General features: G+C 43.8%; 2 protein-coding genes across 4 annotated transcripts; one reads left to right on the top strand and one right to left on the bottom strand.

Annotated features, from left to right (window-relative positions):
* Positions 1-41,152: 41,152 nt before the first annotated feature.
* Positions 41,153-114,479, top strand: BCAN (brevican). 3 transcript variants are annotated; one of them, XM_066609090.1, is made up of 14 exons: positions 41,153-41,530; positions 81,413-81,497; positions 84,399-84,785; positions 85,931-86,105; positions 86,197-86,324; positions 92,221-92,514; positions 92,702-93,082; positions 96,098-96,178; positions 99,614-99,724; positions 102,974-103,132; positions 107,711-107,793; positions 109,526-109,670; positions 109,789-109,971; positions 113,560-114,479. In XM_066609090.1, exons 2-14 carry the CDS (start codon positions 81,419-81,421, stop codon positions 113,568-113,570), a joined length of 2,217 nt encoding a protein of 738 aa, XP_066465187.1. In that variant the 5' UTR covers positions 41,153-41,530; positions 81,413-81,418; the 3' UTR covers positions 113,571-114,479. The 3 variants fall into 3 exon arrangements, with proteins under 3 accessions (XP_066465187.1, XP_066465185.1, XP_066465186.1); XM_066609088.1 differs by having other exon boundaries at positions 96,098-97,282; XM_066609089.1 differs by lacking the exon at positions 99,614-99,724 and having other exon boundaries at positions 96,098-97,282.
* Positions 114,480-124,452: 9,973 nt separating this feature from the next.
* HAPLN2 (hyaluronan and proteoglycan link protein 2) lies at positions 124,453-131,776 on the bottom strand. The gene is made up of 6 exons (XM_066609105.1): positions 131,717-131,776; positions 129,013-129,129; positions 127,446-127,799; positions 126,502-126,618; positions 126,243-126,425; positions 124,453-125,188 (listed from the first exon to the last, which is right to left on the bottom strand). Exons 2-6 carry the CDS (start codon positions 129,101-129,103, stop codon positions 124,905-124,907), a joined length of 1,029 nt encoding a protein of 342 aa, XP_066465202.1. The 5' UTR covers positions 129,104-129,129; positions 131,717-131,776; the 3' UTR covers positions 124,453-124,904.
* Positions 131,777-144,179: the final 12,403 nt, after the last annotated feature.

Raw genomic sequence — 144,179 nt, 5'->3', positions numbered from 1 at the left:
TGCTGAGCTGGGTATCTAAGCCTGCCATGTACAATACTGTCTGCTGAGCTGTGTATCTAAGCCTGCCATGTACAATACTGTCTGCTAAGGTGTGTATCTAAGCCTGCCATGTACAATACTGTATACTCAGCTGTGTATCTAAGCCCGCCATGCACAATACTGTCTGCTGAGCTGGGTATCTAAGCTCGCCATGTACAATACTGTCTGCTGAGCTGTGTATCTAAGCCTGCCTTGTACAATACTGTATACTCAGCTGTGTATATAAGCCTGCCTTGTACAATATTGTCTGCTCAGCTGTGTATCTAAGCCTGCCATGTACAATACTGTCTGCTGAGCTGTGTATCTAATCCTGCCATGTACAGTACTGTCTGCTGAGCTGTGTATCTAAGCCTGCCATGTACAATACTGTCTGCTGAGCTGTGTATCTAAGCCCGCCATGTACAATACTGTCTGCTGAGCTGTGTATCTAAGCCTGCCTTGTACAATACTATCTGCTGAGCTGTGTATCTAAGCCTGCCATGTATAATACTGTCTGCTGAGCTGTGTATCTAAGCCCGCCATGCACAATACTGTCTGCTGAGCTGTGTATCTAAGCCTGCCATGTACAATACTGTCTGCTCAGCTGTGTATCTAAGCCTGCCATATACAATACTGTCTGCTGATCTGTGTATCTAAGCCCGCCATGCACAATACTATCTGCTGAGCTGTGTATCTAAGCCCGCCATGCACAATACTATCTGCTCTGCTGTGTATCTAATCCTGCCTTGTACAATACTGTCTGCTGATCTACTGTATCTAATCCTATAGTGTGTGATACACAGTTTTACAATAACCATGCAGATATGTTCTTATGTCACCAGGGAAGAATTTTGTGGAGAACCAGCAGAAGTGCAGAATGACCCCCGGGGCCCCGCGGACTTCCTGCTTGTAGTCATCGTCCAGCCGGTATTACCAGCACTCCCATCATCCCTTCATGTAGCACACCAAGGATCCCGTATACCCCCGATACAATCCACTGTAATATAAACCCCCAACGGGGCTTCTATTCAATTGTTTCTTAGTCCTCTTTGTCTCCGGGTGACAACCAATATGGTGGCCATTACTGCTGACACGGCGGTTGTCACCAGCTTTCCCAGTGGAAAAAGAGACGGAATCCAACAGCCAACAATAAGCATTACTGGCGGCTGAATCAGCGCCACAGTCAGCTGACAGGGATCGGCACTACATTGACTTGAACTCGACACACAGTTCTAGAATGCTGCGCCACAGTTCGGAAACACTCCAGCAACTCTGTTACGGCTCACCAGCCTTCCTAGGAAGAAGTCTCGGTGTGTAGTGGCCTGGAGTATACATATCCGGCCCCTCCATAACTGTTCATCAATTTCCAATAGATGTGTCCCTAAATGTCTGTCATGTCTTCAATATAGATTGCACAGCTGCAGCGCATAAGAGGTTAATGTCTGGGTATGTCTGGGAAATGTAACAGTTTGTGTGTATCCAATGTTGTAGGCAGTCTTTACAGTAATTGAGTGGGTCTGCAAATCTGCCAGTGGATTACAGCCTGCTTAAGAGGAGTGTGAGAGAAAGGAGAGAGCCCCACCTAGGCCTATCTAATATGGAAGAAGCGGAGCGATATTCCATCTACTGAGAATGGAGAATACCCCATCGTATCCCCAGTTGGTATAGAGTGCCGAAGCTACAATGGAAGGATTGAGAGAGTGCCCTAACAGACAACTAAACAGTGAGTGCTGTCCGGTAGAGAGAGTGAGAGAAGTCGTCCGGGAGAGTGATCCCTACAGATAACCAGGACTGTAGGCACCAAGGTACCCTGAGTTGCCTCCTGCCTCCCCACAAATAGAAGTTGTCTCTAAGCCAATCCTCATTGCAAGAACTGTTGTATATTATCCAGTTGGATGTTCCAATAAAGAAAGGCTTTACCTCCCGATCCCGGTTTAGTCTATTTTACGTACAGCCCTGTGTGTGTGGACTATTTATTACACCATCGTTCTCTGCAGTGGATGGAACGCTGGCGTCACCCGTGACATATTCTGAAGCTTCAACACTACAGAGTTTTATACAGGTAACCGTGTCACTAGCATTGCCTGGAGAGGCCTGTCAGGGCCTTGGCAAAGGGTTGAAAGCGTCCCTCAGGGGAGGAGATGGTAGTGCCACCTTGACATCCCTAACAGCTGCCCCGCCATCTCCATAGCTGTGGGCCCTGCGCCAAGGTCACTGCAGTTGAAAAGTACTTGGCTGCTCAAATCTGCACAGTCAGTTAGTCCCGATCTAGGTGTAGTGGCCCAGAGCTGGGGCCCCTCCAGTACTGAGTCTGCTTGTGTTTGTCTCATATCACTGTTGATAGTGGTGTATGGTATAGTGGTATCTGTATTAACACAAAACAGGGCATGAAAGAGTTAATGTCTGGGAATTCTATCAGTCTAGTCTAATTATGTGCATTGTCCTAACTTCTGTAGGTGCGTCAGGTGTTAAGGGAGGAGTTAAGAGTGAGAAGAGAAGAGTCGGGAGCAAGATGAGAGAGAGAGAGAATGGAGATGGAGGTGAGATGGGCCTCCGGTGATGGGAATGCAAGAAATGCATGGAAGGAGCTGGTGCAAGAGTGCAAGTACCCCCGCCGGCTCCGCCGCTGAACCGCAACTCAAATAAACCAGTAAGAAACTAATTGCTGTTAGCAACAGTTGTGAACATGTTTGAAAGGCCATGAAGCTTAAAGGGGTTGTCCCGCGCCGAAACGTTTTTTTTTTTTTTTTCAATAGCCCCCCCCCCCCCCCCCCCGTTCTGCGCGAGACAAACCCGATGCAGGGGTTAAACAAGAAAACCGCACAGTGCTTACCTGAATCCCCGCGCTCCGGTGACTTCTTACTTACCTGGTGAAGATGGCCGCCGGGATCTTCTCCCTCGGTGGACCGCAGGTCTTCTGTGCGGTCCATTGCCGATTCCAGCCTCCTGATTGGCTGGAATCGGCACGTGACCGGGCGGAGCTACAAGGAGCCGCTCTCCGGCACGAGCGGCCCCATTCAGAAAAGAAGAAGACCGGACTGCGCAAGCGCGTCTAATCGGGCGATTAGACGCTGAAAATTAGACGGCACCATGGAGACGAGGACGCCAGCAACGGAACAGGTAAGTGAAAAACTTCTGTATGGATCATAATTAATGCACAATGTACATTACAAAGTGCATTAATATGGCCATACAGAAGTGTATAGACCCACTTGCTTTCGCGGGACAACCCCTTTAAGAGAGTTTGCCCTCAAGAGAAGCATCCATCAGATAACAATGGCTGAGGATATGTGCGCCTTGGGAAAAGAGCTGTTTCAAGAGATGTAAATGTACAAATTATTCTGATGCACGGAATGCCATATTTTGCAAAACGCAAGTAATTGTAACTGAAAAATAACCCAGGTTAGTTATGTGTAAAAGGAAAAGCATTTTGTTTGTGGTCCGATCTTTATTCAGGGCGGGTGATTCATCACTTGTCCAGGGGCACTGGCGTCACGACAACAATCAGAAACTACTCTGTGGTAACCAAGTTGCACACCCTTATCTCCCCTGCTGGTGTCTCGACTAGCTTACTCTTCGGCCATTTGGAAAGGGAGACAGTAGAGCCACAGTGAACTGTTGCCAAATTGTACCCCGCCCTCCCCTCGCCTAAAGGCCTGGTTCCTGGTCGCTACATAGGACTCTAAAGGTCGGCCCATCCAAGGGAGTTTAGTCAAGTAGAACCTATGTTTAATCTTTTGGAGACTGTGAATTTCCCTAGTAGGCACTAATAGAAAGTGGTTTGTAAATTCTACAATTGTTTTACTGCGACTTTAAGAAAATGACTAAGCATGTGTGATGGTGGGTGGATGCATAGGTAAGAAGGCATGCTAATTTATGCTAATGAGAGTGCCTTAAATAGGAGTTTTCCCATGCTGGGAGTAATTCCGGGAGAGGTAACATCTTTCCTTAAGGAGAGCGCCAAGAAGGTGAGTGAGGAGACATATAAGGCCATCCATGCTCCTCTGGGTAACATGCAAATCAGAGAGATGGAACAATACCTCTGCAGCGCCACCTATTGGATGGCAGCATTCCTTCAAATCAATGCTTGATCCTAAATTAGTTTGAACTGAACCAGAACTTCACCAACACCCCGAAAATTGGTGTATAACACTGTCTAAGGCTAGTCTCACACCTACTGCTTTTTACCGTGATTAGCGTGGTGTCCCAAGAGTGGTCTAAGGCTATATTTACAGGAGCGCAGGTTGTGTGCATTGCGAGACGCCCAAAACTCGCGCGAATATAAACTCTATTCCTTTGAATGGAGTCATACACATGAGCGATGTTTTCCCTCACAGTGAAGGTAAAAAAAATTGCTGTAGCCTCTATTTTCTGGCGTTTCTCGAAACGCGTCGCTCATTGTCTTCAATGGGACAGTCAAAAACATTGCATACAGTGTGATGTGATGTTTCCTATTGAAATCAATGGGAAACCCTTGCCGACCCTTCGACGCACGTGAAACAATTACCAGAGGATCGCAATTTCACGGAAATTATACAAGGCGGTTTTACATGAAAAACTCCTCACAATGCACGTTGAGAAGCGTGATGTTAGAACGGGTTTCTTGGCCCAATATTGTGATCGCCCGTGTGAATAGCCTGAGAGCCTTACAAGCCCTCTGTAACACTATAAGGTCACCTGGGAGGCTATCCAGGTACTTTTTAGCTGTGCTGAAGGAGAAGAAGAAGAGAAGTAGAGAAGAATAATCTTTTTCTTCTGCTTTTAGTGGGTTCAGCCAAGAGAACCGCCCAAGATTGAGTTTTGCACCGAGCCAAACTTTTAGCAAAGTTTGATCCAAAACAGGACTCAACTGTTTTGGTTCACTCAGCAATAGTTATTACTGTCTTCCGGGTCATCTCCTTAATTACATCGACTCCCATTCATGTAGAATTTCCTCCTTCAGACCCGCTCATTTATAACTCTGCCCTCGTGCAGGCTATGTGTGTGTGTATATATATATATATATATATATATATATATATATATATATATATATATATATATATATATATATATATATATATATTCATTCATATATATATATCCAACTCCCTCTTGCTTTGGACATGAATAGTTTATTATTCTGGACCAGATAAGATTCCCATCCGCTAAATTCATTCAGCAAATGTGATGACGGCTGCCAACTGCCAACCGCACAGGAATTCCACTGGGGGTTGTCAGCGCCTGAAAATACATTGTCTGTCAGTGGACGGAAGTGTTGCTATCTGAGTCAGTGGCTCATTCATAGTCAAGTGCCCGGACTGCGCCATTGTGTTATTAGCTGATGGTGATGAATTGTGGGACAGCAGGAATTAAAATGTGGAGCAATATCTGAGAGAATTGCTTAAAAGACAATTACTGAGAACATCTATTACAGCTGTTTTTATGGCGCAATGATTTGCAAGAACAGTCGTAGGAACATTGGTTTGCCCAATCATCGCGATGTGTGAAGTTGCACCTGATTGGTCGAGCTCACTCATTGGCTGGTTGCATCTCTTGTGCAGACATTATTGGTCAGGAAGCATAAAGACCAAAAGGTCCAAGACATTCATGGTGACATGGGCGATCGTTAAGTGACTAGTTCCTCCAGACTCCATAGTGAAAAATTGCGTTGTCAAATTTAAAGGCAGCCACTCCAACACCGACGATGAAGACTGTTTCAGAAAACCTCCAGTGGTGACCATTCCAGAAACCGTAGACTAATGGGGCTACCTATTACTATTGGGGCCACTATTATTGTGAGGCCACTATGGGGGTCACTACTACTACTGGGGCCACTATGAGGGGCAGGTCACTTATTATTGGGACCACTGTTGGAACTTACTATTGGAGCCACTATGGGGGACACTATTACTACTGTGGCAACTATAGGGGCGGCACTATTATAAGGGAGGCATTATTCCTACTGGGACCACTATGGGGGACACTATTACTACTGTGGCAAATATAGGGGCGGCACTATTATAGGGGAGGCATTATTCCTACTGGGACCACTATTGGGGACACTATTACTACTCGGGCCACTTACTTATGTTTGCAACTTGTTTAAGTACTGTGCCCCCTGTGTGCTGGATAGGGCAGCCTGTAGTTGGCAAAACGAGCCTCACCCCGGCCGCCTTGGCAACCCAAGAAATGTATATTAAGACGACTCCTGTCTTGCAGAGCAGAGAGAGTTAGTGCCATAGAGATAGGAAAAGCAAAACTACAGCCATATTACATGGGCTAAGCCCTGTTGAGCAGAGAAAAAGAAAAGCGAATTCAGAGAGATGGGTGGATCTCTGTACCGCTCAACAGAGAGGAGAACTATTGGTGCAACCTGCTACTAAAGTGATCTGAAGTTGGGTCGGCAAATCGAGTCCACCTCTTCACCACAGGCAGCATTCTCTATGGAGACGGGAAGCAACTGGTATACTAGTATTGAGAGCTAGTGTGACTCCGGCGATACATCCACTGATCTGGGCTGAGGAGATGGACCTCGAAGGTCTCTTGAAAAAGGACAGCAATCAAGAACCAGGTAGGCTCCTGTCCCCGAGTTTCAAGACCCTTGACAGGATATTCCAATTGCCGGCACAGACCCTGCCCAGCTGACCATTGCCATGCACCAGCTACAATTACACAACACTTATGGATATGTAGTGTACAAAAGTTAATGTGTTCTGGAAGTTTTTGGATGGTCTATGTAGTCTTGTGTTTCTCTGTTTTTCCACTGTCTCCTATGAGTATGAATAGGATGTGTATTGCACCTTAGCAGCACTGAATGGGTTACTGTCTGGGTTATGTCTGGGAAAGTATCTATTTGTATGTCATGTGACTTCGTTTTATATATGTGCATGCAAGACGCTTGAGTGAGGTCGTCTGGTCTTTTTTGCCAATTGCTTGGTTGCCTTTCTGAAAGAGAGCCTGGACTGTACTCCCTCACCCTCAGTCTGAGTACAAAAAGAGATGGAAGAGGCTGAGAGGATACCCCTCTAATGCCGCGAACCCCTTCTTCTACTTCCCCTTGTTATGTGGAGTTTTGCCCGCCGTGCGATGTGAGGTGAAGAGTGTCTCAAGTTCATGAGAGTGGACCGGTAGAGTGTTGGTGAAGTTTCCTAAGAGTTGGACCAGGGAACCACCACAGTTAACTAGGCCCGTGTAAGGTGTAAGTCACCCTGTTTCTCCCGTGTTTCCTCCCTGTCGCTTCACGTGTTCTAAACCCTCATTAACGTGCTGGTGGATGTAAAGTGGACTGTTGTGCGTTGTTTTTTCAAGTTACTCAGTAAACAGCTTTACCGACCGTTCCCGGTTTGGCCCATTGAATTCTACCCCATGTGTGGACTCTTATTTATTCTCTGGAGAGATCACAGCAGAGGAAGGAACGGTGGTGTCACAAGTGACAAAGAAGAAAAAAAGAGGATCCACTTGTGGGTTTCCCTATTTAATATATTCTGCCCGCACCCCTTGGACATGTCCTTGGTTACCCTCTGGGTGGGAGACGGTAGAGCCACCGCGACAAGTGAACTACTCTGCCCCCGCTGTCTCCTGGGCTGGAGCCTGTTCCTCGGACGCTGCAGATAAATTCAGGGAGGCACTGAAGTCACGTAAAGTTGACCCAAGGTGTCATGTTCTTGCACGACGATGCCTTATCCCATAGAGGGCATCACCAAGAGCAAACCTAGGCTTCGAGGTGCCGGATCATCCTCGTTATCCTCCTGATCTGTCGCCCTCATCTGTTTCCTAATTTGTAGAAATGCCTCAAGGGAACCAAATTTGCCTCCATTACTGACAGAATTGCAGTGTCTGGCACCTGGTTTGCCGCCCAATCAGCGGAATTCGATCTGGATGGGTTGAAGAAGCTACAACACCACAGTCAGATGTGCATTGATATCCGAGTGGACTACGGAGAAATTTTGATTGTGGTCAGAGTCGAGTACTTATAAGTGTCCCTTGTACACGGCCCAACTATCGGACACAAATGGTCATCAAAATGTTTGTTTGCCTGATCGTTGGATCGTGTAAAGGGATAACAAGCAGCCGATGAACTTGTCAGCTGACCATTGACTTGCAGAAAGCATAAAAACGCAGGCTATTTGGGTGTACATCATCTGGTGTGAACAGGGAGATGTACAGCCGGCTTATGGGGGCCAATGGTTGTACTAACCAGCATTAGGGCCCATAGCAACAATTCTTGGCCTAAGTAAAAGAAAAGTAACTGAGCGCCAATAGACAGGCTTGGCCATCAGCGCTCGTTACATTAGGCTGCCAATCGGCCTGAGTAGAAGGACAATTAGATATAGTGGGGATCTGAACTTTATAGAAGACCCTCTCACACAGCATTAACCCCTTAAGGACGCGGCCCTTTTTTATTTCCTTTCCTTTTTTTATCCACGGATGTAGCTGTATGAGGGCTTGTTGTTTTTTTGCGAAACAAGTTGTATTTTTCAATACTACTATGTAATGTACCATATAAGGCTGCATTCCCACGAACGTATATCGGCTCGGTTTTCACGCCGAGCCGATATACGTCGTCCTCATCTGCAGGGGGGGGGGGGATGGAAGAGCCAGGAGCAGGAACTGAGCTCCCGCCCCCTTTCTGCCTCCTCTCCGCCCCTCTGCACTATTCGCAATGGGGAGAGGCGGAACGGGGGTGGGGCTAATTCTCGAAACTTAGCCCAGCCCATGTCCCGCCTCCTTTCATTGCAAATAGTGCAGAGGGGCGGAGAGGAGGCAGAGAGGGGGCGGGAGCTCAGTTCCTGATCCTGGCTCTTCCATCCCCCCCCCCCCTGCAGATGAGGATGACGTATATCGGCTCGGCGTGAAAACCGAGCCGATATACGTTCGTGGGAATGCAGCCCACTGTACGGAAAAATGTAAAACAAAATTCTAAGTGGAGTGAAATGGAAAAAAACCCAAAACGCTGCCGACTTTGACTGCGTCTTGTTTCTACGGTGTACATACTGCAATGAAAATGACATAATTTTATTCTATGCGTCAGTACGATTAATACGATACCAAATTTATGTCTTTTTTTTGCGGTACTACTTTTATTTTTTTTCCAAAGAAATTTTTATTTATTTTTTTGTTATTTTCTGACCGCCATAACTTTTTTATTTTTCCGTCGACATAGTTGTGCGAGGCCTCATAGTTGTGCGAGGCCTCATAGTTGTGCGAGGCCTCATATTTGTGCGAGGCCTCATTTTTTTTTGTAGGATGTCCTGTAGTTTCTCTTGGTATATTCTGTAGTACATATAACTTTTTGATTGCTTTTTATAAAAAAATTTCTTGGATACGGGGTGACCGAAAAAGCGCAATTATCTTTTTTCTGATGCCATTCATTGTGTGGGGTAAATAATGCGTTACTTTAATAGTTCGGACTTTTATGGATGCAGCGATGCCTAATATGTATTTTTGTGTTATTTGGATTCTTTTATTATAAATATGGAAAAAGTGATTTCTTTTTTTTTACTTTTCTTACCTTTTATTTTTTTTTAATAATTAACAAAACTTTTTAAAACTAATTTTACAGGTTTCTTTTAGCCCCCCGAGGGGACAAGAACTTTTTATGTTTTGATCAGTACTGCAGAATGAGGTAATGCCACATCACAGACATGGCTTATGGGACCCCCGAACATCGATCGGGGCATTAAATGCCGCTGTCAGAATTGACATTTAAAGGGTTAACAGCTCCGATCAGCGCGCTGCTAATCAGAGCTGTTGCATGCAGGTGTCGGTTGGTAGAAACAGCCAGGACTCGCATTGTATGAAGCCCGACCCCCCCCCCCCCCCCCATACTCTAAACCACAGGATATCTACAGGATAGGGGATAACTTAGTGATCGGTGCTGAGACCTCTGCCGATCCCAAGAACGGGGACCCCTATCCTCCTCACTGTGGGGTTATTGCACCCCCTCACAGAAGAAGGTGAATGAATGAAGCGCGTGTTGTGCCAACGTAGCAGCGCTCCCTCTATCAGTGGGACTGTGGAGATACTCAAGTGGCCCCCGCTCAGGGATTTCCATCAGCCCCATTGAAATGAATGGAGCGCTGACTGTATATGTGACCACTACGGGTGAGAAGTGACCACCGCAGTGACAAGAGGGCGGGACACAGGACCCTCATTCTGAGACCACCACCGATCAGCAAGGTACCCCCTAGCGCAAATTTCATTTTACTACGGCAGGTTAAAGAGCTCTGATTGGTTGCTGGAGACAACAAGGACAGTCTTATTGTTAGACAGTTTTGGTAAATGAGGCCCCGAGGGTCTCTGGTAGCCATGTTTAGTGGGTGTCCCATTCATACTGCGGGTCTGTAGAAGGTACGGTTTGAGTTTTAGGTGGGTGTTATATTATGGCTACTTTGCTGCGAAAAACCTTGGCCGAAAATTGCGATTTTACGGCACGTAAAATCAGCGGCCGGAAAAGATAGCGTATACACTGCCGATTCTGCCTGGGTACTTTTATGCGCACCCGGAAAAGATAGGTCTTGCCCAATCTTGTGGCTGCGATCAGTCAGCAACTCCCATAGAAGCCTATGGGAGCTGCTGGCAAGGGGAGGGACTAGCGCTGTTATACTCCCTCCCCCTCCCCTTGCCGGCAGCTCCCATAGACTTCTATGGGCGCTAAACTCTCTCCCCCCAGCCAACAGAATTCGGGGCTGCGGTGTATATATGCTGCACCCAGCCGTATTCATAGGCAAGAACATCGCAACGCCTAAGACTGAGGCAGAATACCCCTTTAAGGGCCGGTCTCCATGTTTTCTTCTCTTTGGTGACCTTTCACACAGGATGGAGTTGTTTGCAGAACGCAACGCAAAAGCGGATTTTGTCAATTACTGCAGATTTTCTAGCGTTTTTAGCCCCGAAATGCGTTCTGCGGGTTTCTTTGTGTTTCTTTTTCACTGACTTTAATTACATCCTTAATTCCAGAGCAGAAAGATTTTCCCCGGCGGAGTTTAATCTTGCGGTTTTGAAGTGAAGACGTGCGGATTTGAACAGGTGCGGAATTCAAGCCCCATAGGGATAACCTTGCAGCGCAGCCGTGTCCGTCCCTTGAGTGCGGGGGAGGAGGCGGCTCGATGGAAGTGGATATGATTAGCGCACGGCTGCTGAATCAATTGAGAAATGAGAGTTTCTCGCGCTCAGACTTCCTTCCAGACACAATCCATCAGGATGATGTCACCGGACTCCGGACCGGCCCGCAGGATGAGGTCATCTTGTCCGGCAGCTGACCCGGTTGGCTAGTAGCCTCCTGACCAGTGGCTCTGTCAGATGTCAGCTTTATCAATAAAACCCGCTTTATGTCGGTTTCATACGCGTGAGATTTGTGCATCAAATCTCGCGCGAATATGAACGCCATTCTTATGATTGGCGTCGTATACATGAGCGATGTTTTCCCGCACTGCGCCAAAAAAAAAAAATCGCTGCATGTCCTATTTTTTTGCGTTTCTCCGAACACATTGCCCATTGTTTTCAATGGGACAATAAAACATATCGCAGGCCGCGTGATATGACCGCGAGTGCAATGCGCAAATTCCCATTGAAAACAACGTTTAACACTTGCCGATCCTCTAACGCACCTGTAAGCCGCAGCGTAATATCGCGTTTGCCCATTTGTAGGTTGCCTTAAGGTCCGAAATAGTCTTTGCTGTCCAGAAAAATTTTGCAACATCGAATATCAAAATATCACAAATGCGCACAAAATAATAAAAAAAAAAATACGCACAGGCGCGTGCAATAACGCAACACTCATCATGCAAATACGCACGTAAATAGGCTTACATCCATGTGAAGCAGCCTAACTCTGATCCCAGACGATTAATCCCTTAGATGTGGCGGTCAATGCTGACCATGGTATCTAAGTGGTTAACAGAGGAGGGTCTCCATCGGTCTCCTCATCCGCCAATGGGATGCGGCCTATTACAGCCTGTCTATAATTTATGGCAGATCATAGATGGCGTGATTAAATATTCTGGCGCACATATACTTCATTGCTCACAAATAGAGAAAAAACCAAACAATACATTATTTCAGCATCGCTGTAATCGTAACGACCTGCAGAAAAAAGTCCTTCATGCTGAACTACAAACACTCTAAAAAAAAAAAAATTAGGTCATACAATACCCCAAAACGGAAAACTGAAAAAAGTTTAACTTGTCCTACAAAAAAAAAAGCCGAGGGATCAAAACACAAAGGAGAAAAAATAATTAGCTGAATCATTTAGAACCAAATGAGCTTTTGTCCTTAAGGGTTAATAACAAGTCATAAATCTGAGGTAATGGCGCCACCTGCTGGAAAACGCAGGAACTTCTTTTTTTAAACATAAACTTCATTAACATTTATGTGATTGATTTCCTGCTATTTTATATTGCGCCAACATATAGTACAAAGAGAGCATCTAGTCTCCTGGCAGGAGCGTTCTAGAAGGGCACCTGTAGGGCTAAATTCACACCTGGATGAACTGTCTCATAATGGAACCATAATGTGCCGGACGGACCTCTAAGAATATAACGTGGTCCCGTTTGGTCCCTGTACCCATCTTTATGGGCCAAAAAATTCCTAAATGTACAACTTTTTTATTTGGCATTTCCTGCCCGATCTACGTCAGCGGCTCTGAGACGCAGATGTGAATGCAGCCTAAGAGGGGCTCCCCAGACGTTGTGTTTGAACATATAGTTTTATGTGACCCTTCAACTGGGGCTGCAGACCTCACACCCATCAGAAGTCCCTCCAAGTGCAATTGCACCAAAGTGACTATTAACCCATGGATCTGTCAGAGGCTACTCTCCACCACAGTCTTCCCCGCCTGCACGGTGTTGCACATGGCACTTGTATAGGACTTACAGCACACTATAATGGGTCCTTGTGCCAAATAACTTATGCAGAAATCCCACTACTGTCCGCTGCAACTGCCCAACACTGGAATATTGCCCCGAGCTACAGGGTGGCATCATCTTAAGGGCGCTGTCTCTTTAAAGGGAACTTGCCAACAACTTTGACTGTAGCCCCATAAACTATATTATGAGGCTCACAGGTGAGGGATCGGGGAGTCCGGGCAGCGGGGTTTCATACTCACCTGTTCCAGTAGTGTGTACCTACAGAGTCAGCGCTCGCCTGCAGCCTGACTATTTGTGCAAATGCATCTCTATGAGAGTTGCGCATGCAGAAGCAGTGCTGAAATGGGGCGCCCAGTGAGTATGAAGGATGACCACTAGAGATGAGCGAGTATACTCGAGCGAGCATTGCCTTTAGCGAGTATCTCCCCCGCTCGAGACAGCAGGTTCGGGTGCCGACGCGGGGGAGCGGTGAGTAGCGGCTGTCAGCAGGAGGGAGCAGGGGGGAGAGAGAGGGAGAGAGAGATCTTCGAGACTGCAGGGCTGCGGGGAAGAGTATCTTCCCCGCAGCCCTGCAGTCTCGAGCGGGGAAGATACTCGCTAAAGGCAATGCTCGCTCGAGTATACTCGCTCATCTATAATGACTACCTATTGCCTTAACTTTGAGCCCCATGATTTAGTTTATTTCGCTCAAAGGTGATGATTGTGCTCCTTTAACCCTTTTATGTAACGGCCTATTTTTGTACCAAAGTGCACAATGATTTATTGGGGATTTTCACCCTCACGTTTGAAAAGCCATAACTTTTTTATTTTTCCGCCGGCCATATGCGGACTTGTGTGGTAAGCTGTAGTTTTTATTAGTACCATTTTTTGGGGGTACTTAAACACATCAATTCAGCCATTGTTGGGGAGGGGTTAACAGAATAAATGAAGTGGTTAATTTTTTTTCCGGGTCAGTAGGATTACAACTAGAGATGAGCGAACACCAAAATGTTCGGGTGTTCGTTATTCGTAACGAACTTCCCGTGATGCTCGAGGGTTCGTTTCGAACAACGAACCCCATTGAAGTCAATGGGCGACCGGAACATTTTTGTATTTCGCCGATGCTCGCTAAGGTTTTCATGTGTGAAAATCTGGGCAATTCAGGAAAGTGATGGGAATGACACAGTGACGGATAGGGCAGGTGAGGGGCTACATGGTGGGCTGCATCTCAAGTTCACAGGTCCCACTATTAAGCCACAATAGCGGCAAGAGTGCCCCCCCCCCCCCCCCCCCACTGTCAGCATAAAGATCGTCCTCCTCTGGCACAGCTGTAACAGCTGTAGCAGAGAAGAACGATGTTTGCCCATTGAATTCAATGGAACCGGCAATACAGCCGACTCCACTGAATGCAATGGGCTGCCGGCGATCGCAGGATGAATGGTCGGAAAGGGGTTAAATATATAACCCCTTTCCTGCAATTCATCCAGAAATGTGTTACACTAAAAATATATACCGGCGTATAAGGCGACGGGGCGTATAAGACGACCCCCCAACTGTCACCTTATACGCCGGTAATACAGTGGAGCAAAGAATAAAAAGCATTACTTACGTTTTTAGATGATCTGCGGCGCTCCTGCAGGCTGTCACTCCCTCCTGGTCCACGGCAGACAAGCTTTCTCCACGAAAGACTTTAAATCCCTGCCTCCAGAAGCACATGTGCCTTCAGCCAATCACAGCCAATGACAATGATGTCATTGAATGGCTGTGATTGGCTGTGTTTCTGGAGGCAGGGATTTAAAGTCTTTCGTGGAGAAAGCTTGTCTGCCGTGGACCAGGAGGGAGTGACAGCCTGCAGGAGCGCCGCAGATCATCTAAAAACGTAAGTAATGCTTTTTATTCTTTGCTCCACTGTATTACCGGCGTATAAGGTGACAGTTGGGGGGTCGTCTTATACGCCCGGTCGCCTTATACGCCGGTATATATTTTTAGTGTATCACATTTCTGGATGAATTGCAGGAAAGGGGTTATATATTTAACCCCTTTCCGACCATTCATCCTGCGATCGCCGGCAGCCCATTGCATTCAGTGGAGTCGGCTGTATTGCCGGTTCCATTGAATTCAATGGGCAAACATCGTTCTTCTCTGCTACAGCTGTTACAGCTGTGCCAGAGAAGAAGGATTTGTCTTCTATATGTTCTCAATGGGGTCAGCGCTGCTGCCGCTGGCCCCATTGAGCGCATATAGAATGCATCCATAGCGAGCAGCGGGAGGGGCAGACTTTCATATCAGGCGGACACCTTATCTCCCCAGCCACTCACAGCAGGGGGGTGGTATAGGGCTTAAACGTTGCAGGGGGAAGTTGTAATGCCTTCCCTGTCTTTATATTGGCCAAAAAAAAGCGCTAACGTCTCAGGGAAGAAAGTTTAATTTACCAGAACACCGCATGGTGTTCGTTACGAATAACGAACATCCCGAACACCCTAATATTCGCACGAATAGCAAGCTCGGACGAACGCGTTCGCTCATCTCTAATTACAACACTATCAAAATGATATATTTTTTTAGGTTTTTCAATTTGCATAATAAAAAAAAAACTTTTTTGGTTTGGAAAACATTTTTTCTTTGCACCACTACATTGAAAGGCCCAGAACTTTGTTATTTTTCCATGAACAGGGCTTGTTTTTTTGTGTGGCGAGCTGTGGTTTATATGGCTTTTATCACTTTTTTTTGCATTTTTTTTGAGGAATCGAAATGTCCAAAAAAACTATTTTGGCTCACTTTTTTAAAAAAAAAAATAGCATTTTCCATGCTGAATAAAAAGTGCATTCAATTTATTATACGGGTTGTTATAGATGCATCAATACTAAATATGGTTGTTATTTTTAAATAAAAAAATGTAAAGAAAGAGGACAAAGTGTGAAAAAAGGTTTTTATTACTATATTTTGTGGAGGGTTTTTTTACGACTTTTTTTTTCTTTACATTTTTTATGTCACTCACTGCAGGGGATTTCATCCTGCGATGCCATGGCCGTTCAGATAATACATTGTACTACTTCTGTACTGCAATGCGTTATCCCTTCTCATAGCGATCATAGACCATTGCTGACCTGGACGCTATTGTCTGGTGTGCACTTGCAATGGCAACCCATTGTCCCTCTGTGATTACATGGCGGAGGGCCAATGATGTCACAGAAGGAACACCTTCCCTCTGTGAATCCTTTACATTCCGCAATCAACATTGATCGTGCCATGTAAGGGGTTAATAGCGGGGATCGATGTTCTCACCGATACCCACTGTTGCAGCAGGAGGCAGTATATTAATCGCAGCCAGCTCCTGCTGTGTATGGTGCAGTCTCATTGTGATTCTGCACCATCCATAGGATGTAAATGTATGTCCATTTGCAGAAACTGCTTCCCAGCCATGAGGTACATTTATGCCTGCCCAAGGAAGGGAAAGGGTTAAGAGGCCACCCAATGCAATTTGCAGCAATACAGACTAGCTTAACTACAGAATATAAACCGTAAAACTTGCACCACAAGTTTATCTCTTCAATGTTCAATGATTTACAGGAGGAGCAGTAATACTCTTCTGATTGTCCCTTTTTGAAGGCCTTCACTTTAGCCTTTTAGTCTTTACTGCTTCCTGGCCTAAAGTATTTTATTCTGGGCCCCTTGCCACATAAACATGTGGCTAACGCTAAGGTGCCCAGACGTCCCAATTTAAGTAGGACAGTCCCACTTTGGCTAGTAATCACTCATGGATGCTGCTGCGGGATGCACACACTGACGTCAGTGTGTGCATCCAGGATCTTCTCCTCTGACCTCTCCTCCTTGGTTCCGCAGGAGGAGAGTAGAAGGAAGGAGGTGTCCGGGCACACATACTTCCGCCAGCAACAGAGCTCAGCAAAGGAGCAGACGCGCTTTGGAGACAAGGAGGAGTTAAGTATATCGGTCTCAAGGGGGTTCTTTTACTACTGGGGCTACTGTGGGGGTCACTAATAATACTTTTGCGGATATAGGAGGCACTATTACTGCTGAGGCCACGGTGAGTGTCACTATTATTACTTGGGCCACTGTGGTGGTCACTATTACCACTGAGGCCACTATAGGGGTCACTGTTACTCCTGGGGACACTGTGGGGGTTACTATTACTGGGACCAATATAAGGGTCCCTATTACTATTGAGGCCACTGTAGGAGTCACTATTTCTACTAAGGCCACTGTGAGGGTGGCTATTACTACTGAGTCCATTGTGGGCGTCCCTATTACTACTGGGGCCAGTATATGCTGACTTACAGTATGCTTACACGTGGTGGAAATGCTGCGGAATTTGTGCAGGAGAAGTTTCTGTGGCAAATCCCGCAGCATTTCCACATCCAAAATGTAGTCAAAATCCATACCATTGGTGCGGATTTTGACTGGAAATCAGCCGCGTATTCACAGTTGATATCATACTATGCGGCGCTCCCCTCACCTCCTCTCTAGGCTTTCTGCTGTCAGCACTACACGACTTCCAGTTTTCAGTGGCCTGGTCAGGTGCGGCGCTACTTGTTAGGCGATGCTGGTGAAGTGCGGCGCTGCTCATCAGGCGAGGCTACTACAGGCTGGGAACTGGAAGCCGGGTAAAGCTGATAGCAAGGAGCTTTCAAAGAAGGTGAGGGAGAGGACCAAATCAAACTACTAATGACCATTTGTCCATTAGTATGTATGTATGTATGTGTGTGCTTCTCATGTTCCACCTCTGGTGATGTCATCTCTCCTTCCCTGGTGACATCATCGCAGGTCCTACAACATATATAAAACACAGAGCCCGACCGGCAGAAGAACAACACAGTTAGGGCTCTTGGAAGGAGAGGACAAAAATAACACAATGAGAATACAACTAAGCCGTTATTATCTCAGACACAACTCAGCAGTCCTGACAGGGGACACCAACATACCGTCACCACAGAGATCCGGCGAGCTGAAATAACTTCTGTGGGAGGAGCCATTCTACAGTTTGGTAGAAAGTACTGTATACTCGATAAGCCGACAGCATCTACCAGGACCTGTGATGATGTCACCATCATGTGATCACCTGTGTGGGTGGAGTCAGGGATCACATGACCAGGGGCTGATCACTGTATCCAGGAGCTATGTGTGTCACGTGTGGGAATCAGGATGGATGTAGTATAGCTGTGTGTGTGATGTGTGGGGTCAGCATGGATTAAGTAGAGCTGTGTGTGATTTGTGGGGATCATAATGGATGTACCATGTAGCACATCTGTGTGGCGCATTGCACCACCAGAAACATTGGTACTATAATTTCCTAATAATTACTGGTAGGAGGAAATCAGCTGCAGATAAACAGCTGATGTTCAGTAAAAATCCTCAGCAATGGTACGGATTTTGGCTGTTGTTTGGATGCGCTGTACTCTTTATAACGACAGAGGTAAAATCATATGTTGCGATAAGCCCCGCCCCTGACCACACCCCTTTATCCTGCTTTGACCATGGGAAAATCTGGGCATCTTACTAACTCCATTCTTGTTACTGATGGATGGCCTCTACTACTTCTCAACTACTTTGCAGTAATGACCTCTGTCTGTGTTTGGCCGCCTGCAGACGGCCGGGTCGGATCCCGCTGTGAGAATTCTCGCAGCAGGATGCGGACTCGTGCCCCTGCAGAGACCTGCGGCTTACCCACTCCCGGCTATGCGTCGGCTGCGGAGCTGGCCCGTCACTACTGACATTTCTGTGCGAGCCTCTGCGAGAAACGCACAGAAATAGAAATCCCACTTTTTGTTTTCCGCACGTGTTTTCACGCGGACAAATCGTGACTGTGTGCATAGGATTGCGTTTTGTAATGCAGGTGGGCATGGGCGGAAATTCTGCGGGAAATCCCGCCGCGGAATTTCCGGCCGTTTGCAGGGGGCCTATATAATAGAGCCCTTCTTTACTGCAGTCCAATCTTCAGGGCTTGTGATGCATTAGTTGTGTTACTGCCCTCATCAATAAGGGGGGTGGAGTCTGCTGTGATGCGCTGGTTACATGAACTGGGGCGGGGCTTGTTCTACCCATGTTTGCCCGATAGGCACGTGTAGATGAGGGGTGGCAGCTAGCTCCATATTCACAGGCTCACTGGACTGGGTTAGTTCAACTACTCTTTGCTTGGGCTTACCTCCATAACAGGTAATACTGCTGAGTATAATTCCAGTCCAGCCTTGGCCACACCAGGGCCCATTGAAGTCCTAGTTCTACACAGAACTCGTTTGCATGGGGTGCATTGGACGGTCCGGGAAAAGGATTCATACGTAGGCCAAGAAGTCATGCTAGTAAACAATTAACTGTTTAATTCCGAGATAATCAGAATAGTTCTTAACACAGGAGGCGTCAAAGATGTCTGTGTCAAATTCTGCAGACACAAGTTATGAAAAGGAGAAGTCATCATGGTATTCTGGGCCAGATAGAGAAGAAAACGGAAAGCAAATGACTCCAGGTAGAGGAGACGTCACCTGTGATCACTGGATATAGCTATACTGTGATCATTTATATGGGCTGCACAGCGCTTGAGTACAGCATATATCTACTGCTACAGATGTAAGAAAAGGCTATTTTTATTTAACGCATTAAATGGGTTTTACCAGAATATTAAGTTATAGGGATAACTTACTGATCGTGAGGGTCACTGTTGTGTCTTTTATTCAGTAACAGTATGTTGTAATTAGTTACTATGTGGTGGTATTATGTGATCATGGCGTGGGCGGTATTATTTGGCCCTCATATAGCGGTATAATTAGTATTACTAATCTTTTTAGTGGTCTTCACTTACCACAGTATGGTGCTATTATTCCATCACTGTGTACTGGTAATATGTGATCATGGTATGGCGGTATTATTTGGTGCTTGTATAGTGGTATTATTAATATTAATATCTGTAGTGATCTATAGTCAATAACAGTATGGTAGTATCAGTCACTATGTGGTAGTGAGATCTAATCATGGCGTGGACGGTATTATTTGGCCCTCATATAGCGGTATAATTAGTAATACTGATCGTTTTAGTGGTCTTCACTCAGCAACAGTATGGTGCTGATATTCTGTCACTATGTACAGGTGATATGTGATCATGGTGTGGTGGTATTATTCAGTGCTTGTATAGTGATATTATCAGTAATGATGACTAGAGATGAGCGAGCACCAAAATGCTCGGGTGCTCGTTGCTCGAGTCAAACTTTTTGCAATGCTCGAGAGCTCGTTTCGAGTAACGAACCCCATTGAAGTCAATGCAGTAACGCTCCTTTTGTTTGGCCAAAACCAGTGGTAACACGAGAGAAAATACATGATGTGCAATGCTGATCCCCTGACCCCAACCAGGAGGAAGAGGTGGCATAACAAGCCCAAGAAACCATGACCGAGGTAGGACTCGCAATAGTCTGTGTGGGAAGTATGTGAGCGGGCCCAGGGTCAGGCTCGATCCCAGCCTCCACCTTGTGTGACCCAAGGTGCCCTGAGTTCCATAGCAATGGGAAATCCATGTTTCCCAACACTATTCATTCTGTGTAGGGCTCGCCAATGCTGTCAGTGCACAAATATGGTATTACACAGGAAGAAATCAGAGTGCCCAAACATGGGAGAGTTTCACCCTGGCAAGGACCTTGGCCTCGGTTCACATTTCTGCCCTAGTCAGTCAGTGTATTTGTGCCAGATAGGTAAAACACCGCGATGGGAAGTCTTTGTGCACCCATAGTATAGGCAGACCCCTGTAAAATTTCTGTAGCAGAAGTATAGGCAGACCCCTGTAACATTCCTGTAGCAAAGGTATAGGCAGACCCCAGTAAAATTTCTGTAGCAAAGGTATAGGCAGACCCTAGTAACATTTCTGTAGCAGAAGAATAGGCGGACCCCTGTTACATTTCTGTAGCAGAAGTATAGGCAGACCCCTGTAACATTTCTGTAGTAAAAGTATAAGCGGACCCCAGTAACATATCTGTAGCAAAGGTATAGGCGGACCCCAATAACATTTCTGTAGCAGAAGTATAGGCAGACCCCTGTAACATTTCTGTAGCAGAAGTATAGGCAGACCCCTGTAACATTTCTGTAGTAAAAGTATAAGCGGACCCCAGTAACATATCTGTAGCAAAGGTATAGGCGGACCCCAGTAACATTTCTGTAGCAGAAGTATAGGCAGACCCCTGTAACATTTCTGTAGCAGACGTATAGGCAGACCCCTTTTTTTCCGGTGATAGAGAATGCTTTTTTTTCCAGTTGCAGCGAAAAGAATCATTAGGTTCCGCTGTTCTCCGCCGGTTGTTCATCTTTATAAGTGTAAGCATGTCGGCACTGGCAGTTCACAGGCGAGTACGCTTATTGGTGATGATTCCCCCAGCCACACTAAACACCCTCTCTGACAAGACGCTAGCGACAGGGCAGGCCAGCACCTCCAGGGCGTACAGCGCAAGTTCGTGCCACGTGTCCAGCTTTGTTACCCAATAGTTGTATTGAGCAGAGGCATCACGGAGGACAGTGGTACGATCGGCTATGTACTCCTTCACCATCTTTTTACAGTGCTCCCTCCTACTCAGCCCTGACTGGGAAGTGGTGCCACAGTCTTGCTGGGGAGCCATAAGGCTCGCAAAGGCCTTGGAGAGTGTTCTCCTGCCTGTGCTGGACATGCTGCCTGATCCCTGCACCCCCTCTGCTATTTGGCCCTTGAAACTGCGTCTTCTGGCACTAGCGCTGTCGGATGGGAACTTTAGCATCACTTTTTCCACCAGGACCCTGTGGTATTGCATTACTCTCATACCCCTTTCCTCTTCGGGAATGAGAGTGGAAAGGTTCTCCTTTGGGTCGAGAAGGGTGTACACCCAGTAATCCGTGTTGGCCAGAATGCGTCTAACGCGAGGGTCGCGAGAAAGGCAGCCTAACATGAAGTCAGCCATGTGTGCCAGGGTACCAGTACGCAACACATCGCTATCCTCACTAGGAAGATGACTTTCAGGATCCTCTTCCCCCTTCCCTCCTCCTCTACAGCCCATACACGCTGAACAGATGAGAGGCAAGCAGCATGGGTACCCTCTGCAGTGTGGCCAGCTGTCTCTTTCCCCTCCTCCTCCTGATTCTCCCCCTCCTCTAAAATGCGCTGAGATATAAACATGAGGGTGGTCTGGCTATCAAGTGGCACACTGTCATTCCCCGTCTCCTGTTCCAACCGCAAAGCGCCGGCCTTTATGCTTTGCAGCGAACTTCTCAGCAGGCAAAGCAGCGGGATGGTAACACCAATGATTGCCGCATCGCCGCTAACCATCTCGGTGGACTCCTCAAAGTTTCAGAGAACCTGGCAGATATCTGCCATCCATGCCCACTCCTCAGTAAAGAATTGCGGAGGCTGACTACCACTCCGCCGCCCATGTTGCAGCTGGTATTCCACTATTGCTCTACGCTGCTTGTACAGCCTGGCCAACATGTGCAGTGTAGAATTCCAGTGTGTGCGCACATCGCACAGCAGTCGGTGCTCTGGCAGCTGAAACCGACGTTGCAGGGTGCTCAGGGTGGCAGTGTCCGTGGTGGACCTGTGGAAATGTGCGCAGACGCGGCGCACCTTGCCGAGCAGGTCAGACAAGCGGGGGTAGTTTTTCAGAAACCGCTGAACCACCAGATTGAAAACGTGGGCCAGGCATGGCACGTGTGTGAGGCTGCTGAGCTGCAGAGCCGCCACACGGTTACGGCCGTTGTCACACACGACCATGCCCGGTTGGAGGCTCAGCGGCGAAAGCCAGAGGTCGGCCTGCTCTGTCAGACCGTGCAACAGCTCAGGGGCTATGTGCCTCTTGTCACCTAAGCTGATTAGTTTCAGCACGGCCTGCTGACGCTTGCCCACCGCTGTGCTGCCATGCCGCGCGCTACCGACTGCTGGCGACGTGTTCACACTTCTTAATTGAGAGGTAGAGGTGGCAGAGGAGGAGGGGGAGGGTTTGGAGGAGGTTGCATAAAACGCCGCAAATACCAGCACCGAGGTAGGACCCGCTATTCTGGGGGTGGGTAGGACGTGAGCGGTCCCAGGCTCTGACTTGGTCCCAGCCTCCACCAAATTCACCCAATGTGCTGTCAGGGAGATATAGTGGCCCTGCCCGCCAGTACTTGTCCACGTGTCCGTGGTTAAGTGGACCTTCCCAGTAACCGTGTTAGTGAGGCCACGATTTATGTTGCGGAAGATGTGCTGGTGTAGGACTGGGACGGCACGCCAGGAAAAATAGTGGCGACTGGGGACCGAGTAGCGCGGGACCGCCGCCGTCATCATGTTTGAAAGCCTCCGTTTCCACAAGCCTGTACCGCAGCATCTCCAGGCTGATTAATTTGGCAATGTGCACGTTTAAAGCTTGCGTGTGCGGGTGGGTGGCGGCGTATTTGCGCTTTCGCTCCAATGCTTGTGTTAGCAACAGCTGAACGCTGCGCTGAGAGACATTGCTGGATGGAGTGGAGGACGGTGGAGGTAAGGGTATGGGTGTAGGCCGGGAGGCGCTCATGCCTGTGTCCTGGGAGGGGTATTGGATCTGTGTGGCAAGTTGGGGCACAGGGGAAGAGGCAGTGGTGTGACCTGGAGGCGGTGAATGGCCTTCGCCCCACCTTGTGGGGTGCTTGGCCATCATATGCCTGCACATGCTGGTGGTGGTGAGGCTGGTAGTGGTGGCTCCCCGGCTGATCTTGATGCGACACAGGTTGCACACCCCTGTTCGTCGGTCGTCCACGCTCTCACTAAAAAACATCCACACCTTTGAACACCTAGCCCTCTGCACGGAGGCTTGCCGCGAAGTGGTGTTTTGGGAAACAGTTGGGGGATTCTTCGCTCTGGCCCTGCCTCTACCCCTGGCCACCCCACTGCCTCTTCCAACCTGTCCTGCTGCTGCACTTGCCTCCCCCTCTGAAGACCTGTCCTCAGTAGGCTTAGCAAACCAGGTGGGGTCAGTCACCTCACCGTCCAACTGCTCTTCCTCCGAATCCTCTGTGCGCTCCTCCCTCGGACTTACTGCCCTTACTACTGCCTCACTGATAGACAACTGTGTCTCATCATCATCCTCACGCACAAAAAGCTTTTGAGATAGTTACCGGACGTCCCCAGACTCATCACCCGGATTCTGGGAACTTTCCAAAGGTTGGGCATCGGTCACGACAAACTCCTCCGGTGGGAGAGGAACCATTGCTGCCCAATCTGGGCAGGGACCCGAGAACAGTTCCTGGGAGTCTGCCTGCTCAGAATATGTCATTTTCATGGAGTGAGGAGGCTGGGAGGAAGGAGGAGCAGCCAGAGGATTCAGAGTTGCAGCAGTGGACGGCGTAGAAGACTGGGTGGTCGATACATTGCTGGACGCATTTTCTGCCATCCACGACAGGACCTGCTCACACTGCTCTGTTTGTAATAAAGGTCTACCACGCGGACCCATAAATTGGGATATGAAGCGGTGAGACCCCTGTGTAATACACTGCAGACACAGAACGGTATAAATGAAGTTGTTCGCAGCAGGCTATGAAATATTTGAGTGCAGTTTCACGGTGAGAGCTGGTTGTACGGCACTGCAGTCTGAAAAAACTATTACTGAAAGGCTGGGAACAGGCCTAGATGCGTAATACAAAAATGGATGCACTACAACTCCCAGCCAGCCACAAGTATATCGCATATGGTCAGATGTAGCCCTAAGAAGGACCGTTGGGGTTCTTGAAGACAGGATCCTACTTTAAGGCCGCCTGCAGACGAGCGGAAATCCCGCCGCGGGATTTCCCGCGGGATTTCCGCCGCTGAAAGTCTGCATAGGAGTGCATTACAATACGCACTCCTATGCAGACGGCCGCGGTTTGGCCGCGCGAAATCTCGCGCGGCAAACAAACCGCGGCATGTTCTAATTTTGTGCGGAGCACGCACTCACCTGGCCGCCGGCTCCGGTCTGCGCATGCGCCGGCTGCGCGGCAGCCGGCACATCAAAGAGCCGGGGCCGCCAGGCGCGGGTGAGTACGCGCTCGTCCCTGCAGGCTCTGGGGTCGGATCGCGCGGCGAGATTTCTCGCTGCCGGATCCGACCCGCTCGTCTGCAGGCGGCCTAACACTTTCTCTATATCAGCAGCAGCAGTTTCCCTAAACTCTGTATAATACATTGCAGACTGAGAACGCTATAGCTGTAATGGCCTGCACAGCCCGAGATGGAAAAAAAAAAAATGGTGCACTACTGCTCCCAGCCAGCCACAACAGTAATGCACATGGTCAGATGTAGCCCTAAGAAGGACCGTTTGGGTTCTTGATGACAGGATCCTACTCTTATACTGTCCCTATATCAGCAGCAGCACTATGCCTAACCTCTGCCAGCGTGTGTCTGAGGCGAGCCGCGGGCGGGACCACTTTAAGTACTCGGCGGTCAACTGATCTCGCCAGCCACTCACTGCAGGGGGGTGGGATAGGGCTGGCACGTCACAAGAGGAAGTGGTAATGCCTTCCCCGCATGTCTATTGGCTAGAAAATGGCGCTAAACATGCGGGGAAGGAAATGCAGTTGACTCAAGTACCCTAATGCTCGGACGAGTACGCTCGCTCATCTCTAATGATGACCTGTATAGTTATTCAGTAACAGTATGGCGGTATTATTCCATCACTATGTGGTGGTAATACGTTGGTGTGGCAGTATTATTTGGTCATCATATAGTGTTATTATTGGTAATACTGATCTTTGTGGTGGTCTGTTTTCAGTAATAGTATGCTGGTATTAGTCAGTCTCTATGATTATGGTATGATGGTAATACTACTCCATCATACAGTCTTATTAGTGGTAATGTTGGTCTTGATATATACTGGGTTTGTTTCAGTGACAGTGTGGAGGTAATAGGAATGGTAATATTTGTTCCTTGTATATACCGTTGCAACACCCCAGAGGGGTGACCTTGGACACCTGGCTAATGTGAAGAGCTTGGAGGGGTAAGTGCTGTCTCGTCACGGTGGCACTTACCAGGCTCTGGTCCTTGAGGGATGCCACGTAGCCAAGGCTAGAGCAGGATTGCAGGCCAATACATATCACTCATGACGCCACCATTCCCACAAACCGATATTCTATGCGGCGGAGTAATAAACATAGAGACTTGTGTAGTACCTCGGGTCCCTAGGAACGGTTAGGGCCCGGTCTAACTTTTACTTGAATAATAACATATTACAGGTAATGCAGGTACAATTCACTTTAAGTAGTTACAGGCTATAGCTCAGAGGTAGCGAGGATACACAGGATCTATACAGCCCTATAGTCCACATTATCTGTATGTCCCCGGTCCTGGATTGAGAGCACTCCAGAGGAGGAAGGAGGGTAGGGATCACTCCGCATACATTCTGGCAAAAACAATTATTAAAGGAAGGCTTAGCCAATATATACCCCGCACAGCAGATGCATGGGTGTCTCAATCAAGTACCTCTGTGCAGTGATCCTAATAACGGATGGCCGCACAGGAAAAGCCTGTGTTGTGAACGAGTACCTGTTTTCAGAAACTGGAGTTGCTTTCTCTCTGTTGCTGTGACTCACTCCTCTCGCATCCACACTCCAAATGCTACGGGATGTCACTCCCCTTCCTCCATCTTCACCTACATGGAAACTAAAGGTGGTTCCATGCGGCTCTGTGTTAGCACACTCAGGTAGAGAAGATAGACTCCCTTCCTGCTTTCAATCTCTCTCATTTATAACCTCACTGATACCACATGACAAAACAAACTGATACATTTACAGGCATGTAATGATTTTATTAGAGTTAACCCCTTCATATGCTGCAGCTGTACAGCACACATACAGAAAATGACAGGACAGCTTTGCACAGTGCATCCACATGAGACAATACATATATGACATTTATGGAGGGGACCAGGATGGTGTTATGGAGCCACTACACAGTCTGTGATATAATTTAGGGGGTCTCGTCTGCAGTGATGTATCAGTGCACAGCGGTTTTGTTATACTGCTACTAAGCCTGTAAGTGTAAGGGCGCACTAGTAGCCCTTTTTTTTTTACATTTTTTTGTAGGCACAACTCATCAGGAAAATGTCCATACCTGAACTTTTACACAACTTTTACGTGTGTCTCGATTGGAGGGAACAGGCAAATTCTTTGCACAAGGGCGTGCTGGACTCTGTGTGCCTCGGGCTGAGATGTGTAATATGAAGTTCTGCAGTAGCGGAGTTGTGAATTATAAGGTTCTGGAGAAGCTAAAGTCTGTACTATGAGGTTCTGTAGAAACCAGCGCTATGTTCCTTCCATATACTACACAATCACATAACACCAGGACCGGCCTTAGGCTAGATGGCACCCTGCGCAAAATTATTTTGGCGCTCCTGTCTGTATGTATTGCACTGATGCACGGTCTGCATGTATTTTGCTTGTGCAAGCAATATACCCAAACTAGAACAGTTCAGTCAATAAATAAAGCCCCAGTACCAAGCCCAAGGACTAAATATAGTATCAGAAACAAGCTCAGTAAATATACCGTGTTTCCCCAAAAATATGACCTACCCTGATTATAAGACCTACCCTGGTTTTGGGGAGGCCTGAAATCTAAGGACTTTCCTGAAAATACGGTAAGACCTAGCTAATCTGCATTAAAAGGAAATCTATACCCACCTGTTCCGCGGCATCCCGATGCCTCCCGATGGTCTCCGGCGGCGCTGCAGCAAACTGCGTCCTCCCCGTCTCACAGTTGAGCTTTTTCTTGGTGACGGGGCTTTGAATACCCTGCTTCCAGCAAAGCACGCGCTGTGATTGGCTAATCGAGCCCCAGCCGAGCCCGATTAGCCAATAACAGCGTGCGCTTTGCTGGAGGCGGAGTATTCAAAGCCCCGTCACCAGAAAGAATCTCAGCTGTGACATGAGGAGGGAGCAGTTTACCGCAGCGTCGCGGAGGACCATCGGGAGGCATTGGGACGACGTAGACCAGATGAGTATAAGCCCCCCCCCTGAAAATAAGACACTACTGTGCCCTTTTGGGGGCAAAAATTAATATAAGACAGTGTCTTGTTTTCGGGGAAACACGGCAGTGCAAAATCCAGTACATGACTACAGCACCAGAACAAATTCATAACATAAAATACAGCACCAGAACAAATTCATAACATAAAATACAGCACCAGAACCAAACTCATAATATTAATACAGCACCAGAACCAAGCTCAGTACATAAATGCAACACCAGAACCAAGCTCATAACATAAATACTGCAGCAGAACAAAATTCATAGTGTAAATACAGCACCAGAGCCAAGCTCAGTACATAACTGCATTGCCAGAACCAAGCTCATAACAAAAATACTGCACCAGAACTAAAGGCATAATAAATGCAGCACCGAAACCAATGTCACCTTTTTCCCCAACACCACTGTTTGAAATGCTGGTGGCTGGCACCCTGTGCAACCGCAGGGGACCTACCCCGAAAATAAGCCCTAGCATGATTTTTCAGGATTTTTGAGGATGCTTGAAATATAGGTACAAGCAAACAGTTGGGGATTATTATATTGCACATTAACTATAAAGTCTCCCCAGTGAATTCTGACTTTGATGCATTTTTCATCTTTCTCAACTTGTGAAAGTTCCAGGGACTGCCTCATTTTCAGGACAAACATTATAAGCTGCAGTCTGTCATACCACCACAAGAGGGCAAACTCCCATTTCAATAAATTCATACTTAAAAGATTCTCTTCATATTTCCTGTCTGTTCTGTTATGGAATAGATGTCCGAAAATAAAATATCTGCCAAATCTGTCAAAATAATAGATCCGGGGGTTAACTTGTTACAACTATCCCATCCAGGGGTTCCACCATTGGTGGATTAATATCACATATAACCTCGACAAGAGAATATAATGTACAACACGTTCATAACATACGAGAGAGAGGAAACACATCTGTGCACGTGTGTTCTTCTTTACTAAGAATCTCAAGAAATACAGACTGATCCAATCAAAGCAATAGGGAGCAGTATTATAGTAGTTATATTCTTGTACATAGGAGGCAGTATTATAGTAGTTATATTCTTGTACATAGGGGGCAGTATTATAGTAGTTATATTCTTGTACATAGGGGGCAGTATTATAGTAGTTATATTCTTGTACATAGGGGGCAGTATTATAGTAGTTATATTCTTGTACATAGGGGGCAGTATTATAGTAGTTATATTCTTGTACATAGGGGGCAGTATTATAGTAGTTATATTCTTGTACATAGGGGGCAGTATTATAGTAGTTATATTCTTGTACATAGGAGGCAGTATTATAGTAGTTATATTCTTGTACATAGGGGGCAGTATTATAGTAGTTATATTCTTGTACATAGGGGGCAGTATTATAGTAGTTATATTCTTGTACATAGGGGGCAGTATTATAGTAGTTATATTCTTGTACATAGGGAGCAGTATTATAGTAGTTATATTCTTGTACATAGGAGGCAGTATTATAGTAGTTATATTCTTGTACATAGGAGGCAGTATTATAGTAGTTATATTCTTGTACATAGGGGGCAGTATTATAGTAGGTAAATTCTTGTACATAGGGGGCAGTATTATAGTAGGTAAATTCTTGTACATAGGGAGCAGTATTATAGTAGTTATATTCTTGTACATAGGGGGCAGTATTATAGTAGTTATATTCTTGTACATAGGAGGCAGTATTATAGTAGTTATATTCTTGTACATAGGAGCAGTATTATAGTAGTTATATTCTTGTACATAGGGGGCAGTATTATACTAGTTATATTCTTGTACATAGGGGGCAGTATTATAGTAGTTATATTCTTGTACATAGGGGGCAGTATTATAGTAGTTATATTCTTGTACATAGGAGGCAGTATTATAGTAGTTATATTCTTGTACATAGGGGGCAGTATTATAGTAGTTATATTCTTGTACATAGGAGCAGTATTATAGTAGTTATATTCTTGTACATAGGAGCAGTATAATAGTAGTTATATTCTTGTACATAGGAGGCAGTATTATAGTAGTTATATTCTTGTACATAGGGGGCAGTATTATAGTAGGTAAATTCTTGTACATAGGGGGCAGTATTATAGTAGGTAAATTCTTGTACATAGGGAGCAGTATTATAGTAGTTATATTCTTGTACATAGGGAGCAGTATTATAGTAGTTATATTCTTGTACATAGGGGGCAGTATTATAGTAGTTATATTCTTGTACATAGGAGGCAGTATTATAGTAGTTATATTCTTGTACATAGGGGGCAGTATTATAGTAGTTATATTCTTGTACACAGGGGGCAATATTGTAGTAGTTATATTCTTGTACATAGGAGCAGTATTATAGTAGTTATATTCTTGTACATAGGGGGCAGTATTATAGTAGGTAAATTCTTGTACATAGGGGTCAGTATTATAGTAGTTATATCCTTGTACATAGGAGGCAGTATTATAGTAGTTATATTCTTGTACATAGGGAGCAGTATTATAGTAGTTATATTCTTGTACATAGGGGGCAGTATTATAGTAGTTATATTCTTGTACATAGGAGGCAGTATTATAGTAGTTATATTCTTGTACATAGGGGGCAGTATTATAGTAGTTATATTCTTGTACACAGGGGGCAATATTGTAGTAGTTATATTCTTGTACATAGGAGCAGTATTATAGTAGTTATATTCTTGTACATAGGGGGCAGTATTATAGTAGTTATATTCTTGTATATAGGAGGTAGTATTATAGTAGTTATATTCTTGTACATAGGAGCAGTATTATAGTAGTTATATTCTTGTACATAGGGGGCAGTATTATAGTAGTTATATTCTTGTACATAGGAGGCAGTATTATAGTAGTTATATTCTTGTACATAGGGGGCAGTATTATAGTAGTTATATTCTTGTACACAGGGGGCAATATTGTAGTAGTTATATTCTTGTACATAGGAGCAGTATTATAGTAGTTATATTCTTGTACATAGGGGGCAGTATTATAGTAGTTATATTCTTGTATATAGGAGGTAGTATTATAGTAGTTATATTCTTGTACATAGGAGCAGTATTATAGTAGTTATATTCTAGTACATAGGAGCAGCATTATGGTAGTTATATTCTTGTACATAGGGAGCAGTATTATAGTATTTATATTCTTGTACATAGGGGGCAGTATTATAGTAGTTATATTCTTGTACATAGGGGGCAGTATTATAGTATTTATATTCTTGTACATAGGGGGCAGTATTATAGTAGTTGTATTCTTGTACATAGGAGCAGCATTATAGTAGTTATATTCTTGTACATAGGGGGCAGTATTATAGTAGTTATATTCTTGTACATAGGAGCAGTATTATAGTAGTTATATTCTTGTACATAGGGGGCAGTATTATAGTAGTTATATTCTTGTACATAGGGGGCAGTATTATAGTAGTTATGTTCTTGTACATAGGGGTCAGTATTATAGCAGTTATATTCTTGTACATAGGGGCAGTATTATAGTAGTTATATTCTTGTTTATAGGGGGCAGTATTATAGTAGTTATATTCTTGTACATAGGAGCAGTATTATAGTAGTTATATTCTTGTACATAGGGGGCAGTATTGTAGTAGTTATATTCTTGTACATAGGGAGCAGTATTATAGTAGTTATATTCTTGTACATAGGGGGCAGTATTATAGTAGTTATATTCTTGTACACAGGAGGCAGTATTATAGTAGTTATACTCTTGTACATAGGGGGCAGTATTATAGTAGTTATATTCTTGTACACAGGAGGCAGTATTATGGTAGTTATACTCTTGTACATAGGGGGCAGTATTATAGTAGTTATATTCTTGTACATAGGGGGCAGTATTATAGTAGATATATTCTTGTACATAGGGAGCAGTATTATAGTAGTTATATTCTTGTACATAGGGGGCAGTATTATAGTAGTTATATTCTTGTACACAGGAGGCAGTATTATAGTAGTTATACTCTTGTACATAGGGGGCAGTATTATAGTAGTTATATTCTTGTACATAGGGGTCAGTATTATAGTAGTTATATTCTTGTACATGGGAGCAGTATTATAATAGTTATATTCTTGTACATAGGAGGCAGTATTAGAGTAGTTATAGTCTTGTACACAGGAGGCAGTATTATAGCAGTTATATTCTTGTACATAGGGGGCTGTATTACAGTAGTTATATTCTTGTACATAGGAGCAGTATTATAGTAGTTATATTCTTGTACATAGGGGGCAGTATTATAGTAGTTATATTCTTGTACATAGGGGGCAGTATTATAGTAGTTATATTCTTGTACAGAGGAGGCAGTATTATAGTGGTTATATTCTTGTACATAGAGGGCAGTATTATAGTAGTTATATTCTTGTACATAGGAGCAGTATTATAATAGTTATATTCTTGTACATAGGAGCAGTATTATAGTAGTTATATTCTTGTACATAGGGAGCAGTATTATAGTAGTTATATTCTTGTACATAGGGGGCAGTATTATAGTAGTTATATTCTTGTACATAGGGAGCAGTATTATAATAGTTATATTCTTGTACATAGGAGCAGTATTATAGTAGTTATATTCTTGTACATAGGGGGCAGTATTATAGTAGTTATATTTTTGTACATAGGAGGCAGTATTATAGTAGTTATATTCTTGTACATAGAGGGCAGTATTATAGTAGTTATATTCTTGTACATAGGAGGCAGTATTATTGTAGTTATATTCTTGTACATAGGGGGCAGTATTATTGTAGTTATATTCTTGTACATAGGAGGCAGTATTAGGGCGCCCACCCACTGGCGATTTTTTTTCCCTGCGAAATTCACAGCATTTTTTTTCTCTGCAGGGGTCTATGGGACTTGTAATGTTAAAATAGCGATCGCGCAAAATCGCGATTTCGCGGTAAATTGCGATTTTGCGCGATCGCGATTTTAACATTACAAGTCCCATAGACCCCTGCAGAGAAAAAAATGCTGCGAATTTCGCAGGGAAAAAAATCGCCAGTGGGTGGGCGCCCTTATAATTGTTATATTCTTGTACATAGGGGGCAGTATCATAGTAGTTATATTCTTGTACACAGTTGTGTTATAGCTCTTGTATTTTTATCCCTTTGGGGGCAGTATCAAACAGTAAAATTCTGTGTATAGTATAGAATGGGCTTCTAAATTTATGTCCCGTGTTGTGAGAACTATTTAATAATCCTGCAATGACCACTTAGAGCCATTGGATGTACTGATAATGTATTTGATAGGAGTGTTTCTTTAAAACATTTTATCAGGAGTCAGAGGAATCTTGAGTTGGAATGAGGAGTATATGGAACAAGATGTATATGTTTGTTGTTTCCAAAGCAACCCTCATGTCTCGGTTGTCAGCATAGTGAAGTATGAACTGTTGGTTACTTGCTTACACCCTGCCATCTGGCCTGGCAGCATGTTCCCTGCTACCGTCCAGCTTACATGGACTTTAACCCACATCTCAATATGAGAATCATAATAATATACATCATATAATGGTACGCATCATATAATAATCCATTTAATCAACCTATTAGGACATCTTGGCACATTGTGTTGCTGCGTATCTAATACCACAAAGTGTGGTACTATCTCCTCCGCTTCTGTACCTGTATTGCAGACACTTATGTTACATTACAAGTAATGCTGTTCAAGGTTATATAACATTGCACATTATACGGCGGTGGTATATTTAGACTGGGTTGACTGTAGGAATACAATAGTGGCATGAGGGCATAAGAGATGCCAGGTCATACTACCCACGTGTTCCAAGGTGACAAAAAACACAATGTCTTGTTCATAGGGTTGCCACCAAGCCTGTAGCTCACCGCCCTTCCGGTACTTACATAAAGAGGCCAGTATTTCTTTTTTACTGGACAGAGGTTCGGATTGAGCCATTGAGGAAGTACAAAATACTAGTTGCAGTCACTAGAATAACCACCCTAGATTTTGCGGGATAGTTCTGTATTTGGGATGCTGTCCCCCTATCCAGGAGACATGTCCTGCCCGTACCCCCTCTTTCCAAACATGCATTTAACTCCCTGGTAGTACTGGTCCAGCGGCAGTAACCAGCATCCTATACAACAGGATCTGGACGACTAATTGAATTAAGTGATCGTGACTCCAGTGCCTGGAGTAAGAGCGCTTGGTAGCGAAATAAGACTAACACTCATATGTAGGTAAATGACAGGCACACCATTTACCTTCAGGCTTGTGGCTGTCTGCATTATACTTATGCACCAGAAGTTGCATATACAACTTGCATATATACTGTTTAACACATTATACACGGATAAACAAACTTTGAGGGGGCAGCACCTGAGCTAAGGAAGAGCTATATAGAAAGAAATGACAAGAAAATACTTTTTATAAACCCCACTAACAATGTTACCATTCCTGAAACACTGCGTTCAAGTGTTCTTTAGTACTCACAAACTTCTATGAAAATTGTTTACTTGTCTGAAGATTTGCGGCTGCATTGTTGTCCGGTAGAAAGCAGGGCTGGCTTGGACGGACATCAGGTTTGGGCAAACAAGCAGTTTCTCAGCGTCTGTCCGCCCAGGTGATTTATGGGCTGCTGCACACAGGATTGCTTTAAAGTTTACATAATATGTCTCTAATTACAGCAGGACAGAGGAGAAGAAACTGAGTCTTTCCATGGCTGTTAGTTTCCTCCGGTTCCATCTTGAGTCCTCTCTCGCCCCTCCAACTGAAAGGCTCACTGCCTCACTCTATACCCCCTTCATACTGCTCTTCACTTCCGTCTTCTAACACTGTTATCAATTTCTAAGTGCACAATACAAAATGAACTGGAAACCCCACCTTTTTCCTCACTCAGGGAGCCTGTCAATAACTGAATTACGACGATGCCTAAAACCTTAACTCTTTAGTTTCCTGACTCCCTCTTATTAAATGAAATCCAGCCTATCTACACTTTGTTAAATGAACTGGTAGTTAGAACAGTTGCTCTAAACTTGCAGATAAAGTACTTTTATCCTGTAGTGCCAGTCCAGGTTACTACATGTATGCACAAGGGGGCCCAAACCGAAAGGAGCAGCCAGTGGCTTTCAGAACAGAAATTCTGCGTGAAGGCGTTTTAGGCCCCATTGCCACTTGTAGAGCCCTTGAGCGGCCAAAACGATGCAGAACCCCCACAAATGACCCCATTTTGAAAAATAAACCCCTTAATGAATTCATCTAGGGGTGGACTGCGTATTTTTACCCCAGTTTATGAATTAATCTAAGCAATGCAGTAAGAAAAAAGTACGATTTTCATTTTTTTGGCAATTGTGTCAATTTAAAAATAGTTTTTTTTCTACAGCACACATATGAATAAAGGCTTTCACCCCAAAATATATACCCCTGTTTGTCTTGTTTTTCAGAGACATACCCATTGTGACCCTAATCTGCTTACAGGACCCATGGCTAGGCCTATAATGGAGGTAACACCCGTTGGATTTCAGGGTACAACTGAATATATTTCAGGCCCCATTGCTCACTTGTAGAGCCCTTTAGCAGCTAAAGCAACAAAGAACCCCAATAATGACCCCATTTTGAAAACTAGACCCCTTAACGAATTCATCTAGCAGTGTACTGTGTATTTTGACACCATAGTATTTGAATAAATCTAAGCAAAGCAGAAGGAAAAAAATTGTGATTTTCATTTTTTTGGCAATTGTGTCACTTTAAAAGAGTTTTTTTGTACATCACACAAATGAATGAAGGCTTTCACCCCAAAATAGATACTCCTGTTTGTCCCGTGTTCAGAAACATACCCATTTTAGCCCCAAGATTACAGGACACATGGCTAAGCCTATAATGGAGGGAACACCCGTTGGATTTCAGGGCATAACTGAATAAATTCCAGGCTGAATTGATTACCAGTGATGCCACTCTGCGCGTGGCAGCATACCTCTCACTTAGGGTATGCTTACATGTGGCAGAAATGCTGCGAATGTCCGCAGCGGAAATTTCCATGGCAAATTCCACAGCATTTCCATTTAAAAAAACAGTCAAAATCCGTATCATTGGTGCAAATTTTGACTGGAAATCAACTGCGTACCCACAGCGCTGCATATTATGAAATCAGCTGTGGGTATGCAACTGATTTCCAGTCGAAATTCACACCAGGAAAAAAACTCACGGCGTTCCTCCCTGTCTATTTTAAAGTGGCCCTGTCCTTTTTATAATGATGTGGATAAAAAAACCATACGTCATGATAAGCCCCGCCCCCTGACATGTTGGCATTTTGCTATAAATAAGTGGGTTTTGGGTTGCAGTTTAGGCACTCGGTCTCTAAAGTTTTCGCCATCATTGCCCTAGAGCAACTAACCATAGAAGTGCCGGAAGAAGGTAAGTATAAGCTCAGGTTACAAGGAGAGCAGGACGACGTCCATGTCTGCGAGAACCAGGAAAAGAGAAGTTAGTCTGAACAGTGGATCTAACAAGTGGGGCACCCACATCTGCCTGGAAAAGCAATGGGGTGGAAGACACAGGTAGCCAGCCTAACAGTACCTTCCCTCTTACAACCCATCCTCCTCCTGCCTTTTCTTAGCAAGAACCTTTGTAGAAGAAGAGGAGGATTAATATTCTCCGAAGGCTCCATGATCTTTCCTCTGGGCCATAATCCTTCCAGTCCACCAAAAAATATGTCTTCTTCCTGATCTTTTTTATATCCAGAATGTTCTGGACCTCATAAATGTTTTCAGAGTTAATCTGGGCCATAGCAGACTTGGAAATTCTGGAATATTTGTTAAGAACCAAAGGTTTGAGAAGCGAAATGGGGAAGGAATTGGGTATGGGCAAGGAGGCAGGAAGCATCTTGTAGCATACAGGGGTCACCTTTCTGGATACCCCAAATGGACCCAAAAAAATCGAGAAGCTAGTTTGTAGGAAGGCATGTTTAACCTGATGTGTTTAGCAGAAAGCCATACTTTGTCACCTGGGACAAATTGCAGAGGAGATCGGCGCTTGCGATCGGCAAACTTCTTCATCTGGGTGGTTGCTTTCTCCTGTGTAGTCTTGGTCTCCTGCCAGATTTTGGAAAAATTCTCCACTGACGCAACTGCTGTCAGAACTTTAAACATGAAAGATATAGGCAGAGGAATCCTGAGTTGATGACCATTGGTCAGGATCTGGTTGGTACATTCAACCTGCTCATTAGACTGTGGGTGGTATGCAAAAGAGAAGTCCAGGGACACACCCATAATTTTACAAAGGGCCCTCCAAAATTTTGAAGTAAACTGGACCCCCATATCTGACACTATGTGCAGAGCAAATTCATGGAGTCGGAAGATGTGTTCCCTGAACTTCTCTGCTAGTTGGTTGGTGGATGGTAATCTAGGCAAAGGGACGAAGTGAACCATTTTAGAAATCCAGTCAATGACCACCCAGATGCACCCTTTAGAAGAGGGCAAGTCCGTGATAAAGTCTATGGCTATGTGCTGCCATGGAGGCTGGGGATGGGTAGAGAGCAAAGAAGACCAGCGGGTTATTATTTCAACAACTAGTTTTGAGTGCAAGTGCTGCAAGCCCAGACAAAGTTTCGAATGTCATTCACCATAGACGGCCACCATTAGTGACGAGAAATTATTTCAGCAGTTTTACATTGACCGGGGTGTCCAGCTACCTTGGAACAATGTCCCTAGGACAAGACTAGTCTTCTTTAAGTTTGGGTACAGATGTTTTTCCAGGAGGAATGTTCTTTATATGAATGGGGGCCATGGTTACTATCCTGGTAGGATCTATGATATATTGTGGAGAGGAAGACGTGAGAATGAATGCTCTGCTGAGGTTGTCTTTGACGTATTCTGCCATAGCTTGAGTCTCAGGCAGCAACAGAGGGTATACCCTGCCTCGAGGAGGTAAGCAACCTGGCACCAGATCAATTGGACAGTCATAGTTGTGGCAGACATTCCGCCTCTCGTTTGTCAAAGACATCAGCAAAACTGTATTAAGCCTATGGGAGGTCCTGGGGGTTCTGAGACACAGGGGCGTCAAACAGGCTGTACTGGAAACATGCACTTGGAATAGCAGGATGACCCCCAACGTAACACCTGCTCAGACCTCCAATCCAAGGTGGGATTATGCAGACAAAGCCAAGGTAGACCCAACAACAGGGAACTGGTGGTCCTTGGAAGAACCAGCAAGAAAATCTTCTCTGAGTGGAGAACGCCTACTTTCAGATCAAGCCTCTCAGTGACAAACTGAATGGTCTCGGAAAGGGTGCTTGCATTCACAGTTGTCACCACAAAAGGTCTCTCAAGGCATCGAGCAGGAATTTGGTAGCAATCCACCATGGGCTGCTGCAAGAAGTTCCTGACCGAACCAGAATCCAGGAAGGCCGACACTGTGAACTGGTTACCGGAGACGGACAAAGTACGGGTAGATTCAATTTTGGAGAGGACTAATCTTCGCCTAGGGTAGTCTCACCCACTGACCCTAGACTCGAGAGTTTACCAACTTAAGAGGACAGACGAAATTCCCCTAGACCCCACCGTACATGCAGTGCTGATGGAAATTAAAAGCTGAGAGTTCATAAATACAGGAGGAGTAGGGCGACGCCAACCTTACACCAACATTGAGCAGAGGGTTGGACCCGATGACCCTGGAGGTCCATTCCACCTCTATTATTCTATAATTCATGTACAGACAAGATGGCTGTCTCCATAGACAACAGAATAAATAATTCTGGAATCATAAAAAAAACCCAATTAGAAACATTTTTCACTATCCCGTAGACTTTCATGGCCGATTTATAGTCGTGAATACAGAACAAAATAAGATGGGCTGCTACTTTTTTATGTGGAAGATTAGTTTGCATAAAAGCCGCACCTTTTTATACACCAATTTACTTTACGTGGTCCGTGTGTTGTCTGCATTCAGTCAGTAACAAATATGGACGTTCCGTGACCGAAAATACGCCTGTGTGAATGGAAACTAAATTTCGTTTGCCCTTACAAATGATCCTGGGAACATTTTACTGACTGGAACCATAGAGTCATTCCTGCAACCAGCTCAGCACCTGGCAGGCAATGGAGTGTGGTAGCGTCACCTCGCTTGCAGAATTCCTGACCACAGCCGTACGTCCAGGTGTACAGGAATAGTGGGCTCCCCCTGATGTGTACAGGAATAGTGGGCTCCCCCTGATGTGTACAGGAATAGTGGGCTCCCCCTGATGTGTACAGGAATAGTGGGCTCCCCCTGATGTGTACAGGAATAAAGGGGCTCCCCCTGATGTGTACAGGAATAGTGGGCTCCCCCTGATGTGTACAGGAATAGTGGGCTCCCCCTGATGTGTACAGGAATATATCCCGTCATCAATTCTACAATTGCAGGAGCTATTATTACTGCGCTGACCCAGGCAGATCTACAAGGGAAAACCAGATTGTACCTGTCTGATGCTCTATATAACGATCCTTAAAGAATCATAGCTGACGTATAGGGGGCAGTATTATAGTGGTTATATTGTTGTACATAGGGGGCAGTATTATAGTAGTTATATTATTGTACATAGGGGGCAGTATTATAGTGGTTATATTCTTGTACATAGGGGGCAGTATTATAGTGGTTATATTCTTGTACATAGGAGGCAGTATTATAGTAGTTATATTCTTGTACATAGGGGGCAGTATTATAGTGGTTATATTCTTGTACATAGGGGGCAGTATTATAGTAGTTATATTCTTGTACATAGGAGCAGTATTATAGTAATTATATTCTTGTACATAGGGGGCAGTATTATAGTAGTTATATTCTTGTACATAGGGGGCAGTATTATAGTAGTTATATTCTTGTACATAGGTAGCAGTATTATAGTAGTTATATTCTTGTACATAGGGGAAAGTATTATAGTAGTTATATTCTTGTACATAAGGGGCAGTATTATAGTAGTTATATTCTTGTACATAGGGGGCAGTATTATAGTAGTTATATTCTTGTACATAGGAGGCAGTATTATAGTAGTTATATTCTTGTACATAGGGGAAAGTATTATAGTAGTTATATTCTTGTACATAGGAGCAGTATTATAGTAGTTATATTCTTGTACATAGGGGGCAGTATTATAGTAGTTATATTCTTGTACATAGGGGGCAGTATAATAGTAGTTATATTCTTGTACATAGGGACAGCATTATAATAGTTATATTCTTGTACATAGGGGGCAGTATTATAGTAGTTATATTCTTGTACATAGGGGGCAGTATTATAGTAGTTATATTCTTATACATAGGAGCAGTATTATAGTAGTTATATTCTTGTACATAGGAGCAGTATTATAGTAATTATATTCTTGTACATAGGGGGCAGTATTATAGTAGTTATATTCTTGTACATAGGGGGCAGTATTATAGTAGTTATATTCTTGTACATATGGGGCAGTATAATAGTAGTTATATTCTTGTACATAGGGACAGCATTATAATAGTTATATTCTTGTACATAGGGGGCAGTATTATAGTAGTTATATTCTTGTACATAAGAAGCAGTATTATAGTAGTTATATTCTTGTACATAGGGGGCAGTATTATAGTAGTTATATTCTTGTACATAGGAGCAGTATTATAGTAGTTGTATTCTTGTACATAGGAGGCAGTATTATAGCAGTTATATTCTTGTACATAGGAGGCAGTATTATAGCAGTTATATTCTTGTACATAGGTGGCAGTATTATAGTAGTTATATTCTTGTACATAGGGGGCAGTATTATAGTAGTTATATTCTTGTACATAGGGGGCAGTATTATAGTAGTTATTTTCTTGTACATAGGAGCAATATTATAGTAGTTATATTCTTGTACATAGGGGGCAGTATTATAGCAGTTATAGTCTTGTACATAGGAGCAATATTATAGTAGTTATAGTCTTGTACATAGGGGGCAGTATTATAGCAGTTATAGTCTTGTACATAGGAGGCAGTATTATAGCAGTTATATTATTGCACACCATGAACAGTATTATTGTATTCCTATTTTTGTACCTAGGGGGCAGTATTTTATATGTATAGCATACTATTGCTGCGTAGCTAGTTTTGCTGCTCTGCAAGAAAAGCTGGGTTAGGACTGATTGCGGCTGTCTTGGCTGTCTCTCAGCTTTCCCAGAGATAGATATAACTAAGAAGCAGCTGTGTAGAATATTAAACAACCTCTCAGGAGTAAATGACTGAATAACTTATATTTGCAGGGGTTTTAATCGATTTTAGGCGGTTTTACTCTTTAAAATCCCAGGTTAGTTCATTTTGCTTCCGTCAGCTGCACCGTCCTGGACTGTACGGTTTGACTCCATCCATCATTCCGTCCGTAACAAACTCCGCAGTTTGTGTTAAGTCTAATGAATCAGCAAGGAAGCCATTGATTCAACCAAATGCTAATGCCAGCCCTCAGTATCTCTCCCTCTTTCTCCAGTAGAACTCCCCCTGCGCCCCTTAGTCCAATATGATCCGGTGTTCCCTCTGTTCCCTCCCTGTGCTGCTTTCCAAGGGCTGACGGTGGTAAAAAGGGGCAAGTGCAGATGCATTGATTAAGGATGGTATGAGCCAGAGGATTTTTCCATCAGGGAGAGCAGCAGCAGCAGCGAGAGGCGGTCGCACTGTGCGTCCTGTAACACTAGATCCTGGCTCAGCTGCAGCTCACCTCTGCATTGCCCCAACTGCAACATCCTCTAAAGTCTGCATCAGAGAAACTTGCATCTACTCCTCCTGTCTCCTCAGCACCAGAAGCCCCGCAAGTAAGTCACCTCAGTACCCTCATCCCACAACATGCATAGAAATGTAGCAAAGCTGAGTTTGTCAGATGTAGCAGAGCTAAGTTTGTCAGTTTATACAAATCATATTGGCATTCTAATGGGCTATTGGTGATGTTATGGAGGGCTGCAGAAAAATCTACTGCATTGCCTAAACTCAGAGTTATATATACGGTGCACAGGCAAGCCATTACAGATTCAGCACTGCTACATCTGTGTATATAGACCGATTGTGAGCAGTGCAGTATGTGAAGAGAACAAGTCTGGGGGATTATACTTTGTCAAAAGTTGTGGCTTGTTCAAGGGCTTGTGTAAGGAGCAAGGATGTGGAGGCTGTAATGTAAGGAGTTTCAAGGTGATTTAGAGGAAGCTAAGCAAGAGCTTGTTAGATAGATAGATAGATAGATAGATAGATAGATAGATAGATAGATAGATAGATATGAGATAGATAGATAGATAGATAGATAGATAGGAGATACGTAGATGTGAGATAGATAAAGAGATAGATAGATAGATAGATATGAGATAGATAGATAGATGATAGATAGATAGATATATGATAGATAGGAGATAGATAGATAGGAGATAGATAGATAGATATATGACAGATAGATAGATAGAGAGATAGATAGAGAGATAGATATAGAGATAGATAGATAGATAGAGAGATAGATATAGAGATAGATAGATAGATAGATATGAGATAGATAGATATGAGATAGATAGATAGATAGATATGAGATAGATAGATATGAGATAGATAGATATGAGATAGATAGATATGAGATAGATAGATATGAGATAGATAGATGTGAGATAGATAGATGTGAGATAGATAGATAGATAGATATATAGATAGATATGAGATAGATAGATAGATAGATAGGAGATAGATAGATAGATAGGAGATAGATAGAGAGATATGAGATAGATAGATAGATAGATATGAGATAGATTGATAGATATAAGATAGATAGATAGATAGGAGATAGATAGATATGAGATAGATAGATAGATCAATATGAGAGCGATAGAGATAGATACATAGTTATGACATAGATAAATAGATAGATATTAGATATATATATAGATGTATATGAGATAGATATGAAACAGATAGAGGAGAGAGATATAGAGATACATAGTTATGACATAGATAGATACATATTATATATAAATAGATATGTGATGAATAGATATTAATTACGTAGATAGATATGAGATAGATTAGATAGATAATAAAATATTATATAGATATTAGTTATGTAAATAGATCAATATGAGAGCAATAGAGATAGATACATAATTACGACATAGATAAATAGATAGATATTAGATGTATAAATGTATATGAGATAGATAGATGAGAGAGATATAATGAGATAGATACATAGTTATGACATAGATAGATAGATAGAAATATAGACATATGTAACAGATAGATATAAAATAGATAGATGGATATGAGATATATAGATAGATATGAGATAGATAGATAAATAGATAGATGGATATGAGATATATAGATACTAGATACATATGAGATAGATGTGATAGATAGATAGATAAGAAACTGAAAGATATATAGATAAGTGATTGATGTAAGATAGATACATAGAATATAGATAATTCAAGATATATGATATATTTGATAAATAGATAGAAGTTTTAATGTAGAATGCCGTGCGCTTATTCCAAATGACTGAAATTGGCTGAGGAACTTTAGTTTAATTGCATATTTGATTGCTCACAGCAGCACAGAACATTTCAGGAGATTAGTAATTTTGTATGCCAGTAACCTTTACCCTGGTGTGAGCATGAGAACATGACTGTATACCACTTGAACAATGTTCTTTGCTCTTCCGATAATCACCAGATTGTTGACCTGCATCTGGGCTGTCTTTGGCAGCTTCTCCCACATATGTACACTTCCTTCTCTCCCTCTCCTACTCCAAGATTGGCGCAGGAGAAGAAAGCCAATTATGGGGTTCCGTTTTATGCTTGTCTTTCTAAGTTTCTTCTAGCACAAATTGAAAAATGAGCACAAGAGAATGAAGAGGTAGTAACCACCAGACACCAGGGATATCATTAGGCTCCTGGACCACCAGGGATATTACTATCAACTTTAAGACCAGAACTTACTAAGGTGCTTGTATCACAAAAGCAGACCCTTTCCATATGTACTATTAGGATTCTCCACATTGGTTCCCATTCTATTGGCCAAAATGGAGAACCACTATGAACAAGTAGCTCCCACCCTGGAGGATTCACTGCTGCCCTTTAACACATGGTGACCCATTCATTAGATTTAATGCCATATATGGACACAGCAGGAGAAATGAGTTTCTGGTCTTATGTCCCCCTACCCCTCCCAGCAGTATTAGCTGATCGCCAAACTTGTGGCAATTGAATAACCGCAGTGCCAGCGTTCTTCAACGAAGAACCAAACGCTTTTAAGTTTAGACCTCCAGGGATATTATTTATTAACCCTCTAGATCAGTATTTCCAAACCTTTTCAGCCTTGGGGCACTCCTGTGAAAAAATGTTATCGCGGGACACATCTACCAAAAAGGGTGTGTGGCTAGGGGGCATCGCTAGGCCGTAGCTTGTCGCGACGCATGATTTTACCTCCATTATTCCAGTTGGCCCAGTAGTAATAGTGCTGCTCTCTGTGGCCAGAGTAGTAATAATGCTCCCTTTTTCTGTATGTATCAGAGCAATGTTCCCCCTTATTGCTTAATCATTAAAAATGCTTTGTCACATTCAGAGATGGAAAGCACTGGAAAAAACCTGGAAAAATTGTGGAAAAAAATTGTTTTTTTTTTTGTTTTTTTTACCTAAGCCGTTTTTTACCGGGAAAAAAAATATTCTTTTCCAATGATAAATAATATGGTATTAAAACTGTATAACATAAAAAAATGGCTTTGGCAAAAAAAAAGTTTTACCTATTTTTTTTTCAGGCCTTCTCATCTCTATTGTCCCCATAACTAAAAATGTTACCTTTGTTGCCCCATCATTAATAATGGTAAAAGGACCAAAGGTCAGTAAATATAGTGCCAGAACCAAAATAACGACATAAATACAGTACCAAAACCCAGCTCATAACATAAATACAGCACCAGAACTTAGCTCAACATATAAACACAGTAGCAGAATCATAATTAATACATAGATACAATACCAGAACCAAGCTTGGTGAAAGTGCAGCATTCAAGGAGCGGGCTCCAGCCTAGGAGACAGCAGGGTAGAGGGTATTAGTGTATCTTGTGGCCACCAGGAACTCCTGGTGGAGACAAGAGTAACAGGGGGGTGATGCCCCCTCAACGTGATTGGCTGCAGAGAACGCTGCCCTCCAGGTCCTGGAAGGGCACTATTTTGCTGCTGTCACTGGTGCTGCAGAAAGTATCGGTGTCCCCTATGTCCTGTCAGTATTCCCTTCTCCTGTGGCTGTCAAGTAGCAGTATGGCCTGTCCTCCCGTCTGCTGTCACTACCCCTGTTCCTCAACTGTCTTCTCCGGGTACAGTCTTACCCCGTTTAGCAGCAGCACAGTGTCGGGGCTGATGTTCGGGACCCTCCACTGCTCTGCAGCAGAAGACTCTTGGGCGTGCTGTGCCGGCACCTCCCGCGAGTGAACTCTCACTTTCTCTGGGACTCAGGGAAGTGAGGGGAGAGAAGTGTGGCTCAGCAAGATTCAGAGCGGTGATCAGGGATCATTGAGGCAGCCGGCGGCAGACTGTGCCTATGAAGGCGGAGCACATGGCCGATGAGCGACAACATCGGGGTCTGCGGGATAGTGGGCGTCAGCCAGCGAGAGCATAGTCTGCAACTGCTGCCGGTATGCAGCTGGGAGGTGGCGGGCGTCCGGGAGCCAGGGACGGTGGCTCCGCTCAGAGTGATCATAGGCCAGTGTGCATTGATAACTGGCTGCTCTGGTGCCTTAGGCTGACGCTTAGTTTCACACTGGTGAAGCTCGTATCTTTACCCTATCGGGAGCTAGGGGTGTGGGAGGGGCATTCCTCCTGTCAAACCCCTAGCTTCCGGTGGCGTCAAGATACACTAATACCGGTAGAGTCTGAGCCTTGTCATGAGGCTCTACCGTCTCCCACCTGTGATGTAACCAGGGACACGTCTAAGGGGCCGAGGGCAGACTATTAAATGGGGGATAACCCAACTGGTTTACATTAAGTCATTTTGTCTTGTGACGCCACTATTCCATCCGCTGTGGTGGATCCAGACAATGTTGAAAATTAAGCAGTCCACTCACAGGGATAACTTTTAAAGTGCAGAGTCGGGAACGGACGGCAAAATTCATTTACTGAACAAACTTAGTAAACAGTCGAACACACTTTACATGCAGAAACAATTGAAGCAGCAAATCGGTATGCGGTGTGACAGGGAGGATTCACAGGTAGGCAGGAGAAACCACAGTCCCGTAATCTGTGGGTCCTGGTCCCGGCAACATACTTCCTTCTTTTCATCTCTCTAGCGGTACACACTCACAAGTCCCGTTACACTCTGTGTCGGCTGGCAACTCCTCTCATTCCTTTCTCTCTTTCTCTTTAGGCTGCAAACTCCTGAGGGTAGTAGTCCCCAAACAGCCATTAGGCCATCCTCTCGGCCTCCTCCATTCTGGGTCTCAGTCAAGCAAGGCAGAGTTTCTCCTAGGGGATGGCAGACTCGCTTGTGCCCTTCTCTGCACAACTTCAGACAGACTGTCTTACTGACTAAGAACAGACTAGACTCCGACTGGACTGGACAGAACTGACGTCTCTCACTAACTCATACTGACTAAATTGCACTCACTTTCTGCAAACATTAATATAAAGCATGGTCAGGTGACCACAAGCTCACAACATAAAACAATACATTTCCAGACAGAGACAGCTCATTTGCAGACATTAACCCTTTTGTTCCTTTAATCACCAATATACATTCTGCTGAATCACACCACAGGCAAAGACAATATACAAGACCATACAGATTACATATAGGATGCATTTCTGATGGGCCACGCTGTTCTGGGCCATTACAGAAGCAGTACATAAATACAGCACTGGAACTAAGATCTTAACATAAATACAGCACCAGAACCAAGCTCAGTACATAGATATGGTACAAAAACCATACAGTACATAGATATAATATCAGAACCAAGCTCAGTATATAAATATAGAACCAGAACCAAGCTCAGTACATACATAGAGCTCAAGAACTAAGATCAGTAATTAAATACAGTACCAGAACCAAGCTCAGTACATAGATATGGTACAAAAACCCAACAGTACATAGATATAATATCAGAACCAAGCTCAGTATATAAATACACAACCAGAACCAAGCTAAGTACATGAATACAGCCAAAGAAACAAGCTCAGTACATACATGCAGTACCAGAACTAAGCTCAGTACATAAATACAGCACAAGAACTAAGATTAGTACTTAAATTCAGGAGCAGAACCAAGTTCATAACATAGATACAGCACTGGAACCAAGTTAATAACATAAATGCAGCACTAGAAACAAGCTAAGTACATAAATGCAACACCAAAACCAAGCTCAGTACATAAATGCAACACCAGAAACAAGCCCAGTACATAAATGCAGCATCAGAACCCAGCTCAGCATATAAATACAGCACCAGAACAAAGATCAGTATATAAATACAATATCAAAACTAAGTTCAGTACATACATATTGCACCAGAAACAAGCTCATAATGTAAATGCAGCACCAGAACCAAGCTCAGTATTTAAATGCAGCACCAGAGCCAGGCTCATTACATAAATACAGTACCAGAAACAAGCTCCATACATAAATGCATAACAATAACCAAGTTCAATACAGAAATACAGCACCTGAACCAATGTCATCCTCTGCCCAAACACCACTACTTGACCCTCTGACTCCCCCCCCCCTCCCCACTAAGTTGGTGGGGAGCACCCTGTTGTCGCAAGGCCTTTCATATGACTATTAACCCCTGGACCACTGGGATGATTTAGAATTTTTACATGGACACCACACGCAATAACTATTAGCCCTAACAACACAGTGAATGGTATTAAACCACTTATCCACCAGTAACACTATAACCAACTCAACCACCAGGACTGGTGACTACTCAAAAATGAGCCCCCTTCCCCAACCAACCAGGGGAACCTTAGCAGAAGACCAAAACTACCAAAAACAAAGAAATCATAGTGGTTGCTACATGTCCCACTCCAAGGGAATTTAAAATGCCATTGCTTGTAGATAACCACTATGCCAACTACCAGATTTCCCACTTTGGTACTACACCAGTCATACATTTGTTGCGGACCCAATGGTAACGGTAGAGGATCTAATAAGCTGTAATTCACATTGATGGTGAGTTAAATGCTGTATCAACAAGAGAAATATACTTAGCAATTCCATTATATGCTTTCATGGATCGCCACGATGCCCGCTGGTTGGCAATATTATGCAAATTCCCAAGGAGTGGAAGTGAGATTTTGTTTTAGTCTTGGAGTGCCTCTATATACCTTCCTTTTTTGTTTTTTTAGTGGTTTTGGTCATCATAATTGATGGGATGGCACCCCAGTTGTGTTCCCTTGAGATTTTTTTTGTCTGCTTGTTGAACTCACTTTAGTAACCACAGCTCTGCATTACTCAGAGAGCTACATTCATTGTGGGGCTGCATTCAGACGAACGTATATCGGCTCGGTTTTCACGCCGAGCCGATATACGTTGTCCTCGTGTTCAGGGGGGGGGGGGGATGGAAGAGCCAGGAGCAGGAACTGAGCTCCCGCCCCCTCTCTGCCTCCTCTCCGCCCCTCTGCACTATTTGCAATGGGGAGAGGCGGGACGGGGGTGGGGCTAATTCTAGGAACTTTGCCCCGCCTCCTTTCATTGCAAGTAGTGCAGAGGGGCGGAGAGGAGGCAGAGAGGGGGCGGGAGCTCAGTTATCGCTCCTGGCTCTTCCATCCTCCCCCCCCCCCCCCATACACGAGGACAACGTATATCGGCTCGGCATGAAAACCGAGCCGATTTACGTTCGTCTGAATGCAGCCTTAAATAGAAAATATTAATTACAGCTCATCACCCCACAAGAGGATTTGGTAACTAAACATGCATAACATTCTACAATACAGTATCGTATTTCTCTTCATAGAAGGGCACAATGTTTATATGTTATATTCACTAGTTCTTGATGTAGAACTAATGGTAACTCAAGCCATTGTCCTTTTGGAAATAAACCCTATTTAACCCAAATTGTCCTTTAAGCAATTAACCTTTTCTAATCTATCTAGCTACCAATACCTTCTAACTACCAGTACCCTAGGTACCATAGGTTTAGCATTCTGAAGTACAACTGGATAGGTCTTTAGTCGGTTTGGTGACCAGAACATTTCCAACTTGATGGTCCTTCGGCTTCATGACTTCTTTTCCATCCAGCACTCTGCTTTCGATATAACTGTTGTGGTGGTGGAATTCTCACATCATACTCTTGCAGTGTCCGAGGAGTCGGCCCACAGCTGAGGAGGTGGCGGGGTAGATAAAGGATTTCTGTCATGGTGGTTCTACCATCTCCTCCCCTGAGGGTAGCTTGAAACCTGTCCAAGTTACTGCTGGGGAAGGTTACAGGGAAAGGGTAACTAGCGGTGACCTTGAAGTCCGTTGTCACTCGTGACGCCACCGTTCCTTACTCTGCGGTGAATTTTTTTGTGAAAATAAAGTAGTCCATGGACAGAGATAACTTTCTGGACAAACTGGGAACGGTCGGTTATGCCCATTTACTTAATTCCAATAAAGTTCCAACAAATAACAGTAACAGTTTTGAAACACTTTACACTCTCAGAAGGTGGTGTGACAGGGAGGACTTCTCAGGGTAATCCAGTCCCAGTTATCTGTGAGATCTTGCTCCTGGCAAAAACGCTTCCTCTCTTAGGCTGTCTGTCCACAGGCAGGTTTGAATTGCGTTCCCCCGTGGCGATAATCCGGCAGCAGGGAACGCAGTGAACGCTCTCCATAGCGTTACTATGGAAAGTGCAGCCCCCCCCGTCCACGAGCGGAGAATCATTGCGATTCTCCGCTCACGGCTGGAAAGGTGCAGCATGCTGCGAATTACTGCGATTCTCCGCGGTCAGCCTATCTCTCAGATAGGCTGACAGCGGAGATCCGTCTGCCGGCTCCTGCTCCCGGGCAGTGGCTCCCCGCAATGCCCATGAACGGGCTGCCTTACTCTCTACCGGTCATCACTCACTCTTCTGGTATCCTTCTTCTTCTTTCTCTAATTCTCAATGCGGATAGCAGCACTGGGACATCCTGGGTAGTGTGGGCCCAGGACAGGCTTCAGACAATCGCTCGGCCTCTTCCATTCTGTACCACACAAACCAGGCAGTGTCTATGTGGCTCACTCCTACTCACTTGCAGACTGACTCCAACAGACTCTCTAACCTAGCATCCTTGCAAACACATATACATAGCCCAATCACATGACATACAACAAGATACATCTCCCAGACATAACGCAGACATTAACCCATTCAGTGCTGCAGAAGTGCGATACACATCAAATGCATACAACATAGAAGACACTGACAATACCATTGCACAAGACAAATATTTAACATTATGCAGGGACCCCGTTAACTCTGGACCACTACACTTTCCACAAAGTCTCATCATGTCCTCATTGTCTTAGTCTTTTGTTGGTTCATGGCTGCAGTATTCTCAAATCAAAGGTTTCTCAGTTCTCAGCCATTCTTTCTCTTTATCAGTTCCCCTCTTGACTTTGACAGGGGGAATTAACAATTCTTCTATACCTTTAGAGTTGTCTCTCTTTTTCTGCTGCCTTCTCTTCCCCATTTGTTAGCCCCTCCCCATTTGTGCACATTAATTTTGACTTGTTTCCAGTCTTCCGTATGGCAGACCTTATCATTTGGGTACTGGCTTGCCAAATCTGACTTCAGTTTTGGTTCACCTTACAGCAACTTGTCTCACGTCATCAGCGTCTCTCCTCAATGTCTGCATCAGCATGCACCTACCAACCACCAGCTATAGCAACTCTCTCTCTCGTCCCAGGGTACTCGCCAACTTGCACATGCTGACCTCTCCCAAATCACAGGGGTCTCTTTTCTCCTTTCTGCTTCTCTGTAATGCACATGAGCATCTTTAGCTTTATGCTCGCCATGATCCACTCTCTTGCCTATCTTCTACGTCTGTGCAGACCTTTTCAGGGCCCCTTAGTTTCTATAGGCCTCTCTCTAGTCATTTTACATTTTAACAACTGCTCCCCAGCTATTCTTCTTTAATTGTGGCCTCCGCCACTTAAGATGCTTGGTTAGTGCTGCTTCAACCTATCAAAGTGCTGCATCACAGTTTTCTCTTTGGGCAAGATGGTGCACACTGCATCCAGTTGGTGGTGGGACGTAGCCTCTCCTGATTCCCTCAGTAGGGCCAGATCTTCTAGGTGATGACGTGCTAGCTGTGTCACTGCTTGCATCACTCTGAAGATGAGGCCTCCCTTCTGACACTCCCTGCACTAGTCAAACTCCTCCTGCCACATCACTGGCAAGGGGGTGGGGCTTACAAGCAATGTCAATCAGAGTGGCACGGCTGCTTTGACAGTTCTGTGGAGGGAGCGAGGAGTGCGCCCTCAATTACCCTACGGACACTTGTCTCTATCTCTTGACTCCACAAACAGGTTTGTGGCATGGATGTTCTTGGATCTATGTTATATTTTAGTGGCCAAGTTTCTAAATGAGCAGCAGAATGTTGTATAGTAATGACCAAACTGCGGTGCCTCAAGGGTTAATATGAGGGAATTGACCGAAGTACTACGGTCACATAGTATAGTAAAGGGAATCTATCACCAGAAAATTGTTTTGAATTCCCCCCCATAGAGTAATGGAGCAGGACACAAAACGGCCACACATGGTTGTAGACAAAAAAAGTCATCTAGGATTACCAGAAATAGTTATTTTGTTGTTTTCGCGCCCCACTCAATCAGTGATTGGCTGTAGCAGGCACATGGACAATGAACGGCATGTGACGGCTGCCGCCGACTTCGAGATCAGAACAGCAGGGACTAAGGCAGCTGCATTGGACTGGGTGGCCATTTAACTGCTTATTTTTTATGTTAGCCTATTTCTTGCCCAAAATTTCATTTACTCTTGGAAAAACCTTTTACACGGGCGGAATATATTAAAGATGCAGATAACTCTGCCGCTGCGTATTCCCACTTCCATTACATCCATGCATACATGTGGCTTTTGGTGCAGAATTTTCTACGTCTTTAGTTGTGGAATGCGGAAATATTCCACCTGTGTGATTGGTCCCTCATAAAGATTATATATATAACCTTCCCATTCCCTATGGTCATCCTTAAACAGTTCACTACAACCCATGCAGTCCATGGCCCCTCAGACGGCGTGTAGTTCCCCCTCCCATCTAATGATATTAACTCACCAGTAAATAAAAGAGGAGACACCAGCAAGTAAGCAAAGTGTGCTTAGCCGGCACTCCATTCCCAAGGCTCTGCCATCTGATTGCTGGGACTTGATTCATTATTAACGAGATGTTTCATTCTCATAACTCACAACAAATTTATATTCCGCGTCCTGAACTGCGGCCAGAATCAGCGGACAGGGAATTGGATTACAGCAATTCAATTAATTAATGCATGCAAAGTTTTATTGCATATCCATAGAATGTCTTCATGTCTCTTTGCTTGCAGCTAAGAGTGGCAGTATCAGGGGCAGCCCCTGCAAAGGCTGTGTAGGGGTACAGATAGGTAGATGGATGGATGGATGGATGGATAGAAGGAGGGAAGGAAGGGATAAAAGGAAGGAAAGAAGGAAAAAGGGGGAGAAGAGGAAGGAGGGAAGGAAAAGGAATGAAGAAAGATAGGGAGGAATGAAAGAAAAGGTCAGAAGGAAGGGAAAGAAGGGGAAGAAGGAAAGAAGGAGAAAAAGAGGAAGGGGAAGGAATGTAAAGGAAGGAAAGGAAAGAAGGGGAGAAAGGAAGGTATAGGAAGGGGAAGGAAGGAAGGTAAAGAAAGGATGGTGAAGGAAGGGAGGGAGGAAGGAAGGAATGATGAAAGAAGAATGGACAGAAGGAAGGGGAAGAAAGGAAGGATGGGGAAAGAAGAACAGGGAGGGATGAAAGAAGGTTGGAAAGGGAAGGAAAATAGGAAGGGGAAGGAAGAGTTAGGAGGGAAGGAAGGCAAGGTAGGAAGTGGAAGAAAGGACATAATTTGCTCGAGTTCTGATGTTGGCAAGGTATTTTACTGGTGTATTCTTCATAGGGCGGTCTTAGCTCTTAACTTTTTTTTTAAAGCCCTCATAAGTGCACCCACAGAAACAATAAAAGCTAAGAGAACCTGTCATGACCTTTAGGCCCCATAAACAATGTTATGGGGCTTAAAGGTCAGGAATGGGGAGTCTCATTGGGCACTGCATTCCTGTGCCGTGTCCCCGCAAAGTTACCACTCGCACACAGAGTGGCTTTTTTTCAGCCCGCTCCATGTGCATGCTCTGCCATAGAGATTAATCCCCGGGATCCCTGTTCCCTTACCTTTCAGCCCCACAACATAGTTTATGGGGCTCAAAGGTCAAGTCAAGTCCCTTTTAAATGATATTGCCTCACTAAGACAACCCCTTCTACCCTGTTAGGGAATTTGAATGTTACAGTAGGGGTTCCCTGACTAGAAGCCCCCTTTATTATTATATTATAGTATGGGCAATGTATTACTGCATGAAATGTATAGCATGGTCTGATTCCTTCCATTCCCCTTCCTTCTGGGTCTTCCATGCACCCACTGCCGTTAGGCAACTGCCATCGGAGCTTGTTCGAATTGCACCCATTGCTGGTGACTTTAGCTGTCAGAAACAGTTGATGGGTATGAAGGGGCCATACCTTCCCTTGCAACCCACTACAGATATATCCATCATAGGTCACTAAGAGGTTAAAGTCAAGAAAAATTGCAATACACTGTGTAACCACATGGAGTGCTGTGGAATATGACCGTGTTCACGGTAGAACATACAGTGATTTTTGACTTGGTGAAGCAGCTAACATCACTGGGGGTAAAACTAGCTAAATCTTCAGCTTGCCTTCACCAAATATGGTGGGCATTGAAGTTGATGGATTGTACCAGTGATTTTCATAAACACTGATGGTGGTCCAGAGGAGGTGTTTGCAATGAGCTCCCCTACCTACGCCTCCATAACTGTTAACCCCTCTCACTAATTGAATCTACAACTCCACCATATCTCTATGACTTGGTTCCCCCATCTCCATCAAAATCACCACCACTTGTGTTGCTTCTACTTACCTGATGTTGACCAGAGGCATCAAAATTAAGACACGACCTTCTTGCCTGGTCAATATATAGATATAGGGGCATACATAGAACTCATGGAGCCCCATAGGAAGACTCAATATTGACCCTCTCCCCTTGTCACCATGAAGGCATCCTTTAGCCATGACTCATTTCTATACGCTCCCCCCCATCCTAACACTAGTCCCAATGAACCTCTCACTACCCCCATAAGGTCCTGGTGTCCCCTCTGTGACCCTACAAAGCCCTGGGGTTCCCTTTGTTACTCCACAAGTGCTGGTGTCCCCTCTGTGGCCCTGCAAAATGTGGGGTCCCCTGTGTGACCATGCAAAGTGTTAGGGTCTCCTCTGTGGCATGCGCTATTTGAGCTTATTAAACTGATATCATGCATGTCCGTGTGAATACAGCCCACACTGGTAGGGTGACAGCAGGAATATATAGCATTTAGTATCCATGGGAAGCTGGCTGACAACTGTTTTATGGGCACTGTGTTTTTACAACTTTCACATGGGACAACTGTTGGGCGCGGAAGTGCCCAACAGCCGTCCCAGAGATATTGCTCAAGTGCTATTACATACGAGCAATCATTGCTCAGTGAATGGAGGCAGAGCGGGCTCCATTCACAGTAAACAAGCAGTCATTCATAGATCTATCCTCTGGACAGGTCATCAGTAGTCGATGGAGGGGGTCCACTGCTTGGGACTCCTATCCATCAGCTGATCGACCCGCTGCCCAGTGCAGCCGGCCGGACATTGTAATCAGTAGACAGGGGAGTGCAGGCGCCGGCTTCACTTCCATTGAAATCATGGGGAGTGCCACACTGCTGCTCCACTTCCTGACCATAACAGGAACAATGCAACATCCAAGGAGGGGGCCCACAGTGGAGGAGATAGCAGGGTAGATAAAGGCCTTGTTACGGGGCTCTACCATCTCCTCCCCTGGGACCTGACCAAGTTACTGCCGTGAGAGGTCACTGGGAAAAAGTAACCGGACGTTACCTGTAGTCTTCTTTGTCACGTGTGACGCCACCGTTCCGTCCTCTGCAGTAAATCTTGACGATTGAATAAAGTAGTCCACACATAGGAAAACGTTCTGGACAAACCGAGATCGGTTGGTAATATCAGTTTACTGTAACTTGTTAAACTCCAAATAACATCAGCAGCCTGGCACAGATAAAACAGAATAAAGTGGTGCGGCAGGGAGGATTCTCGGGGTAATCCAGACGATCCACAGTACCAGTTATCTGTGTGATCCCGCTCCCGGTGACTCTCTCTCTTTCTCTCTCCAACTTTCTAGCGGTCATCACTCACAATAATCATCTTTTCCTTTAGCCATGCAGCGGTCCTTCTTTCACTCGGTGCTTAGTGGTAGCACTGGCACATCCTGGGTAAACTGGTCCCTGACCAAGCAGGGTATCGTTTGGCTTCCTCCATTCTCCCCACACACAGACCGATCAGTGTCTGCGCGGCTCACTCACTGACTTCTTACTTGTCGACTTAGGCCACCTGCACACGGGCAGATTTGCATTGCGAAATCCGGAGCGGGATTCCACATACGGATTCTGCAGCAAATCCAGCCCATAGCGTGCAATGGAAAAACGTGATTTCCTGCCCACGAGAAAAAAATCGAATGCGATATTCCGCTTGCAGGGGAGAAATTGCAGCATGCTGCGATTTTGTGCGGGCTCCGCACAGCTGTCTTCTATTGAAGTCAATGGAAGCCACCTGTCCCGCGGCCATTCCGCAATCATCATTGCAGAATGGTCACCACAACCACATCATCGCCATAGCAACGGCGTACTGTCCTCTGTACTGCACATGTGCGGCGGCACGTCGGCCGGCACGTCAGCAGCAGAGGACAGGCATAGGGTCGAACTCCACTGCAGGGTCCGCCCCGCCCGTGTGTAGTCGACCTTAGACTGGACAGACTCTTGCACAGACTCCTACTCGCTCTCATAGCATCCTTATCCTTAGGAAGACATATATTAGACATAGTCACATGACACACAAAGTGATACATTTTCCAGACATTAACCCATTCAGTGTTGCATAGGTGCAGTACACATAACTCAAATGCATACTACACATAAGACACTGACAAGACAATGGCACGAGGCAGACATATAACATTATGGAGGGGCCCCACTAACTGTGCGCCACTACAACAGGATATGGAGGAACATAGCGGCTCTCATTGATTTCAATTGGAGTGAAGCCGACGATCAAACGTCCTCCTTTGCTGGCTGATGACAACTTACGGCCTACTACACTGAACCGTGAGCCAGATGATCAGCTGATGGACAGGGGTCCTGAGCGGCGGACCCCCATCCATCAACTACTTATGAGGATAGATCATCATTTGAAAGAAGTCCAGACATCCCCTTTAAGAAAGTGAGAAGATGAATTTCTAGTTCATTTTTTTGCATTGTAGGGAAAAAAATTCACTGTAACTTTTTGGAAAAAGAGTTACTTCATTCTCAGATTTCACTCGTACTTGGCTCACGTGTAACATCTAAAGCTCGGTTGCTATGGATATAGATCGCTGCCCCTTCCAGAATAGAGACCGTCTACAGCTTGTGAGTGGGAAAATTCTGAGAAATGGAACAGTTGGGTCTTCACAAGGCAGCTGCTCCAAGATGAAGGAAGTTTTCTTATAAAGGAAGTTACATGGAAAACTTCAAGAGAACGTCTTGTGTGATGAGAGAGCCGATCCAAAATAATCCTACACGCAAAAAGCTAAATCTGATACAATATTTTTGAAGAAGATGACAGCACTGTAGACTTGTAATCGGCGGAAGCTACCAGAAATCTAAAACCAAAGACTTCAGTTTGTGCACACTAAGGACAGTGACTATGACGGACAGTAGGAGTATCTTCCCAGGGACTGTGATATGGGGAATGCAAAGATTGGGATGGTTTGTGTTCAGTAAGATAATGGGAGTTGTATGATGTTTACCCGATGGGAATTAGGGTGGTTTTACATCTGCACTCGGGGTTCTGCTTTGCTGCAACGTTCGAAGAGCAAGAAAGGGGAATCCCCGTGGCCAAACGTTGCAGGACAAAAACGAACAGCACCAAACAGACCCCATTGGCTCTCATAGGGTCCGTTCGCTTTCCGCTCAACTCCTCAACTTTTAGCTGGAAGAGAAAGTTTTGCATGCATCACTTTTTCTTCTGGTATCTTCTGCTGGATCTGCAGTGGAACCTCCGACCAGAGATCCCAACGCTGATGTGAAACCATCCTTATAGAATGTTCACATGATATAGGATGTTTGCTGATATGACACGAAGTGTAAAACACTGTAATGGGGACAGGGTACTTTGGGGATGACAACGCAACACTCTTATAGGAGATGGTGCTAGATTCCCGTGAGATAAAAGTTCCTCAAGATGATATTCGCCTGCAGGGACACAAGGCTCCTAAATTCAAGTACAATGAGCGGGTACAGCAGCACACAGAGGAAGCTACCAAAAGGGTGAGGTTTAGGCTCCTAAATTCAGTGGTGGTCTCTGGTACCTATAGTGTATTAGGCCGTGAGGTTGACATGCCGCGGACCTTCGGTAATAGGGAGTACAATGATGAGTTTGAGTTGGTGATGATGGATAGAAGTATCAGTATGAAGCGCCTTATCCCACTGAAGTAATCCCCTTATGTGTAATGGACATGGTGGCAAGAGATGCCAAGGGAAGTAGAGGGGATATATATCCTGCACCTATGGTGCATTGATGCCACATGCGTGGAGTGCGGAGACTGTCCTGTGAAGACATATGTTATAAGTGTGAAATTCAGGTTAATTATATGTAACATTAAATGTATTCGTACCCTTCCGTGGAGTAACACAGAATTCTAGTTTGATTAGTAAATTCAGTTTTTATAAAATGTGCTGCCTCCGTCTGTCACCGCCATACCATGTATAACACTGCCACTTGCTGTTAGGGACGGCGAATGTGGACCCACTGTGCCAACTAACCGGTTTGGCTTTGGGCTAATCCCAAGGGCGTTATCCTGGTGGTTCCCCAGTATTCACCCTTCAACCTCTGTACAGGGATCTGGCCTTCACTGCGGGAGATTGGGCAGGCCACTATCTCCTGGAATAATCCCAATGTAGTTGGCAGATGACCCACAAGAGTCAGAGATACTGGTGCAAAGCACTGCGAGACAGACCAAACTGCAATCAGAGTTTGTCCAATGACCGGGCAGGCAGAGTACAGACCTAATCCAGGTAAAATCCAAGAATCAAGGCAGACACAGGAGTCAGAAGCTGGAGACCTTTGCTAGATGACTGAGACAAACTCACACCAGTAATCGGGCAAGGAGGAGGTTCCACAGCTCAGCTAAATGGGAGGGTAATAGCCTATTACCCTGCAGCTGGGCTGAAAGCACTGGGGAGGATTAACTGAGCATTAGGGAGGATTAACTACTGCAGTGTTGATGGAAAGTACACAGCTACGAGTCCATTCATACAGGAAGAGCAGAGTGACGCCCGGAACAGCAAGAGGGTGGCAGACATGGGTAGCCAGCCTAACACCTTATTCATAATTGCATCAGAAATGGAAGCAAATTTGGTTTACTTGAGGTGTTTTTTCAAATTAGAAATAAAATGACAGTCCAAGGGTGCCAGATCAGGTGGATAAGGAGGATGATCTAGCATTTTGAAACCCAGGTCAATCAGTTGGCTTTTGGGTGATGACAGCTGTGTGGGATAAGGATTGTTGGCCAAGAACATGGCGCCTTGGGTCAACTTTCTGCATTTTTTAAAATTCAATACCTCCTTCAGTTTATCAAGAGGTGCTGACCAATACATAGCAGTGATAGTAGACCTCTTTGGAAAGTTGTCCACATTCAGTATCCCATCTTTATCCCAGAAGACAGACTCCATCACCTTGGGTGATGACTTCTGCAATCTGAACTTTTTTAGATATGTGTCTCCAATCTTTTGACAGCTGTCTTAATTCAGGATCATAAATAAAAATCCATGTCTCATCCATCGTCATTAGTCGAGACAGGAAAGTATCAGCATTCTGCCGAAAACGCTGCACAATTTCCCAGGAGGCTTTTGATCTGCTGACAAACATTTCGGGATGATTGTAAATTATGAACCCAGCTCTTTCTCTGGAAATGTTCAGAACATCGGCTATCATCTTAGCAGAAATTTGATGGTCTTCTAGAATCATGTCATGGATGGCGTCTATGGTTTCTGAAACAGTCACCACTGGAAGTCTCCCGGACCAGTCTTCATCGTTAGTGATGAAGTGGTCAGTTCTAAATTTGACAACCCAGTTTTTCACAGTAGAGTATGAGGGGCACTTGTCACCTAACATTTGCACCATGTCACCATGAATGCTTTTCAGAAACAAGAACTTCATCACTGCTCTGCTCTGCTTTGTGGTGCAATACACTGCAGACTCCACCATGTTGTCTTCAAGCACTAGCTGCCATGAGGCAACCTGAGTAGTAGCCCTAGTAGTTATAGTGATTCCAGTATTAATAGTGACCCCCATAGTAGCCATAGTAGTAAAACTGTCCCTCATGGTGGCCCCAATAGTAATAATGACTCCCATAGTTGCCCCAGTACCAATAGTGGCCCCACAGTGACCCCAGTAGAAATACTGGCTCTTATAGTTGACCTTCAACAAGGCAACATTCTCACAAGCATTGCACTTTGTCTGCAGACCTAATCGGTGTTACCCTGAAGAGTGACTGAAGGTAATGCAGCGTCTGGGGGGCAGGCTTTCAGCCAAGGAGAAAATCGGGTAGAGAGATAATCTTGTCACGGGGCTCTACCATCTCCTCCCCTGGGGGTAGTTCGGGACCCAACCTCGTTACCAACAGGGGGAGACCACGAAGGGTAACGGTGGTTACCTGAAGTCCTGTTTGTCATTTGTGATGCCAACATTCTCTCCTCTGTGGTGAAGCTTTGAGATGAAATAAAGTAGTCCACATACAGAGTGTCTTTTCTAAATAGGAACTGGGAACATTTGGCTCTGTCCATTTACTTAAACGTAAATAACCAATAACACCATAACAGTTCTTACAGTGGTGAAGCAGGGAGGATTCACAGGGTATCTGTACATCTACAGTCCTAGTTATCAGTAGGAATTCACTCTCCCGGTAACTCTCTCTCTCCTGTCAGTCACTCACTGTCTTTCTCGCTCTCCGGCGGTTCCTCTATTTATCCGGACACACGCGGTTCATGCACATCTTTTCCTGGGTCCGGACTCATGCACTCCTGGCAGCTAGTTACGGTGGGGAGTTTCTTGGGAAGGACAGGCCCAAGCGGGAACAGTAGACTACCTCTTGGCCTCCTCCATGTCTCCCCTCAGCCACCAACAACCTTCTCACTCTCCTCTCAACGCCTACTGTCTCCGACTCACACCTCCTGTTTAACTATCACATGAGCACACCTTCATACAACACAGGACAAAACGATACATATTCCAGACATGACCAGACATTAACCCATTCATGCCTGCAGACATCAAATACACATAAATCTGATGCATTCCAAATACAAGACAGTGCATAGGACGAACTTAAACCATACACTCTGGGGTGCTGGAGGGGACCCCAAACTCTGGGCCACAACAGCAACACCTGGGATCCCCTGGTTTTCACTTTTTAACCCCATCCATTGGGTTCTGGTCTTCACTGTGGGGACCCACAGTATGTTATCCCAGGAGTAGTCTTGGTGTTGTGGCAACTGATGCAAACTGATCAGGGTAAGCGTACATCTGCTGTTTATAGTGATTTGAAGCATGCTGGTATAACCTGGGTATCTCCTGTATATAATTATAAATGTACAGCTGGTATAAGTTATACATCCAGTATATAATGATATAGAGCATGGTGGTATAACCTGGGTATCTTCTGTATATACATATATATGTACAGCTAGTATAAGTTACACATTCTGTATATAGTGATATGGATCATGCTGGTATAACCTGGGTATCTCCTGTATATAATTATAAATGTACAGCTGGTATAAGTTATACAGCCAGTATATAATGATATAGAGCATGCTGGTATAACCTGGGTATCTTCCATATATAATTATATATGTACAGCTAGTATAAGTTACACATCCCCTATATAGTGATATGGAACACGCTGGTATAACCTGGGTATTTCCTGTATATAATTATATATGTACAGTGGGTATAAGTCATACATCTCCTGTATATAGTGATATGGACCATGCTGGTATAACCTGGGTATCTCCGTATATAATTATATATGTACAGTCGGTATAAGTTACACATACTGTATAAATAGAGATCTGGTAGTCTTTCTTTGATTTTCACCTTCAGACGCTTGCTTCCATCTTTTCCCCGCTATGGTCCAGCGCTCATTTCCGCACACGTTCTCCCTGCGGTGACTTTGGGCTTAGCAGTGATGCTTCTTTATTATGGAGGAGGTCACTCAGTTCCTTCATGATGGTCTTGGACCTCTTCCTCATTATGTGGTGACAGACCAGACTCTCGCTTTCCTCAATGAACGCTATAAATTTCCATCTTTTTCCCCATTAAGCGGTGGTGGAATGAATCACTTTGCTGACTGCACATCCCATGTTTTCATTGGAGTTTAATCTGTTATTAAAGGCTGGCGAGAAGAAAACCCTGAATCAGCGAAGGGTGGAAGGTGGAGACGACGGATATGAAAACTTCTCAGCCTCACAATAACTCATGCCATGTTCCAGCCGTAGAAGGTTAGCAAGAAGAGGCCTGAATTCAGACATTTCCATCTGTACTGATCTCGTGGCAGAGGTCATACAGGTACAAGTCTATTTCGTGTGGTTCTGTGGCCATAAAACACTTGGCTGCCCACATTCTGCTCATAGCCATTTATGATATCTTACTTTTTTCGACTTGCGAAAACTTTCCTACGCACTTCCCTTAACCCCTTGAGTGGCGCGCCCAGAAAATTTCCGGGACGAGCTCCACTGCTCATAGCAACATAGCCCGGAAGATTTCCGGGCTATGTATCACTATGGGAGCTGCAGAGCACAATGCCACAAGCTGTGACAGTGTGCTCTGCCTGCACAGACCCACACAGAGCAGTGCAAGGGCTTTGAAAAACCAGCAGAAGATATTGCCGATATGTCGGCAATCTCCTGCTTTGTTTACAGGTTGCCATTGAGACCATCGGCTTGTCAGAAGCAAGCGATGGTCTCTGTGGCAGGGAGAGCTGGTTGTTAGCTGTCAGAGGACAGCTAGGTACTAGCTCTTACAGCAGAGATCAGAGAAAACCTCTGATCTCTGCTGTGTTAACCCCTTACATGCTACAGTCTATGTGACTGCAGCATGTAAAAGGCTGTCACTGCAGCATGTAAAGGGCTGTCACCATCGGACCCCGGAATGTGATCAGGGGTCCTGATGGGTCCCTGTGGAAGTCCCCTAAAGGGACAAAAAAAAAACAAATTAAAAAAAAAAAAAAGTTAAAAAATTATAAAAAAAATAATAAAAACACTTGTCTCCCTTTACTTTGTAAAAAAATCAAAAATACAATCACACATGTGGTATCCATGCGTCGTAATGACCCAGAGAAGGAAGTTAATACATTATGTAACCCCTTAATGACATGGCCCCTTTTTTTCTTTTTTCCCCATTTCTTTTTTTCCTCCCCCCTGTTTAAAAAATCACAACTTGTCCCGCAAAAAACAAGCCCTTATATGTCAATGGAAAAATGAAAAAGTTATGGCTCTTGAGACGCAACTGCAAAATGAGTTGAAATTCAATGATTAGACCATTTTAAAAAACCTGCCCTGGTGGGCACGACAGGGTGGTAGGAAACCCGCCACTCAAGGGGTTAAAGGACTCTCCTTCCAAAGTAAGAAAAAACGTGCTGGTGTCATCCTCCTCAGCCTTTTATTAGATTTATCTGCTTCTGGGAAAGCTGGGTAACAACCTTCATGACATCTTCTGTAAACACTGCCACCCTGCTTTCCTATACTCCTGAATTGCATATTTAGGCTATATGGGATCAAAGTGGCATTACTATATTACACTTCCCAGCTTTTAGAATACAACAGAGAGAGGGACAACTCAGGCAACACATTTGTATGACACACCATGCCCATTTTACGCCAAGCCATGCCCTCTGTATCACATAAACGTGCCCTTCAGTGACCCTTTCACAGTAATAATCATCCCCTAACGGCTGAATACTAATAGTCACCCCCATAGTGGCACTAGTTCTAACAGTGCATCTGGTCCTTGTAGTAACAGTGTCCCCTGCAGTGACCCCAGTACTAATAGCAAACCCCATAGTGGCTCCAGTAATAGTAACCCCCCATAGTGGCCCCAGTAGTAATAGTGATCTCCATAGTGGCCCCACTTGTAACAGTGCAAGTGTTAATGGCTCTAGAAGTAATGGTGTACCCTATAGTGGCCTAGTTATAATAGTAATGCACACACTGGCCCCAGTAATAGTAACCCCTATAGTGGCCCCAGTAGAAATAGTGATCCCCATAGTTGCCTCAGTTGTAACAGTGCACCTGTTAGTGGCCCTAGTACAGTTATCCTCATAGTGGTTCAGGTAGTAATAGTGTCCCCCATAGTGGATCAAGTAATAGTGCCCCCCCATAGTGGCTTGAGTGGTAATAGTAATCCCAATAGGGCACCAGTAGTCATAGTGACCCCCATAGTGGCTCCTGTAATAATAGTGACCCCAGTAGTAATACTGACCACCATAGTGGCTCTAGTAGTAATAGTGACCCCCACACAACAAGTGTTTAACTCATTTGCGGTCATGATCCAGCAGCAGCGCTGCCACTGTTGGAATCACCCTGAACTGAAAGCCATAGTTGGCTGCACTGATCTCTTTGTAAGTTTATGGTTCTTGCTATGTGCGTATCTATCCTGTTACTGCCTTAGAGCCGCCATTCACATTACATAAAAAGAACTGTAGAAAAGCGCACCACAGACTTCTTCGGAGCAGTATTATAGTAGTTATATTCTTGTACATAGGAGGCAGTATTATAGTAGTTATATTCTTGTACATAGGAGGCAGTATTATAGTAGTTATATTCTTGTACATAGGGGGCAGTATCATAGTAGTTATATTCTTGTACATAGGGGGCAGTATTATAGTAGTTATATTCTTGTACATAGGGGGCAGTATTATAGTAGTTATATTCTTGTACATTGGAGGCAGTATTATAGTAGTTATATTCTTGTACATAGGGGGCAGTATTATAGTAGTTATATTCTTGTACATTGGAGGCAGTATTATAGTAGTTATATTCTTGTACATAGGAGGCAGTATTATAGTAGTTATATTCTTGTACATAGGGGGCAGTATTATAGTAGTTATATTCTTGTACATAGGGGGCAGTATTATAGTAGTTATATTCTTGTACACAGGAGGCAGTATTATAGTAGTTATATTCTTGTACATTGGAGCAGTATTATAGTAGTTATATTCTTGTACATAGGGGGGCAGTATTATAGTAGTTATATTCTTGTACATAGGGGGCAGTATTATAGTAGTTATATTCTTGTACATAGGGGGCAGTATTATTGTAGTTATATTCTTGTACATAGGGGCAGTATTATAGCAGTTATATTCTTGTACATAGGGGGCAGTATTATAGTAGTTATATTCTTTTACATAGGGGGCAGTATTATAGTAGTTAAATTCTTGTACTTGGGAGCAGTATTATAGTAGTTATATTCTTGTACATTGGAGGCAGTATTATAGTAGTTATATTCTTGTACATAGGAGGCAGTATTATAGTAGTTATATTCTTGTACATAGGGGGCAGTATTATAGTAGTTATATTCTTGTACATAGGGGACAGTATTATAGTAGTTATATTCTTGTACATAGGGGGCAGTATTATAGTAGTTATATTCTTGTACATAGGGGGCAGTATTATAGTAGTTATATTCTTGTACACAGGAGGCAGTATTATAGTAGTTATATTCTTGTACATTGGAGCAGTATTATAGTAGTTATATTCTTGTACATAGGGGGGCAGTATTATAGTAGTTATATTCTTGTACATAGGGGGCAGTATTATAGTAGTTATATTCTTGTACATAGGGGGCAGTATTATTGTAGTTATATTCTTGTACATAGGGGCAGTATTATAGCAGTTATATTCTTGTACATAGGGGGCAGTATTATAGTAGTTATATTCTTTTACATAGGGGGCAGTATTATAGTAGTTAAATTCTTGTACTTGGGAGCAGTATTATAGTAGTTATATTCTTGTACATAGGAGGCAGTATTATAGTAGTTGTATTCTTGTACATAGGAGGCAGTATTATAGTAGTTATATTCTTGTACATAGGGGGCAGTATTATAGTAGTTATATTCTTGTACATAGGAGGCAGTATTATAGCAGTTATGTTCTTGTGCATAGGGAGCAGTATTATAGTAGTTATATTCTTGTACATAGGGGGCAGTATTATAGTAGTTATATTCTTGTACATAGGGGGCAGTATTATAGTAGCAATATTCTTGTACATAGGGGCAGTATTATAGTAGTTATATTCTTGTACATAGAGGGCACTATTATAGTAGTAATATTCTTGTACATAGGGGGTAGTATTATAGCAGTTATATTCTTGTACATAAGGGCAGTATTATTGTAGTTCCAATCTTGTACATAGGAGCAGTATTATAGTAGTTATATTCTTGTACATAGGAGGCAGTATTATAGCAGTTATGTTCTTGTGCATAGGGGGCAGTATTATAGTAGTTATATTCTTGTACATAGGGGGCAGTATTATAGTAGTTATATTCTTGTACATAGGGGGCAGTATTATAGCAGTTATAGTCTTGTACATAGGGAGCAGTATTATAGTAGTTATATTCTTGTACATAGGAGGCAGTATTATAGTAGTTATATTCTTGTACATAGGAGGCAGTATTATAGTAGTTATATTCTTGTACATAGGGGGCAGTATTATAGTAGTTATATTCTTGTACATAGGAGGCAGTATTATAGTAGTTGTATTCTTGTACATAGGAGGCAGTATTATAGTAGTTATATTCTTGTACATAGGAGGCAGTATTATAGTAGTTATAGTCTTGTACATAGGAGGCAGTATTATAGCAGTTATGTTCTTGTGCATACGGAGCAGTATTATAGTAGCAATATTCTTGTACATAGGGGCAGTATTATAGTAGTTATATTCTTGTACATAGAGGGCAGTATTATAGTAGTTATAGTCTTGTACATAGGAGGCAGTATTATAGCAGTTATGTTCTTGTGCATAGGGGGCAGTATTATAGTAGCTATATTCTTGTACATAGGAGCAGTAATATAGTAGTTATATTCTTGTACATAGAAGCAGTATTATAGTAGTTATATTCTTGTACATAGAAGGCAGTATTATAGTAGTTGTATTCTTATACATAGGAGGCAGTATTATAGTAGTTATATTCTTGTAAATAGAGGGCAGTATTATAGTAGTTATATTCTTGTACATAGGGGGCAGTATTATAGTAGTTATATTCTTGTATATAGGAGGCAGTATTATAGTAGTTATATTCTTGTACACAAGGAGCAGTATTATAGTAGTTATATTCATGTACATAGGGGGCAGTATTATAGTAGTTATATTCTTGTACATAGAAGCAGTATTATAGTAGTTATATTCTTGTACATAGAAGCAGTATTATAGTAGTTATATTCTTGTACATAGAAGCAGTATTATAGTAGTTATGTTCTTGTACATGGGAGGCAGTATAATAGAAGTTATATTCTTGTACATAGGGGACAGTATTATAGTAGTTATATTCTTGTACATAGTAGTAGTATTATAGTAGCTATATTCTTGTACATAGAAGCAGTATTATAGTAGTTATATTCTTGTACATAGAAGCAGTATTATAGTAGTTATGTTCTTGTACATAGGGGGCTGTATTATAGCAGTTATATTCTTGTAAATAGAGGGCAGTATTATAGTAGTTATATTCTTGTACATAGGGGGCAGTATTATAGTAGTTATATTCTTGTATATAGGAGGCAGTATTATAGTAGTTATATTCTTGTACACAAGGAGCAGTATTATAGTAGTTATATTCATGTACATAGGGGGCAGTATTATAGTAGTTATATTCTTGTACATAGAAGCAGTATTATAGTAGTTATATTCTTGTACATAGAAGCAGTATTATAGTAGTTATATTCTTGTACATAGAAGCAGTATTATAGTAGTTATATTCTTGTACATAGCGGGCAGTATTATAGTAGTTATATTCTTATACATAGGGGGCAGTATTATAGTAGTTATATACTTGTACATAGGGGGCAGTATTATAGTAGTTATATTCTTGTACATGGAGGCAGTATTATAGTAGTTATATTCTTGTACATAGGGGGCAGTATTATAGTAGTTATATTCTTGTACATAGGGGGCAGTATTATAGTAGTTATATTCTTGTACATAGGAGGCAGTATTATAGTAGTTGTATTCTTGTACATAGGAGGCAGTATTATAGTAGTTATATTCTTGTACATAGGGGGCAGTATTATAGTAGTTATATTCTTGTACATAGGGGGCAGTATTATAGTAGTTATATTCTTGTACATAGGAGGCAGTATTATAGTAGTTGTATTCTTGTACATAGGAGGCAGTATTATAGTAGTTATATTCTTGTACAAAGGAGGCAGTATTATAGTAGTTATAGTCTTGTGCATAGGAGGCAGTATTATAGCAGTTATGTTCTTGTGCATAGGGGGCAGTATTATAGTAGCTATATTCTTGTACATAGGAGCAGTAATATAGTAGTTATATTCTTGTACATAGAAGCAGTATTATAGTAGCAATATTCTTGTACATAGGAGGCAGTATTATAGTAGTTGTATTCTTATACATAGGAGGCAGTATTATAGTAGTTATATTCTTGTACACAAGGAGCAGTATTATAGTAGTTATATTCTTGTACATAGGGCAGTATTATAGTAGTTATATTCTTGTACATAGGAGCAGTATTATAGTAGTTATATTCTTGTACATAGGGGCAGTATTATAGTAGTTATATTCTTGTACATAGGGGGCAGTATTATAGTAGTTATATTCTTGTACATAGAAGCAGTATTATAGTAGTTATATTCTTGTACATAGAAGCAGTATTATAGTAGTTATATTCTGGTACATAGGAGCAGTATTATAGTAGTTATATTCTTGTACATAGGGGGCAGTATTATAGTAGTTATATTCTTGTACATAGGGGGCAGTATTATAGTAGTTATATTCTTGTACATAGGGGGCAGTATTATAGTAGTTATATTCTTGTACATAGGGGCAGTATTATAGTAGTTATGTTCTTGTACATAGAAGCAGTATTATAGTAGTTATGTTCTTGTACATAGGAGGCAGTATTATTGCAGTTATATTCTTGTACATAGGGGGCAGTATTATATTAGTTATATTCTTGTACATAGGAGGCAGTATTATAGTAGTTATATTCTAGTCCACAGGGAGCAGTAATATAGTAGTTATATTCTAGTCCATAGGGAGCAGTATTTTAGTAGTTATATTCTTGTACATAGGGGGCAGTATTATAGTAGTTATATTCTTGTACATCGGAGGCAGTATTATAGTAGTTATATTCTTGTACATAGGGGGCAGTATTATAGTAGTTATATTCTTGTACATAGGGGGCAGTATTATAATAGTTACATTCTAGTCCATAGGGAGCAGTATTATAGTATATATATTCTTGTACATAGGGGGCAGTATTATAGTAGTTATATTCTAGTCCATAGGGAGCAGTATTATAGTAGTTATATTCTTATACATAAGGGGGCAGTATTATAGTAGTTATATTCATGTACATAGGGAGCAGTATTATAGTAGTTATATTCTTGTACATAGGACCAGTATTATAGTAGTTATATTCTTGTACATAGGAGCAGTATTATAGTAGTTATATTCTTGTACATAGGGGGCAGTATTATAGTAGTTATATTCTTGTACATAGGGGGCAGTATTATAGTAGTTATATTCTTGTACATAGGACCAGTATTATAGTAGTTATATTCTTGTACATAGGAGGCAGTATTATAGTAGTTATATTCTTGTACATAGAAGGCAGTATTATAGTAGTTATATTCTTGTACATAGGGGGCAGTATTATAGTAGTTATATTCTTGTACATAGGGGGCAGTATTATAGTAGTTATATTCTTGTACATAGGGAGCAGTATTATAGTGGTTATATTCTTGTACATAGGGAGCAGTATTATAGTAGTTATATTATTGCGCCTAGAGTACAGAATTATAATAGTTATATTTTTGCATATGTAGAGAGTACTGTATTTTTTTTTTCTTTAGTTGGAGCATTAAAAGTTGCATTAGTACTCCCTGTAAAGAGTTTTACTCTACAATTCCCTATCAATCTTGTGGTCTACACAATGGTTGCAATTACTGTTTGACAGCTGACACTTGTAGTTCTCTAGCTTACATTCTGTCTCCTTTCTATCTGTTCATGTGTGCCTTGTCCTTTTACCTCCACATCCTAGAAATAAGTGATTTTGTCTTCGTAAGAAGAGCTGTTGGTTTCATTCATCAGTTGCTGCTGCCAAGAAGATGCCCACTTTCTCTTGGCACGCTGCCATTTCTCCACATTCATTTGTGATCTCATCTTAAAGGCCTGTCATGTCTTTAGCGCTGAGCTGAATTCATTGACAACATGGAGGTATTAGCTCAGCTTTTATATTATCTTTATTGCTCCGCCTGGCATTGTTATTTAATGTTGGCAGTGCCAGGATTCATTATATTTATCGAGGTTAATAATAGTTTCAAATGGTGGAGATTATAAGCCTGACTCCAAGTACATGCCTAAGCTAACCAAAAACCCCACTAGTGACCCTTACATACGGCGCCCAATCTTTGGGCTAAAAGTGGCATGAATTTCAATAGAACTAATAGGGCAAGTTCAATCTGATTAATGACAGTGGGTTTTTTTGCACTCCCACCCTTTAACATTCAATTATAAGCAACCCTCCCACCCAATACCCATGGTGAATGCACATTTTGCATTACTGTATTTATTGCATCCAACACTGCTAAACGTAATCCACAGAAGCTCCAGATGTCATTATATGTCCATGTAGGGACAGGGCATTTGCTCTGGGGCCTCCATCATAATGGGGACCTAGAAGGTCTCCACCGCCCACCCTTCCTGATGGTTGCTTATGATTCTTTTCAGGAAGAGGTTAAATTGTGACCATGCATATGTAAGGGACTCCACTAAAAAGTGTACTAGGCTTTACAATGGAGCACCAAGATGGCCGCTCCAAACTAAACTGAGCAAGCTCTATCAGAACTTTCTTGTGAGATGATGTCAACACTATGAAAGAATAGTTACCTTCTGCACTATAGTAGGAAATGCAGGGACTGTGTAAATGAGCAAAAGTGCTGCTGCAGAGTTGAGCTGCAGTAAGTGCAACAGGCTTTCTGGAGAGCCCAACAGCAGCTGGGAGCGCTGGTGGAGTGTAAAAGGCTGTCGGCGGACTGACTGAGGACAGTGAAGAACTCAGTGACTGGAGCAGCGTAAAGACTAGCGAGAAGGATTGTGCTGCCACACCATGGACCAAACCCAGACAGTATGAGCGTTTGTTGGCAACAGGTTGTAAGTGAGGCCGGCCTTAGTAAAACTGCTAGGTGTGTGCACTGCTAGTGACAGTATGTTAGCGGGCCTGCTATAGAAAGTGCTAATAATACAAATACTGACATGGCGTAAATTCCAGGTGCTCGAATTTGGGTTATAGAATGTTAAATTTAAATAGACACTATACTTGGATAAGGGAACTAGCTTTTCTAAATGATGGAGTTCGGTATTGACCATAAAAAGGGAAGTGCTAACCTTTTCTTGGATGAACTGTGCATTACATTGTGTTTACAGCTTTACTGATAAGTTTTGCTGATGCTGTAATTATTACGTGCTAAATACAAAGTATTGGAGTCTCTTATTGCATGTAAGGTATTAATCTTAGGATTTAGTTAGCCATAACTAGTGACACATGAATCTGCGGGATAAGTTAACCTGCTTACTTGTTATTAGAACATTACTCATTTTCATTTCTTTGTTTGCAACTAAATATTCTTTTGCTTTGTAACTCCTTCTGCTGCATCATATCCTGAATCTGTGTTACAATACTGCCTCCTGGGACACATCCATGACTTTATATGTGTGACTCCATGCTTGTTGCTGTCTCTTTTGATTTTTAAAACAGTTACTTGTGTGACTATTTCCATTCTCCCATAGACTTCAGAGGAGAGGGTTGCATATATGTGCAGCCTCATCCCTCAGCTGCGGTCCGGGTGCCAGAGTTTGGATAGCGTCCCCTATGAAATTATTTGCCAGCCAACTATAATCCAGCCATGTTCTTCTGAGAGATGCTAAGTGCCTGCTACAGATTCTTCCATAGGTTCATGTGTCTCCTGTTACGAGTGGAGGTATAGCGATAAAGGCATCAAAATACGATGCAGCAGATGGAGTAACCAAGATATAGATTATTTATTTACATTGCACACCAAAAATAGCAATAAACAATAATGCAATAATGAGTTTGCCGTTGAACTTATACCTTTTGAGGGTCCAAGCATTGTCTACCACTAGCTAAATGTAGGATTAACAGCACTTTGTGAACGGTCCATGATGACAGTAATACCTTGAGAACAGTATCAAGCACAAGTGATCAGCATCAGACCAGTTTCATAGAAATACGGAGTACGGAATATAATACGCAGTCTCTTTTTAAGGCTCGTACACTCCAATGCAATCTATGCAGCGTACGAGACCCACTCAAAGTGTCTCTGTCCCACTCAAGGGCTCATGGACTGTCCCCTGTAGACATATCTCAGTCCGTAAGGGACAGCATAAGGGACAGCACCTGTCTAACCAGTCCAATTTTCTCAGTGCAGTTCACATCTTCGGCAACAGGCCTGTTGACTAGCTGTTTGTGTCCCTCCTGATGTGCACACCTAGCATTTGTATTGACACCGGCTTCACTTACGGTTTGTTGTGAGGGGGTCACAGCTTCTACCAACCTACTGAGAGCCTACACTGATGCCTGGGGTTGGATGCTCTTCTCTCCTCCTCTCTGCCTGGATCCTCGTCACTGCAGTATTCCTCTCACTATGGGTCAGCGGATTGATTATTCCTCACTGTCACAAGTGGCACCATTCTCAGCCACTCCATCCTCAGTCCTACAGTAACTCTGTGCTCTCAGTCACCTCTGTAGTCTCTGCAGCCCTTCTACACGCAGCCAGCACCACGTGACACCTCACTTTACTTTTTGGGCTCCCTTGTTTTATGTGAGAGCCTCATCCAATCAATAAATGTTCATTGTGCACAATATTTGGTGCATATGATTGATACAATTTTTGCTGCACTGTAAGTTCATCTCCACAGCGACCTTTAAACCCTATGGAGGAGCCCCTTACATCTCCTATAAAGGTCAGTCATAGATTCTTCCATATGTTCCTGCCCCCTTAAGTACCTTCCTCAGCTATCCTCATGAATGCCTGCCAGATTAATTAGTATAATGCTGCCTCAGATGCCCCCAAAAGTGCCAGTTATAGTCTCTGTGTGTTCCTGGCTCTGATGACCCCAAAAGGGTTTTCCATTAATGCTCCCCAAAGCATCTACCCCTATGGAAACCTTCTTCTTGCTATACACTAGACCTCTCCCTCAGTCATACAACGTCTACACAACTGTACCAGCGGAGGGAAAGTCACGTGACTCAATCACGCGCAGTCCTGTGACATCATGTGGCTCCGCCTACAGTTCTTCAACTCTTCCTAGAAGACAGAGACAGTGCACCGCTCTCCTTATAGAACAATCCCCCCCCCCCCTTCCCCGTCTGATATCACATCTCTACTGTGGAATATATTTTTTCATTGGCCCTGTGGATTATAAAGGAACTTTAGGAAAGTAAATTTTAGACCTGGTAGGATTTACAGCCTTAAAGTGCGGCGCACGATGGCTGCCAGACTGCGGACATCTTGAATAGATTATATTCCCAGTAATACCAGTTAACTAGGTGCATAACAGCTTTTGGCACTGGAGGAAAGAGGAAACCACATTCAAGCTATTGGAGAGCTCCTGAATTATGTCCTCACCGGATTTAAGGGTTATTGCATTCTCTGCCACGTTGCCTTGGAAAAAAAATAAAAATCCCTTTAACAAAAGGGCCCCAGTATTTGGCAGGACTCTTTATGGTGGGGACGGTCTGGACAGCTGATGCTTTGAATTACTTTGTGGTCTTCAAGACTGGAAGTTACTGCAGTCGAATACTAATGATTATCTAGTGATGGCGGCGGCCCCTGTCATCAAGATGTCCCCTCGAGTATCTAGAAGATCACATCTTCTGATGGCTTGGGAGATGTCCAAGGGCGTGCTTTGTGCCTGTTGGGCCACAAGATGCCACATTAGCATGTATTTATGGATGTCATTGGGAATCATACACACATAGCCATATTACGTGGCCTTGTTTGCATCAAAGCTTGACACCAACAGCGATGCTTGGCACAATCAAGTTATGGATATGAAGTAGTGTGGGTGGTCTTGTGGTGCGGGGGGACAGATAGAGGTGACAGACATTTTTTATAGTCTGCCACCTAATTTTAGTGATATGAGCAGATTACACAGTTACATGTGTGCTGTTATGATGAATCCATAGATACCTTCATCAGTTTCCCGTTGATTACCATTCCCTCCTCAGTAGCGTTGCGCACCATATGCAAATTAATCCTGGACCATGCAATGGGTGGTCCACCTTTGCCTGGGGTCTGGGCTCACTCCCCTCCGATTTCCTGAAAGAAACACCCCTTTCTGTCCTTAGGGACATCTCCAGCTCCGACGATCAGAGCAATTGGGCTCAGGTGTGGCAACTTCTTCTTGGACACCATGATGTCACCACACATGCGCCTAACAGCTTAAAGTGGCACACACACATTGCGGTGGAACACATGATGTTTCCAGCAGGCGGAGCTAGAGACATCACTAAGGGCAGAAAGGAAATAGTTTTCAGGCAATGGGAAGGGAGCGAGCCCAGACCCCAAATAAAGGCCGGACCGCCCATCAGACGCTCTGTGGTTAATTTACATGTGGCGTGCAACACTATTGAGAAGTGATATCTCCGGAACGGTGACCCACTGGAAACTGATAAACACATAATACAGACTGTCTGTCTCATCTGAGTATATCATACCAGTCTCACACTTTACTCTGGCACCTCATGCCTCTATTACAAGCATCTTGCCTTCTTATTACATAAAACTTGGTTAACCAACTTACTGACTCTACTTCACATGCCATCATGTACCAACACAGTCATTATAAACATGGCATCACCATCGCCATATAACACAGCCCTCTTTGTTGAGTACTCCCCCAGTCCTTATCTGTCAAACCATCATTGTCCGTAAAGTGTGCGCACACTTAGTTGCCAGAAATCGGTTTCACGTGTCTGACGGCTTAGTCTTTATCCTGGCCTGGGTCCTTAGTTTTGTCCTCTTCTGGGAGACTTGGCGCACTGCAAGCTCTTGATCTCTCGCGAGAGTAGTGACGTCCCTGCGTTAACAAAGAGTTCCTGTTCTGGATGGAGTGTGGGAACGCTGAGGTGACTGCGAACCTTAGAAACTATTACGGTATGCCCGTAAAGTGATGCTTTCTTGGGACGCTGGGCTGAGCGGTAACACCATTACCTAGGACTTACAAATGTGGGACTTATTACGCAGCAACACGTGTCATATATTCCTGGTCCAGCCATGCTCTGCAAAGTTTGCTAAAACTGTTGCGAATAAAACTTAAGTTCAGCAGTGAAGCAGTTGGCGGTGTTATGTATGGCGCAGCAGGGACAGACCGAGGCGGCACATTTCATAAAAAACTAACTTTACTTAACAAACTGGAATTCTGCGTCACTCCACGGGGAGGTACGAATACGTTTTATGCTATATGTAATTTACCGTACTCTCACACTTATAACATATGTCTCCATAGAAAAGTCTCCGTAATCCATGCATGCGGAGTTAGTGCCATGCAGGTGCCGGATACATCTCCTCTACGTCCCTCAGCGTCTATTGCCATCATGTCTATTATACATAAGGAGATAATGTAGAAGGATAAAGAGCTTCATATTTGTACTTCCATTCATCATCACCAACCGCTGTCCTTGTGGTACTTCATACTCATCATTGTACTCCTTATTAACAAAGGTCCGTGGTGTGTCAAACTTGCGGCCTAATGCACCAATGGTGCCAGAGCTCATCACTGTATTTAGGAGCTCCGTGTCACTGCGGGATCACACACCATAGGTCATCTCAAGGGACTTTAATCTCATGTGAATCACATCGTATCAACGAACATCCTATATTATGTGAACATCCTATAACTCCCATATAAACATTATATAACTCCCATTATCTTACTAAACACAAAAGATACCAGACAACTTTCCCAAAAGTGCAATGCTGGCCTACTTTCCCATGGCCCATCCTGTACGCTGAAAGAATTGCTTTTCGGGCGCAATTCTTCCATGAAGACCATTTCTGACCAGACTTCTCCCACCAGTAGATGGGTGTACCCGGGTCCTGCAATGACTGAGACACAAGGCACACCGCTGAGGAGATGATTGGGGTAGTTGTTAGGGATGTCACGGTGGCACTACCAACTCCCCCCTGAGGGATGTACGTAACGTTGGCCAAGGCGCCACCAGGCCTCTTCCAGGCAATGCTGTGACAGCGGTTACCTGAATAGGTCGCGTGGTGGACTTGAAGAAATATGTCACAGGTGAAGCCATTGTTCCTTACTCCATAGGATGACCGGCAGGAAAAGTAAGAGAGTCCACACACAGTTATCTTGATAACTTCAGTCGCTATGAAGGGTCAGTGACTGAAACTATACTTTCAGATTTGATAAGCTCACACACCAGTGTAGGAAAAACAAATTACGGAGGTCAGGGAAGAGAACACAGGATGACACCGGGCCTACAGTCCAAGTAATCTGTCTGACTCCGCTCCTGGACACACACACTCTGGGACACAGGATGACACCGAGCCTACAGTCCAAGTAATCTGTCTGACTCCGCTCCTGGACACACACACTCCGGGACACAGGATGACACCGGGCCTACAGTCCAAGTAATCTGTATGACTCCGCTCCTGGACACACACACTCTAGGACACAGGATGACACCGGGCCTACAGTCCAAGTAATCTGTATGACTCCGCTCCTGGACACACACACTCTGGGACACAGGATGACACCGGGCCTACAGTCCAAGTTATCTGTATGACTCCGCTCCTGGACACACACACTCTGGGACACAGGATGACACCGGGCCTACAGTCCAAGTTATCTGTATGACTCCGCTCCTGGACACACACACTCTGGGACACAGGATGACACCGGGCCTACAGTCCAAGTTATCTGTATGACTCCGCTCCTGGACACACACACTCTAGGACACAGGATGACACCGGGCCTACAGTCCAAGTAATCTGTCTGACTCCGCTCCTGGACACACACACTCCGGGACACAGGATGACACCGGGCCTACAGTCCAAGTAATCTGTCAGACTCCGCTCCTGGACACACACACTCTGGTACACAGAATGACACCAGGCCTACAGTCCAAGTTATCTGTATGACTCCGCTGCTGGGCATACACACCGGAGGAGGACAAAACACTTCACTGACACTCACTTGTAGACTGTTTTTTTGGACACTCCACAGCGGTCTCTTTCTCTCTCTCTTTCTTAGGAAGGGGATCCTTGGACTAGGTCATCAGGGTACCACTCCTCCTCTTCCATACTTCACCACATGAGGGTTGAAGGTACCCCCATGCAGCTGGCACTCTCCCTCCACACTCAACCATTAAAGCAATGAAACCCCTTTTTCTTACCTTTCACTCACATCTATACCTTGCATACTCACGTGACATTATAACTCGTTATCATTTCCAGACATATCCCAAACATTCACAGACATTAACCTCTAACATGCTGCAGCTGTGCAATACACATAACTAAAGACAAGACAATTTGCACAGAGCATCCACATTAAAGACATGACATGTATGACAGTTATGGAGGGGCCAGATTATGCACTTTGGGCCACTACAGGTCCCACTGGTTTCTGCCAGTTCTGAGCTGATGGCACTGCTGGACATCTTCCAATTTCAAAGCGACATAACTATGATGTATCTTTCATCTTTTGCACCGAGTTTCCTTGGCCAACCACTGTGTCGACGGTTCTGAACGTTGCCCATTTCTTTACGTTTCTTCAAAAGAGCTTGAATAGCTCATCTGGAAACCCCAGTTTGCTGTCAAATCTTTTCCTGGGAGAGACCTTGCGAATACAATATAACTATCTTGTGTCTTGTTGCTGTGCTCAGTCTTGTCATGGTGTATGACCTGTGATGTGAAACTGTCTTCCACAACTTCACCTTAGTAGCAGAGTTTAGTTGTTCCTCATCCAGTTCTTAGCCTCCTATGCAGCAGGGTACAAGAGCCTCCATTTGTATCACCTCTTATATACAATCTAGAGGCGGTACAACAGGGTACTAGAGCCTCCATGTCAGTCCATATCTCAACTATATATATATAGGGACAGGTGATGGATGCAAAAAGAGTATGTACAAGTTCAACTATGGTAAAAGACAAATGCAGACCATGTACATGTTCTCGGCACATCTTATGTACTGATTAGCAGATCACAGAGCAAACGTATTATATTTAGTTATCATCCGTTTTCTAGTGACTTTGGATCTGTTTATAAAAATGCCCCCTAGTGGGAACCTGACTAATGCTAACATTCAACTGAACTTCCTTCATTCTCCCCATATGATGATCTGAACATTATCTAGGTAGACTGCTATATCGATGACGTTCCCATGATATATAGCAGCACTAGGGATATACAGATAGTGTTTTGCAGCACATAAGGAAATCAGAAGTACAGCAGACAGGGCGATGTCTTTGTCACCATTCATCCCTTCTCAGAAAGCTTCTTTGTGATCCCTGGTATTAAGGGTGGACTTTGACCATAACAACTGCTAAGGAGCTTCACATAGTAAGCAGCGTGAATGGAATTCTAAGTGGCTCTCCAGCCCCCTCCATTGTCAGCAGTCTATGGATTGGTGGTCTATTGAGAGGATCTCAGTATTGTGAGGCAGCCAATTCACTCTGCCCTTGGCCCATTCTTTACACAGCACAAGGCTATGGGAATGCTGGGAAGAAAATTGTTTGTGCAAAGAAATACTACAAGCTGCAATATCCTCATATGATAAATATGTGAGGGGCCATGAACTTAAAGGAATACTCCAGTCAACGCAAAAAGTTCTATTAATGACTCCATGTTGGACACTAGTGATAACCAAGCTCAAAAATGATAGAATGGAAATGTAGGAAATTTGCTCAAAAGCCATCTTTCGAGTGATAATCATTGCGTGTAAATGTGTGCTCATCGTGCGCTTACCATGCACTTTTCGTCCATCGCTGACTTCAGGTCAACATGAAATCCGTCGTCCCTGATAAGGGGGAACGCATGCTGAGTACTCAGCAGGCTGCACAGATAACTTTCTTTAACAGCTGCTGCCCTGCTGGAGAATAATAGCGATGTATTTAGAGAACAGACCACCCGCTGTTCTCTAAATACATGCAAATGAAGCTAGTTAGCTACTAAAGGGCTGATTAACCCATTAGTACCTAATGCAAAATGATCACTCAAAACTGTCAGTGTCTGACATATTTTGAGCGATCATCTGTGTGTGTAAATGCACTTTAAGGCCTTAGTCAGACGGGCGTTTTTTCGCGCGATTTGCGGATCGCATGACGGATGCGTATCCGCAAATCGCGTGACCGGTGCGCGCAAGTCGCCCGCAAATCGTCCAAAAATCTGCTCCTAGCCGCGTTTCATTAGAAACGGGCCGGAGCTGTCCAGCGCATTGCATTCAATGGAGACGGCAATACAGCCGTCTCCATTTAAAGCAATGCGCTGCGGGCGAGCCCGGGATGAATTGTCGGTAAGGGCTTAAATATATAAGCCCTTACCTGCAATTCATCCTAAAATGTGTAAAAATAAAAAAAAATTGTATACTCACCTTCTGCCGGCAGCCGGAGCTCCGCGCGGCCGTCCTGCAGTGGGTGTGAAGGGGGTGTGAGTCAGACCTGCCCCCTGATTGGCTCAGCGCTGAGCCAATCAGAGGCATGTCTCACTCACACCCATTCATGAATTCATGAATAGATGTGAGTCAGACCTGCCCCTGATTGGCTCAGCGCTGAGAGGCAGCAGTCACTCACCCATTCATGAATTCATGAATGGGTGTGTGTGTTTTCAGCCTCTGATTGGTCAGGGCTGTGACCAATCAGAGGCAGATCATTCAGCAGGTGGGGATTTTAAAGCCCCGCCGGCTGAATAGTGCCAAGAAGCAGTTCAGGAGAACTGACAGCGGCCGCGGCTGGACTCCGGCTGCAGCGGAAAGGTGAGTATACAATTTTTTTTTATTTTAACACATTTCTGGATGAATTGCCGGGAAGGGCTTATATATTTAAGCCCTTCCCGACAATTCACCCCGCGCACGCCGGCAGCCCATTGCTTTCAATGGAGCGGCTGTATTGCCGCTCCATTGAATTCAATGGGCAAACATCGTTCTTCTCTGCCACAGCTGTTACAGCTGTGGCAGAGAAGAATGATTTGTCTTCTATATGTTCTCAATGGGGTCGGCGCTGCTGCCGCCGGCCCCATTGAGCGCATATACAGAAGAGAGCAGGAATCGCAGATCGCAGATAGGTGCGATCTGCGATATTTTGTTCTATAATTTATCGGACGAGCGCATAAAAAGCGCTCATGTGTCCGATACCATTGCAAAGCAATGGTTTTATAAAATCGCCGGGCGCATGCGCAAATCGCGGCTAAAAACGCCCGTCTGACTAAGGCCTAAGCCATCGTTTCCAAACCTTTGTTAGAACCTTCTTACAAGGGGACAAGTTTATTTGTCAACATGACTGTGTATATCAGCCAATAGAAGATTGCAAAATAAGATAAGGTGTCAGGATTTGATCTGCTTCTTTTCCCTTGGTTTGGCCACTATTATTGAGCAAGTTGGCCAATCTCTATTCTAATTTGCTATAGGCCCTTCAGAGTACTAGCTACATCCATAGTACTAGCTATAACATCCAAGAAATCCTGGTAGGTAGAAAATAACTAACTTTTTATGTCACTAGTTGTTTACTTTCTATGTTTGTTTGTCACCTGTACTTTTTCAGGGTGGGGTGCCTCTATGGGATGCCCCTCATATATGTGGCCATGCTATTCCTCAGCAACCTGCAACACTTCTCAATTTTGGTTCTTTGGGGATACTGGAGTGGCAGCCCAGGTAGAAGTCAGGAGCAAGGCAGACTATAAATAGGCATTATCAAATGGATCGATCACTGATCCTTGCCAGATCTTCTGGCCTAGAGAGTTGGGGAAGCTTTGTATGGTCCTTTCTCCTTTTCGAAATAGACTGCATCTTTGTGCATTTTTTTTGCACTTGACTGCAGAAAATCACAGTTTTGGCTTTCAATACCAAAAAACATCATTGTATGGACCAGGAGTAGACTAATACTGCTCCATACCACACTAGGCAAAATGGTATCACTAAAATGGTTAGACAGTCATTGGTTGAGTCTCAAAAGCTTCTAGTAGAAGGTCATTAATAAGCCCAGTCTTCTATTTGACATTAGGAAAGGGAGCTGTGGTTGTGCAACCACTCATTGTATATGTACTGTAGACCGTTGAGGATGTTAAGGAAAGACATGGGTTTATGGTCAAGACAAGGGGTAGATTTATTGCAAGTGCATTAGCTGTTTACTTGAAACCTATGTTGTTGTGGCCCAACTAGGAATAGCATAGCCAACTTTTTGGGGATTGTGATAGAAATGTTGACAAGCAAGCAAATGTTAACCTTACAAAGGAGTTTCCCCACCATGTGACTCAAGACATTGGTCAGACAGTCATTGATTGATAAACCCAATCTTCTAGGTGACATTCAAGAGGGGAGCTGTGGTAGACCTTTGAAGATGTTAAGGGTATCATGTGAGGTGCCTAAAGTCTTTAGTTAGATCTGAATGGTGGTGTGATGCTCACAGTAATAGCAGCCAAGCCCAACCTATGTTGGAAATTGTGCAAACTATTTTTAAAAGATGACTTCTATTTAGCCCAACTAAGTCTTTATGGACAAGATAAGGGCAGACATATTGCAGGAGCCAAGGGATAAGCTGCCTACTTAAAACCTAGGACCACACATAGCATGAAAAAGAATAGTATGACCATCTCCTTGGGAATTGTGATGGAAATGTTGACAAGTAAGCAAATGTAGACCTCCCTTTAAGAGGTCACCAAGAAGTTTCCCAGCCATGTGGCTCAATTCTAGAGGTGAAGGACATTCTGCCCGGGATCTTTATATGGCTAAGGAATTTCTCAATAACTCTAACCTTTCAATTATTTTGTATAATGACATATAACACGTATTAATGTCTATTGTGTCACGGATAATGTAACAATCACTGATGAATATTATTTCTGTTTTCTGCAGGCTGATATGAAGTTAAACTTGCTTCTTCTCTTCGTGTTGGCTCTGACTTCACAAGCTTTAACGTCCAACATTGACGGGGATTCAAGTTAAGTTTTGTCTCCTCTCATTCTAGTATGATAGGGGCTACTATCATAACAAATTCTTATCAACATGATTATAGAGGCCTTCATACAGGGCTTACTCCAGGTTTATGTGGGCCCTTGGGCTACAGATTTTCAACGGAACTCCTTCATCATTTATAGGTGCCACTCTACCACTTGAGTCATTTATAGGCCCTGCTGTTTCCCCTTTATGATTCATAGACTCCGCTGTGACTCCTTAGTCATTTATGGCCCCGTCTTACCCACTTAATCATTTATAGGCCCCACTGTGCCCGATAATAAAATAAGAAACTCCCTTCATCATGCTCCACTGGTGGTTTCCATCTTCTGCCTTGACCTTCTCTGGCCAGGATCATATAGAAAGATGCAGATAGCGTGGTGACATCATCATGCTGCCTGTGTGACAGAGAAGATGGCAGAGCAGGAAGTGCTTGGCTTCCTGTAAGGGCCTCTGTCATGGTCAATTGTGTCTGTGACTTTAAGATGTGGAAACAATTAAATTTAAAAACGAGGACTGGATGGTCCCCTCCCAGAATCAGTGGGCCCAGCCTTCATATCTCCATTGTCCATAGATTTGTCAAGTTAAAAAAGCCTTTATTAAGAATGGATATAACGTTATTACATGTCAGCTTTCTATTGTAACTTTTGAATGTGCAACCAGAGTCAGCCATTCTGGAGGCCATGGAGAGTTTTTTTGGGCCAATCAGTCTCCTTCTTGCATATGCAGACTTTTTCCTATTTAACCTTCTTCTGCCCTCTATTTGTCAATCTAAGGTAGAAGGATTCATACAATAAGGGTGGACTATCCATATGACTGCTCACCCACACTTCCGAAGTTAAGATTGCAAACTTCTTCAATCCTGTTTTCCATTCATTTCAATAGTAAATACAGCATGGAGAAAAGATACAGGAAGCTGTCATCAATTAGCTTTGGCTTTACAAAGACAAATGATATTAAGGCCGCTATGACACTGATATTAATATACTTCTATAGTACTTATCGATTTAGTCATCTACTGTAGGTCACAGTCATATCCCACAGTGCGTTACAATACCCTTGATGACTGAATATAATAATAATTCTGTACCTGGAGATCAAAATGAGTCACCTCAAGCAATTGTTTTCACTAACAATGTATTTTACAGCTGTGAAGGACGAGACATTTAACTATTAAATCCCATGGCTGAAGACTACGATGAGTCGAATGTTGATCTTTAAGGGTGGTGAATGCTGGTCGTATTTTCCAGTCCCATCTAAAGCTGCATTTACCATTCTGCTCACTGCCACTTGGAAATCAATTCAAACTTTGCTGACAAATCCCACTAACATCTTAGGCCCCGTTCACATCCACCCTTGGGTCCAGCTGATTCCCATTACTCGGCTCTCTCCTTGGAGTCAAGCAGTGAAAATGCTAGAACTGCCGTGTGCAAAAATCTGAGACAGGTTCCACCCTTGTGAACATACCCCAAGGTGTACAATTAAGACGCCATAAAAATGTGTAAATCCTGACCCCTTCATCAAGAAACAACTTATATCGGACCCTGCCCAGTGATGATGAGGCCCCCCTCATTTTTGCTGACATTGTGGTTTCTATTTTGATTGGCTATATGGCATGTAGGCTCATTGATGTGCATGAGCCATACAGGTAAACCATACATCTGCTATAGGTTCCATAAAGATTGCAGGTCGTAGCCTGGTTGAGGACTCCTGTATCCATAGGACCTAAATGGTCATCAAACAAGGGGAATATACATGGAGGGGGACACAAATGACCCTTCTATCATAATTAGCTAAATCCATAGTAGTGTGTGTGTGTATGTGAAGGCGAGGGGGGCTCTTTTTAATGTTTGCTGTGAGGCTCCGTCTGTACTTAGTGTAAGGCAGGTGTGTGATATATCAGACTGGCAGAGAATTTTACCAGAAGAACATCAGCGTGCTTCATTTTATCATAACTTTACTTGTTCTCATGTTAACAGGGTGAGTTTTCTGAATTACAGTTCATGTGAATGATGACGTTATCTCAAGCAGAACGTGTTGATATCGTTCTTATTTCAGGTGAATGAAGCACCTGTGTCATCCCTTTAGATTTCAATCACTGCCACCCAACCAGACCTTCCCTTACCCACAGGCCAAACTTCTTTCCAAATTCTGTGAAATAGGTTCTGTCGCTGATCTGCGGAATGAGGCCAGAGCGGCAGGTGCTGATGCTTCTGGTTTCAGCGACAAAACCTGTTTCTTGGACTTTGGAAAGAAGTTTGGAAAGTGCACTGTGGGTAATGGGAGGTCTGGTTGGGTGGCGTTCATTGAAATCTACAGCGATGACACACGTGCTATATGACGCACGATGACAAGTTTGATATATCCCATACCTTACCTTCCCACTGGAAAAATTACAGTTGAATCTAAGATGAGGGCATTCAAAGTGGCCATCATGTTGGTGACATGGCCTAACAAATTTCTCCCTTTCTCAGCAGCTTGCATGCAAAATTTGATCATTGTCTGCCAAACAGTTTTTATTCTATATGGGTGTTTCCACGCTTTGATATACTCTGTATAACCAGACATTTGTGAATTAATAGGTTAATAAAACAGTTATGGTTTTTATGAGCAATCTGGATGACTCTGGAATATTTCACTTTGATGTCTTAAAGGAAACAGCATGGTTTTATGTCAGGATGACAGGTCTACTTTAATGGTGGTTTTATGATTAAAGAAAGCCAACGTGAGTGGTGACCCAGATTTTCCAAATTCATTCTCTTTCTGCTGAAAATTGAGGTGTCTCAATTTTCTGTGTGGTATACTGTGCATTGAGGTGGCCAAGTGTGGTTTGGCATGACACGTTGCCATCCGTCCTTAGCTAATACCATGTTCTTTTCCCGTCTAGAGGATTACAAGAGCTTGAGGGTACGGATTGGAAATTCTACCACCAATGCCGTCCTGTCTGGAACTCTCACCATCCCATGCCACATCACCTACCACTCAGAATCAGAAGAGGATGGTGTTGGGCGCCGAGCTGTCTTAGCCACACCTCGAGTAAAGTGGACCTTTATCTCCAATGGCAAAGAAACGGAAATCTTAGTGGCCCGAGGCCACAAAGTGAAGATCAATGAGGGGTACAAATCACGAGCCTCTCTGCCTGGATACTCAGTTTCAGCATATGATGTTACATTAGTCTTAAGAGAGCTGATAAGTAATGACTCAGGAATATACCGATGCCATGTACAACATGGAATCGAGGATGACTATGCCATGGTGGAAGTCAAGATTAAAGGTAAGGTCTTAATCCTCGTTTTTTTTCTCCCCTTGTTTCCTCAGGTTGAGTTGGAATCTATCTCTTGGGGGTTTCATTTTTTGCTTACTCTGGATCAACCCAGCATGAAGATGTTAGGTTGACCTTGATGAATCTTTCTTGGCCTTACTACTCATCTCCTGAACATTTTTCACGACCATAGCATACCATGGCTCATATTTATTTGAAGATCTAAAATGCTTGTCAAGACATTTTGGGAGCTGTCACTTTTAGATCAGTTTCTCCAATATAAAATATTTTTTAGAGGAAATATCCAGTTTGAAGTAGCCACCATACTATCCCAATCTGAGGTATCCCTAAAGAATACCCAGCTCTTCCATTTGCACTTGGTCAACATTCAGGGGTAACATAGATCTTTGATTCCCCAAAATTATACAGTACTTAATCAGTATCCACTGGGCAATTGTCATATAGGGACAATACATATAGTCAGTTTTCAGTCTGTTTATAGTTGCCCATACACCTTCAGCAACTGTCTAACGAATGATTGTTCTTCCAACAGCTGTTTCCACTGACTCTCCAATACACATGAATGTTTGGCCCAGCTGACCAATCGTGTCTTTAGGTGGTTAAGCTCCCTATACACAGTAAACCCTAGTCATCCACAACCTCCAATAAAGGTGGCTTCAGACGACTCTCTAATGTGTATGGGAACAGTTCAACTTTCCACTGACAGATGTTGAAAAAAGAATCCGGAATTCTGAATTTCAATGTCCGATCTTTTTGTTTGGCTACTTTCCTAAACACACATACATTCAATCATTCGTTAGACAGTTGTGGAAGGTGTATGGGTACCTTTAAGCCACCACTAGACACCTCTGGCATTGGCTTATCTGTTTTAGTACAAAAGAATTAGGCATCGAAATTCAATATCCCATCCCCAATCCTACTTTCCCCTGACATCATCTGTCGGGCGAAAGTCAAGCGATCTCATATACATTATAGAGTCATCCAACTCTGCTGTTATCAGTGGGTCCAGATGACTAAACTCTAATGCATATGGGAACTTTAAGAGATGAGGGTCTGGCATGGCTGAGATGCTTCAACTTTCCAGATGATAACTCTAGGTATTATTGCATGTTATCTTGGGTTCTCCTGTTTTTCAGGTGTTGTATTCCTCTACCGTGAAGGGATCAATCGGTACACTTACACTTTCGCCATGGCCCAAGAAGCATGTACAAGAATCAAGGCCCACATAGCCACCGCTGATCAGCTTTTGGCTGCTTACCATGGAGGTTATGAACAGTGTGATGCAGGTTGGATCGCTGATCAAACTGTCAGGTAAGTCAATTTTCTGATGAAGTTTATTTCCAGATTCAAAATCATCTCAATAAATACAAGATCAAGACTACTTTGACTCCTCACCTTACAGATACCCCATCCAGACTCCACGAGAAGGTTGTTATGGAGACATGGATGGATTTCCTGGAGTTCGGAACTATGGAGTGCTGGATCCTGATGACATGTATGATGTATACTGCTACGTGGAAGAACTCAAGGGTAATTTTGAAATCTAATGTGGATATGAAACGGACTTATGAATTTGCCTCCTGAAAACTGTGAGCAATTCTTTTTCTGTAATTCGGGAGATAATTTTCAGCGATTTCCTGTAGGTAATGCAGTCTATTGTGGGTTTCTACTTTTATTTAGAATTTATGGTATAGTCATCGAAAGACTTTTACGAGCGGCTGCTGATAAGTCTTTGGCTTTACCCAGAAACAAACGAGATAGGAAGATGAAACTGTACACTTATTCCACATACTCACCACTGATGTCAACACACTTCTTATATCGGTATTCCAAGTTCTCTAAGCCTTGCAAAAAGAAGGATTTCGGTTGTGCCTCAAACCAGTCATCCGCAGCAGCCATGGCATCAGAAATGGTGTGAAATTTGATACCCTTGAGGTGTTTCTTCAGGTTTGGAAAAAGATGATAGTCGGAGGGAGCTAGATCTGGTGAAATAGGTGGGTGGTCAACCAGCTGGAAGCCTAGCTCCACCAGTTTTGCTGTGGTGTAGGAACAAGATCCTTTTGGCCTTTAGAGCTGTCTTCAATTGGTCCAAAAGTTTAATGTAATACCTTGCATTGCCCTCCTTATCCCAGAACACAGATGCCATCACCTTAGTGGCTGATTTTTGCACCCTGAACTTCTTTGGGCGAGGAGAACCACTGTGCCTCCACTCTTTTGACTGCTCTTTGGTTTCAGGGTCATACAAATAGATCCAGGTCTCATCCATAGTGACCAGTCAATCCAGGAAGTTCTTATCAGTCTGGAAACACTGACAAATGGACCGGGAAGTTTTCACTCGCATGCGTTTCTGATCTGTTGTCAAACATTTGAGGACCCACTTTGCAGATAGCTTCTCCATGTTCATGGATAATGACACACACATATTCACGAGAAATCCCCATGATGTCTGCTATTCCTTTAGCTGAAATTTGCCAATTCTCCAATATGAGGTTGTACACAGCATCGACGATCTCCGGAACAACAACCTCTCTTGGCCGTCCAGGACGTTCCTCATCATTGGTGCTGAAGTGGCCCATTTTAAATGTGGCAACCCAATTCTTAACTGTGGAATATGAAGGGCATTGATCCCCCCAAAACAAGAATTTTATCACTCCTCTGCTCTCATTTGTTGTGAATATCACCTTAGACTCCGCCATTTTGTTTTCCCGCGTGCCGAGATCACTGTTGCCATAAGCTACAAACTCAAAATTTTGAAAACATATATGAGACACATAAGGCTTTTATGTGATGTAACACCATAGAAACAAAGAAAACACAAAGCCAAAGACTTTTCAGCAGCCCCTCGTACAGTGTATGTATTTTTGGCTTTTGAACGGGTAAATTCAATTCGGTTATAAGTTAAAAAATTAAATCAGTAATCTAATTGATTGCTATGGTATCCATGAGATCCACCATATCCATAAGCTTGGTTTGTCCTTTAGCGGGGACATCCGTCCTGGATGTTATTTCACTGTATCAACTGACTAGAACCTAGTGGGTTGGTGTGAAGATCAGTCCAATAAATACAGTAAAACATCTCCAAAAGACCACCTCTTTGAGCAGACAACTCCTTTTCTCTAGACAAAGATTGCTTGTGAAATATTTTCAGTTCCAGTCTATGCTTTGCATACTGCCCATCTTCTTTGAGATTACCCCTCTAGAAGACTTATTTCAACACAATTTTGGTTGGTTGTCTCAAAGATGTTCCCCTATTTTTGCGAAGCTCTCAATACCTGGATGTCTAGGTGTTGTGTTCAGGCACTTGCAGCGTATAGGCCTTCTGATCTTTGTCAAACTACAACACAGACTTTCTGTTACCAGTATTACACAGATCCTGACCCCGGCTGCAGCACTGTCTCAGTCACTCAGGAGCACTTCACTAGACCCCTGTTGCTTCTGGGCCGTCACTAGGCCTCTGTCACTTAGGAGCACTTCACTAGGCCTCTGTCACTTCTGGGCCATCACTAGGCCTCTGTCACTCAGGAGCACTTCACTAGGCCTCTGTCACTTCTGGGCCGTCACTAGGCCTCTGTCACTCAGGAGCACTTCACTAGGCCTCTGTCACTTCTGGGCCGTCACTAGGCCTCTGTCACTTAGGAGCACTTCACTAGGCCTCTGTCACTTCTGGGCCGTCACTAGGCCTCTGTCACTCAGGAGCACTTCACTAGGCCTCTGTCACTCAGGAGCACTTCACTAGGCCTCTGTCACTTCTGGGCCGTCACTAGGCCTCTGTCACTCAGGAGCACTTCACTAGGCCTCTGTCACTTCTGGGCCGTCACTAGGCCTCTGTCACTTAGGAGCACTTCACTAGGCCTCTGTCACTCAGGAGCACTTCACTAGGCCTCTGTCACTTCTGGGCCATCACTAGGCCTCTGTCACTCAGGAGCACTTCACTAGGCCTCTGTCACTTCTGGGCCGTCACTAGGCCTCTGTCACTCAGGAGCACTTCACTAGGCCTCTGTCACTTCTGGGCCGTCACTAGGCCTCTGTCACTTAGGAGCACTTCACTAAGCCTCTGTCACTCAGGAGCACTTCACTAGGCCTCTGTCACTCAGGAGCACTTCGTTAGGCCTCTGTCACTCAGGAATACTTCACTAGGCCTCTGTCACTTCTGGGCCGTCACTAGGCCTCTGTCACTTAGGAGCACTTCGTTGGGCCTCTGTCACTCAGGAGCACTTCGTTAGGCCTCTGTCACTCAGGAGCACTTCACTAGACCTCTGTCACTCAGGAGCACTTCGTTAGGCCTCTGTCACTCAGGAGTACTTCACTAGACCTCTGTCCCTTTTGGATCATCACTAGGTCTCAGTCACTTCATTAGGCCGCTGACACTTCTGCTGCAGCATTCTATGGGGTGACCCAGGTGACATGGCACATGCTGAGGAACTGGGAGGGCAAGATACTGGCTTGTCACAGTGGCACTTACCATGCTACCTCCCAGAGGGACGCACGTAGCCACGTGAAGAGGGATTTATCATGAGCGATGCCACTGTTCCGGTACCCCCCGGCATAAACATCGACGGAGAAAAATAAATGACCTAGAGACAGTTTAAGAACCTCAGGTCTACGGGAATGGTCAGGGCCTGGAAATAACTTTACTGGAAACTTCAGCAATACAAGGCACACTTTGAAGAAGATACAGACTTCAGGCGGTCGCATAGGAAAATATTAAATGTATAGTACCTCTGCACCGGGCCTTGATGCGCACTTGCTCACAACTGCTCTTGCTCTCACTCCTCTCAGATGGGACTCACTCCTCTTCTCTTCACAAATGCATCCACGACGGGAAACCTCTCCTCCTCTTCCATGCTTCACTACATAGTGGCTGAAGGTGCCCCCATGTAGCTGGACCTCCCGACTACCACTGCAGAAGACATGGAACTCCTTTCCAGCTCTCAAGCACTCACATTTATAACCTCTCTCATACCACGTGACAGGATAGAAATCGATACATTACAGTCAGTCAGCTTATACTTTGCAGACATTAACCCATCACACGCTGCAGCTGTGCAATACACATAAAAAATGACAAGACACTTTTGCACAGTGCATCAAGACAAGACATTACATGTATGACATTTATGGAGGGGTCAGGAAAGTATGTACTGAGCCACCACACTGAGCCATCTCCTGCTTATCAGGCACCATTATGCTTTACCTTGCGTATACAGAATCACAGTCAGGGACAAGCGCTTGAAGAGGGGCTTCGGTCCTTCACTCTCCACAGCTCTAACCTGCTCTGTGATCTGTCTCATGTTATCTCCTCAGTCTGCCACAGCTCTCCGCTGGCTCTTCACATCAGTACTGTATCACGCCAACCTGCTGTTCTCCAATCACCACTGACTCTCTAACTATCTCATCCTACGAGCTGACTAAAACTTGACTGCTCTCTCCCACTCTCTAAACTAAACTTTCACTTCGTTTCATGTCGTCCCACGCAAACTTTGGCGCTGCTTAACAATGGACCAACGAATCGTGGCCTGCCTCTTAACTGTCCCCCCACTGTCAGTTAGCCAATCATATTGTTAAACCCTCCAGACAGACTGGCCAATTAGAGCTCAGACTGCTGGCAGCCAATGATAAATAGCTCGTTGCTGGGCAGATTAAATTTAACTTTGTTGGAGGGCAGATTAACCCAGAGTGAACCCTTGCATGCCCTGGGTGAATTGCAAACCTTCATAAAATTAGCAATTGTGCTTTTGTAGGACCCTTCAGGGCCACTACATAGGTATCATTGATTATTACTGAAAATGTCTTTTTCATTGACTGACTTGGTTTTACGCTACTCCTGAGGGGTGCTCTAAGGGGTCCCCTTTTTGAGGGATCTGGTCTTTGATGCAGGGAACCTTCGGTTTGTTTCCCAGGAGTATTCTCAGTGCACTGACAGCAGATCCAAGCAGACCAGTCGGTACTGAAGTGTGGTACCAAATGGATAGACAAGAACATAGTTAGTATAAGGCCTCATGTCCCCGGGCAAAAGAAGAATTAAAATCCGCAGCAGATTTTAACTCTTCTCCTGCCCGCGGTTCCGCACCCCATAGGGATGCATTGATCACCCGCGGGTAGATAAATATCCGCGGATGGTCAATAACAGTGATTTTAAAAAAAATGGAGCATGAAAAAATCTGGACCATGCTCCATTTTCGTGCGGGTCCAAAATCGGAATTTACTCACCCGCTCCGGATCTTCCCTTCGCTGCGGCTTCATCTTCTCTCCGTCACGGCCGGATCTTTTTTCTTCAGGCCAGCGCATGCGCGGGGCACGCAACCGACGTGCCCTGCGCATCCGCTGGGCCGAAGAAAGAAGATCCGGCCGCGACGGAGAGAAGATGAAGCCGCGGCGAAGGGAAGATCCAGAGCGGGCGAGAGGTGAGTTAATTCTTATTTTTATGCCTCATGTCCGCGGGGCAGGAGGGACCCGCTACGGATTCTCCATGGAGAATTCGTAGCGGGCCTGATTTTCCCCGTGGACATGAGGCCTAACAGGCTAAGGTCAGGGCAGGTGGAATTCATGCAAAACACTAAATAAGGCTGGAGATTGTGGCATGCAGCAGTCAGGTAAGACATGGTCAGGACAGTGGGAGTTCAGAAAGCTGGGTATACAGGCAAGGATCAAAACCAATAAGTAAGCAGCATGCTGGAACACCTTCACTTGGAATACTTGGACAGCTTTGCTCAGGCACCCTCCAGTGGGGAAGGGTGCCTTAAATAGCCTGGGAAGTGTCAGGATAAGGTGGGGATGGGAAAGCTGGCTGTGCGCTATGGCTCTTCAAGAGTCTGGCTGAGAATGCGTTTACCCTACATGCAGAAAAGACAGCCAGAAAGATAACGCAGCACCTACTGCACAGAAGACCCAAAGGATGCTAGTAGAGAGACGATGGGAAAGGTGAGAAAAAATGCCACCAGGCATGGCTGAAAGGCATAAACCAATGTATGATGAAGATTCGACCTCCAAATCTTGAAACACATTGACAATAAAGTTTTCGACCACCCATATTTTAGACCATTTTACTAATATACTTAAATTACTTCCAGGAGAACCTATCTTTGCTGAATTAACTCTACCCTTCGTCATTGCTTCTTCTTCTCTCATTGCTCTACCTTCCTTTTTGGTTTCTGATAAAATCTGGATACACATACAGATGCAGCAAATTTTAGCTTGATTGTGACAGCATGGTGCTGAAAGTGATCTTATCTTAACTCATTGAAAAGCTATTGTTATCTTAACCTAACCAAACAAAACCCATTGTAAAGTAATTCAAAGTGTAAATAAACCATCCTAATAGCATGGCAAATAGTCATATCACACCTCATTAAGAGTCAAGCTAAAGAAAATTGTATCTGTTGTTACAAACATACTTGTTGACTTTCTATATGCTCTTCCATTGTAGGTCAAGTGTTTCTGAGTACATCACTCAATAAATTCACTCTGCAGGAAGCTAGAGAACACTGTAGGACCTTGGGTACTGAGATAGCAACAACAGGTCAAATCTATGCCGCTTGGAGTGAGGGACTGGATCACTGCAACCCAGGCTGGTTGGCTGATGGAAGTGTCCGTTACCCTATTGTGACACCGAGGGAAAAGTGTGGTGGTAACTCTCCTGGAGTGAAGACTATCTTTCAGTTCCGAAACCAGACTGGTTTCCCCGACTCCCAAGGAAAATATGATGTGTACTGTTTCAAAGGTAAGCCAAACAATATACTGTGAAATAGTTCACGCGAAGATAACCCAAACCATAAAGCACTTACTTGACCACTGAATATTGTGTGGTATAATGTACAATGGGTCAATCCTACATTTGTTTAGGTTACATTTAGTTTTATAGGCTAAACTTAATATAAAACATTGCTGAATCTCTTCTTTCATTTCAGGTAAAGACAACGTACCAACACATGACCCTCCAGTTCCCGGAGACCGAGATGTTATTACAGTAACAGAAAGTTTTGAAGAATTAAAGTTTCCAGATGTAAAAGCTGAAAATGAAGCTCAAGGCTCAGTAGATACCATACCATTAAATGAGACACAGTTAACGAAAGCAAGTCTAGAAGATAAGGAGAACACAACTGTCCTCAAGGACCAACAAGAGTCTCCACCATCTCTAACAACACCAACTCTGGAAAGCATCATCAGTGATGAAGAAGATCTCTCCCCTGCATTTGCAAGTTTTCCACCTTATGAAGATCATTCTAATGACAGTGGAGAATCTACAATGGGTTATACCATTAATATGCCTGTTTTACAAAGTTCTCAAGGTACATATTTATAGTAAGCAAGCACAAAGTCACCATAGCTCTGACCACCAATGATGTATGCAGAACTTTGTCAAGGAAATATGCATATTAATTATGGCTTGTTTCACACGACCATATATTTACAAAGCGTGATAGTTCTCAGTAAGAGAAACCAAGTAATCTTGTAGATATGATACTGGCTAACTGGTTATTGTCTAACAAAAATACATGCTGCGAGCTTTCAAACCTACTCAGGGTTCTTCCTCAGACACAATGGAACAGATCTAAAGACATATTTATATAAAAACATATATGCATGATCAGATGGGAAGGCACAAACATGATGTGATTAATTTGCACTTGAAATGAATTCCAGAACAGGATAAGAGGGCGCAGACATGTTGTGATTAATAGCACTTAGATAAATACCAGAAAGGGATGAGCATAACAGTAAATATTGAATTAGTCCAGTGACAAGGGACGTGAAATGATTATGATCTCTAAATTGATGTTAGGGGGTCACCACCAAGCCAATGTGTTACCTCTACTCTAGGTGTCTCATATCTCACAGTCTCCACGGATGCAAAAAAAAACCCCTCCAAGATTCATTCCATTTTTGATAGTATCAAAGGTGGTTATAAACTAATATTCCCAAATTTTTCTGTGACATTGGGACTTAAAATTGCCTTTAAATATAATAACTGTGATATCTTATATGTTGTGTCCATGACTAGAAAAATGCTTTGCCACAGATAATTCTGTCTTTCTGTTTTAAATGTATTAATCACAACATGTCTGTGCCCTCCTATCCTGTTCTACAATTCGTTCTAAGTGCAAATTAATCACATCATGTCTGTGCCCTCCCATGTGATCATGTGTGTATGTTTTTATATAAATATGTCTTTAAATATGTTACATTATGCCTGAGGAAGAACCCTGAGTAGCTTGGGAAGCTCTCTATAACATCATGCATTTTTGTTAGCCATTAAAAGGTATCATATCTACAAGATTACTTGGTTTCTCTTACTGAGAACAATCACACTTTGCTTTACTGGCTAACACGGTACTAAACTTTTTTCATATATTTACAGAGACAGCTTTAGGTACAGGGGGAGGGGGGGCTGCACAACATGGTCTTGCCATTAGCTATTATGGAATAGTGCCATTCAGAAGTGTGGGCACTTAACACAGATGTCAGAATATTGGTAGAGGCTACATTGATAGCTATAGCATCATTTTAACGATAGTCAAATGCCACAGACATAGCAGATCTGTCACGATGGACAAAAGGGCTTTTCACATGGGCCGGTAGTAGGGTTTAAATGAGAGCTGATCAATTAGATAAGAGTCAATTTTAATGGCCTTTACATAGTCCGATGCTGGTTGTAATGGAATATAGGTAAATAGGACCTTTTGTTTCCAATACAGTATCATCCTTGTTGGCAACAGATTACCAGTTCACATAGGTAGATATGCTTCTGATAAAAATACATTTTGGCAACATAAAGAGATGATTAGTAGAGATGAGCGAGCACCAAAATGCTCGGGTGCTCGTTACTCGGGACGAAATTATCGCGATGCTCGAGGGTTCGTTTCGAGTAACGAACCCCATTGAAGTCAATGGGCGACCCGAGCATTTTTGTATATCGCCGATGCTCGCTAAGGTTTTCATGTGTGAAAATCTGGGCAATTCAAGAAAGTGATGGGAACGACACAGCAACGGATCGGGCAGGCGAGGGGCAACATGTTGGGCTGCATCTCAAGTTCCCAGGTCCCACTATTAAGCCACAATAGCGGCAAGAGTGGGGCCCCCCCCCCAACAATTTTTACTTCTGAAAAGCCCTCATTAGCATGGCATACCTTAGCTAAGTACCACACTACCTCCAACAAAGCACAATCACTGCCTGCATGACACTCCGCTGCCACTTCTCCTGGGTTACATGCTTATAGCCGGTTCCACTGAAAGCAATGGTCTGCCGGCGTGCGCGGGATGAATTGTCGGGAAGGGCTTAAATATAGAAGCTCTTCCCTGCAATTCATCCAGAAATGTGTTAAAATAAAAAAAAAAATATATAAACTTACCTTGTCCCGGCAAACGGAGTTCAGCCGCGGCAGCCGGCAGTGGGTGTGAAGGGGGTGTGAGTCAGACCTGCCCCCTGATTGGCTCAGCCTGAGCCAATCAGAGGCAGGTCTGACTTCAGTGGAACCTGCTGTATTGCCGGCTCCATTGAATTCAATGGGCAAACATCGTTCTTCTCTGCCACAGCTGTTACAGCTGTGGCAGAGAAGAATGATTTGTCTTCTATATGTTCTCAATGGAGTCGGCGCTGCTGCCGCCGGCCCCATTGAGCGCATATAGAGAGGAGAACAGGAATCGCAGATCGCAGATAGGTGCGATCTGCGATTTCTGACTATGGCCTAAGAAGGACCGTTAGGGTTCTTGAAGCCTAAAATAACTCCTAACGCTCTCCCTATAGCAGCTCCGGCACCAGCAGCACTGTCCCTGAACTATGTCAGAATGCATCTGTGGCGAGCCGCGGGCGGGCAGATTTTAATACTCGGGTGACACCTGATCTCGCCAGCCACTCACTGCAGGGGGGTGGTATAGGGCTGGAACGTCGCAGGGGGAAGTTGTAATGCCTTCCGTCTTTCTATTGTCCAGAAAAGCGCGCAAATTTCTCAGGGAAGAAAATGAAAGTGACTCGAACATCTCGTGGTACTCGTCTCGAGTAACGAGCATCTCGAACACCCTAATACTCGAACGAGTATCAAGCTCGGACGAGTACGCTCGCTCATCTCTAATGATTAGCCAACATATAAGTGTTCGGTTCGTTCATCAGCTTATTATTTGCATTTTTAGATGGCCTAATGATCAGGACAACAGAAAGTTTTCAATAGAATGTTAAATGGCAGGAACCTCAAAATAAATTATGAAAATATAGACAAGGAAAATAGACGGATGGTGTATGTGGGTAGTGGTAATTTTTCAGGGGTGGTCCTATGATAACACTAAGTGTATTGCTTTTATTTTGGCAGAAGACAAGGTTGGGTTGGCCCCAGAGAATACTTCTGAGTCAACCGGAAGAACAATGGAAGGATCTGTTCTGCCAACTGCAGGTGACTCCATCTTAAGTGTAACAATTGTCAATGCACGTGCAGAGAATGTATATGACAACTTTACTGGCTCGGCACAGGAACTGGGAGTTGCTGTGTCAGAATCAGCAAATCATTTACACATTGATGAAAGCCCTGATCCTACACAGTTTTCCAAAAGAGAACATGGAGTGAATGCAATCATTGAGAAAGAAACAAATGAAGGAGATGAGTATAACATAACTAAGGCAGATGACAGTTCTGTTATGTCAACCACATCCTCCTCTACTCTAGAGGTTGATGTAGGTTACACAGATGTTGATAAAAAGATAGCTCAGTTGTATGACAATCAACCCATTGACCCTCTATCGCAAACCACTACCATATACATGTTGCCCACTATACATCCATCCATTAATCATTTTGAAGGATCTGGACAAGAAGATCACTCCGTGTTTACAGAAGGACTCATACATCTAAAGTCAACCCAAGGTTCAGTGGAGGAACTAGCTTCTGGTGACAATTTTAGTGGTACTCAAGATCCTATAAAAGATGTCCATGTCTTAGACTCAAACCTGGATGCTAAAACACCAATACCATCTTCTTCACGGCCAAAAATAGATAATAGCTCTAAATTATCTTGGGAAGACGGAAGTGGAAATGTTCCAGAGTCCACATGGATTACATTGCATAGCGATTCTACTGTCAATACAAATCATACTGAAAAACATGAAACCAAAGTAACCATAGAGAAAGACAGCCAACACAACATAACCCATGCACCTATGCTACTCATACAAGGTTTATACAGCTCAAATGAAACTTCAACTGCACAAGTTTCCCACCTACTAAGTCCCAATATGTCTCGTGTTCATTCAACTATTAAGAATATAGGTGTAGAACAGTCAACAGTGATAGGCACAATGGAAAGTACCAATGACCTACAGTCCAATACAACTGTATCTCCCACTATTACAACTTTCACTTCATCACCCAACAATCCCAGGAACTCTTCACACCACAATTTAGAGAAGACCATTCAACCTACTGCATCCTTGAGCCCAACAGATCCTCTGCCTGCAGTCCCTACCGAGAAAGCTATTGTGGGATCCTCCATGAATTTTTCAGGTAACCACCTACTTATCTGCACGGCCGTTATTCTTTCGGTGGTCTACTACATCACCAATGCCTTGAGATGAATCCTCTACTTCTACCTCTGTGCTTTGTCCTTTCACTGTCTCATTAGAAATCTGGGAACCTCTGTCAGCAGCCTGATCTATGTCAATCCAACCAGTCTGATCATTCGAGAGCACGCATTGTTTTTGTTGACTTCTATGAAGTATTTTTATGATTGTTTCCATGAAAAAAATAAACCAAATTAAATGCTTTTTTTTAGAATTAAAGCACTTGATTCAGGTCATAATCTTCTTTATTCCTTCAATTCTTTTCCGGTGTCTTCTTTATGTGTGTGTGTCTATCTGATTCTATCACTAATATCTTTTTTTTCGAGCATTTCCAAATCCAAACTTAAAAATCAATAGTTAATCTGTGCAGCCAATTTCATAGAGTAGTAGAAGCCTACATTCACTTTTCTTTGAGGAAAAAAATAACAGCCCATTCGTAATATTAAGGTCAATGTTTTTGGACATACTTGACAAAAAACATGTTCTATCCCATTGGTGGTTACTTTTTGCAATGGCTCAGTAGACATTTGGCCCACTTGAGAAAGCTTAGAAATTAAATAAACCTATTTGGACCATAACTGGACAATTAAAGAGTTATTTCCATCTTGACTTTTCATGGCCAAGATGGGAAAACTCGACCCTCTGTTTCTGACCACTTGTTGGAAACAGTCAATCGGTTCAGCTCAGCACTGGTTTTTTTTGTAGCTCCTATTGGATTCAATGAGAGCTACAGAAGCAATGATGGGTTGAAGCGCCCGGCTGTCCCTTTTGAGGTTGAGCTATAGTTTACGACACGTTTCAATTCATCATAGTCACTGAAGGGATGAGATATCAGACCTCAGGTATCAAATACTCACTTTCTCTGAGACAGGTGAGGTACATGAGGTCCAAAGTATTGAAAAGTTGAGGGATTTTAGACAGGTAAAACTAAAAGAGAAAGATGTAATATTTTAGAAGCTGCCACTTACATGAAAATCCACTGTGGAGATCTAGCTGAGTTCCACTTACCTTCTGATGGTTTAAGAGAAATGTTGGACAAACTAGTTGGAGCAGATGACTATCTTATATGTTTGGGGGCCTCCTGAATGTCTCGCATCTAATGATAATGAGGTAAAGTAGGATTGGGCATGTTGAACTTCAACACCAGATCCTTTTGTTTTTAAGACAGATATGCCACTGTCAGAGGTATCTGACAGGAGCTTAAGCTACCCATACACTGAAGTAGCTGTTGGTCCAACACTTGTTCAGCTGACAGCTCTCTCTCCTGATCCTCTTCGGCCAAATGTGCATGTGCAATGAAGGGAGAAAACCACTGCCAGACATTTCTGTCAGCTGCTTATCTCCTGAGAACTAAAGGATCAGCAGTTGCCTAATCCTTATCTCACCCTAAATCTGCCATTAACCCTCTCCAATCCACTGTCTAACGTCTAAAGACATTCTGATTGAAGGCTGTACAGCTCTGATGTCGGAAGACGTCCGGCAGGGTATTCTTACTGTATATTACTGGCCGCTCTGTTGTCGGGGGCCTCTCTAGCATGTCCCATACCATAGTACTGGCTCTAGCCAGCAGATGGCGCTATTGTATAATGGCAGAAAGAGAAAAACCCCTAGGAAACCCTGAATCCACAATTGGATTGCAAAGGGTTAAGGGGAAGTCAGGAGGTCACCATACACATGAGATTATTGGTCGGTCCTACCAAATTATTGGATTTGGATAATCTATGTTTGATTTGTATGGCCATCCATACTCCTCTCTCTTCTTTGAAATACATGCATGCACGGCCAAGCTGAGCAGGCATGTGTATAGGTGGTAGGGGCAGGAGGAATAGCTGTCAGCCAGATGACAACTATTGAATATGTATGGGAATCTAGAGGGTCCTATCAAGAAGATACCATCAGTACCACCAAGAATGAAGAGTTTGAACCCCTTCAAAACTGGTTGGATTTTTCCATAACTGGGATCTCCAATGCATGATCTATTTCAGTCAGTGGTGCTGAATTAGCAAAGTTGAAGCTCGTGAACTTCTATTGTATCTTCCTACATATTACTCCGAAATTTCAGAAGATAACTAAAAATAGAATCCCCTTTTCCAAAATAGCCATTATTAGAACATGCTGTCTTTCTACTGACACCTTCTCTGCCAGTACTTTGCCTGATTTTTGCTTCTATGCTTAACTTTAGTGATGTCATCACTGACGACATATTCATTAGATATAGTATAATTTACTCTCTTTTGAGCAAATCCGTAGTTTCCTATTGTACCTTGTGTTGTAGATGTCTGCTACCCCAATCCTTGCGAAAATGGAGGAACCTGCTTTGATGAAGATGATGGTGAATTTCGCTGTTTGTGTTTGCCAGGCTATTTTGGAAAAGTCTGTGATATAAGTGAGTGAAGAGGGAGCTATTCTCATTTTTTGTCAATATTACAATATGAATTCATATGTCACATACATTCAGACATTCAATTACACTGCAACATAGTCATATTTCATGTGTCACAGATGTGCAGGGATTCAAACACACTACAACACAGTTATGTGCAGTGTGACCTATGGGAATGTATTGACCCCATATAGTCAAATAGTCAGGACATGTCGGACATCTTCACTAGAGTTGAGTGAATCCAAATAGTTGTACCCTGTTTTGGTTCAAACTTTGCTAAAAGTTTGGTTCGGCACTAACCCCACCTCAAGTAGTTTGTCGCGGACATACCCACTAAAATGTCTTCTTTTTCTTCTTCCTGTTCCCACCTCCTTTTTCATTTTTCTCTCTTCCTCTTTCTTATCCTCTAGCTTTTTCCTCTTTCTTTCTTTCTGTCTCCTTCCTTTTTTACTTTTTCTTCTTCTTCCGGTTATACAAGGCTTTATGACTCTTCGACAGTGTTCTACATCAGTTTTAGGGGTATTGGTGAAATGCCAGTTCAGTTCGAACTAATTTGGATGGAACCAAACTTTTTCCCAAAATTCAGCAAACTGGCTGAACCAAACTGTTCAAATGTTTACTCATCACCAATCTTGATCATTCTTCTAGTCCACTGTGTACCTTTGATACACACATGGAATAGGCCAGTAGCACTGGACAGAAAAGTGGTGGTGGTGGGGGGGGGGGGTCAATAATTTCTCTGAGCTCCTGACTGCCGTAACACCTGTAATATCATGCCAGGAAAGTCAGCACCACAGAAAAGGTGGATAAAGTACTGGCGCATGCTCAATTTAGAACTTGATCCATAGTGCAAAAAGTATATAAAAGGATACTTAGGCAGCACTCTATATCCAGTATCAATTATTATACCTGTGCAATGTTTCAGCTGATAGAAAGCTTTTCTCGAGCAGTTGAGAAAAGCTCTCAATGCGCTTATATGTTGCACAGGTGTAATAAAGAATCCCGGAAACAGGGCGCTGCCTGAGTCCCCTTCCATTTGGTACCAAGGTGATAACCCTGGTCATGTCATTCTATAGGCAGATCAATTCCCATCTGAGACTTTTGGTTATACACAATAAGAAAGTAAGGACTTTAAAATAGAAAGGGGTCCACAATAGAGTCTTACTTGCGGCTCCAAATTTTATTCATTTATAGATAATAGAAAACTAAATTAACTTCATTACATATTTTTCCATAATATAGTAAAACTAGAAGTGGAAGACCTTCCTTGGGGACAAAGTTATTTCATCATATTCACAGATCCACTAGCAATCAGGAATTTTGGTCAAGTTATACACAATATGAAAGCAATGTGGGACCGCTGTGGGATCTTACATGGGGCCCCAAACACCATGCATTTATAAATGCTAAAAAAACAAAATTAAACAAAACATTTTTTAATGACATCTTTTCAAAATATAGTAAAACTAGAAATTCCTTGTGGATCATGTATTTGTTATGTCACAATGTAGGAAGATCCACTAACAATTGAGAATTTTGGTTAAGCTAGACACATTAAGAAAGCATTGACTCTAAAATATAAATAAGGTCTTACTTATGGACCTTATTGGGGTCTTACTTATGGACCTTATTGGGGTCTTACTTATGGACCTTATTGGGGTCTTACTTATGGACCTTATTGGGGTCTTACTTGTGGACCTTATTGGCTCTTACTTGCAGCCCCAAACTTCATACATTTATAAATGATGGAAAGCTAAACTAAAATAGATACATTCCATTACATATTTTTCATAATATAGTACAACTAGATGTGGAAGAAATTTCTTGTGGATCACAGTATTTGTTATGTCGACATGTACAAATTTTCATTACGTTATGCACAGTAAGAAAGTAATGCCTCTAAAATATAAAGAGGACCAGTAGAGGGTCTTACCTGCAGCCCCAAACTCCATGCAATTATAAATGATAGAAAACTAAACTAAACTAATTTCATTGCATATTTTTCATAATATGTAATGAAATGGAAGACCTTCGGTGAGGATAACAGTATTTATTATGTCATCATATATACAGATCCAATGGCAACTGGGAATTTTGATCAAGTTATATCCAGTAAGAAAGTAAAAGGGGACTGCTATGGGGTCTTTCCTCTGGCCCCAAATATTGTACAATTTTAAATGATAAAAAACTAAATGAAATCAGACTAATTTCGTGACAGTTTTTTTTTTTTAACATAGTAAAACCCAAATTGGTAGATTTTCTTTAAGGACACCAATATTTTAACTTGCTACTTTATGTTAGTTTGCTAATCTGGCATGTTTTGTAATCAAGCATCTGCAAGGTTCTGGGGATGCCAGACTACTGAATTTGAAGCTCTTCAAATCAGGTGCAAGAGCAATGGTTGGGCCCATCCAGTATGCAAAATAGCTTGCCTCTAGAAGGAACAATACTCTCTCTAGTGCAACATATAGGTGGCTACACTGTAAGTAAAAAGATAGACCCTATTCTTCCTTCTGAAGGAGAGCTATTTTGAATATAGTATTTTCCCATGCTCTTAAGAAAGTATGGCGACTTAGAGTACTTTTACATGACACGACTTTTGGATGCTTAAATACCCAATAGTCATCCCATTGATAATCGCTCCTGAGCTTTCACATGATCACTCAGTGAACGGAGGTGGAGAGGCTGATGATCACTTCCAGCTGCCCGCCTCCATTCACAGTAAACAGGCAGTTGTTCGTAGATGAATGACTGCCTGTTTACATAGGCCAATCATTGCTTGATTTTTATGCCTGCAGAAACTGAACAAATGATAAGCTTACACATGATTGCTTGTTGTTCGGTTGCTGGCAGTGTTTATACTGAATGATTTTTGTTCAGATTTTCACGATCCAGCGAGAATATGAATGATAATTATTCCCTGTTAAAGGGCCCTTAGAACCACATGACCTTGACCATAAAGGCTCTAACAAGGGCACACAGACTACACTTTTTTCAGCCCCGCCCAGTCTGCCTTCTTTTCTATCCCAGTATGCTTATACTGTATTTCTGATAATATCCTTTTGGAAGCCAAACCTATTATACTGTAGTTCAATCCTAAGATGAGTTTTGACTACGTTGTAGATATGACTCAAGGAAAGGTTGGTGGCTAATATATCATGAGGAACTATTTGAGAGCCCAGAAGAATTTCTCTATGCCAATGCTTGCTTCGTCCTCCTGATCTCATGTTCCATGTCACTGTCTCTGGTTAGATGTAGATAAATGTCTTGAGGATTGGGACACATTCCAAGGATTCTGCTACAAGCATTTCTATGATCGTAAACGGTGGGAAGAAGCTGAAACCCACTGCCGAGAATATGGCGGTCACCTCGTAAGCATTGTGACCCCAGAGGAGCAAGACTTCATAAACAGTAAGTACAGTACATTATAGTGTATTAATGGGCTCTAAATAGGATTCCTCCCGCTTCGAAAGTGAATCCATTTCCACAAAGAACTCCTGTTCTACTGTCTTTTCACGCTTCTAAAGACTTATTATATAGCACTGGTCATAGCAAGAAGACAATACACTATAAGGGCTTTGACAGACGAACATATGGAATATATTTGCACATGAACACGGTTTTGAGATGGCCCTATGCCAGTGCATAGTAATGTAGTTTTTGCCCTCAAAATGCCAGTTCACATGCGCGTGTGTTACTCCCCATCCATGGAATAGAATGGCTATTTAAAGCCAAATTGGGGCCAACTGTCTTCTTTTCCTTGAGTTTCAGCAGAGTCACACCCTTCCCCTGCCCTTTTTACCCTGCCATAGACTTCTATTGCAGTTTTCTGCGTAACATGCAGAAAGATAGGGCAAGGCCTATCTTTTCTCACATGCAGGATTTGCCCATGAGAAATACGCTCATGAGAACGAATCCACTAAAATGAATGGCTTTGCTTCATCCTGGGCATGAGTTTCACGCACGCAAAGACCTTCGCAAACACGTTTGCTTCCATTCCTGCAGGCTTCCGATTTTTTGAGAGAAAAATAGCGCAGTCTGTAGTGTTATTTTTTCCTCCAAAAAAGTTGGAAAAATTGCAAATTACACCAGGAACAGAGAAACCTGGGTCAAAAATAGGGACTGTCCCTCCAAAAGAGGGGCACTTGGGAGGTATAGTCTATATGGATATATGTCAAATATATTCACCTCAGTATATACATACAGTATATGTTAGGTTAGGGATATGTTCACATGAGGCGGAAACACTGCGAAGTGTCCACTGTGGAAGATTCCGCGTTACTTCCCGCAGCATTTCTGCATAAACACCTGCGTCAACATCCTCACCGTAGGTGTGCTTTTCTGACCAGGAATCAACTGCGGATTTTAGTAGCTATATTGCACCCCCTAGCCTCAAAATACATGGCCGGCAGCCTCTAGTGAGCGCCGAACTGCTGGTCAAGTGATACCACTTCTGCATCAATTCTGCAAAAGTTCTGTGTTTCCACAGTGTATCAAGGCACCCAAAAAGGGTTTTGGGGCATATGGTAACATTGGTGGCAGTGGGGAGATGACATCAATATTTTAAAAAAAATCAAAAAAAAATCATCTCTCCTGCTGTATCCCCATTGCTTGCGCTGCATCCCGGTCCTCAAGTGTTTACGCGTTGTCTGCAATAGAAGGCCTGACATGGGATGTCATCATTTAGAAGCCCACGTGACATCTTTACGGGACGTCACCAGCCTAGAAGATCCGGTGATGTCACCTGTCAGATGCCTTGGCACAGGAGCGCTGCACAGTAAGTGTATTAATAGAGCATAGTTTGGGGCAATAAGTCGGACAACCTCTTTAAAGGGGTTTTCGGGCAGAAACTATCTTCAGGATAGGTCATCAGTGGTTAATCACCGGGGTCCTGCTGCTCGGGATTCCCGGCGAGTACCTGATCTCTCAGCCCACTGCCAGTGCCTGGATGTGCACCATAGGGGTCGGGACAGGAGGTACCATAAGCTGGCTTCATTCTCATTGAAATCAATGGGAGCTGAAACGGGTATTGCACTTCCGTGTCCGCCCCTAGTGTCGAAGGCAGAAGTACTGGAAGTGTAATACCCGGCTTCGGCTCCTCACGATTAAAGGGGTTGTCCCGCGGCGAAACGGTTTTTTTTTTTTTCAATAGCCCCCCCGTTTGGCGCGAGACAAACCCGATGCAGAGGTTAAAAAAAAAACAAAAAAAAAAAACGGGTAGTGCTTACCTGAATCCCCGCGCTCCGGTGACTTCTTACTTACCTTGTGAAGATGGCCGCCGGGATCTTCACCCTCGGTGGACCGCAGGTCTTCTGTGCGGTCCATTGCCGATTCCAGCCTCCTGATTGGCTGGAATCGGCACGTGACGGGGCGGAGCTACGAGGAGCCGCTCTCCGGCACGAGCGGCCCCATTCAGAAAAGAAGAAGACCGGACTGCGCAAGCGCGTCTAATCGGGCGATTAGACGCTGAAAATTAGACGGCACCATGGAGACGGGGACGCTAGCAACAGAACAGGTAAGTGAATAACTTCTGTATGGCTCATAATTAATGCACAATGTACATTACAAAGTGCATTAATATGGCCATACAGAAGTGTATAGACCCACTTGCTTTCGCGGGACAACCCCTTTAACTATTGATGACTTGAGGATAGCTCATCAATACTTTTGTCCAGCGTCGCCAAAGCGGTACAAGAGGGGACGCACAGGAATGGGAGCTGCTGCCTCTTACCAGCTTGGCGAGTACAGAGAAGAAGCTGTAGACCAACACCTCCAAATAGCCACTGCACCCCTCTATACATGTGTGTACTGCGTCCCCACAGATCATCCTTGTCTATATTCCTCCCCCTTATGACTGACAGCTTTAGGGAGGACTTACACGTGTGGATTTGCGCGTACAATACGCAGAGAATAGAACCCAATGAGTTCTCTCAAATTGCGTACTTTTGCGCGTACACGAAGAAAAGCGCAACATGCTCTATCTTTGTGTGCATTTGCGCACCAAAGGCCTCATAGGAGCACCCAACCCAGCATAATTGTGCAGTATGCTGCGCAAGTTCGCGTGAAATCAAACACATCTGGTATTAATTAGGCTGCAGAGCCTTTAAAATCATGGTGTAGGTGTGCCCCGCGCCAATGAGAACAATCGCCAACATCGAAAAAATACAGTAAAATGCACTAAAACGTGTGCCAAAAAGACTCGTTTATGATCATTATTGTGCTTACGCTCGTGTGGGGCCGCCCTTATGGTTCAGTGTCGGCCCCACCATATTACTTCCTGCTGATCAGGGTAGTGTAAGCTTTGATTTGAGTGTAATATATTGTGTGTCTATGTGTGGAAAGCCCATATAGTATGTACCATGTTGTATGCAAGCAAAACTTTTGGGCTGAAGCAAAGTCTGTCCCCAGAGTGGGACGGGACTTTGGCTTGCTTATGTCTCTTCGCCCTTGCTATCTCCGACTGGAAGCTGGTAGGATGGCGTAGTTGGCAGGCTGCTGTGTAGCTGTTGGGTACTGCTCCTCTCTAAGGGACAAAGCAGAGTTACGGCCCTTCGGGCTGTTTGTGGCCATCTCTGCTGACATCAGAGGGGACATCAGCAGCTATAACTGAAGGAACTTGCACTTTGGCTTTGTTTGGGGCTGCAGCCGGTGTACTGCCTATATTTAAGCAGGAAGTGAGAGACTTCTCTTGACCATATGAATCATAAGTTGAGCAGCTGCCCCAAGAGACATTGATAACTACCGTCCTATGGACTTTGTAAACTAATTCTAAATACTGAGGATTCTATGGGGCGGAAACAACCTTGCTCCATTTATTATTCCCAAGACAAGGGATTTGTTGGTTTTCATATATTTTGCCCAAGTTGAACTGCTTATTAATAAAAGTTGTGAGCACAGTAGAATGTCCGACCACATGAGCTTTCTTTGGCGGTCCTCCTTTCAAGGGTGTTTTATAATGAGACCAAACACAGCCCTGTGCCCGAGGCATGAGAGCCTAATCGGGGGAACAAGGTACCATGACTCCTACCCGTAATCATAGTGATGCTGTAGCTCCCTCCACATCAGTAAGTGCTGATTCCTCCCCAGACAGGGTTTCAGGGTACCTTGCACCTTCCCTTGGGTCCTACCCTTCTTCAACATTACTTTACTCAAGCACCTTGATGGGGGTTTCATGACTTAGAACCACCATAAATACGCATTTCGAAAATTGCCATAACTCAGAGACTTTGGTACTGAACTGCATGAAATGTGTCACTGTTTGCAATATGACATTAATTGAACTCAATGGCATTTCTGTGGTGGAGACTCTGGATTCAGAAAACGTACTGAGCATCAAGGCTATCAAGTCTTGGGAATCCTCGAAGCTCAATCTTACATTTACCTTCTTAGGCTGACAACATAAAGGGAAACATATAATCCCTTGAAGCAAAGTGCAGTTGTCATGATGGTCATTGAACATATAATATTGTGTTGTTCAAGAAAGGCATCCAGGCCCTCTTGAGCTCTTTTATCGAATTTGTCATCACCACGTCCTCACAAAGACAGATCTATAATCTCATTGCTCTTACAGTAAAGAACCCCCTTCTATGTCGTGTAGAAACTTTCTTTCCTCTAGATATAGTGATTTGCTGCTTCATCAATCTTTGTTTGAATAGTAGATTTTCAGTAGCTTTTGTTATATTTGGTGTCTATAGAAAACCTTTATGAGGATTTTATTGTTGTTTTTCCCTTCACGTATTTCCACCCATAGAGACTCCACATGTTCATCCCCCTGCCATATATTTTCCTGTAATATGGGCTTTAAACAGGATTTTACAGAAAGACCCCCCCACCCCTCTTTTCAGTTTTTACAATCTTTTCTGAACAGACTGTAACTCTGTAAATTCACTGTGCAGTAACAGCTTTCATCCAGCCAGGTCTCTGTTATTCCCACTATTTCGTAGTTTTTCTCAGACATAATTATATATTTTTCCCCCAATGTTATTATAGATAAGTATAAAGATTACCAATGGACAGGCCTCAATGATCGGACAATAGAAGGAGATTTTCAGTGGTCAGATGGGAATCCTCTGGTAAGTCATATGCAGTGTCCAGCACAGATCAGATATATAATACGATTACTTCATTATATCATGCACCAGGTCTCTCTTTCTTCTCGCCCAGCAGCCTTCACTTTTTTACATTTCGTTGAACTCTTATGCCCAACACAGCTGTCTTAATTGCCTAAATATAGGTAAACCAAGTCTATAGTAGACAAATTAACCCTTTCATGAGCAGCCTATTTGGTGCCTTTAGGACAAAGCAATTTTTATAGTTGCATTGCCAGAGCCATAACTCATTAACATAGCCATATGAGGGCTTGTTTTTTGAGAGACAAGTTGCATTTTTAAGCACATCACTGTGGGGTAAATATAATGTGTTGTATAACTTTTAATACATTTAGGTGGGCAAATGGAAAAACTCCCCAGAAATTCTACGATTATTATTGGGTTTTGTTTTTACAATGTTGATCAGTTGGTAAAAATAACATGATAACTTTCTTATCTAGCGGCAGTCCTCCTGAACTGCTCTGAACAGCTGTGAGTAGTATTCAGCAGCCGGGGATTTAAAATCCCCGCCTGCTGAATGAGCTGCCTCTAATTGGTCACAGCGTGACCAATCAGAGGCAGATTCCACTCACACACCCATTCATGAATTTATGAATGGGTGAGTGACTGCTGCCTCTTATCTGATTGGTCCCGCTGAGCCAATCAGAGGCAGCAGTCACTCACCCATTCATAAATTCATGAATGGGTGTGTGAGTGGAATCTGCCTCTGATTGGTCACGCAGTGACCAATTAGAGGCAGCTCATTCAGCAGGCGGGGATTTTAAATCCCTGGCTGCTGAATACTACTCACAGCTGTTCAGAGCAGTTCAGGAGGACTGACGCTGGCCGCGCTGAACTGCCGGGACCAGGTGAGTATATATATATTTTTTATTTATGAATGGGTGAGTGACTGCTGCCTCTTATCTGATTGGTCCCGCTGAGCTTAATAGTGGCTTAATAGTGGGACCTGGGAACTTGAGATGCAGCCCAACATGTAGCCCCTCGCCTGCCCTATCCGTTGCTGTGTCGTTCCCATCACTTTCTTGAATTTCCCAGGTTTTCACAAATGAAAACCTTAGCGAGCATCGGCGAAATACAAAAATGCTCGGGTCGCCCATTGACTTCAATGGGGTTCGTTACTCGAAACGAGCTCTCGAGCATCACTGAAAGTTCGACTCGAGTAACGAGCACCCGAGCATTTTGGTGCTCGCTCATCTCTAGTGTTCACCAAGCGAGATAATTAACACAATATTTTCATTGTTTGGGTCATTGCAAACGCGGTAATACCTATTATGTGTTGCTTATCTAAAAAGGTTTTGTGGGGAAAAGTGCATTTTTTTTAAAAATACCTTTTTTTTAAAATTAGCTTTATTGATTTTTTTTTACTCTTTTTTTGAGCCCCTCAAGAGGGCTTGAAGATTGTTTGATCACTTGGATAGTAAACTGCATCACTTATGTAGTGTATTATGCAATGCCTATGATATTAGCCTATTAGACTCTCCTGGAGGCGGGGTCTAATAGGCTGAGTTACATGGCAGACACTGAGACCTTCGTCAGTCCTTCGACTGCCATGAAAACTGGCCATCACTAAGGGTTTATACCACCAAGAAGTCAGCTTCAGCCCATTCTATCCTTACATTTGCTAAATAACAAGACTAACATAATGGGTTGAGTCTTGTATATATAACTCTTCAACATTTTAACTATTTTTCTACAGCTTTTCGAAAAATGGAACCAAGGACAACCGGACAGTTACTTTCTCTCTGGCGAAGACTGTGTGGTAATGGGTTGGCATGATAGTGGTCTCTGGAGCGATGTGCCATGCAACTACCACCTTCCCTACACCTGTAAAATGGGGCTGGGTAAGAATGACTCCAAAAAGTACAGCATCTGTTCTAGAAAAATGATAGCAGATAATTGGAGGAGAGATTCAATGTGTGGTGGTAATTTTATGGCATGTCATGTCCATGTTTATCCTAGTGTCCTGTGGTCCTCCACCTGAAGTGGCTAATGCTTCTACATACGGTCGAACCAAAACACGATACCCAATCAGCTCTGTTGTGGGATTTCGTTGTGATGATGGTTTTGTTCAACGTAATTCACCCATCATCAAATGCCAGTCCGATGGAGTATGGGAGGAACCACAGATAAATTGCTTGCCTGGTATGTCATAGAATCGTAGTGCTGTAATGGACCTCCAGGGTCATCGGGTCTAACCCCCTGCTCAATGCAGGATTCACTACATAAAGGTTCACTCTATGTGGTGGAAGGGAAGTAGTGAACCTTTCTTGGGTGAAGAATTCAAACACCTAACCCTTTTCCTTGTTTTCTCACCGTATTTATGCAGCCGCGTAGATAGGTGGTTGGTTATGGGCATGCGGCACCGGTGTCTGGTGCCAGAAGGAGTGAACTAACAACTTACGACAACTTATTTAGAATGTCCCGGGTGGTGGTATCATGATGCAGATTCAGGATACGATACAGCAGAAGGAGTTACAAAAATATAATAAGTGTCAAAAAACTGTTTTAATAACACGGCAAACAGGTCAGTACGGTGGAACGGAAATATAAATCCCCTAACATTATGCAGTTTGTCTTCACAAGCAGTTAATACTTCACTTTCCATGACACAGCAAAAGTGAAACGAAAGTCCGATGTCAGTGTTACTGGATCTTTAACCCCCCCCTTTCCCCCCATGCAGTTTAGGATGAGCTCTGTTCATTCTGCAGTAAAAAGCACATTATAGTTTTGGATTAACAGAGCTCATTCTACTTTAAATGACTGTAGCTCTGGTTCTACCATGGCTACCAACATGCTGCTAGAGTCATTTTAACCCCTAATTACCATCCATATGTGTTTTCACATCCTGGGTGTCTGGGCTTTAATCTACAACGCCATAAAAACATATTGACCCTGTAGACAAAAGCCCCAGGGTCTGTGTGTATGACAGCTCCCTACTATCAGCTTAAGCGCAGAAACTGGGGAGGACCCAGGAAATTTAAAATCTCCTTGCTCCTGGCTACTAAAAGGTAGCCAAGAGTCTGGAGCAGTGGCCACAGTGACGTGACCCAGTCACGTGATCATTGTTATCCAATGGATAATGGTGATCACGTAAAAGTTTTTAAAAAGTTGAAGTTTAATCTCATTGTATCGGTGAGGGAAGTTAAAACTTTTTACCAGAGGCCGCCACATTTGAACCCTGACGCGATTATCCCCCACGAACCTTCCCTGGCTTTTGCGCACGGTCCTGGTGGCAAGATGACGGACACATGTACAAGAGCCTGGGAGGGCCTGCAAAATTCAAAATCTCCTTGCTCCTGGCTACCAAAGGTCGCCAAGAGCATGGAGCAGTGACTGGAGTCCTTGTTGAGCGGTCCCCGATCATGTGATCGCCATTGTCAAATGGTATACAAAAATAGCGATCTACCTTAGGCTGTTCGTGCAAGACCGGATAGGAATTGTAGATTCCGCATGCGTTTGATCCGCGGTAATATGCGAATCAATCCAATGCATTGGATTACACAATTCCGCTCACATTAGCGGGTCGGAATTATGTAATCCACTCGCAGTAAGCAGAACGCAGCAGGTTCTATTTCACTGCAGATATCAGCAACATGGAGCCCATTGTACTCTATGGTCGTGTATATACCCGCAGCCCATACGCAATAAAATATGCAAAATATAAGCAAGCAAACAAAAAAGGTGTACTGTGCAAGACCGCCTGTGTGAGTAGGCAGTTATGTGCAGTGCATTACGGAGCCGTACGCAGGGCCACGGCCGGGCTCACAGCTGGGATCTGCTGTGGGCTTCCATGAGCGGATTCCACATATGGCCGTAATTTACGAGAAGTTCCCAGAAACGCTTGTCTTCCATTTGTCCAGTAAGCAGATTGGGGCTACAATTGGGTATTTCTGGACACAGAAGAACTAGTGCTGTAAAGGTTGGGGTACGTCTCTCCAGTTTTCCTTGCTTGAAACGCAGAAAACTGTCATGAAAGTGACATTTATGAAAACATTTAAATATTATTTATTTTTTACCTGCCTTATAATACTTTTTGCAAAAAACTGTGGGGTCAGAATGCTCAGTACACACCTAGATGAATGGACTAAGGGGTCTAGATTTCAAAATGGTGTCACTTGTGGGGGGTGTTGTATTGTTTTGGCACCTTGATGGCTCTACAAGTGAACAATGGGGCCTGGAATTTATTCGGTTGTGCCCTGAAAGATAAAGGGTGTTCCCTCCATTATAGGCCTACCCATGTGTCCTATAAGCAGATTAGGGCCACCATGGGTATGTTTCTGAACACGGGACAAACAGGGGTATCCATTTTGGGGTGAAAGCCTTCATTTATATGTGTGCTGTACAAAAAAAAACTGTTTTTAAAATGACACAAATGTCAAAAAAATTAAAATAGTATTTTTTTCCTTCCACTTTGCTTAGATTCATTCAAAAACTGTGGGGTCAAAATACGCAGTGCACCCCTAGATGAATTTGTTAAGGGGTCTAGTTTTCAAAAGGGGGTCATTTGTGGGGGTTCTCCATCGTTTTGGCCGCACAAGGGCTCTACAAGTGGGCAATAGGGCCTAAATCACCTTCAAGCAAAATGTCTGTTCTGAAAGCCACCGGCTGCTCCTTTCGTTTGGGCCCCATTGTGCATCCAGACATAAGATTAGGGCCACAATGGGTATGTTTCTGAAACAGGACAAACAGGGGATCCATTTTGGGGTGTAAATCCTCATTTTCATGTGCATTATGGAAAAAAAACTGTCTTTAAAATGACATATTTGCAAAAACGCATTAACGCATTTGTGGGGGGTATCTATGATTCTGACACCCATGAGCCTTTGCAATCTTGGCTTGGTGCAGGAAAACAAAATGTTCCTCAAAAGTTTAATAATTAATTTGTACATCTCCTAAATGGTTAAAAAGACTAAAGTTTTTCATATGTGCTTCCAGAATAATGTTAACAGATGGAAATATATATCTTATCAAAAATTTGTACAGTATGTTTGCACATATTTGATATATTGCAGTTGAAAATGTGAAAAAAATGACAATTTTTTTCAAAATGTTCCCAATTTTGCCGCTTTTAATAAGCACAAATTCTATAGGTCTTTTTTTTAACCATCTGAATGAAGTACAATATGCTGCAAAAAAGCCAATGTCAGAATCATTGGATACGCAAAACCTTTACGGAGTTATTCTGTTAAAGTGACACGTATCAGATTTCTAAAATTTGGCCTGGTCATTAGGGTGCAAACAGGTTTGGTCACTAACGAGTTAAAGCTAAGCTTTCTGGCAGCCCATACAGAAGCAGAGCTACAGCCACTAGGAATGGGGTCTGAAATTATTAATTTAGAGCTATTATTTCCATCAGCATGTGCAGAGGTGAAAGAAATGGGGAGGCGGAAAGCATATTTGCTCTCTGACTGTCACATATGGGGTCTTTCCCAGAAAAGGAGTGAAATCATAAGCAGTTACAAATCTAATCCCTCCTCTACACCGTTTAATTCCGCAGATGCTGCTGTCATTGCTGACCATGGCATGTAAACATTTTTTACATTAAATAATGTAAAAAACTTCATTCCCCTTAAACAAAGCTTTAAATATAAAAAAAAAACTAAAAAAACCCCAAAAATCTACATATAATTGGTATCGGCACATCCAAAACCTGTACTTTTAAACAAATTACCATGTTTTTATCCTTTATATTGCCACTTGCCAACCATGTGCCCTTCTGTTTCCTTGCAGCTCTCCAATGATGTGACCACATCTCAAGATGCTAACCCGTCTTCCTCTCGAATATGAAGTCTTACCCAGGTGGCCAAATGTCACGGGCTCAATGACTCCAAGACGAGGCCATGCATGGCCAACACACCACTAAAGCAGAGCCACAGGGAGGTGCTATATACAATTAGACTGTGGCCTGCCTCACCCAACGCTGGCTCACCCATACCAAGTATTTTTAACCCCTTCACTGCCTATTTTTTCTCAATGAACAGACTAGACACATGTCCTTATTCAGAATACCGAGAAGAAAGCAAGTTTTCCAAACTGATATTCCTACTTTTTATCTTATTTTCCAGATCCAACAGCTGGGGAAGTAAAGGGCTTTCAGTTTTACCCTGTTATATACTGTAGTCACATACAAAGTGACCCTCAAAAATTCTATATGTAAACTCCTAAGACAGTCATGTGACCTAATATTTTAGCTGTAAGTGTCCCATTCTCATCCTGTGCTCGCTCAATCCACTGCACTCAAAATTTAGAATTTTATTATGATGGGTCGGCCATTTTGTTGTGGCCAAGGTATAAAATAATCTAAAATAGTAGAAAAAAGTGGAGAATGAATAAAAAAAATTGGAAAAACTATGAACTCATACATGTAACCACTAAGATTCATAGTATTGTATCCACTTAGGTCATGACTGCCGATCAGAGTCCCTGTAGACACGGCGACACCAGTATGATCTACCCTGCACACCGTCGTAGATGCTGTTACCGCTGTTGAATCTGAACAGACCCTTACATTGTCCATGAAAACGCATTCTTTAGATTTGGCAACTGTTTAGTTTGTACTGAATGTAATAAGTAGTGGGAGGGGCTCTGACTAGTAGAAACTGGAAACATTTACTAATTATTGAAAAAATGTTCAAGATTTTGTTGAAATAAAAAAAAAAAAGATTTTCTCCCTTTTTAATAGTAAGTAAAAACAAATACCCAGATGACACGCCCCTTCCCAATCCTATGTGATCTACAAGAAAACCTCACACTGCAGAGAGTAAAGACAGCTTGGACATAACAGTCACAGAGTAGAGACCTAAAAATATTTATTAATATTCAATTTAAAAACTAAAAACAAAAAACAAACCATTGTGGGCTTCAAGAGAACAAAAAACTCAACTAAAGTCCAACAGTATTCACCAGTGGGGCAGCAAATGGGACTGTGGATGTGAATATAAAGAAGGGCAATGAGAAGAGGACCTCATCAGGGGCCAAACAGTTCATTATAGTCGGGTTATTCTTATACATAGGAGCAGTATTATAGTAGTTATATTCTTGTACATAGGGGGCAGTATTATAGTAGTTATATTCTAGTACATAGGGGGCAGCATTATAGTAGTTATATTCTTGTACATAGGGAGCAGTATTATAGTAGTTATATTCTTGTACATAGGGGGCAGTATTATAGTAGTTATATTATTGTACATAGGGAGGCAGTATTATAGTAGTTATATTCTTGTACATAGGAGGCAGTATTATAGTAGTTATATTCTTGTATATAGGGGGCAGTATTATAGTAGTTATATTCTTGTACATAGGAGGCAGTATTATAGTAGTTATATTCTTGTACATAGGGGGCAGTATTATAGTAGTTATATTCTTGCACATTGGGGCAGTATTATAGTAGTTATATTATTGTACATAGGGAGCAGTATTATAGTAGTTATATTCTTGTACATAGGAGCAGTATTAGAGTAGTTATATTCTTGTACATAGGAGGCAGTATTATAGTAGTTATATTCTTGTACATTGGGGCAGTATTATAGTAGTTATATTCTTGTACATAGGGGGCAGTATTATAGTAGTTATATTCTTGCACATTGGGGCAGTATTATAGTAGTTATATTCTTGTATATAGGGGCAGTATTATAGTAGTTATATTATTGTATATTGGAGCAGTATTATAGTAGTTATATTCTTGTACATAGGAGCAGTTTTATAGTAGTTATATTCTTGTACATAGGGGGCAGTATTATAGTAGTTATATTCTTGTACATAGGGGGCAGTATTATAGCAGTTATATTCTTGTACATAGCAGCAGTATTATAGTAGTTATATTCTTGTACATAGGAGCAGTATTATAGTAGTTATATTCTTATACCAAGGAGCAGTATTATAGTAGTTATATTCTTGTACATAGAGGGCAGTATTATAGTAGTTATATTCTTGTACATAGGGGCAGTATTATAGTAGTTATATTCTTGTACATAAGGGGAAGTATTATAGTAGTTATATTCTTGTACATAGGATACAGTATTATAGTAGTTATATTCTTGTACATAGAGGGCAGTATTATAGTGGTTATATTCTTGTACATAGGGGGCAGTATTATAGTAGTTATATTCTTGTACATAGGGGCAGTATTATAGTAGTTATATTCTTGTACATAGGGGGCAGTATTATAGTAGTTATATTCTTGCACACAGGGGCAGTATTATAGTAGGTATATTCTTGTATGTAGGGGGCAGTATTATAGTAGTTATATTCTTGTACATAGGAGGCAGTATTATAGTAGTTATATTCTTGTACATAGGGGGCAGTATTATAGTAGTTATATTTTTGTACATAGGAGCAGTATTATAGTAGTTATATTCTTGTACATAGGGGGCAGTATTATAGTAGGTATATTCTTGTACATAGGGGGCAGTATTATAGTAGTTATATTCTTGTACATAGGGAGCAGTATTATAGTAGTTATATTCTTGTACATAGGAGGCAGTATTATAATAGTCATATTCTTATACATAGGAGCAGTATTATAGTAGTTATATTCTTGTACATAGGAGGCAGTATTATAGTAGTTATATTTTTGTACATAGGAGCAGTATTATAGTAGTTATATTCTTGTACATAGGGGGCAGTATTATAGTAGGTATATTCTTGTACATAGGGGGCAGTATTATAGTAGTTATATTCTTGTACATAGGGAGCAGTATTATAGTAGTTATATTCTTGTACATAGGAGGCAGTATTATAATAGTCATATTCTTATACATAGGAGCAGTATTATAGTAGTTATATTCTTGTACATAGGAGGCAGTATTATAGTAGTTATATTCTTGTACATAGGAGCAGTATTATAGTAGTTATATTCTTGCACATAGGAGGCGGTATTATAGTAGTTATATTCTTGTACATAGAGGGCTGTATTATAGTAGTTATATTCTTGTACATAGGGAGCAGTATTATACTAGTTATATTCTTGTACATAGGAGGCAGTATTATAGTACTTCTAGTCTTGTACTTAGGGGCAGTATTATAGTAGTTATATTCTTGTACATAGGGGGCAGTATTATAGTAGTTATATTCTTGTAGATAGGGGAGCAGTATTATAGTAGTTATATTCTTGTACATAGGGGGCATTATTATAGTAGTTATATTCTTGTACATAGGAAGCAGTATTATAGTAGTTATATTCTTGTACATAGGAGGCGGTATTATAGTAGTTATATTCTTGTACATAGGGGTAGTATTATAGTAGTTAAATTCTTGTACATAGGGGGCAGTATTATAGTAGTTATATTCTTGTACACAGGAGGCAGTATTATAGTAGTTATATTCTTGTACATAGGAGCAGTATTATAGTAGTTATATTCTTGTACATAGGGGGGCAGTATTATAGTAGTTATATTCTTCGACATAGGAGGCAGTATTATAGTAGTTATATTCTTGTACATAGGAGGCAGTATTATAGTAGTTATATTCTTGTACATAGGAGCAGTATTATAGTAGTTATATTCTTGTACATAGGGAGCAGTATTATAGTAGTTATATTCTTGTACATAGGAGCAGTATTATAGTAGTTATATTCTTGTACATAGGGGCAGTATTATAGTAGTTGTATTCTTGTACATAGGGAGCAGTATTATAGTAGTTATATTCTTGTACATAGGAGGCAGTATTATAGTAGTTATATTCTTGTACATAGGAGCAGTATTATAGTAGTTATAGTCTTGTACATAGGGGGCAGTATTATAGTAGGTATATTCTGGTACATAGGAGGCAGTATTATAGTAGTTATATTCTTGTACATAGGGGGCAGTATTATAGTAGTTATATTCTTGTACATAGGGGCAGTATTATAGTAGTTATATTCTTGTACATAGGGGGCAGTATTATAGTAGTTATATTCTGGTACATAGGAGGCAGTATTATAGTAGTTATATTCTTGTACATAGGGGGCAGTATTATAGTAGTTATATTCTTGTACATAGGGGCAGTATTATAGTAGTTATATTCTTGTACATAGGGGCAGTATTATAGTAGTCATATTCTTGTAGGGGGAAATATTTTATCAGTTACACTCATTGTCAAAAACACGTTCTCAAAATTGCCATTTATTGTGGAAAAGTGCACTCTTGAAGGCAGACTCTGGTACCCTGTTAGCTACAAGATGTGATATGGGTGGGCATGGATGCTCTTGTACCCTGTTGTAGCACCTCTAACTTGGATCCAAGATGTGATACCAGTGGGCATGGAGGCATACTGGTTTGTATGATATACTGCGGCATATCGCTTCATTTAATTTGCCTCATTTTATGTGCCCTGCTGGCCTTGCATTAATGTTTTACTAGTGGTTATCCAGACAGTGCCTGAATACACTGGGGTCAGAGCAGAAGACGCTGCTTTGACCCCTGTGTAGTAGCTGGCATTTGTATTTGCAGGCGCAGTTCTCATTCCAATGAATGGGATGCAGCCTGCAATTACAAGCTCTGCTTCCATTGTTTTTAATGAGAGCTGCACTTGCAATTACAAGCGCTGGCTGCTATGTAGTGGATGGAGCCGTACATCCGTTCTTACCTCAGTGTATGCTGACAGGCACTGCCTGAATATCCCTTCTAAAATAATTCTATTCACCCTGCCTGCAGCTCCAATCTTGCGGCGCAGTACAAAATCTGTCACTGCCTTCGTCTTCTCAGAGGTGCGAGATCAGAGGGTCACATACTCAGTAGTGGCTGCTGTTGGACTGGAACTGCAGCGGGGCGAGTGTAAAACCTGTAGGGATGCTGCTTGACCAGAGCCTAAAGGGGAGTTGCTATTGGCCTCTGGCGGGGCAGCATCCATGAGACCAATATGGGGGTCACTACTACTAATTGTACTACTGGTGCCACTATAGGGAACAATGTTACCACTTGGCAACTATGGTAGTCACTATTACCACTGGGACCAGTATGGGGGTCACTATTACTACTGGGACCAGTATTATGGTCACTATTACTACTTGGCAACTATGGGGGTCATTGTTACCACTGGGGACAGTATGGGGGTCACTATTACCACTGGGACCAGTATGGGGGTCACTATTACTACTGGGACCAGTATGATGGTCACTATTACTACTTGGCAACTATGGGGGTCATTGTTACCACTGGGGACAGTATGGGGGTCACTATTACCACTGGGAACAGTATGGGGGTCACTATTACCACTGGGAACAGTATGGGGGTCACTATTACCACTGGGACCAGTATGGGTGTCACTATTACTACTGGGACCAGTATGGGGGTCACTATTACTACTGGGACCAGTATGGGTGTCACTATTACTACTGGGACCAGTATGGGGGTCACTATTACCACTGGGACCAGTATGGGGGTCACTATTACTACTGGGACCAGTATGGTGGTCACTATTACTACTGGGACCAGTATGGGGGTCACTATTACTACTGGGACCAGTATGGTGGTCACTATTACTACTTGGCAACTATGAGGGTCATTGTTACCACTGGGGACAGTATGGGGGTCACTATTACCACTGGGACCAGTATGGGTGTTACTATTACTACTGGGACCAGTATGGGGGTCACCATTACTATGCTTGTGAGAATGAACCCATTGCAATCAAAGGGTTCTATTCACTGCGTATTGTTCGTGCAGATATTGTGTGAGAAACATGCTGCGCAAATACGTTCATGTGAACGAGCCATTATACTAATACAATTGGCCCATGGAAGGCAACCATCAAGCTGATGTGGCCCTTAGTGAAAATGCATTTGAAACCCCTTGTCTAGATCATGAAAACTTGTAGGCTGTGAATTTGGCATCCCAGATGGTCCCATACATGTTCTGTTGGTGATAAGTCTGGTGACCGGGTGGCCACGGGAGTGTGACAATGTTGTGGGGGCTTCCTGTGACCCCCTTTTGTGTGCGGCCGAGCATTATCCTGCTGGAAGCCACCATGAGAGGAACACATGTGGCTGCAGGATGTCCTGAACATATCGCTGAGCTGTCATTGTCCCTCCTACCACCACTAGGGGGACCGACTGTCATATGCGATGACCCTCCAGACCATCACACAAGCAGGGGGCAGTGTGCCGCTCCACAGCAAAGGTAGGGTTGAAGTGCTCACCCTGAGGTCTACAGACAGGAACACGGCCGTCCTCAGCGCCCAAACTGAAGACAACCCGGTACCATTCCGTAGCGTCCAGTTTCATTGGTGAAGGTGGGTATCAAAGGTCAAACATGTAATGGGGGCCGTGAGACCAACTGTTCTTCAGCAAAGTGCCGGGAATTGGTACCGACAGACACAGCGCTGTGACGATGGTGCCCCCTCTCTCTGGATGGCAGACAACTAAACAGCTGGAGCTGTTGGTGCTTGTCGGACAGTCAGACGATCCTCTCTACTGGTGGTCTTTAGGGGGCGTCCCAAGCCTGGTCACCTTGTGTGCCCTCATCCACTTGTTGCAACACCCCAACACCCCCTAACAGTCTGGTCAGATGCTCCTCTCTACTGGTGGTCTGTAGGGTGTCCTGAGCCCAGTCACCTTGTGTGCCCCCATCCACTGGTCCCAACACCCCTAACAGTCTGGTCAGACGTTCCTCTCTACTGGTGGTCTGTAGGGGGCGTCCTGAGCCCGGTCACCTTGCGTGCCCCGATCCACTGGTCCCAGCACCTCCTAACAGTCTGGTCAGACGCGCCTCTCTACTGGTGGTCTGTAGGGGACGTCCTGAGCCCGGTCACCTTGTGTTCCCCCATCCACTGGTCCCAGCACCTCCTAACAGTCTGGTCAGATGCTCCTCCCTACTGGTGGTCTGTGGGGTGTCCTGAGCCCGGTCACCTTGTGTGCCCCCACACATCCACTGGTCCAAATACCTCCTAACAGTCTGGTCAGATGCTCCTCTCTACTGGTGGTCTGTAGGGGGCGTCCTGAGCCCGGCCGCCTTGTGTGCCCCTTCCACTGGTCTCAATAACTACTAACAGTCTGGTCAGGTGCTCCTCTCTACTGGTGGTGTGTAGGGAGTCCTGAGCCCGGTCACCTTGTGTGCCCCCACACACCCACTGGTCCCAGCACCTCCTAACAGTCTGGTCAGACGCTCCTCTCTACTGGTGGTCTGTAGGGGGCGTCCTGAGCCCAGTCGCCTTGTGTGCCCCCACACATCCACTGGTCCCAGCACCTCCTAACAGTCAGGTCAGACGCGCCTCTCTACTGGTGGTCTGTAGGGGGTGTCCTGAGCCCAGTCTCCTTGTGTGCCCCCACCCACTGGTCCCAACACCTCCTAACAGTCTGGTCAGGCGCTCCTCTCTACTGGTGGTCTGTAGGGGGCATCCTGAGCCCAGTCTCCTTGTGTGCCCTCACACATCCACTGGTCCCAACACCTCCTAACAGTCTGGTCAGATGCTCCTCTCTACTGGTGGTCTGTAGGGGGCGTCCTGAGCCCGGTCACCTTGTGTGCCCCCATCCACTGGTCCCAACACCTCCTAACAGTCTGGTCAGATGCTCCTCTCTACTGGTGGTCTGTAGGGGGCGTCCTGAGCCCGGTCACCTTGTGTGCCCTCACACATCCACTGGTCCCAACACCTCCTAACAGTCTGGTCAGAACGGCCCGGTGGGGGACAATTCATCGATACGACCATCCAGCTTCTCACATCCCAATAATGCGCCCCTCTCAGACTCCGGTAAAGGGGTGAAATCTCTTCTCTGCGTCGTAGAGGCTTCTAGTGGTCAACAAGCTCTACACAAGCAGAAGAAGTGGTCACTACACACAAGGAGCCTCCGAGAGCCTCTTATAGGCCAAGGGGGGAACCACTTTTAGGGCCTCCGGTGACAAGACCGTCCATCTAATCACCACAACTCTCATCATTTACAGACCTGCCTGAGATGGAACCGTAGTACGAGTTTTGTAGCAAAATTACAGTTTTTTGTTTTTTTTTTACAAGGAGTGTCTATATGACACATTTCTTAGTTCTTTGGTTACATTTTGTTGAATGTAATCTGCTGGATATATTGACATCTAGTGGTAAAAATAGAGTACTGCAATATTTCAAAAAAACCCAAACAACCTAAAAACTGCAATTGCAGTGATTCTTTCAACAATTTAGTTGTGTTTCATGATGGTCTTCACATCTCATGATATTATTTTCTTTTCTCTTTGTTCCTAACTACGCTACAAGTAATGATTGGGCCAGCTGTAGTGTCTATGAGAATATGGCCAGGCTCACAAGGGGCGGATTTCAATTTCGGAATCTGTGATCGAGACTTGCGGCAAAACCCGGGCATTAAAAAGCATGTAAATTAGCTTTTTCTCTCACTGTCACAAATACGAATTGCGTATTCTACGAGCAGAGGTAAAATCGCAGATTGCTCTATTTTGCTGCTGATTCTGCATGGACGGCCTCCATTGAAGTCACACGTCCGACACGCATCCCATACGCAATTAACATTGCGGATAGGCTGCGGGTACCTGCGTCATCGCTAAGAGCAGCACAGAATATATCAGAGCGTTGGCACAATGACCTGTCTACTCAAGTAATGATGCTATCGAGGGCGACTCTCCTGTGCCAGGTGCAATGTGATGAGAAGGCAAGTGAGGGTCGGTCACAGAAAGAAGCAGCACAGAGAATTTCAGGAGGGCAGTAAGTAGTACATTTTTATATAACACACACATATATATATATATATATTTCATAACAAAATGCTTGTATTAAAAATGTATTCACTTCACTAGCAGAAGCTCTACATGTCCGACCAGTGTGGGAGTCATATTTGGTATTTCAGCCGCACTTCAGTAGCGGTGAGTGATTCCAGCGACCTGATTGGTTGTTGGGTACACCCCCCCCCTTTGGAGATGTGTACGAGTGGCCGGCCCATTAAATAAGCAGCAGCAGGGCCGTAGGAGGGTCGGCAAGTAAGCGCAACCCTAAACCCTAACCCAAACCCTAAACCTAACCCTAACCCTAACCCTAAACCTAACCCTAAACCAAACCCTAACCCTAAACCTAACCCTAAACCCTAACCCTAAACCTAACCCCAAACCCTAACCCTAAACCTAACCCTAAACCTAACCCTAAACCCTAACCCCAAACCCTAACCGTAAAACCTAACCCTAAACCCTAACCCCCCGCGGGTCTCGTGAAGTAGCACTCGTGCACATCTCCAAAGGGGTGTGTGTACCCAACAACCAATCAGGTCGCTGGAATCGCTCTCCGCTACTGAAGTGCGGCTGAAATACCAAATATGCGTGCGGGAGTCATGCATCATATCTCCGGATGCTTCTAAACCTGGAACTGGTGTTACTATAAAAGTTTGTATAATAAATGGTTAAAGCGTGGCTCCACCCCTCGCCATATTATGGGTAAATCTCCATCTGGGGCAAAATTTGTATCCACAAGCAATAACCTGGCATATGTATCTGTACATGCGGCACATGCCCATTATATAAAGTGCCAGCCACATCCCCCAACATACATTATCTCCCATGCAGAGGTGCTGCTACTACTTCCCCCAGTATACATTCCAGCGATGTGCTCCACCATGCAAACATATCTACTAGCAGGAATCCCTAATATACATGAATGACCCCTTTATTAGATCCCCTGACCCGCACATGATTGGAGCTTCCCCATATGGAAATTCTCCCCATGACCCCAGATGCAGCATAAAATCATGTGACAAGTTTTCCGTGGAGCAGTTTCAGTGCGAATCCACATTAGATGGGGAAATCCAGTGATCGGAGCGATTCCAACCAGACCTGGTCATTGGTGGTAGACTAGCCGGGGCGGGATGTCACTGCCAACCGCGGGGGGATTTTATCTTGTAATGGTGTGGAGAGTATACAGAGAATGGTCTGATCGAGGAAAAACATCCAGCGGAAGGGAATCCTGTGAACAGAAACAGCTTATCACCGAAAAGGGGTCAGAGGAGGATGTCAGGAATCATTCTGGCCAGCAGGCGCTGCACAGTCAGTTGAATGCTGGAGCTCTAACTGACGTCTTTGAACAACAACTCACCATTTTTTAGCACATTTGGGCTATAACAGCAGACAACCCGTTCCAGCAGCATTGTGACTAAGAGAAACAGAAAGGAGAGACTCCAGCGGGCAAAAGAGCGCAAACATTGTATCACTGAGCAGCGGAAAAACATCTGCAGGTCAGATGGATCCAGATTTCTGTTGCTCTGTGCTGATCGGAGATCAGAATTTGGCACAAGCAGCATGAATCGCTGACCCCTTCCTGTCAGCTGGTCAGAATATGTCAGCACACCCATCTAATCTGCAGCAACTACAAGAAGCTTCCTGTCCACAGGGGCCGATATTTGTGATGATCTCATTACCAAGTGGAATCTACACCATGACAAATTATTTTCTTCCCCACGTGGGCTGATTGGCTTCTGCCTCATTGAGGGAGTTTTTTGGCCTTCCTCTGGATCAACAAGGGGGGTGGGGGGTGGGGGTGGTGGAAACAGGCTGAACTAGATGGACATTGTCTCCCTTCAGCGTGACATACTATGTTACTATTGTGGTTTTCTAGGCCAAAGGAGTCTACCGCACTACTAGATGGGGCCTCTCCTAAAGTACACTGCCTTGACATGTCTTGAACAAGAGGCAACATCATTGAGTGATGCTGCCACCTGCTGGCCAAACTGCTTAGTTGTCCGAGTTTCCCAAATTACGATAGATCTGCAGCTCACAGGAGAGGGGAAACCATGGATGAATACAGATGTATATACAAGGGAATGTACACATATACTGCATGGTCTGCAGAAATCCATAAAAGCACAGGAACAGATAGGTATATACATATAACAACATAATGAGGCGCACGTCTGCAAATGGCTTCATGAGTCTGCAGTCTTACTGTTAGCTCTCAGGTTGCTGAACCTCACAACTCACTGCTGCCATCTACTGGTCCATTGTCTGTACAGAGCAGCCGGGGTTGTGAGGCTTTATGGGAAAATGGAGATTTAACCCATACATTGCCGTTGACCTGCGTCCATCTATCGACCTGTGGTCTACATCCTTGTCTCCAGACAACCTAGAGTCCACTCCATCCGCATCTTAAGTAGAAGACCTCAGAAGAGGCCAAGTCCAGGCCTAAGTCGCAGCATAGCAGTACACACCAAACACTCTCTCTTCCTTTTTGGGAAACCCAAAACTCCTCACTCCTGGGTCTGGGAGTCCTCCACACCGTTCTCGAGGGTCCGTGATTGGGAAGCGAACACTACCGTCCGATAGCCAGCCTCCATCACAGTGATCCAGGCCAAAAAACTTCCACGCTGCGTATAGTTGCCCAACCTTGGCTATCTCTGCCTTACGAGCACGACAGGCGGCAGAAGCCTCTTGGAAGGTCATCGGGCCTTGGACAAAGTGGACATAACCTAGAAAATACAGTGTATTATGGAAAAGACAACTGAAGAGGACTGTGACAATATACGGTCATTAATAGCGATTAACAGTCCAGTGCTTGTGTTCTCCATAGTAAAATCTAATCTCAAGGAAAATGACGCGTTTCGGGCAATATGCAATTTCTAATACATATAATGGAAAAGACAGCTAGAGAAGATTGTGATGATATACTGTAGTTAATAGCGCCCCTATTAACTGTCTAGCGCTCATGTTCTATTTAGTAAATCATTGGAAACTGACACGTTTCGGGCAATATGCAATTTGTAATGCATGTCAAGGAAAGGAAAGCTAGAGAGAACTGTGGTGATATACTGTAGATAATTAATAGAGCCCCTATTAAGTGTCCAGTGCTCCACAGTAAAATCTAATTGTAGGGGCTGACGCGTTTTGGGGAATTTGAAATGCGTATGAAATTGACCATCTAACCAGATCTTGATTTCACTAGTGTGATCAATACAGTGAAGCAGTCATGTTGCCCACAAATAAATCAAGCCACAGTTAAACTGATGCGTTTCAAGCGGACCAAATAAAAGTGAGGCTTGAAACGCGTAAACCATCACCTTGTTTCTGAATTTGGACTTTATTTGCTGCCTGTAATAAAGTAACTGGGCGTAAGTAACGTGATTACTGGGGATTACAATGTTACCTTGGTTTCCATGTCCCTCCACTCCTAGGTGGAGTTGCCAAGCTGATCTACACGTTTCATAGAAAACTGTCTAGGACTCATGTTATGCATGGGAATAACCAGACAAAATATTGAAAACTACACAGAAAATCCAGATCCAGAACTGTAGACAACCACAACGCGTTTTGGGTCACAATGGCTATGAGTAAGGGGTAGAGCCCAAAACGCGTAAACTGCTCCTCATGCTTCTGGATCCTGATATTATGTGATGTCTTCAATAAAATAGCTGGACTTTAGTGTAGATACTATGAGTCCCCCATATCAGTGAGCCACCATGGTTTCTGTGGCCCTATACTTACTCCAGACACCAATATATCATACAGTAGTGGCTCCAGACATACCTTTAAGTGCCGAGGTGAAGCAGAAGGCGTCGTATTTGTCCTTCAGTTTGTCTTTGGGGCCATAGCTGCGTATCCCCGGAGGTAGGTTGCCCCCACATGGCTCCCGTGTGACAATGACCGGGTAATGAACACTCCCATCCAGGAGCCACCCTGCGTTACACCAGTCGAGGCCATCAGTCCAGGCTATGAAGAAGGCAAATAAGAGTCAACGCCTTCATATTCGTAACATTATATACTATACAAGATGGCACCCTACTACCTTGGTAGAGTTGGGAGAATGTGGCTAGTCTTCCATCCTGTTCTTCACAAACTTGATGAGCCTGAATGTAATTAAAGCGATAGCGCCCCTCTTTGGATTGATATGGAAAGACGACCCCTAAAATAAGTAGACGCTTTTAATAAGACACTTTTCTTAAGTCATCAAATAGTCCCTTCATGTTCTCTATAACAGAGCTTCTAGCAGAACCTCATTGTGTGGCTTCTCTTCCATATACATGGTGACAACCACTTTGATTGCAGAGTCGTCATAGACATCATATTTAACCCTTTACTACCGAAGCTTGCGGTGTGTCTTGCATCCTAATTCCAGCCTGTGTGAAAGGGTGAAGTTCCCATACACAGCCTATGAATCTCAGCCAGAGGCTAAGCCTTATAGACCACCATAGGTGGCAGATCTGGAGGCCATCTTCAAGCCTCTGAGGGTCACAGCAATCCATCAGGACACCGCGATCACTTCACAGGGGTCTGACGGGTGACAGGGGGAGCCCCCTCTGTCAGCCCTTTACATGCCAATTTCGCATCGACTGCTGTGTGTAAAGGATTATACAGCTAGGTTGACGGCTTCGCCATTCCCCATCATTACAGCTGGAGTCAGGCTACGAACAGACAGCCAGGCACCTGCTTTCCCCGGCCACTGTAAAAAGCGTTTTGGTGGCCATTAAGGGGTTAATGTTCTGATTGCTAATGTTATTTGATTAACAGATTATAGCCATGTTCCTACCTCCAAAACCCACCTCCCTTCTGTTTAGCATGGAGATCCCCTTTAAGGGCATACCCATCTTATCTAATCATGTGACAATGAATGCCTAACTCTCACATCTCTATAAGACTAGCCAGATCTACCGCTCAGGAACCTGGGAAAATGGAGTGACAACCCCCAAGGAATATGGTAGAAAAGTGTTGCTACAAATGTTGAGGCCTTACCTTCCAACTGCAGAGATAAAGTCAAGCTCTGGTCCTCCAGACCATTGATCAGTTCACACTTATATCTTCCTTCATCTTCTAAGGTCAAGTTGGTGATTATGAGAGAAGCATCCAGCCTATGGCTTCTCCTCAGCCTCACCCGACCCTTCAGCTTGTCATAATTTTTATGGTACTGACCATTGGAGATGACTATCAGATTTTCCAAGGGGTCTTCAGGGTTGACTTTGCTCCACTTGACCTTATAGCTCCTTGGCCGACGTCTCATGATACAAGGGAGGGTGACGTTGGCTCCTCGGGTGCTCTGGACAACATTGTGGATAGGATTCAGCAGATAATGGGTCCCTGTGGTATAATCTGGGTAAAGGAGAAGATATAAAGGCTGAAATCCCAATGTCCTCTTTAGGGGTAATAGAAGAAAGGGTTCCCAAATTGGTTTACCCCTTTAGCATTACTTTGAAGGATCCAAAGAGGACAAAATGAGACATTATTGCTTAAAGTGGACATTATTTCTAAAAGGCAGTAAGACAAGGCATCATTACTGACTGGAGACAAAAGGGGGCATTATTACCGAATAGGGCAAAAAGGAGTATTATTAGGAATGAGTGAAGGAAGGAGTGAAGGCATAAGGAAGCATTATTACTAAGTGGAGGCACTTTGACTGTGTGGTAGTCACTATAAGCGGCAGTGGCTATGTGGTCTCTACAAGGAGGATATTATTTACTGGGTGGGACATCACAGGTGGCATTATTACTATCTAGAGCATAGCAGATGGGGAGATTGTGTAGAAGTCTGCAAAGTAGGGAGAATGTTGGAAAAGTGAGGAGCCAAAGATGTCTATGTGTTAACCTGCAGAGACAAGTTATCACTGGGAGAAGTCGTCATGGTGGTATGGGTCAGATGGAGAAGGAAGATGAAATGGAACAACTCCAATCAAACAGGAAGTCAGCTATAATCATTGCACTGTAATCACTTATGTAATAATATTATTGTGTCTGGTCTGGGGAAATATATCTGCAGTATTGGTTACACTATTCATAAGCTTTTTGGTATGCATGAGTCGGCAGGAAAGTGGGTCCTTACTTGAACATTTACATGGGGCTGGTAAATGATCGTTCTTGAGGGGGGAGTTGGTGTAAGCATTCAGAATTTGCTATGATTTCCATCCTTTTCCTTATAGATATTATATTCTTTTTTTGGGGGGGGGAGGGGAAATGGGGGCAGGCACACTCTTCGTACAAGGCCCGTTGGCACTCCGTGTCCACCCTTGGCTAGAAATTTCACACATCATACCACTAAAATTTTCTAGCTGTACCAACGCATTTCAGGGGCTGTAAAGTAATCTGCAACCCTTTCACTTTGGGGATTGATGGAGGTCCCCACTGATGGGTACCCATTGGGTTGTCTCCTGAATGATACCTCAATGACACGTCAGGAGGTGGAGCGCCCCTTTAACTGATCCTAATCTAGTAAATTAATTGACTTTAGGTGGAATTCCCCTTTAACTGCCATTCTAATTAACCCATTCCATGCTCTGAACCCCTTTTCGGCACCCTATCAATCATAAGACCTTGGCTCCGGTTGGCGCTGCGATAGACACTGTTGTCCTGGAGGGAGGCAGAGCCGAGAAGTAGGAAGAGAAGAACGTAGGACCCTTCCATCCTTCAGGAGAAGTCTTGATCTGTGTCTGTGAGAGGCGAGAAAAGAGTCAGACCAGAAGCACAATGATGAGATGTTACGCTGATTTTCCACAATGACATTTTAACCCATTCAGACGGACAGGGGTTATCACCACCCAGCTTTCCCGGGATCCTGGACTGCCTCGGTGCTAAGCTATAGAGAAGGGTGGGGAACTATAGACAGTATATATAATTAGCTATTTATGGCGTGACACGAAAAGTAAAATGGCAGCCTGTCGGTTATCACCCAGCTTTCCGAGAGTCCTGAAAGGCAGAACTTAAATATACTTTTCTGAGGACAGAACATAACGGTAAGATGGAATATTCTCCCACCAGAGCCATATATTCTTCTAGGTCCTGGACAGTCAGCTAGTGGTGCTGCTGTGCCAGGGTATCTAAGGTGTCTTTCATACAAACAATTTTGCGTGGTTAAGTTAGGCGCGCCATAAAATCGCGACCATGACAACCAATGGTTTCTGTGGATTCGGGCAGACGAATGATTTTTAGCTGCGCAAAAAAAAAAAATCGGACCCCAAAATATAGCACATAGGCGACTGACTTCAGGACCGAAATGTCCTGCCGCCCTATCTTTGGACCAAAAACCGCTGGAGCCTCCATAGACTCCTATGGGAGCTGCAAAAAAAAGGGAGGGGGTTTAGCTGCGTCCAACGGCGGCAAAAGAGGACAAGTGCCTCTATTTAAGTCATTAAGACGATTTCTCCTGACCGAGGGAATTCTGATCAGAAGCGCATTTTTTTTGGCAAAATCTCGCACCCCGCTATGTGAATGTCTGAAAAAACGTTATTTCAGCGGGACTTGTGTGCAGAAAATCATCCATTCACGCAATTTTTGGCAGTGATGTTCGCGATTTTAGTGCGCTGCAAACTTCGGCGCGATATTGATGCTCGTGTGAAAGAGGCCTCAGTCTGTTATTTGTGATGAAGTCGGCTTATAATATGTATCTAAGCCTATGAGATGTAACTGCCTGCTGAGCTAGTGTATCTAATGCTATTATGTGTGATACTGTGCACTGAGCTAGTGTATCTAATCCTGTTATGTGTGATACACTGAGTGTATCGAGGCTTATCATGTATCATACTATTGGCTGAGTAAGCCCATACTGTGTGCTGAGCTACTGTATCTAATTCTATGATGTGTGATACTCTTTGGAAAACTGTGTATCTAAAGGCCCTTTTAAGACTGTTATGCGTGATATTGTTTGCAGAGAAGATGTATCTAAACTGGTCATGTGTGACGTTGTCTGCTGAGCTGTTGTATCTAAATCTATCATATGTGATATTATCTGCCAAGCCACTGTATCTAGGACTACTATCTGATGAGCTACTGTATCTAAGCCTGTGATGTGTGATACTGTCTGCTGAGCTGTCCTGCACAAGCCTGCCATGTGTGATACCATGTTGCCAGGGCAATGTATCTAAGCAGTGATAAGTGATTATTTGATCAAACTAATTTTCTAAAAATAATCAAGACGACGCGATTTCGATTCCCAATACCGCCGATGGGAGTCAAAATCAGCTGCACTGATCTGGCCTCCAGAAAGTCCATAATGCTCCCCAATTACATGGGACGTTATGTATGCATTATATATATAAGCCTACCGTGTGCTGAGCTGCTCTATCTAATCCTATGATGTATGATACTCTGCTAAACTGTGTATCTAAGCCTATTGTGTGTGATAGGGGTTGTTGAGCTAGTGTATCTAAGCCTACGAGGTGTGATACTAAACTAATGTATCTACCGGTAAGTCTATCATGTGTGACATTGTGTACTACACCTATCACATATCATATTGCTTGCCAAGCTGATGTATCTAATCCTATGATGTGATACACTGTACTAAATCGTGTGCTTATGCCTATTATATGTGATACTGTCTGTTGAGCTGATGCACCTAAAATGATCATGTGTGATACCATCTGCTGAGCTGTGCATCTAAGCCTAATATGTGTGATACCATCTGCTGAGCTATAAATCTAAGCGTATCATGTGTGATACTGTCTGCTGAGCTGTGTATCTAAGCCTATCATGTGTGATACCGTCTGCTGAGCTGTGTATCTAATCCTATTATGTGTGATACCGTCTGCTGAGCTGTGTATCTAAGCCTATCATGTGTGATACCGTCTGCTGAGCTGTGTATCTAAGCCTATCATGTGTGATACCGTCTGCTGAGCCATGTATCTAATCCTATCATGTGTGAAACTGTCTGCTGAGCTGTGTATCTAAGCCTATCATGTGTGATACCGTCTGCTGAGCTGTGTATCTAAGCCTATCATGTGTGATACCGTCTGCTGAGCTGTGTATCTTCGGGCTCCTTCATATCTGCACTGTGGATTCCTTTTCTGTTCTAAGAGCAGGAAAATGTAATCCTTGGCCAAAATAGATCTGGCCTCTGATGGAGCTGAACGGTGCCCGAACGGTGCCCGAACGGTGCCCGAACGGTGCCCATGGATGGGGCGACCTATAATGTGCTATACTATTGACTATGCTGGTGTATCTAAGCCAATCATGTGTGATACACCCTCCAGGAGCCGAACATGATTCCGGGTATGTATAATGCAATCATCATCTTCCTACCTTACAAGATCGCTCCTATGCCATTCTTCCTGCTCTTCCTCCCGGGATGCGGCAGACGTGATCCGCCTGTGTGTCCGCGGCCGTCCTGCAGATGTCCAGTGCGTCTTCTCCAGCCGCCCTTCTGTTGTGTGGTCAGTAAACATTTTGTGTGCCTGTCGGTCACTTCCCCTGTGGGGTGATGACAATGGCCGAGGGGACAATGTGCCTTTGTAGTGAGCCGGGGACGTCAATGCTTGGACTGTCTGCTCTCTACGAGGCACTGGGGAGAAATGTCAGCACGTGGCTGGAGGTTCAAGACCCCTCCGTCCGCTCCCTGTCCCACTCAGCCAGACTAGAAAGGAGCCCAGTGTTCCCAGTAACCTTTGGACGCCGCGTTCCCAGTGATAATGGCATAACATCCGACACCTGGAAAATGTCCCCCAACTCCGAGCCGAGACTGGTGACTTTCTCTTATGCTTTGTCTTTTAGTTTCTCACCATTTTCAAGATCTCTGCTTGCTGTCAGTAAATGAGAACATTTATGACTGATCTTAGCTACATGCAAACCATGTTAGTCACACAGGGTGCTGGCCGCCAGCTTGTAGGGGGAGCACAGGCAGATCAAGGCTAGGGGCGATCCCCCTGGCTAGAGGATCTTCTGGTGCTGTATTCATGTACTGATCTTGGTTCTGATGCTGTACCTATGCATTGAGCTTGGTTCTGGTATTGTACCTATATACTGAACTTGGTTCTGATGCTGTATTTAAGTTAGGAGTTTGGTTCTGGTATGGTATCTATGTATTGAGCTTGGTAATGGTGCTGTATTTATATTATGAGCTTGGTTTTAGCACTGTTTTAATGTACTGAGCTTGGTTCTATATTAATGTACTGAGCCTGATTCTGGTGCTATATTTATGTATTGACCTTGGTTCTGTATTCATGAACTGATCTTGGTTCTGAAGCTGTATTTAAGTTATGAGCTTGGTTCTGGTATTGCATCTATGTACTAACCTCAGTTCTAGTGCTGTATTTATGTATGGAGCTTGATTCTGGTGCTGTGTTTATATTATGAGCTTGGTTCTAGCGCTGTATGTATGTACTGAGCTTGCATGTGAATTTATGCATTGGTTCTGTATTTAGGTAATGTCTGTGCCTTGTTCTGGTTCTGTATTTATGTACTGAGCTTGGTTGTGTATCTATGTACTGAGCCTGCTTTGACGCTGCATTTATGTTATGAGCTTGGTTCTAGCGTTGTATTCAGATACTGAGCTTGGCTCTGGTACTGTATGTTATAACCTTGGTTCTGGTGCTGGTTTTATGTATTGATCTTGGTTCTGGTACTATATTGATATCTTGAGTTTGGTTCTTGTACTGCATTTATGTATTGATGTTAGTTCTGCATGGCATTTATTTTATGAGCTTGGTTCTGGCAATGTGTTTTTTATACTGAGCTTGGTTCTAGTACTGTATGTTGTAACCTTGGTTCTGGTGCTGTATTTATGTTATGGCTTTGGTTCTGTTACTATATTGATCTTATAATCTTGGTTCTGATGCTGCATTTATGTTTTGATGTTAGTTCTGCTACTGCATTTATTTTATGAGCTTGCCATGAAAAATCATGGCACAAAGCCGCAGCAGAATAGACCTCATTAGGCTAATTAGTCTTTTAACCCCTTAAGGACATGGCCTATTTTGGGCTTAAGGACGCAACAACTTTTGGCGGATTTTCATCTCCATTTTTCAAAAGCCATAACTTTTTTACTTTTCCATCGGCGCGGCCGTACAAGGGCTTGTTTTTTGCGTGGCGAACTGTAGTTTTTATCGGTGCCATTTTTGGGTACATATAGTGTATTGTAAAACTTTTATTATTTTTTTCTATGGCAACAGGGAGAGAAAACGCATCAATTCTGCCATAGATTTTTTTTTTTTTTTTACAGCGTTACTCATGCAGCATAAATGACACAATTTATTTTTTGTGCGGGTCAGGACGATTACAACGATATCAAAATTCTTACATTTCTTTTAGGTTTTTCCACTTTTCTGCACTAAAAACCCTTTTTTTGGAAATCTTTTTTTTCTAAATCGCTGCACTTAAAGTCCTGTAACTTTTTTATTTTTCTATGTACGGAGTTCTGTAAGGGCTTATTTTTTGCGAGAAGAGCTGTAGTTTTTTTGATCACTTTTATTGCATTTTTTTAGGCAAAATGCTAAAAATTAGCATTTTGCCTCTGTTTTTTTGAGTTTTTTTTCTATGCTTTTCGTCGTGTAGAACATAAAGTGTATTCAACTTATTGTACACTTTGTTACGGACGCGTCGATACCAAATATGTGCCATTTTAATTTTTTTTACCTTTTTTAATGCTAATATAAGAAAAAGCATAAAAAAGGGTTTTTTTTACTTTTTTTTTTACATTTTTATTTTTTCTACACCATATATGTCCCTCTAGGGCACTTAAAGCACAGCACCAATGATCGCTGTGATAAGGCATGGCAGGAGTTCTGTCCTGCCATGCCTTATCGCTTATACAGCGATCATAGGCTCTGGCAACACAGGACGCCGGTATCTGGCGTCCTGTTGCCATGGCAACAGGCCGGGCTCTCTACGATTATATCGCAAGAGTCCGGCAACTTCACAAAGGGAGTGCGCTCCGTCTGTAAACCCTTCCCATGCCGCGATCTGCATAGATCGCGGCAGGGAAGGTCTTAACAGCAGGGGGCGCATCTCTGATGCACCCCCGCTGCTGCAGCAGGAGGCGGGCTATGACTGACAGCAGGCTCCCGCTGCGGGACAGCGCGAGATCTGTCATGATCTCGCGCTATCCCTATGACGTAAGGGTACGTCATTTTGCGGGAAGTACCCCGCTCCCATGACGTACCCTTACGTCATGGGGAGGGAAGGGGTTAATCAATGGAGAGGTTGGTAGCACGCGTGTGAACTGACCCTACAGTAATATGCTCAGATATGCGCAAATCTACCTCATTCAACCTCGTTTAAACACGAATACATTGTACCGCCGCAAGCATTTTGGCGCATACGGTTGTCTGAAGAAGACCTAAGTCACATGACACTTCGTTTTTATTCGCACACGGTTTTGAAATCTGCGTGTGAAAAGATCTGTGCAATAGGGGTCTGTTCACATGGAGCGGATTTAGGGCTTAAACAGATGGGCGTGATTTTGGCCCGTTTTGCAGCTGTGATAATCGCGGTCACATGACGGGATGAAATGAAACCACTGATTCCGGTGGTTTTGTTTTTACTAGCGGTATTGTCGGGCGTTCATCGTACGCTGGGAAACATAACGCAGGACCCATCGTACCGCTGGTTTACTCCATAGCGGCGAGCGTGGTTGTGCATACGCCCGAGTCAAGAAGCCCTTAGTGTGGACTTTCCAGAGCGGCACACCATATGGTGCGATTATGATGCGGATCCGCAGCAGACTGCAAAATTTTGATGCAAATTTTGGTGCCAATTTTCCCGCTGCAGAAAATCTGCGCCAAATCTCTTCCGTGTGAACACACCCGATAGACTATGGACCATGGAGCATAATGAGATGTGGATCTGACACGCAATCAGTGTGAAATCCTTGTCAAATCTGTGGCAGAAGTCCACCGTGTGAACAGATCTAAGTGATAAGACCCCCGAAAATGACCCCTATTTGTAAAGCAGATGAGAATGGGGCAAAATAAAGAAACGTACGGGCGTAAATCCATATGATCAGGAGGGTTTATTCCGATGAGGTAAGTACCAGGAGAGCGTAATATACACAGGCCGGGGAGAGAGGAGTCCAGGGTCCTGCCCAAAGAGCTTACAATCTAGTGCAAATCATAACATTATAACCATTCTACATTGGACCTCTGAATAAAACAGCAGGAAGATAAGTCCTGCCTGATCTTTCTCGCACATACCCTGTTTCCCTGAAAATAAGCCCTACCCTGATTCATGCATCCTGCCTCCAGGAAGCAATGGCTCTGATTGGTTTTTGAGCTCTGCTCAGCCAATCAATGCAGCGCTCGATGAACCAATGTGATGGCTGTGATTGGTTCATCCAGTGCTGCATTGATTGGCTGGGCAACACCCTAAAACCAAACGCAGCCTCTGCGTTGTCGAGGTGGGATTTATGAATTGGTCAATCCATGCCGCAGCTCAGGGATGTGGACTGCGCCTGCTAGGTAAGTAAAATAAGACATTCCCCGAAAATAAGACCTGGTGCCTTTATTGGGGCAAAAATTAATACAAGACCGGGTCTTATTTTCGGGGGAAACGTGATAGTATTGTGGAGGATATATATATATATATATATATATATATATATATATATATATATATATATATATATATATATATATTATATCTAAAAGGTAAAATGCCGCCCGCATCCTGTTCTGCTAACCGTTATCAGAATATGCAGCTTGGTAGAAACACACGCTCATAACCTCAGGGCACATTTTTTACCCACACATAACCCTCAGGCGTCATTTGATGACACGCTACTCATTTCCGCCCCTGCCCCCTCCATCGAACACTCAAGATGTCGCCGTTTTGCACCTGAAACCACGTGATCTCGGACGTCCATGACAACAGAAGCTCACCCAGGATGGGATGTAAAGAGATCTTAATTGGACCACCCAATCCAATGCTTTGACTCCCAACCATGTATTGCTTGCTGCCTGCCCATAAAGGGCAGTAAACCCATAATGCTATAAAAGAGGCTTTACGCCTACTAATAAACAGAGTCAGGAAGACTTTCTACACTGACAGTTCTGTCTCTGCGTGATCTCTTCCATTGTGCGTGTGGGGGGTCAAACTCAGACCGTTGAGCTGATGCTGTCTGCTTCCAAATTGGTCTTTAGGGGTGAGTACTCAGACGACAAAAATGGACAGCCACATGCAAGATGGGATTGCCATGAGTGAAGTGAAAGTTTATTCAAAGAGTTTACAGTTATAGAAGATTTTTGCTGACGTAGTTATTTGATTACTGCGCATGCCCAAGGCTACATAACATCTGCAGATTTTAATTGACAATACACATCTTTCAAAGAAGTCTCCTACATGAGCAATACATCAATGTCCGGTGACAACTGTATCAAAACAAAATATTCCTGGATGCTTCTTACTAGAAAGGAGTGAGCTTTCTCAAGGGAAAGAAGGCATGAGAGAGAGAAAGCTGATAAGACATATGTGAACATATTCAAGGTCATTATTATAATTGGGATCTAACATCTTTCTAGGTAAAAGGTGAAATTTAATACAGATACATGTATTAAAGCAAAACAAGCAAAGAGATACAAAATGGAGTTGCTGTAGTCTATTATTAAAGCGTCAGCCCTTACACGTATAAGCTTAAACCTTTAGCAGAAGAAGATGCAAATTATAAACACATAAGTATTCTGTGAGATACACTTATCAATTTAAAGGCATAAACGTGAATTAACCCCTCACATTCCCCCGTTTTGGACATGGAGTCAAGACAAGTATGACTCCTAGTCCATAAACACGTGATTCATATTGGCGAAGAGAAAGCTTTTTCAGTACATTTAGAAATACATGAAATTATAACCTTAATTGCTCTATAAATGCATAATAAAATAATCACAACTTGTAATATACTCTCTAGAATCCCCATAAACCAACCTCCTAAACCAGAAAACCAATTGGCAGGGTTCAAAGAACTAAATGTGTTACCCCACCAGCTATCTCTGGTTTCTGAGTTTTCATTTGTCCATGCAAACAGTTCTTTTGACGGAACAGGAACAGCCAAGAAAGGAAAACCAGTGGCACCAGGTGTGTGTACAAGTCCAACAGTACTTGGTGGTGTCTAACAAGGTGATTCTGGGCATTGTCCCTTTGCACCCTCTCACGAGGGCGAAGCATGGAGTGAGGAGTCCAAAAGTCCATCAATAAACAAAATGTCCTTCATTTTCCTTCTCATGGGAGGGGGGGGGGGGGGGGGGCAAAGGTAAGGCATGAAAAGTCCATTAGTCCCAAAACAAACAATTCCTTCAACCTTTACCAAAGTAGGTGCGATCAGCAGGACTCGATAGGGCCCCTCGAGTCCGGGCCCTAGGGTTTCCGGACACGCCTCTTTACGACCACCCAGTTTCCAGGTAGTAGGGAATGAGATCCTTCTAGGTTGTCTGGGCCTGGAATGGGAGAAAAAGACTAGATTCTGGGTTACCATTAGTTGGTCACACAGGTGCTTTACACATCCGGCTACTATGTCGTAGCCCTGCTGTAGGACCTGTGGATGATACAGCCCCAATCTTGGCATAGAGCCAAACAACACTTCTTTTAACTTAAGCGTACCATTTAGTCTTTTAACTTTGTCTAAACTCTGCAGGTGTGAAGTGTGTACCTTTGTTTGAGTCAATCACTTCCAGTGCCCCATCTCTGCAGGTTACCTCATTCATCAGCTCCTGTGCGATTACCTGCTTATTTACTTTGGTAACAGGGTAGGTCTCCGACCTGAAAAGACATCAACAACAGCAAGCACATATTCATACTTCCCAACAAGTGGGAGCTGAGTGTAGTCAATTTGCAATCCCTGAAATGGGTAGAGTGGTCTAGGCAAGAGTTATGTGGCAAATTTACTTCTGCCCTGTTGCTTACGGCAAAGATCATGCAAAATTGGACAAGTGATGATGCAGCAACTACAGAAAACCCAGGAGCCACCCGTCCTTGTTCAAGCGTCGACATCATTGCTGCTTTGAACGGGGTGCTGGATGAGGCAAGCATCGCCACCATGCTGAAGGAGGTGCTAGAAGGCCTGGAGTACCTGCATAAGAACGGCCAGATCCTCAGGGATGTTAAGGCTGGAAACATCCTCCTGGGTGAAGATGGCTCCGTGCAGATTGCAGATTTCGGCGTCTGCACGTTTCTAGCCACAGGAGGCAACATCATCAGGAATAAAGTCAGAAAGACCCTCGTGGGCACGCCATGCCGGACGGCACCGGAGGCGACGGAGCAGACCAGAGGACACGACCTCAAGGCGGACTTCTGGACCCCCGGTAGGTGTGTCTTTCCGTGCATTCGCTGGGCCATCATGGGGCACAGGGACCGTGGTGGGCAAGTTCTGTTGACTGTTCGCCATTCACCGTCCCATTTCTGCTGCTCCCATATTTAGTCCATTTGTCTTTTTCTTCATTGCTGGCTTGTAACTGTAAAGTCTTTAGCATATCAAAGTCCAAAGTTTGTATCAAAGTCCAAAGTTTAGTCAAAGTCCAAAGTTATTGTTAAATTCTTCTTTTCTTCTTTTCTTCCACGGCTTGAGGGCCGCTGTCTTTGCTGTGTGGTCTGTGATGGCGTTGCCTCTTGTTTCTCTGCTGTAGGAATTGGTGTGAGCTTTCCACTTTGTCACCGCTGCACCATTCTTAATTGGCTGTCCTGCTGAGGTAACAAGCTGTCTGGCCTTCCATGTTAGGCCGCAGTCATGAGCTATGCCAAATGCATACCGGGAGTCAGTGTAAATGTTTGCCGTCTTACCTTCTACCACTCTACTCGCCTCAGTGAGGGCCTGTAACTCCGCTTCCTGTCCTGGGACATGCGGAGGCATTCTGCTTTTTTTTAGGACATCTTGTCGCGTGACCACTGCATATCCAGTGTGGAGTCGTCAATCACCCCTGGTACCATCTACAAAAACAACTCAGAATATGCATTATTAACAAGGGCTTTCAGTTAACATAAAGAAGAGACAGTGTCTGCAATTGCATCTTCCTGGACATGTGCCAGGGGGTACTGACGGACCAACGGGGCTAAGAGCTTGTTCCTCTGCGTACGTAAGAGTGAGGACGGGTAGAGGTGTCGCTTGGTCTGCTGCCATCCGACATAAGGTCGGGTGACTTTCAGACCCGGGGTGTATACGAGCCTCACCGGACAGGTGAAGTTTGATACAACATCCCAAGGGTCCCATCACGCAATTCTCAATATGCTTTCAGGACCTTCCAGCATAAGGAAGCGCGTGAGGCATCGCAACCCTTTAAACATTACCTCAAGCGGTTCAGTTTCTGCCAGCAGAATTGACTCTCTGAAACCCCTTGCACCGATTACTGCTAGACAATCAGGCTGGTATTCTATTTCAAATAGATCATAACCTTGTTGTAAGAAGGAAAAGAAAAAAAAAAATTAAAATTTTAAAAATAGCTGGCCTGCAATACCTAGATCACCTATATCTTCTCTCCCCCCCCCCCCTTTTGAACTAGGGTACTTAATTGGAAGGGTAACCGAGTTCAAGGTAGTAGCAACAGTGAGAAGAATGACAAGAGCACATTGTAGCTGGATTTGACGGGCCAGAAATAAGTGCTTGGGTTGCACTTGCGTGTATATGCTCCGGGTGTCATGGGGGGGGGGGGGTGAGGACCACTAGGGGGAGTTGGTTCAAGACCAACTCCGAAGATTTGTTAACCATTGCCTGTACTGCTGCCACCGCACAAACACATGAGGGAGCTCCTCGAGCCACTGGATACAGCTTCATGGAGTAGCATCCAGGTGGCCGTGGTTGTCCCCTGTGCTTTTGTGTCAATACTGTCACCTGGCCAGAAAATTCAGTACAGAAAAGAATAAAGGATAAAGTGTAAAAGGGTGAGAAATGAGCTTCAGGGGTGAGAGAGAGGAAAAAAGAATGATTGAAAGGCAGTCATAGAGTAGTTGTATAAGAGCGAAAACAAAGTGGACCCATGGGCGGCAGTATGAAAACAAGGCGCAGAAAGGTGCGGAGTTTGGCAGCAGGTGTAAGTACAGGTATGGCCGTCCGTACGTTTCTTCTATAGAGCATTCTCAGAAACAGTATAATTGTGACTTGTTGGCAGGCTTCCAAATTATCAGCACACAGCGCCTACATCACACATTAACTCTCATCCGTTCATGCAGTCAAGTCTCATTCAAATATTAGTAAGAGTTCACACAGGACGTAACGCGTATGATACAACTGTCCTCATCTTGCAAACAAATGCATTCAATCACTCCCACCCCTCCCTGGAATCAGTCAAACTTTAACTGTCTGTAATACTAGAGAAGTACAACAGATTCCACAACACTAATATTTCCCATAAAAGGAACACACATTTAGCAATTATGCACACGTCCGACCAGTTACAGAACTGACATTTACACAAAGAACAGTAAAACTAATATTCACTGGATTCATTACGGGTTTTATTCTATTCAAGCAAGCAGGGTTACTCGTCCAGTGTTCTCCGCTCTAATCTTTGGCCTTGAGAGGCACGCATTCCTTCTCTGTAAATCTCACTATACCCCCCTTTCGGAGACAAGGGGGGGCGACTTGCAGCTGCGGCTTTTCACAAGAAGTACACATTAACCCTCTATCTCTCTTATATTCTTCCATTTTCAAAACCATACAATTCACACAATACATTAAACGTCTGTCTTTCTTCTCTGACTTTGAATTTTCATCTCTCTCTGGAACAGAACAATAACTAAGATTTTTGGAAAACAGCCAGAATATCCAGGCTCCAAACCACAGCAATCATTAGCAGCAACAAGAGAAAACTAAGGTTTCAGACTATCAAACCCAGACGGCAGAGGAATAGTTAAACACATAAAAGAAATGACAAAGAAGAGTAAACGTATAGATTACATAACATGAAGACATACAGACAATATTGGTTATTTGACACATAATTATCCACAGAACTTGCTTTATGTCCCAAAGGAACATAAATAGAGATGAGCGAACGTGTTCTTCCGAGCTTGATATTAGTGCGAATATTAGGGTGTTCGGGATGTTCGTTATTCGTAACGAACACCATGCGGTGTTCTGGTTACTTTCACTTCCTTCCCTGAGACGTTAGCGCGCTTTTTTTGGCCAATTGAAAGACAGGGAAGGCATTACAACTTCCCCCTGTGACGTTCAAGCCCTATACCACCCCCCTGCAGTGAGTGGCTGGGAAGATCAGGTGTCACCCGAACATAAAAGTCGGCCCCTCCCGCGGTTCGCCTCAGATGCCGTGTGAGTTAGAGGAGGGACAGTGCTGCTGGTACCGGAGCTGCTGTAGGGAAAGAATTGGTAGTTAGTGTAGGCTTCAAGACCCCCAAAGGTCCTTATTAGGGCCACTGATAGCTGTGTGTTGGCTGCTGTTAGCAGTGCCATTTTTTTCTTCTCAAAATCGGCTCTGCAGAGCGTTGCACCCGGCATTAGGGACAGAAGTGCTGCATAGGCAGGGAGAGTGTTAGGAGTGAGTGTAGCCTTCAAGAACCTCAACGGTCCTTTCTAGGGCCATATTTATCCGTGTGCAGTACTGTCCAGGCTGCTGTTAGCTGTGCAGCATTTTTTTTTGCTTCTCAAAATCGCCTCTGCAGAGCATTCCACCCTCCATTGATACTGCAGGGAAAGAATTGTGTAGGCAGGGCCACAACACAGTTATTATTCATTGAATATACGCAGTGCTGCCTTTTGCTTGTAAAACAAGTGAAAATAATTCTATTTGTCCTGCCTCTGTCCGTCCTAACGCCGGTGGACACGTGTCGGCTGCGTGTGCAACCTGTAAAAATCATACGCACCCAGCTACGTTTTACTCCTGGCTTCGCCATTTGCTTTCCTTAATTGGGAAACAAAAAAAATACCTGCTCTGCCAGAGTTAATAACTCTGCTACCCTCACGTTCTGTGACACATTAGCAGGAAAACAGCACAGTTATTAAACTTCTCATGTTCATTGAATATACACAGTGCTGCCTTTTGGTGCAAAAAAACGGAAAATAATTCTATTTGTCCTGCCTCTGTCCGTACTAATGCCGGTGGACACGTGTCGGCTGCGTGTGCAACCTGTAAAAATCAGACGCACCCAGCTACGTTTTACTCCTGGCTTCGCCATTTGCTTTCCTTAATTGGGAAAAAAAATACCTGCTCTGCCACAGTTAATAACTCTGCTACCCTCACGTTCTGTGACACATTAGCAGGAAAACAGCACAGTTATTAAACTTAGATTATTCATTCACTAGAGGCAGTGGGGCCTTTCGTTTTCCAAAAAGGGAAAAAATTATATTTGGCCTGCAGTCTTGCGCCAATTTATTAGCTGCCTGTGAAATCAAATCACTGGTAATACAGCATGCTGAGGGGTAGGGGTAGGCCTAGAGGACGTGGACGCGGCCGAGGACGCGGAGGGCCAAGTCAGGGTGTGGGCACAGGCCAAGCTCCTGATCCAGGTGTGTCGCAGCCGACTGCTGCGCGATTAGGAGAGAGGCACGTTTCTGGTGTCCCCACATTCATCGCTCAATTAATGGGTCCACGCGGGAGACGGTTATTAGAAAATGAGCAGTGTGAGCAGGTCCTGTCCTGGATGGCAGAAAGTGCTTCGAGCAACCTATCGTCTACCCGCAGTTCTGCGCCGTCCACTGCTGCCAATCTGAATCCTCTGTCTGCTGCTCCTCCTTCCTCCCAGCCTCCTCACTCCACTACAATAACACCTGCTCAGGAGCGGGAACACTCCCAGGAACTGTTCTCGGGCCCCTGCTTAGATTGGGCAGCAGCGGTTCCTCTCCCACCAGAGGAGTTTATCGTCACTGATGCCCAACCATTCGAAAGTTCCCGGGGTCCAGGGGAAGAGGCTGGGGACTTCCGCCAACTGTCTCAACAACTTTCTGTGGGTGAGGAGGACGATGACGATCAGACACAGTTGTCTTGCAGTGAGGTAGTAGTAAGGGCAGTAAGTCCGAGGGAGCAGCGCACAGAGGATTCGGAGGAAGAGCAGCAGGACGATGAGGTGACTGACCCCACCTGGTGTGCAACGCTTACTCAGGAGGACAGGTCTTCAGAGGGGGAGTCAAGGGCATCAGCAGGGCAGGTTGCAAGAGGCAGTGCGGTGGCCAGGGGTAGAGGCAGGGCCAGACCGAATAATCCACCAAGTGTTTCCCAAAGCGCCCCCTCGCGCCATGCCACCCTGCAGAGGCCGAGGTGCTCTAAGGTCTGGCAGTTTTTCGCAGAGACGCCTGACGACCGACGAACAGTGGTGTGCAACCTTTGTCGCGCAAAGCTCAGCCGGGGAGCCAACACCAACAGCCTCACCACCACCACCATGCGCAGACATATGATGGCCAAGCACCCCGCAAGGTGGGACGAAGGCCGTTCAGCGCCTCCGGTTTGCACCCCTGCCTCTCCCCCTGTGCCCCAACCTGCCACTGAGATGCAACCCCCCTCTCAGGACACCGGCACTACCGTCTCCTGGCCTGCACCCACACCCTCACCTCCGCTGTCCTCAGCCCCATCCAGCAGTGTAGTTCAGCGCACCGTCCAGCCGTCGCTTGCGCAACTGTTGGAGCGCAAGCGCAAGTACGCCGCCACGCACCCGCACGCTCAAACGTTAACCGTCCGCATAGCAAAATTCATCAGCCTTGAGATGCTGCCGTATAGGGTTGTGGAAACGGAGTCCTTCAAAAGTATCATGGAGGCGGCGGCCCCGCGCTACTCAGTTCCCAGTCGCCACTACTTTTCCCGATGTGCCGTCCCAGCCCTGCACGACCACGTCTCCCGCAACA

This window comes from Eleutherodactylus coqui, chromosome 6 (assembly GCF_035609145.1).
Source record: "Eleutherodactylus coqui strain aEleCoq1 chromosome 6, aEleCoq1.hap1, whole genome shotgun sequence".
In the NCBI taxonomy this organism is placed as follows: Eukaryota; Metazoa; Chordata; class Amphibia; order Anura; family Eleutherodactylidae; genus Eleutherodactylus; species Eleutherodactylus coqui.
Note: the sequence above shows the minus strand (reverse complement) of the source record. Positions and strands in the feature narration are given on the sequence as shown.

Excerpts from the sequence above, each read along its gene's own strand:
- BCAN (XM_066609088.1), top strand. The coding sequence starts at position 81,419 with ATGAAGTTAAACTTGCTTCTTCTCTTCGTGTTGGCTCTGACTTCACAA. Across the intron at positions 81,498-84,398 it reads CAACATTGACGGGGATTCAA|AGGATTACAAGAGCTTGAGG; the intron begins GTTAAGTTTTGT and ends TTTCCCGTCTAG. Across the intron at positions 93,083-96,097 it reads TGTTTTACAAAGTTCTCAAG|AAGACAAGGTTGGGTTGGCC; the intron begins GTACATATTTAT and ends TTATTTTGGCAG.
- HAPLN2 (XM_066609105.1), bottom strand. The coding sequence starts at position 129,103 with ATGGAAGGGTCCTACGTTCTTCTCTTCCTACTTCTCGGCTCTGCCTCC. Across the intron at positions 126,426-126,501 it reads ATTCTCCCAACTCTACCAAG|CCTGGACTGATGGCCTCGAC; the intron begins GTAGTAGGGTGC and ends CCTTCTTCATAG. Across the intron at positions 125,189-126,242 it reads CTTCACCTCGGCACTTAAAG|GTTATGTCCACTTTGTCCAA; the intron begins GTATGTCTGGAG and ends TGTATTTTCTAG.